Below are 122,945 nucleotides of genomic sequence, written 5' to 3'. Positions count from 1 at the left end.
CCCCCCCCCCCCCCTCCATCTCTCTTTCTCTCTCTTTGAACAGAGGGCGCGTGACACAAATATTCACGGGCTGAAATGCAACGTCAAAATAAAAGATGTCCTGCTGACTTTCCTCTCGTTATTGGTCGATCGCTTCGACTACACCACCGGTCCTGTTTGCCTTTCCCAGATCTACGCATAATCTGGCCGAGTTGCCTGGCGATGCGCGTCTTTGCATTGTCCTGGAACGGGTAAATAAGGAGGGCGGAATCCTTCGGAAATCCGCTTAAGCGCCATTTACGGCCGCTGACGTTTCGACGTTTGTCGGGCGACTTTGCGAAAGGGTGAACTGGATCGCTACCGTTTTCCCAAGGACGAGGTTTCACCGGCCAAAGTGTGAATTGTGAGAAAATAGGACAAAAGTTCTCGTGCAGCCGCGATAACCGAGGCAAGACCGATTCGACACACGCTTTGTGTGTGCCTGAAATTCTACGCTGTAGGAAAACATCAGTCGAAGTGAATCGAAGGACTCAATCCGGCGAAATACCTATTGAGTTTCTCGCTTCGGTTCGAGCGTTATCATAGAATCGAAGCTTCGATTTCACGAAACACACACGATCCTCGGATGAAAAAAAATCATCCTTCCTCTTGATCTCGAAATTTCATCGTGGTGTATCATACAAACGTACACACGAGATGCGCAAAAAATTCTCCCCGAATACGCTCCACGCGGAGCGGATTAGCTTTCTCTCGATCGTCTTTGAGTATGGAAGACGCGGGGGAGCGCGCTCGGAAGGAGCAGGACCTCGCATTCATCTCGCCTAATCCGCTGATTCCGCTCCCGGCACATGACGACGCTCCACAGCTCCCCGATTCGTCGCCATTCTCCACTTCTTTCTGCGTCCTTCTTCCCGACCTTACGAACCATTCAATTCGAATACCGGGATCCCTTTCAGGGAATTTGTAACGCTATTCCCTGTTTACCGACAGGACCGGCCGGCACGGCCCAGCACGACGCCTTCACGAGACGCTTTCGGCATCGGCAAAGGAAAGGTACCCGCGCGCTCTGTCTACGTAATTGTCGATTAACTTCTCGATACAACGTGTATCCCGTTTATAATCCTGTGGGAGTACCGTTCGAATCGGGAGATTAGATAGAAGGAAGCTCGAAAACCTCGTCTATAGTACACCCAGCCAACCAAACACGTTATCGGCCCGCCAGATGATGCTCCTACAACATCAAAGAAAAGCAAACATCTCATTGAGATGTAAACTTGTAATAAAAATGAAGGGATCAAGTGAATTCATGAGACATTTAATTTTTTGAAATCGTTCTGTTTTGTGTAGTCTGTAGAACGATTTAGGTTAGCTGGATCTTACGTAGGATGTTTTATAGAAGAAATCGGGGAATCTCTGGAGGGACGAGGCAATCCCCGTGTATTATTATCATGGAGTCGTCGCGAGTTTGCACACGAGCGCGGGGAAATCGTCTGTAGATTTTCGTCGGGGAAAATGAAGAGCGGAAATCGATTCGTTACCTCCTCTCGTATAGAAATAGCGACGGTTCGTTTTCCGCGGCGTGAAGCGCTCACGTGGATTCTCCTCCTCCTCGTCGGCGAAACGAAGATTGCCGTCCACTCGAGAATACCGTCGATATTGATACGTGGCAGCAGCGTGATCGATAGGCATTCGCCGCTTCTGATCCGTGTAATTCGCGCGTACAAGAGGATACCGGGGTGGGCGCATTGTTCGATTGTCGGAGGAGCCGGGGGCTCTCTGACGGATGTGGCTTGCGCATTTTTGGAAGGCTACCTGCGAAGCAGACCTCCTTCCGATTCTGATGGACAGCCGCAACCACCCGGGTCGGTTCCGTCGCGCGTTTTCGCGTCGTGGCCACGCGGGAAAAGGGAACGCTCGATCGCGTCGGAGATTTTACGAGGCGAGTGTTCGAGACCGAGGGAGGTAGCGAGCTTCTTACTGTCGGATACACGATGATTTCAGACAATTCGTAGTTAATTAATCGACCACTTATCTCCGAACTCTCCCTCGTCATCGCGATCGAGAGGACCGATTTTCGTCTCTTTCCACGATTTCTCCAACGATTCCCTTTCTTCGAAGTTACGCAGTCGTAAAGTTGGCCATCCCGTACTTTCGTACGTCTGTTTCAGCAGTTTAATCGACGAGACTCATTTTAAAATCAATCAACTTTAGAACTCTTCGAGAGTCAAACAGAACTCTGCTTATTTTTCTCCAAATTTTGAAAAAGTGGGATCAACTTCAAATAGATTTCTCTCTCGTTCCCTATTGATTCGAGGAGAAAACGTTCCGTTCTAGAAGCAACGTCGCGACAGGGTGTATCGAGTGGGACGGTATCGAGAGCGGGATTCCTGAAGGCGCTCGAACGAACGAGAAAAAGAGAACGGTGCGATATCTGGAAAATAGCTGAGATGCCAAGACGCTCGTTGTTAATCGCAAACTGAATAGAGTCGACCCTTGATGTTAACTTGAATGTTACCTTAGATCGAGAGAAAGGAAGAGGGAGATGGCGAGATCAGAAGTGCGTTCGGCAGGTAGAGGCTTGCCTTTAAGGACGTTTCGTGCTATTTACACTTTCGAAAGCGCCGAAGTTTAACGACGACGACAGGGGGTCGCATCCACGCGGCTGTACTATTCTCTGGGTGCAGCGGCTATAGTGGGTATAGTGACCATTGACTTTCCGTCACGCCAACTGCCTACTTTTATTCTCTCTCTTTCCTCGAGCTTTACGCGCGCGCGATGACTTGGTTCCGCTCTGGCTGAGATTTACGGGCGACTTATATATTCGGACATTCTAAAGGAGAGGTGCAGGAAAGAGCGTCATTTTCTCGATATACAGGAAAAATGGTAGGAAACATGCTACATTCGTTACATTCGACGTATTTAATTAAATTCTCACATTTGTGCTTTATTTTATTATCTCTATTATAAAATCAATACATTATCATCGAGGAGCAGTGGAATCAGTTATAACACTCCACTCGACAATATCTCACTGAAAGGAAATTCAGTTAATAGTAACCGGTGGTACACTATAGATTTTGCAGTGGAATCTTACTTTCATTCGCCAAAATCAACGATAAGGTGCAAAATCACAGGTAAAGGAAGTGTTTTTGCTGAAAATCAGCGAGTATTTACTGATATCGATGAAATAAATTTTTCTGGGAACATTATCTCCGATTCTCACTCTAAGAGAGTCGGCTCCATCTTTGCAACGATTCCGGGAGCCGAAGCAGAAGTAGGACCGGCGAATTTTAGGCTCGCGCGAAATTTAGCACCTAGAAGACAGTTACGAGGCGCATCGGTGCGCCGAGAGCAAACGAGAACCGCTAATTTCACAGTCGTTTAAGCGACGATAATTCATCGAGATTTACAACACGCGCGAAGGATTCGCGTATAGGGCCTGCGGGACGGGTTTGACATCATATTCCATTAGAGTCCGAAACCGGCCGCGGTTTTCCTGCCGACTTTACGAGCGTCTCGTCGCCAACCGGCCGAGAGAGTCTCTCATCCTTTTGCGTAATGTGTTACGTGTGCCTATTTTTGTACCTGAATGCCTCTATACACAAAACAATCAACTTTTCCGTTGTATTTTTAGAGTTCCTTTCTTAAAAAAAAAAAAAATGCTTTGTGATGTTCCCTCATCCATTCGCCATTAAACGTATAATTCCGTTCGCTCATACACCCCGCGATCCCTTTCGACTTTGAGCTCTTCACTTTGGTCGCATAAGAGTGCATCAAAAGCACACTAATATTAGAGAGAAGTCGCGACGCGAACAGCCGCGCTCGTGTCAGAAATAGAAGGGTCCTCTTCTTCCAACGTGAAAGAGAGAGAGAGAGAGAGGGTCCAACACGAGATTATTCTTTCGCGACAGCGTTTCGTCTATGTAGGTCGTCCGAGAGAATCCACACGGATTCCCGGGACACATGGCCGATGTCGCGGAAAAGGAGCGGTCTTTCCCGCAGGCGGAAGGAAGTCCCGCGCTCGTCGAGCCGGGATTACGAGCAGACGCTGTTGGCGGCGACGCGGCCGTCCAAACAAACAGATCGCGCCATACGCGCCGGCGGCTTTTATTATCGACGAATTACGACAATTTTATTGACGGCGACGAGGACTGTTTGGACTACCCCGGGCGGGCTTGCGCATCGCGAAGGAAGACCCGGAGCGTAAAAAAAATGAAGCGAAGCGCTTTGACGAATGCCGAAACGAGAAACAGGTCGACAGAGACGAGTAGTTTGCCATTTTTTCGTCGATTCACCCTTCCGCACAGAGGAAGCGAATTCGCACCCTGACCGCCCATAGCGGACAATGTCCAGCGTCGAAGCGCGCGTCCACTTGCTCGCAATTGCCAGGATGACGCGAAATTGGCAGTGCGAGCGGTCAGTCTCGCCCGGAATTCTCTCTTTCTCATTGTATGCCCCTTTCTCTCTCCTCCCTCCGGGATTACGTCAAATTCGCTTTTTTTTTCCTTCGGCTCGGAGCAAAAGACGCAGCTGCGTCGTTTCACCGAGCACCGTAGGGACTTAATTGACAGAAGGGCCCTCGCCACGGGGCAACCTTGTATCCACCTTCCGCCTCTCCCGCCTCTATAATTCGATCGAGCACCCCGTTGACGGCCCCCGACGACACTGTTGACACTCGGTTATTTTGACGTCACGCTGCGAGACGTCGTTGATTCAACGGGAAAATAGCGAGACAGCGAGAGAGAGAGAGAGAGAAGTAGTAGTGAAGGGGCCTCCTTTTCGGCGGAGGCAACCCTTCTTTCGGGGACTACCCGCTGATCCGTACGTGAGCGCGAGCGAAGCAGAATCGGCCTGAAATTAACGGACCTCGGGGTCAATAGTTCGGAGATCGTCGGAAATTCCGGAATCTTTCGGCAAGTTTTTGTCGTTCGCCGCGCCTCGACGAAGCTATTGCGGGGAGAAGTCGAACGGGATTTGCGGGATTTACACCGTCATCGACGACGAGCGCGGACGATGACGTCCGACTTTTTAGCGAACCCGCCCATAGAGCGAGACGAATGCGAGACGCTGCTAAGAACTGACGTCGCGAGTCATCTCGCGCGCGAAAACTCCCTCGTCACCTTTCCACACCGTTACACACCTTACGGCTTCTGCATCCTTCGAGTCTCCAAAAGACAGGACGAGATTTCCTGTTGAACGTGCGCCGTCGGATTACCTTTCACTTAATCGTCCAGAGTGATATCAGTTAATTAATATTCGAATTAAAATTTCATACTCATATAAAATTATAAAATTCATTAGAATTATCTTCGAAGTAAATTTAAATCGCGTTGTGATTTTCTGAACTTCAATTTTCAGTCGCTCCGAAATTACGATTAATAAATAATCGACTAAGAGCGAGAAAAAAAGCAGATAACGCGCACGGAGGTGGCGTTCATCACGGCACGGCGACGGGGGTGGTGCATCACCTGGCGGCACCATCCATCACGTCTACGTGAAGGAAGAAGGGCTACCGCGGACGGGACGAGGGATGCGTCCGCAATTTGTCCTCGTCACGTTTCGCGCTTGCTCTCTCTACAACAGGGCCGAAAGGGGTTGCGACGAGCGGGGTCGTTCGTAACCTCGTTACATCGACTATATATTACATCGACTATCCTAGGTCTGTGCCGCGCGTGAGCGCGCGCGCCTGTCCATTAACTCCTCGTCGCAGGATATTAACGTTTTGTATATCACGGAGGGCGGAAGGGGGAGCGAAGGACGATATGGCTGTGCTCAGGCTCGTAAAGCACACCCGGTGTATACGAGCGCCCACGTGGATTCTTTTTCTTTCTCTCTGCCTTCTTTGCGCTCTCGCAGTTGTCGCCGAATAAAGGGTTCGGTGTGACTGTTGGAGCCACATTTCGAAACGCTCGATTAACGCTGTGTGATTAACAGTAAAAAGAAGAGAGCGGGACATGTGTCACTTCTGCGGGAAATAATTGAGATTTCCTGGGAAATATTGAAAATGTCATTAACACTCTGAGGTTGATAGTCGTTGCTTAAAACTTTTCTCAAATGAGATACTCACATTTGAATTCGGAGATTGATGTGAATTTTTTTAGTTGAATAGCGTTTGCCGACATAGTATCAAATATATCATAGGAATCGGCTGAGAAGTTCAGGTCTAACTCTGAATTAAAATTTAAGTATCTCACACGTTTCAAGTGACAGCTATTAATACGGGTTATTAATACGGATTAATTCTTTAATTTCTTTAGCGTGGAATCTCATTCAAAACGAGTAAAAAGTATCGTCTTCACTTGAAGCGAAAAAATCATCGTCATTCAAAATTGCAAAAAGTGAGTTTCATTTGAGCTTAAAGTTCTCCATACGAGTGAATGTTTCGATCGATCGGAGTTAAATTGTTTCCGTGATGGTCAGTTTCGAGCGAAAATATTCATTCGACGATGCAGAGCGGAGAATTCACTCGGCGTAAGTGAAAAATCACTCGAATCCCAGTGTGTCTCGGCTGTCACTCTGCTTTTCGAATGAAATTCCACAACGAGAAATTTAGAGAGTACGTAGACAGGCGTGGTTATAGTTGTACCTCACATCGCGCTCCGTGTCAATTTGGATTCTTATCCTCCGAGAGAGTGACAGGACGCGCCGCCATTTGGACAATTTGACGCGGGCGTAATTAAAGGACGCGTAAGGGCTGATTATGTGGCACAAAAGGGCGCGCTCTCCCCCTCCATGCGTTCGGCGAAGACAATGCGTGGCTGACAATGCGTTTGATTAAAACGAGAATTAGAGAATAAAGCGCAGACGCCTGTCGCTAATTGTGACCTCTCTCGAAAATTCGAAAAACACCATTCGCTCCGGCGAACATGCTTCTACCGAGGATCGGCCGATCGATCGAGCCGCGACGGAAATAGAAAATCGTCACGGTGTGTTTGTGCAAGCTGATCCTCGGAGACCTCTGCGCAGGAGAAGGTGCTCGAAAGGTCCTGGAAAGCTCTCCTCGACGAATCGAGAACGCAGATGTTTATTTTGACGCTTTCGAGTGCGTAAACGGGTGCGAACGCGGGCTCTTTGCTGGTGGCTCAGATTTGGCCGAGTACTCACTCGAATATCGACAATGGCGAATATTTATCGGACAAGCGAAACGAATCGAAGAACGCAGGAGGAGAGATTTGTTTAAGCGTTACGTCTGCGTGACGATGCAGGCAAAATTAGCGGAATAGATGAACGGAAAGGTGGGGATTGAAACTGTTATCGAGAATTCCAGCGAGACGTTCTGACGGTCCAGGCCTCGTCTCGGACGTCGAACGGATCTCGATGTAACGGCTGAGTAAGTTTGCGGCTGCGAAACGGCGACTACGGAGGAGGAGAGGACTCGGACGACGAGAGGAACACGAAGGATGATTAAAAAAGAGAGAGAGAGAGAGGAAGCCGAGGAGATGAGGGATGTGGTGAGGAAGCCGTTGAGGGGCGATTGGCGCTGTTTCCTTTGTGCGGTTTCGTTCGCCGTCGCGGATCGGTGAAAGAGAGAGAGAGAAGACGCTCTGCAGTTTCTGAAAGAGAGAGGCGCAGCGTTTCGCCATTGACGAAGCCAAAGTAACCGTGTAATCGAGACCGGCTATAACGCACTTCTGGGCCTTTTCTCCCGTCTTTTTGCCGAGTGCTTCCTGCCGTCGCGAAATTCGCATTCTCAGCACGGCCGATTTCGCACGATCATCGGCGTGACGAATTCTCCGGCGAGCGAGCTCAGAGAAAAAAATTCCCCCCTCCCTCTCTTCTGAATCCGTTGAAGCAAATTCGTGAAACTCTGCGATTTTCCAGTAGTCGTTCGTTTTAACGTAGATCGCTCCGCTGATATGTTCGTTACCGACCCATGGAAGGATGCCGGTTCCTTCTCCTTATTTTCCATCGACATCGATTCAAGACGGCGTATAATTCGATATCGATACCGCAACCCGATATCCAGCAGTCGAGTCCAGCTCGCCGACCACGCGTCTCGTGTGTTTCCACGCTCTCCCAAGTGCAACGGTACGACTTGTCAGAGCTGGTTACACCGACACGAATTAGACAGACTGCTGCTCCTTGGGCATATATTCGCGACGTTAACACTATGATTGCGGAGACACATCGAGACTCGTCCCTTCGTTTCCCGAGCATAGAGAATAATTGCGAGGGAAGTCCTCACGGTGCGTCGCATAAATTTTGCCAGGATATGGGCGACAAAGTTCGTCGGAAAATTTCTCACTGGAAAAACCCGGTTTTTATTATCGCTTTTAATAAGAAAACTTTTCATAAGGAACCCAGTTTTTGTCGGGTTTTACTACTGTAATGGATTTTATCCGAAAAATTTGCAATTTTGCCAACCTTGCTCGGCGGAACATTTGTCAAGAGCCCGAAGGAGCACGTGCTCGTCCTTCTTACACGCGCGCTTGCCAGCTGCAAATGCCCGAAGAAGTGCACACACGCGAGGCCCATCTGGCGCGTGCGTGACCTCCTTGAATTATCCTGACGACTTTCGCATCCAGCCTCCGGCCGGAAAGGGGAAAAAAAGGACAAAACCCTCCAGCCCAAACTAATAGACACTCGTCCGAGGTTTTCGGAGCTGCTCGTTGTTCGCCGCGATTCGTCGCACGTTCTCCTTGACTTTGCACGTCGAGCATCAAAACGATTTGATCCGCTAATTAATCAACGGAAATCTCCGATTGACAGAATCGAGGGTGCGTTAATCCGAGATGACGGAACGAACGGAGCTAAATGCGCTCGGAAAAAGAATGCTGTCGATCGATAAGAAAAGCGCGTGGAAAATTGGAGCGGAATCCTCTTCATTCGCAACATTATAGATAGATCGTTTCTCAGTAACTGAAATATCGACGACGTTGCTATTGAATCAAGAAGATTCGCTCCGATCACGCGCCCCGTTGGAAATTCTACAACGGCATTTTTTTCCCCGTGTACGTTCAACTGTCGATTCATCCCGCGTTTCCGAAGATAAAAGCGCCCAAGCCGGTCGCAAGGCGGATAAGGGTTGAATTCGTCCGCGACCGGGAATCCACCCCACCCCGCGCTCCGAAACGAGACCCTATCGATTAACCGTGCCCTAGACGGGCGGTCCCGCCCTTCCGCCCTGTTCGCAACCCTCTGGAAACCTTTCCACTCTTCGCGGACGTCCCTCGAAGAGCGACGAAGAGTCGCAAAAATAGAGGGTAGCTGCACCGTCGGCCAATCGCGTCGCGAGCACGCCCAATGACATCACTCTCGTGCCTACCCCCTTGCACCCTCGTAATTAGCCAATCCGATCTCGCAGGCAACCCCTCGGCCGGATTACGTTTACGAGCCAATGATTTTTGCAGCGCGATTTCAGCGTGCTCGCGTTGCTGCCCGGAGAAAAAGGTCATAATGGTGCTGCCACCCTTCGAGTTTCCTCTTTCTCTTCCCCCCTTTCTCTTCTCTCTGTCTCTCGTTTCGCTCTTTGTCCCCGTTGTATTCTCCATTTTCGCGCATTCCTTTTACTTCGGAGACGCGCTGGAATATCTATCCTGCTGCGGATATTTACATGACAAACGCCGGGGGGACTGCGTCGAAAATTTCATCGCGCACGCACGATCCCGGCTGAGAAGCACGTCCGTTCTCCTCAGGGTCTCGCTCTCGGTATCCCGAAAATGACGACAGTCGCTTCGGGCCCGCCATTACTTTCCCGTCAGAATTGCTCCTTGATGAACGCATTTCACATACGTTTCGCTCGGTATTCCCGAGTATTTCCTCCGAAAACCGTCACAAGCAACCACGATTGGACGAGATAATCGTCGTCCGCGGAAAAGCGCGATATTACGGTATCCAAAATGGGGGGAGGGGGGTGTTTGTTCGCGGGCAAGCGAGTGAGATCTCCATGAGATAACTATTACGCCGGGAATGCACGGAGGGGGAGATGACTGTGAGAAACCGGCTGCGTTTCCTCGCCAACAAAAACGTCGATGAAACGCGGGTGCAGAAAACCGCTTTCAACGACAGACGTAGGTGGAGGGGGAAGAGAGAGTGGACAATGTTAGCTGCGTCATCTCCGTCGCGTGGGTGTTGCACCGGTATCGCTTTCCGCCGGCGGGGATAATCCGCTTATGCAGGTCCATCCTCTCTTCGTTTTCCTCATCCCCGCCAGGGTATTGTTGTCCAGTGTATTGTGAGAAAACAGCATTTTCGACGCTCGAGGTGACGACGAGAAGAGGACCCATCGTCATTGTCAACATTGTCATGATCGTCGCGAATGACGTACACCGGCCATGCTCGCCCCGTGGAGCCCGAGGATGCACCTGACTCTACCAACGCCAACGGGGTCGGATTGCGAGGTGTCGAGGAAATCGCTCCTACAAGATTCTTTCGTTTCCGGCAACCGCGAAAATACACTAATTGACAATAACGGAATTGCTCTTCGGAATCGTAGGGCGCTCCATATAGGACGAGAATTCTATGTGGATATCGCGATATTCCCTTCGGAAAGCCGCTGTAAGGAGAAACAAGTTTTTGATCGATTGAGAAGATGAGAACTCTCACTTTGCATTTTTTCTCTCGAATATTGTATATTAATTATTCGCATATCCTGTTTATATACATTATATCTGTACACAGTTTGCGCACACGTCGGCGTGTGACAAGAAAAATCCCGCAGCCTGATTTGATGGATCAATTCTTGTTGCTGTAAGGATCAGACCTCGATATCGTCGTTAGATATCCCGATGAAGGGTTGTCGGTTGGCGTGAGTACCCCTGCGCACAAGGGGCTCCGTAATCCCATGAATACATGATTCAGATGCAAACAGCCTCGCCACGCGTGCGCTTCGATTTAAACGGTCGCGATTATTTCACGGATTAGAACGCGGATATTTGCGCTATTTTTCACCGGTGTCGCCGAAGAGACGATCGTCGTGCGAGTAGCGCTATTTTCGTGCCAATCGCACCCTTTATATTTCGCGATGACTGTTATTCCGGGGCGAAAGCTTGATCGAGTGTAGGCCGAGCAAATCGCCGATGCAAATACAGATAGTACAAATCGCGAGATAGCCTCGTTTTTTTTTTACACGATAAACCAGTGCGATGAAAGAAACTGCCGTTGATGGATGAGACTCGATAGAAGTCGGATTATCGACTTTTGCAGGCCGTAAAAAATTTTGTCGTGCAGATATCGCATGCATCGATCACAACGGAACAATCGCGTACTGTCGGTGAGAAAAAATGTCACACGCGTTCGAAAGTTAAGAGAGAAATTTCCGTGATCGGAGAAAGAATCAAATATTGTATAATTAGGTAAGAATATTTCGTCAAGGGACAATCATTACTATTATTATTATCCTCATCATCATTAATCCGTCTTGCCTTGCAAAACTAACTTGTTATTTACAAATGCCGGCTTTTTATACTATGAAATAATTACATAGAGATGCCCATTAATGAATGTAGATCGAACTATTACGGTGTGCCATCAGATGCGTCTCCCTAATTTTATACAGGAAACGAAAAGTACAAAAAAAAAAGTACGGAGGAACAAATGCAACCTCCTATTTATTCCAGGCGGAGATCGAAAGGTAAAAGCGTGCTAACACGCAGCAAAATAACATGTATGTCCAGTAAAACGATAATAAAATTTATTATTCAATAATAGCAACGTGTAAAGTACTAGTAAAATACCGGAGAGTTGGAGAAACAATTGTTGATAAAAACGCCACTAACCGCACTATTGCACATTCGAAGCAAGGTTACATTCTCCCAAGTGAGCTTCGCTACTACCACTCGATTCACGATCGATCGACACGCAACGTATGTGAGCGCATAAGCGCTTAAAAGTTAAAAGTGCACTTGTATTCATGCAAACGCACGTACGAATTGCAGCGGTAATGCGGGAGGACAATAATACGCGGGAGCGTATTCAAGGGACGATACGCTTTCACTCTTATTTTTCCCCCCCTTTCTTTCTCGCTATCTTACAAAAATACAGAATTGGACGGAACCAACGAGTACTCTCGTCATTTTCTTCCTATTTTAAGGCAATTGGGCGGTCGAAGGTTTGAGCTTTCTTCTCTCTTCGCTACTCTGCGACGTTCGATGAATTACATATCGCGAAAATTTTTGCATCTTTTATCTTTTGTTATTCTCAGACGATGGAGGGTTCTAGGAAATAAAATATTTCTCGACGAAGGGAACACACACGAGAGTGATAAAGGACGAAAAACTTCATTCATTCGAGAAAGCGGAAAACAAACTTTTGCCGAATTTCGTTACTTCCTCTCGAGATTCATTTATTCCATTGGATTGGCATTTTCTTCATATTTTATTCGTTCAATATATCCTGTTAAATCAATTCTGAGGTTCATCAGCGTATTTGATATTTTGGTTTTTCTTTCTCTTTGCTCGGTAAATTTATGATGCATCTTCTTTTCCTAAAGTAAAGGCTCAAAATCAAATGCGGAGGTATGTGGTGACGGCACACGATGTAAAAAAAAGTACACCTGATATAGAAAATGAACGGGCGTTGTACGTTTTATTGCGTAATACTTTGAAACAACGTGCTTAAAAAAGTTGCGATCTCTCTCTCTCTCTCTCTCTCTCTCTCTTTTTATTCGTGCCACGCTCTCTTTTCTCCGAGGACAACTAACAGAAAAACAATGTCCACTCGCGGGGAGGACGATCGCACGATCACGAGTATTGCACTGTAACGACATCCTTGGCAGAAATTGAAATCGCCTCTCCATGTTACGCGCGCGCGCGCGCATAGAAGGGAAGGCATAACGAGTCGAGGCAATCGCACAGAAGACATTGCAAACTTATTGTAAATTCAAATTTACAATCGCACATTTTGGGATAAGATTAAATCAGATTACGTAATGCGACGAGAGTGTAGAAAAAAAGATGAGAACCATAGACGAAGAACACTGCAAATCACGGTTTACTTCGTATCGATGTGTATTCCATTTGGCAATTTAAAGGTTACACGTAATGAACTCACGATATGCCATTTTGATACATTAAATAATGCATTTAAACGAACAATTTTACCTGATAATTACAATCACGCTAAATGTAATGATTTTGGAAGTAAAGAAATTTGAAAATATCTCTCTCTCTCTCTCTTCAGAACGTTATGTGATTCGAGATGTTCTCCGCCGAGTGATTTTCAAAATTTATTGGCTATTAGCTATTAATATTTTCGCCACGCTTATCAGTAACACATTGAGAGCGTCGCCGCAACGGAAGAGATCCGAATCGTAACTTCAAATTGTTCTTCTATTTTGCATCTGATCGAAGCGCGACATGATCATCACGATACGATTTGAAAAGGCCGGATGAAAATGTGCAATGGTAATATAAAGGAACAGACGGGAATATCGCCGCCAATGCAAGGCGGCGAGTTACATCGGCTTTTACTTAGATGTAAACTTCAATCGTGGCGAATTCTCACATCCCACTTAGCATCGGAGGGGGCGGCGATCGTTCTGTTAAGACTCGAAATAAAATGACAGCATATAAAATGTATGGGGTGGATAAGAAAAAAACGAATTCCGTGTAAAAAAAAAGGGAATATCGCAAAATGTGCCGCTGTGAGCAATATTGATTTATTGCACTCGTAAAGATACGAACTGTAAAAAGAAGAAAAGTGAAGATAGCAGTGATCTTCAATGATTCCGCAACGCGGTGATGAAAGCAGTCTTTAATTTGACGTTATTTAATTCGGGTCTGACGCAATCACGAACGCCTTTCGGTCCGATCATCACGGCAAAACATGAAGAACGGGAAAAGGAAAGAGAGAAGAAGGAATCTCGCAAAATGATGTATTGTCTTCGGAATATACTCCCATTCTTCCGTATCTCTCGCATTCTGATGCGTGACTGAGACGCTTTCTTGACCCCGTTCGCGCGTTAATACTTCGAGTATAAAAATGTTGTAATATTCTTAAAAGTACACGCGGTTGCTCTTTACGTATCGACATTCTCGGCGACATCTGCCTCTATCAAACGCGCTGCTAGTAGTCCCGCGCAGAATCTCGGATAAAATGTTCGCGGTTGACAGGCGCTTTTCTGTAAAAAAATAATTTAAACGCGTATAAAAGGAATATCGTCGCGAAACGTCCCTGTCTGCTCCCCATTGCCGTCTCCCTCTTTTTAGGCGCGTACGAGTTTTTCTTTATATATATTATAGGCTCAACGGGTTAAATACCTACGTACTATCTGCAGGGTTCAAGTTACGCTTATGGTTACGAGTACTTTATTGTAAATGGACGCAAAATGCTTCTCTTGCAAAAATACAATCTCCCTCCCTCCCTCCCGCCCTCTCTCTCTCTCTCTCTCTCATACGCTAAGAAATATATAATTACATTATCTATATTCACGCATCTCGTTATTTTCATTTATCAAGTTAAGCGTCGCCTTCGTCGCGCTCACCGCCTCCATGATCGAGGCTGATATACATACGCGCGCACACATACGCACACACGCACACACACACATACTCAAATCGTTTCGTGATTCCCAACGATCTTGGCAAGAAAGGCGCAAAAGAGCACCGACCGCGAGCATCCGTGCAAATATTGAAACGTCAACTCGAAACTCGACTCGTGCTGTGCAATCAGAGACACGGATACATATTTTAACGGAGAAACTGACGATTAGCGACACTCTCCACAACGTAATCCCCCAAAGTGAGCACTTTGAGATCGATGTACTGACACATTGGAACCTGGCATTGAACTTCGCTTACGAGATTTACCGCTGTGTTATCTCTTTTTCCCATAAAGCTAAAGGGGCTTTTGGATTTTGATACTTGTATTAAAATTTGTAGCAAAAATACTTCCGACAAAGAGGCAAATTTCTCGCGCCTTTTCTGCGCGCCTGAAGTAATTCCGTCGAATTGCATTGATTCAAAAAAAAAAAAAAAAAAAAAAAAAAAAAAAAACCGATATTGTATTATTTCGATTTATTGTTTTAAAAATATGACACGACTAACAGAGGAATGTTCTGGATTGTAAAAGATAATTCAATTTATCCGACATGGGATCAAGTAGATCCACAAAAGAAGCCTTGAAGTACATTCGAAAGCTCGAAAATTTCCAAAAGGGTCGCTCTTCGATCTCGATGTCTCGACACAGCATTAAGCGCATTCAGCAACATTTTTTTTTTACGCTTTTCGCTTTATCCCTCTCTTTCTCTCTCTCGTCCATCCGCGAATTTCTCCCAAAACGCGAATCTTCTTGCCTTTGTTCATCCTTCAAACTACGGAATTCTTCTTTCTACTTCTTTTTGTCTCCTTTCGTCAACGCGACTCGTTTGTCCCGACGACGGTGTATCGAACATTTCGCAATTTTGTTCGCTTTCTCCGATGATCGGTGACGGCGGAAGAAGAGAGCAGCAGTAGGAACGCGTTTTCACGTTTTTTTCAACGCACGGCGAAAACCAGTCGCGATTTCGTCGCTCGAGTTCGACAGGGGAGTTCGATCTTTCCGCTGTTCCTCGTCCGTTCACTGACAGTGGTCTCGAGTTCACGTGGGTTTCACCGACGGCTCCGGTCACTCGAGACCCCTGATGAGGACCGCCAGATCGCGGAACGAGGCACCGAGTTTGCCGGGAGTCGTCGACTGTTTCTTCAGCAGGATCGCCCGTATCGCTATGAGCTTCTCGTAGCAAGAGAGGCACTTGTGATACCTGAGGCAACGAACGAAGAAACCAAAAGATTACGAACCAGTGGCCGACGTCGAATCGTTCCGACGCGGTTTCGAGCAGGACACTCGAGTTTCTGCTGATAATTTGAGCGAATCTATTTGAAAAGAACCTTCGATCGCAGAAATAAATGACACCGTTTCGAGGAAGCTTTTAATAATCAGACACTCACCGTTCCTCTCGCGATACGTCGACGCCGATCGTGTGAAGAGGCGCTTCCACGTTGGATTTTATCACCGGGGCGAAGTTACGAAGGATAAGTCTCAGCGCCGAGCAAGCTACCGTTATGTACCTGAAACGAAAATCCGATTTCGCCAGGATAAATAATTCGGTCTTACAAACGTATGTAAAATTACTTTTCTGTTTATTAAAAAAAAAACTTTTATTTATATTTTTTAAGTCTCGGAAAAGACCGTATTCCCTCAATTTTTCGCGAATTTCTCCGACTCCCGTCCCAAGGGTAAAAAAATTCGTTTAGAAAAATTTACGTATGTTCAATTAAAACTTGCCACATTTATTTTTTTCATATAGAAGATAAGAAATCGAGAAAATCTGTGGAAAAATGGGAAAAAAACGAGTTCTTTTCCCGAAACTTTAGAACTATGTTATCCTACTTATCTAGAAATCTATAAATGTGGGATGAGTGTTAGGAGGCACTGAATGAGAACAGTCTCGCGACACCCACCGGGTTTCGTCCGGTCACGCCCGGCCCGTTGTAAAACGGCCGTTATTAGGCCGTAACGACGCCAATAAATAATGAAAGGACACGAAAGGCTTGCCTGCGCGATTCACCATGCTTGCTTTCGGACGGGCGATAAAGGGTTCGCGCGCCCGTGCTCCCGTTGAAATCAGCGAAACGAATCATACGCGGTCTCATGAATGCACCACGCGATCGGGATTCCACGTGGCTTGTGACAAAGTAGGAAACATGATCGAGCTGCAACCGACAAAAATAAAAGCCGAAACTATTTTTCCGCGCGAAAGTAATAATAATAATTATTAACAATCTCTCGCGAAGGTAACGTAATAATAATTAAAATATATTTCCGAGAATTGAAATTGTTCAATCATATTTTGATAAAAAATAAGTATATTAATTGTTACAAATAATATCTATATTAATTCGCGTTCAATGCTTTGTTCCACGTCGCAGAGTTGATATTTCTCCGAAACAATGAACATTTGCAAGGATGAAAGTAGACGAGGGACGGGGTTGCGATCGCGAAATTGGAAAACGATCGGGCGGGTTGAACCCTCCCTCGTGACACGGACATTCACTGGCGAGATCTCTTTTTTTTTCTCACGCGGCACCACAACGGGTGCAGGACGAAAGCCCGTGACGGATCGGCCGTGAAAACCCGGTGAGCGTCAACTATATGCATACTGCATAATGTCGCTCGAGATGTGTATATTTGCCCGTCACAATAAGCGCAACGAGCGAATCGAGTAGTCGCATAAATACGTAAATACGCAGTTGCCGCGTCTGTTAGAACATCAGGTTAATTAAGAGAATCTCATCAAACTGGATGTCTTTTTAAGAGACAGATTTGAAAATCGACATGAAAATTGTGTGTCCGTCTCTTTGCCGCTGTGTGAGATAATTAAGAGGATTACGAGACGTCTGAAGAAAGACCGTACAAATTGCTACAGAAAACAACGATAGGCTCCGACAAAAAATCGCCTTCCGACGGCATCCTTATTACGAGTGACTGCGGGCGACAGCTGCTCAGCGGCGGGTAACCAATTTATATTCACTTTTACGGTATTTAAGCAAGCACGGAGTGCGACTACTATTAATCGATGTACAAATTACTAATATAAGGAGCTGAATTGATCTCAAATAATTTGAATTATGCACTAAAGATGAAATCTTAAAATTCAATAATAAAAAAAAATAAGTGAAATAATATCGATGAATTCTCAGTCGAAAGGAAACGAACTCGATAAGTTAGTTAAACGTAAATTAACGTTAATTGCGACTTTTCTCCGCAAATCATTTGTTCGCCAAAAAGTAGACCAGAATTTTCGTCGTTATTTCGACTCTTTTTTAGTCGGATATTACATGCTAATTCTTATTATATTTATGTAACTTTCCGATGGCGGAGTAAATGCCAATCAAAGGAAACGACGGTAATTTTTGTGAGGTAACACGCGAAATAGTGGCAGCCGAGGGTGAGTAATGACAGTCTGCGATGAAACGTAGGAAGGAAACAGTCGTTTCTCGTCACGGAGCTCAAGCAACAGCTTGGAACTGAGGGCGGTCGGTTAATCACCCACTTTCAAACGGGAACATAAAAGACAAGTTCTCTCCCCTCGGATTTATAGCCGAGGAAGCGGTGCGTATCTGACGAGGAAACCGTTTAAATTTGCACGGTGCGCGATACGCGTGTGTGCCAGTGGAATATATATGGAAACCTCCCGACCTTTTTTCTCGCATTTTTCGCGCGATTCTTAAATCGTCCAAATTTGAAATTTAAGGCTCGGCTGTTACCGGCAGTCGTGTTGGTTATATACGACGTCAGAGGGAAGAAATATGACATGCGGTAAATTTCTTATGAAATATAGTACGCGTGTATACTCAGGCAGCCTTGACAGCTAAGAATGGCTGTTACTTCAGGAATTATTTTTCTTACGTGACATATCGGAGACGTCTCGGTTTCCCGCACATTTTACAAATTTTAAGGTTACGAAACTATCATGTTTTTCAGAGAAATCTCAAAAATAAAACTATATATGTTGCAAAAAATTAACTGGGTCATATTTCCTCGCCTCTGACATTGTAAAACTAATATGGCTGCCAGAAATAACCGAGCCTTAAAAGTACGAACTTTCTTACACGTTCTACACAGCTGTTTAAATTTGAAGCTTCGTAAATATTGAAAATTTTAGACCCTTCTCAAATTTGTTTTCTCCTTTTTTTTTGAGATATTTGTAACGTCCTCGAGCGCACAATTGCGCATCCCATTCTCGACAGATTCGCGAGTTTGACAGCGAAGATGACACACGGCCGTCCTGTACGGTCGGCACTTGAGTGCCTTCAATTGAAATCCGACGAACAATACTACCGCTCGTGCGCGGACAGCAAGCTGTCGCATTTGCATCTGCCGCTATCTCCCCATTGTCTCGGCTAATTTCGCGAACCGCCCCACTCGCTCGGATTTCCCCACTATGCTAAATTAGCCATTCCCATACTGCAACCCTAGACCTCGCGAACGAACGTTTCGAAAACGAGGGTTCCTCCATTTTCCGATGCAATACGCGTCGGCGAGTAACGATTATTTTAGTATGTAAAACAGCGGACGAGTACGAAAATGGAGAACGATTTACTCTCCAAATATTTTCTAGTGAAATCTCACTCGAAAAGAAGAATGTCCAAAAATAGAATTATTATTTTATTTGAAACGAATCTGATATATTCCTCACGGAAACATATTCCAATCGTTTGAAACATTCGCAATCAAAATACATTCCAAGCTTCGCCACTTTCCGAGTGAAATGCCACTCGAAGAAACTCAGCGATACTCACATTTCGTATTTACTTTGGAGGAGATCGCTGACAGGGCCGAGCAAAGAATTGCACATATCCAAGTTCCACATTGTTCTGCGAACAAAGATACAATATTAATTGGGATCCAAGTGATAGATCGGGAGAGCCACGTACGGTTTCAACGTGAGGATACCCAGAAGATCCACGATTACCGCCAGATCGTTCATCGCCACTGCAGAGTCCACCGCGGCCTGAAATCGATAACCCGCTTTGTAGTTTCCGCTGCATATTGCTCTTCGCGCGGATGACTACCTTGAGATCTTTATTGTGCCAGAGGGAGTATATGATCTGTAAGGAGCGATGCCGGCTTTTAACTACCGCCATCATCGACTCGTGGCTGCGCATCATGCTGTTCAACACCTCGGCCTCCGACATTTCCGTCAGCACGCCCATCTGCGGGTACCCCAGCGCCGTGGAACCGGTGTGCTGTAAAACAGACCAAATTGCCTATTTGAGAATTTGGCTCAGAGAATGAAATTTCCACACAAACAAAGCAACGATTTGAAAGGCAAACGGATATCGAGGGACTCTCACTGGCAAAAAATTCTCAACGTCCAATCCGTAGGGCTTGTCGGCGCTCATCGGCACGAGCTCCTCCTTCTCCGTGTCCTCCACCACGCTGTTTCTTATCTGCGAGACGCGTACGTCGAGCTTGGGATTCGGCGGGACTTGCGCTTTGTTCGGCTTTCTCGTGGACGACGACGCGGTGGTGGATGGGTTGCGTGCCGACAACGCGGTTGAGGTAGCGAAGTTTCTGTTGAGCGACGTAGACCTAGACTGCGCGGTATTCGGCCTGTTCAGCGCCGGGTCGGATGGACTGTGCCTTATATTATTAATTCTGCCAAAAAAGAATCACATTTCATATATATGAATTATAAATATATAGAATTATATTCTCTACATTTAAATATGTCTTGTTCGGTCAGCAAATTTCCTTCGTCCTAGTATTAATATTGTACACCGGAGAGGCACTCACTGTACAGGATAATCGCTCTCGTATCCCTGCTCGCCGTCCCTGCTGTACTGCCTCTTCAGATAATGCTTCGGCGAATCCGGACTAGGTACTCTATTCTTCAGTTTACCGTCGTCCATCACGGGAATGACGGCGGCCATCGGCGCGACCCGCGGCGTCAGGGTCGAGTTCGACCTCTGCGGCCCCAACGGTACCGTGTTATCGTTCGTCTTTCTGCTGCCGGGGAACGGAGTGATGTTCTGCCTCAACGGCGGTATGGAGGCCAAATTCTTGGACGGCCTGTTCAGGCCGTTGTTCGCCTGCAGGTTCGCTCTGATCTGGCTGGTCGAGGTGATGGAGTTCCGGTGAACCGGAGGCGAGGACTTGATCGGCTGGATGCGCACGGGTTTCGTTAACGATAACGTGGGCGCAGGCGGGGGCGAAGGTGATTGCATCGGCGGCACTTGATCGATCGTGTTCGACATTGAGGTAGAGAGATTTTGCAGTATCTGCGGCTGCGCCGGATCTAAAAGACAAATCGAACAGACGTGTGACACTTGTTCGGCGGACTCTTCCTTGTGAAACACATCTTTTCGTTCGAGAGAGATAGAGGGAGCGAGAGAGACATTTACAGATAGAGTTTGTGCGTCACGGATGGCTTTAATTCCAAGCTGTCCGGACGGGACACTGTACAAGATTAACGTTATCGCGCACAAAACTCACCTACGTCGCGAGGCTCCTCGTAAGCCTCAGGTTCGGGGGGTGGAGTGCGAGACACTGAAACATATCACATGCGCGGCATGCTCATTCACAACACTCACGCAACATTCACGGTTTAGATATGCGTGTACGACACAGAGTTTGTCACAGGGTGATCGCGGAAGATTAGGACGAAAGCGGAATCTCTTCTCGGCCGCAGACAGCAGAATGTCACTCATTTAGGATGAGTATTACTTACACGCCCTGCTCGGCTGGAAAATGTCTCTGTAATCGGTTACGTTGGGAATATCCGCGTAAGTGACCTCGTCTTCCGGATCTGTGCCGGATTTGTCCGCCTCTTCTATCGTCCGTACGTCCAATCTGTAAGTGTGATTGAACAGTTTTACATTTTTAATTAAGATTTCCGATGGCCATGTCGACGTAAAGAATCTGAATGATTTCTCTGACACGTCAAAATCAATTGCAAATTATTTTATGACTGTTTGAACAAAATATATATATATATATATTGATAAAATATACCAGATTCTGTTTTCAATTTAATAATTACCAGATAATTGTCACTTCAGATCGAATCTTAAAAGAAAGAAGCTCACGTGTGTTTCTTCAATGCGAGCGGTCGTTCCCTGGAAAAGCTTTTCCTCAGGGAATTCCCGTGACTGAAAGGCGAACCCACGGTGGATACTCCACCTAGTGGCGCAATTTTCTTCAAGTCACACACGTACAGTATGACATTCGCAGTGTGGAAACTCGCACCGATCTGGGAAACGATCACGCACACATGTATTAAATTTCACAAAGCAATGAGAAATACTAACTCTTGCGTGACACGAGGCTTGTTTTACCAATTGATTCTGAGCCACAGCTATGTCCTGAACCTTCCCCCAACCCGTGGGTATAGTGTCTAAGGTCCTCCCCGGTTCCCAACCGTAAACTTTTAAAACGTCGTGACTACCGGCGAACAGACATTCTCCGCCTTGACTAAAATACAGGCACCTAAAATGGTAAAATAAAAAATTATGCGAAATCGAGCGGTGCGATTATTGTAAGATAATTATTACGATCTCAGAGACTTATTACCCACCGAATGGCAGAAGAATGAGTTTGTTCTGTAGAAGATACGAGCTGAAACGACTCTAAGTCCCAGAAGTGGACTGTTCTATCCACGCTACCGCTAGCTAATAGGAATTCGTGCGGATGAAACTCAACGGTGGTCGCTGACCCTCTGTGTTCTGAAAATTCCCTTAGTTGTCTACCGGCCTTTAGGTCCCACAGCTAATTTAAAAGTAACACAAACATCAATGTCTCTCTCCCTCCCTTTTGCATGTAAAGAAAGACTTGCAAAGAAAGGAAAGGATACAAAAGATAATGGACACTTAATAACAGAAAAAATAACGGAAATTTAATCTCGGTTTTAAAGAAAATTAGAGAAGTGTCTCCGACTCACCTTGACCATTCCTTCCTCCCCAGCACTGGCGATCCATTGCCCATCAGGACTGAACTTTAGGCTGTTGACGGTTCTGTTGTGACCCTTATACGTGAAAATGCAACCTTTCCGTCGAATGTCCCACAACTTGATCGCCGTGTCCAAACTACCGGATGCCAATAACTCCCCATAAGGATGAAAGTCCATGCAACGTATTCCAGACTTGTGTCCTGTAAGTGTGCGCGCCAATTTGGCATGTTCCAGATCCCAGATCTTCAGCGCACCTGTCTGTGAACCAGCACATACCAGGTCCTCCGTTTGGCCAAAGCGTACACATTCTATCGGGGTTGTATGGCCACTTAAGCTCTGAAAAGATATTTTCAATTTAAGTATTGTCACATCATAATGCTCGCATATTTACGTTAATGTTGAAATTATAACTGCTAGCTCAGAATTCAAATTCAGAACAAGACATCACTGATTACCATAATACAATTCTGCTTTCCAACGGCCCATAAGTTGACTTTTTTATCATCACCACCAGTTACTAAAACACGTCCAGACTTGTGGCCTAATGCCAAGCAATTGACATTCGGTGTATGGGCAACGAATTCCTCTGAAAAACAAAAGCCATAAATATAATTGGCAGGAGAAATATAAACATAATTGGGACAGCTTGTAAACAAAGACTGTTTATTTGTATCTATGAGCAAGAAATTGGGGAAAAATACACTTCTGTACGACGCAATATAAATTCGCGCAGGTTATTAACGAACCTACATAATTTTCGTCAGGACGATATCTTTAAGAAGGCAAATTCTACATATATATTTGTCGAGAGAAATCTTATTTATATAAAGGAAATATTTACTGTACTTGTACAGCATCGGAAATAGGATAATTCTCGGTTCGTAAGAGCTATACAAATCCGACGACAACTCGCGTCATGCGACCTGTCATCCTCGCCGAATCCTTCAGACAGCTGTAACTATAATAGGAAGAAAGCACGAGATAGCGGTCGGGAGTGTGTGGGCATCGTACAAACAGACTCTGTTTATCGCGAGCGAGAGACAAGGAAACGTTATCGAGAAGTCGTCGTATTCTCGCGGAAGGTGGGGGAACGTAGTACGCGGGCTCCGTCAACATCCTGAAAGGGATCACTGATCTTACGGAGCTTCCAAGATCTCTTCGCGGAAGAGGCCATGTTCCTGCGTGCACGGACTTATTTGGCAGCGGCGACGACAGGTCGGGATCTCGTTCGGCGCACGTATGATCTCGTCTCGCTGCCGCCGCGCGAACGCAACATGTTTGCCGCTTCCTTCACCTAGTTTTTTCCTCGTCCACTTGACAGAACCGCCTACCGCGATCTAGGCACCGCGACGCGTGACGTCGCGTCGCGTCGCCCTGCCGTCCCCTAATGAAGGTAAAAAAGAAGAAAACTGCCAAAACGAGACGAGAAATTCGAGATGGTCAATGAGTCGATCTTCTTTGATCGATCATTTTCTCGATACTTTTTAAGGGATCGATTGTGCGGGACCTCCCAACGTGTAGTGAAAATTACCAAATTCAGCGAATTCACTAGATATTGATCGATGAAATAATAAATATTTTCATAAATTCCTTCATTTTTGTAATTTTTCATTACGTTTTCAGGTATACGATCGACTCCCTGATAAAGCCACTTGCCCCTCTCTATCTGTAAGTCGTCGATTATTAGCAAATAAAAAAAGTCCGGCCGATCTGTTGTTGAATCACAAGTTGGACTTTTTGTCGAAAATGGCGGCTCGTAGCGGAGACTTTTGAACTAAGTTTGGCTGGTACAGGTTACGCTCGACTGTGATCGAGGCGCTTTGTAAGGGATAGTTTACAGAATTTCTATGTAAATGATAGGAAAAATCAAATCGCAAACTAATAACTCTTGTAATAACACTCTTTTTTTAGATTTAAGTAGGAACGGCGGATCCTATTGTTCCACGTTTCAAGATATATTTTGATTCGTGCTAAGTTAATATATTTGTCAAAATGACATTGGGATTTTGTACTCGTACTGGATTTCTAATTGCAAAGCCAAGTTACAAAATTTCTTTACCGAGGATTCTCGGAAGGGACAATGTGACATATGTGCAAGGACAATCTCCTCGACCCCGTATACGGGAATATTTTTACTACATCGATCACCAAGGCATGGTATTTGTTTGTTTAACTATTTACTTGATGGCTGAGTTATATTCTTACCTGAGTTAACTGAGTAATATTTTACAAGTAATCTCATAATACATATACCTTCTCCTTTCCACTTGTGTATTTTATCTGCAGTTGTTTCTCGATGATGTCCGTATAAGAAACTTCACTTCCTGCTTCAAAGGTGAACAATACTGTTTACATTATTTAAAAACACTCTGTTATTGATGTATTCATCGCAAATTGTAACAGACAAAAAGTTCTTGGCATTCTTCTTCAAGCACCTGAAGAAAAATAACACTGGTCGATACATGAGTGACTTCCCGTTTCTGTCAATCTGTGGTGTAGAGAGAAACTTTGTAAGATGCGACGACCTACCACTAGTTTTCACAAAAGTGATTCGGAAACAGAACGCAGAAACTGGCACCGAAGAAGACTGGTTCAGTTATGCGCATGCAGATGATTTATTGATGGTAATCACATGGAATTTGCATCAAGCTATAATGTAAAAGTTACAAATTTCTATTAAATTCGCGAATTCTTCGCAGGTACGATTCGAACCTCAAAAATTGTTTATGAACACCAGCACAGGGAGAGTATATCATCCCGCTCCAGAAAAGGCAGCAGGCATCGGACTCGTGAGGTCTAAACTGGCCATCGAATTCAGTGTCTCCTTTGATTTCGATGATGGCGAGGCGAATGCACCGACACATTTTACATGGAAAAATAAGCGATACGAGCTTGACACGGAATGGTACAGAGATAAACTGATGCACGGAGTTGGACAAAAGTAACAATGATTTTATCTGTAATTCAAATAATGTACATTATGTAAAAAGGATTGTATTTTGGAAATAACACGGATATACAAGAGTCGACCGCTATAATCAAAATCCTGATATAATCTGCAAAGAGAATTATAAACTTTTTTGTTGAAAAAAAGTTATGGCCTTTTCAAGTCGCAACAGATTTCTCGGTCACCCTGTCTTTTCTCTATGTATCGCGTCCCATTAGGATATGGACGAAATATCATAGACTCTGGCTGTGGAATCATCGCTGACTGTCAGTAACCTTTGTTCATTCCTGAAAAACACACCGATGAATATCAAGTAAATTGAATGTGAGAATCTGTCACATTCTGCATTATTTTAATTGATATCGCATAACAAATATAATCGTTAAAGTGACTTACTGTGATATGTGTAAATCTAATATTGCTTTTTTGTGTCCCTTGTATATCTGGAGACACTTGCCCGTTTTTGCGTCGATACATCTTGTCACACCATCCAATCCAGCCACGAATAATATCGATGTGTTGCCTTTCCACCGTACTTTAGTAAGAGTGTCCATTATTTGAAGATCTATCTTATGCCTGAGAACCTGGAGAGAAGATCCAGTCTTTGATACATCTCGTCTATATCTTCGCTATAGATGCTGAAAACGATACCTGTTTGGAAATGTCCCATACAAAGAGTTCCCCGTTAACGGTTGCAGTCGCAGCGAGAGGAATCGCAGGATCCTTACAGAAAGATACCGTCTCTGCCCAATTTTCTTTATGAGACTCACTTTGGCCTTCCTGCTGATCGTCCGCATTGTCATCTTCTTTTGAAGGCATTTCGGATTGAAGATCTTGGAGTACACAAATTATCTGAAAAAGATTCGTTAAGATCATCTCAAGTTGCAGATCGAACATTTCTTACCTTGCCATTGTGCGCTGTACTTAGTATAGTCTTGCCGTCTGTCGACACCGAAATGAATAATTTATTATTCATATGACAATCGATGTCAGTGACAAGACTACTATGACCCTGATTATTGGGTATGGTGGCCATCACGGTGCCTTCTTTTAAGTCAATTATACGTATCGTGCCATCCCTGCATCCCACCACGATAGACTTTCCTGCAACATGCTAATTTGAAGCTTCTAACTCTCAACTGAAGGTATTTCAGTACATACCATCTGGAAAAATAGCACCCGACTCCACGATAGTACCGTTCCCGTGAAAAATTTTGCATTGACCTTTTGGTAGCTTCCACATGTAAATCTCTCCGTTTTCAGAGGCCGCTAATAAGATGTTGGCAGAATGATGCCACTTCATCCACTGGGCAGCAAGAGAACAATCATTGACAACACAATTATCACCACTGATTATATACTTTCTTACAAAGTAAGGAACACTCACGTGTAACTCATCTATGTAGAACTGCGAGCAACAAACATTCTTAGACCAGACTTGTATCAAACCTTTCATGTCTCCGGTGGCCAAGTAGTTATCATCATGATTAAATTCTGCGAATATAACACTGTCCGTGTGACCGGTACATTTCAGAACGATGTTTCCTGTAGTGGTATCCCAAATATAAGCTAGATCTTCCTTGCTTCCTGTCACAGCCAGCTCACCGTTTTGGCTCAGGCAGCCGCAGAACACTGATGAAGCTGATGAGCAAACATTATTTCGGCAATATTCGTCCGTGCTGATAGATTTCATTTCTGAATTCAGGAATAGTTTCTTACCATGCGAATGACCTCTGAAGATGCACATGGCCTTTTGCGAAGTTTCGTCTTCGACTGAATTCACGGAATCTATCGATTCCACCGAGTCATTATCACTCTCCATATCCAAATCGACAACTTCTTCCAAGTCTTCGTCCGAGAGGTCAGGAATCTCTTCAATGTCCATCTCAAGTGAAGATGATGGATACTTATCTCTCATGTGGAATTAGGTTAGGTTCGAACTTTTTATATTCGTTATTCTCTCAATCCTTAATACTCTTGATTGATATTCGACAAGATTTCGAATAAAGAAAATTGAAGATTACGTTACAGTTACGGTGAATTCTTCACCGCAACGTAGCGCCCTCCTTCGCAATGCAGTCATTTTAGACGATGCAGCTGTAAAGAAGCGTGTCTCTACAAGAAAAGCTGCGCGCGATCGCCACCTTGGAGACTTAAGAACCCTGCTATTGGACGCGAATTTGGTATGAAGATAACTGGTGTAGCACGGACACGAACCGGATTGACCGGCAGTGGCTGTCACGGAGTTCATTATCGCGTCAAGTGGGCGCGGATGACGTTGGCAAGAAATGGTCGGTAGCGGTGTATCACACACACGCACCGGCGTGGTCGCTCTCTCGTCTCCGGATGCATTCGTAATGTTTCGTGCTCGTTTGCTGGGTCGCTCGGTGCTCCCGCTCGTGGCCGAAAATGACACATCGCGACGCGCGGGCGACGCGCGATAACCACGCACGCATCGAGCGGAGCGTCGCGGAGAAGTTGGGTGAGCGCGAGAATAAGTGATCGAGGAGGATTGCGTGTTCTTCGGCCGGGCGAGCTGATCGACGTGCCGGCGGACAATGGCAATCTCGAGCTGGGTGATGTGGGGTAGAAGTCTGCGAACCGGCCGATCTCACAGAAGTGCGTGGTGACGATACGGTTCTTCATTGAAATTCGCACGCGATGGTCTCGCGCAGTTTGCGTTTCTCTCCTCGCCTCTTTCTGATTACAGGCCGCCAGGACGCCGAAGACAACTGCGTGCAGCTCGACTTGTCTAGAGGTTAGTAACCTAACCTACCAACCACGGTGAGAGAGATCGTTGCCCCCCTTTGATCGGTACCGCTGCGCCGATGACGTTTATAGTCTTCCGCCTTCATCTAGCAAATCGTTTTTTCGCCACGTGTGTTATTTCGCCGGTCTGTCACGCCTTCCTCTATGTATGTTTTTAAGGGTGTAAAATACGCGTGTATCAAATTCAACTGCTTCTTCCGATTCTTATTTACCAATGAACACAGTCGGGTGAAATTGTTTTGTCAGGACTAAAGGAGAACGTGAAGGAGGTCTTGAGCAATCTCTGCCAGCGTCACAACGTTCCGAGCGTAAAGAAGTTAGCTTACCTGAACGCGATCGTGAAGTTGATCAGCGAAGCCGCCGACTCTCAAGATTATGGATACTCCGCGGAGGATCTGTTCTGCTGGTGAGTGTGGTCGGTTCGATCGTCGGTTCGATCGTCGCGATTCATCGGCGGCTTTTCCTCGCAGCCTACGCGTCGCGCTGGTGCACGAGGCGACGCAGGTGCGCGCCGCGGCGTTACGCGCGGTGCGCTACATGCTGAAGAAGGAGCAGGACGTAATCGCGATCAACAGGCTGCAGTACCCGTACTTCTTGGCGCGCAGCATGGACGTGAACCTGCGCAACGAGATGGAGAGGATGCAAGCGCTCCGACTGGTCAGGCGGATCCTCGCGTTGGCCCCGAAGCACTTCAGCCCGAACCTCGCGAGGTCTCTCGTCAGTCTGACGAACAGCGGCATAGAGGAGCGGGACCGAGCCTTCCGGGCGTTCCTGGCGACCCTCTGCGAGCTGGGCGTGCTCAACTCGAGCCTGCTGATAAGCTGCGGCGGCGTCGGCGCCCTGGCCAGGGCCGCGATGACCGGGCAGAGCGCCGTCGTCGTCGAGTCCATCGTCGGGGTGTTGCTGAGGCTGCTGAACAACCCGGAGACGCGCGGCAGCGTCTCCCTGCTGTGCTTCGCCGCGCCCTACTGCGAGCTGCACTCCTCCAGCGTGGAGAGAACGAAGGAGGAGCGGGAGCAGAGATTCGCCGCGAGCAAACTGGCGCTGCTGAGCATCCTCCGCTCGTACCCGGGCGTGATCCACTTCTGCCGGCCGGACAACGACTCCGGGCTGAAGGCGATCGCCGACATCCTGTACGTGGAGCAGCTGGAGGTGCGGGGCGCCGTGCTGGAGTTGCTGTACGAGCTGTTGGACCTGCCGCTGCCGACGTGGACCGACGAGCCGGACGTCGCGCTGGCCGCGGTGGACCCCGGCCGCGCCCGGGACTCGTGGAAGCTCTCCGAGGGCTTCGTCGCCGCCGAGGGCAAGTTCGTCCTGCCCTCCCTGTCGTCGCACTGCCCGAACATCACCGAGATCCACCTGGCGCTGCTGGTCTACGTCCTGCTGGAGTGCGGCCTGCACCGCGCCCTCGCGGAGACGATCGTCTCCAGCGACACGTTCATCTCGGTGCGCGCGGCGGTGCTACTGGGCGCGCTGCTGCATCTCGCCCACTCCCTCCTGCCGTCCGAGGTCTGCGACCTGACGCCGCCGCTGCCGAACCTGCTGGAGCACGCGAGCGCCGGCAGGCACCAGGCGCTCGCCGCGGTGACGATCCTCGAGCGGATGCACGCGATGATGCGACGCCGGCCGGGTCCGGCGAGCCTCTTCCTCGACCGTATCCTCCAGGGCGGCGCCTGGCTGAGGCCGACCCTGCCGAGGCGGCAGCGGCCGTCCGGCCGGCACTGGCTGCGAATCGGCCGGGAGTCGCCGATCACGCCGCTGCTGAAGGACGCCCAGGTCCTCGTCTCGAAGGACGCGCTCGCGTGGAACTGGCCGATGATACGCGCGATCCTGCGCTCGCGCGAGGACGCGAGCCGCATCATCCACGACTCGGACCACCGGCTGTTCATGAAGCGGCTGGTGCGCTACTTCAAGCCCTCGTGGAACGGCTACAGCAGGATCGAGCTCGGGACGAGCGCGACGTTGGCGCGCGAGGCCACCCTGGCCGGCTGCGACCTGCTCAACTGCCTGTTGGAGCTGCACGAGGAGGGGGCGCGGCTGCTGAACGAGCTGATCGGCGACGTGGCCGAGCAGATCGCGAGGATCCGCGCGGCCGAGTCCGCCCACGACTGCCTCTTCTCGCCGCGGCACATGTCCACCACCTGTTGCCAGAAGTACTTCCTCTTCCTCGGCCAGCTCAGCCACTCGGCCAAGGGCACGGTGGTGCTGAAGAGCTTCAACCTCCTGGAGAAGCTGCAGGAGCTCGCGTTGCTCACCAATCACGACTGCTACGTCAAGCTGATCGTCTCCAGCCTGGACTACTCGCGGGAGGGCCCGAACCGGAAGGTCCTCGGCAGGATCATCACCGAGGCGACGTTGGCCAGCACGCGGCTCTACGCCGCGCAGTTCCTCCGGCTGATACTGCGCGCCCGCATGACGGACGCCGTGCGCTGGGCGATGTCCTTGCTCGCCGAACGGCTCTCGGACGCCTCGACCGCGGTCGCGTTCACGGCACTGGACGCCCTCCACGAGGCCTGCGAGGAGAGCGAGTACCTGGAGGCGATGTTGCAGCAGGCCGGAGACTGGGACAAGTGGCTGCGGCACCTCGGCGACAAGGGTTACCTGCTGAAGATCCGCTTTTACTCGCTGCAGCAGGGCTTCGCCAGCCTGCCGGCGGAGGAGCTGGAACGCTGGATCGGCCCCGGCAGCTTCGCCGAGCGCTACGTCGGCCTGGTGGAGAGCGAGATACACGACGCGCTGACGCGCCGGCAGCGCGACGAGACCGGCAGCTACCAGAGGAGGATAAGCAGCCTGCCGATGGTGCCGCGCGACGTCTTCGCGCCGCCCCATCTGATCGGCCAGCTGGCCCAGCACGAGCCCGGTATGCAGCTGCTGCTGCGCCGCAACGTCATACAGCGTTTCGCACGGGTGCTCCAGCGATTCAAGCTTGAGTTCGGCGGTGGCAGGCGTCCGGCCACGACGACCGCCGCCGCCGCCGCCGCCGAGGAGAGCAGCCTCGCGGCGACGGACGCGTCCAGCGGCGCGGACGATGCCGCGGAGTTCAGCAGCCGCCTCGAGACGATCCCCGATTCCGAGATGGTCAAGACCAGCGTGGACGACTCCCGGCACACCACACCGGAGCGCAGTTGGACGATCGAGGCGCCGAGAGACGAGCAGCAGCAGCACGTCGGCCCCAACGGCGGCATCCTCAAGGTCAAGTCCGCTCTGTGGGCGCTCGGCCACGCCGGCACGTCCGCCGCCGGCGTCGAGCATCTCGTCCACCTGGGCGTCGTCGAGATGATCACCTCCATGGCGGAGACCTGTCCGTATTACTCGGTGCGCGCCACCGCGATGTACGCCCTCAGCCTGATCGGCACCACCCGNCCGCCGGCGTCGAGCATCTCGTCCACCTGGGCGTCGTCGAGATGATCACCTCCATGGCGGAGACCTGTCCGTATTACTCGGTGCGCGCCACCGCGATGTACGCCCTCAGCCTGATCGGCACCACCCGCGCCGGCGCCGACGCATTGGCCAACTTCGACTGGCCGTGCGTGAGGCATCGCCGGGGGGACAACTGGCCGGTCGTGCCGCCCGCCACGAGGTACCCGAGCCCGGTGCCGGTGCAGCGACATCACAGGAGCCTCAGTGACGGCAAGCCGGAGCTGCCCGAGCCGATCGCGCGCCGCACCAGGAACCGATCCGAGAGCGCGGCCACCGACCTCGAGGCGCGCCGTTACGTTCTTCCGTGAGTTTCGATCGCCGCGCGAGCTTACCTGTTCATCCGTTCGTGTAATTTGTCCTTCCTTCCAGAGAGAGAGGCGAAACCCCGAGTCCCGTCTCGAGTATACAAAGATTAAGCCAACAAGACGCTGAAGGGTACGCGCGACTGCGTAGTTTACAACGTCACCGCAGGCCGAGTTACTCCCAAAGTAGTTTAGAGGTACTTCTAGTACGGGACTCCGAGTTCGTTACTTAGCGTTCATACAACCCTCCTTTGCAGATGTATAGTTTGGACGGCCGGCTGTCGTTGCAAAGTCTCTCGGAGCTGGATTCGTCCCGCAGCTGGATCGCGGAGAACACGATTCTCACACCGACACCACCTCCGCCGGAGGACGACAACGAGAATCTCTTCTACATGGGTATCTGCCTGCCCAGGAGGCTGATCAACGTCTTCCCCGAACCTCCTCAGCCGACGCAGCCGAACATCTTCGAGGACATTGTCCGGTCGGAGCTGGAGACGACGGAGATCGACGAGGAGTCCAGTTCGGATTACGACGCGGACACCGAGCACTGTCGCGCGTGTCTCGTCTGTTATCACAGCAAGAGCAGGGACGCCGCCACGGAGCAGGACGTGAAGCTACGGAGGTAACAAGAACATTTTGCATCACCGAATTTTCCAGTCGCATTCTTAAGGAAGGAAAAAAGAAACACTTTCTTGAAAAGCTCGTTTTACTACTTTGTCGATATATGAATTAAAGGGAATAAGTGGGCCCTTACTTTAATATGTGTATTCTGTGTACAGGGAGATACTTAGGCACACCCAACGGCTCGCAAACCCCGTGTGGTACCGTCATAGTCGTCAAACGTTACTTAGACTGAGACAACGTTATCCGGAGAAATTTCAGGTTTCTATCTTTTCTCTCTCTCTCTCTCTCTCGAAAGTTTCGACGTGTGCCTTCTATCAGACAGATCTTAAAAAAACGTACACTTCTTTTCCCGACAGGACACCTGCTTATTTTCGGATGTAGCCGCGCGATTGGGCAGCGGTACATACAGAATGCCAGCCCGGCGATTTCTGCAGGAATTATTTCTAGACTCTCCATTCGAGGCGGTGAGTTTCATCTTTTCTTTACTTGGCTCTCGGCCGTGTTTTTCCAACGCCGATCGATTTCGTGTTGAAATGAATTCCCCGATTTTTGCAAACCTTTTTAACATGATTATTTTTATCCACTATCATTATATTACTTAATTATAATATTACATTTATATGATACATTATATAATGTAATAATAGCGACGTGTTATTTGAAGCGAATTCTTCTGTCGTCTGTAGCTTTACGTGGAACCAGTGAACATCCTGAAGATACCGATCGGCACCGAGGAGAATCCACCGCAGTCGTCGTCCGTTCCTGTTGCGTCCGAAGTCAGTCCGCACCAGCCGGTCGGTAGTCTTACTGAGGGTAAGATCAACGGAAGGCTCACTCTGACGGAGATGCAAACGGTGCAATTGGCGTCGGTGGCTGAGGAAGGCTCCTCGGCCAGCGTGGAGTCGTGTTCGGAGGGGATGCATCGATGTAAGAAGTCGACGACGGCGATAGCGACGGCGTCTGATCGGCGCAGCGACGAGAAGATCATAGCCGAGATCCTGAAGCCGGAGGAACGGATACGTTTGTCCAAGAGTTCCGATAGATCGTTAAAAGTATCAGGTACAAACACTGCCATTAGCCTTGATTCGTAGTTTTCGACTGTTAATCGCTACTGTAAATATTTTGTATCGAAGAGACCGATGATATAAGAATAAAATACACTGCCGAAATCACGGATATACAAATATATAAGTGAAAAAAAATGAGGATGAAGGAAGTCAGATTCACCCTGTGCGTGCGTGCGTGCATGTGTGTGTATTCTTATGTTGTACTTTGAGTGGTCGGCTGAAGACAGGGAAAAAGATAAGGGAAAGAAAGATGCTTTCTGCTACCAATGTTTCACATTTATTATGGGTTGCTAGGTGGTTCTTTCTTTTTTTTTTTTTTTTGTCGCGGAGATATGTTGAGTGTTTGAAGAGAGATTAAGTGATGCCCGCCCGCTTTAAATAATATTCTTATATCATATCAAAATTACGAATATTGAGGTTATAGTATTATTTTTTTATTAAGTTTGCGGCATCATATATTAAAATATGATTAAAGTTACAGTATATTGTAATTATTGATTGCAACAATGCTGGTTTGAAAGAAGTAACTTTTATACGATACACAGTTGATCGAAGAAAATTCTAGTTACAAATTGGAGTTCTTTTTGTCTATTAAAGAGAGAAAGAGAGATAAACATGCATATGAATTATTTCATCTTCATTTGTGATTGCAGCTCGATCGACTTGACCAACAGCGCAACGGACTGAACGTGACTGACGTGGTTTACACCCACCTCTCCAGAGCGCGCGTCGGGAGAGGAGGACGTTGCGACAAATTCTCACGAGATGGCCGCTCTCAAGCTTCTCTCTGCTCACAGTTTTGCCTTCTGCTTCGGTGATTGCTGAACGTCACCGATTGCACGCATCATCGCGCAACATCCGTCATTATTATTTATCGTGGGAGACACGAATACGAGTCATTAGCGCGAATTACACCGATGACGATGACAGCGAACTCCAAGCAGGGTTCCAAACGTTCGAAATGGGCGTTGGACTTTGCCCACAAGTACGTAACCTATCAGTGCGAATTTGACAAATATGACGAAGGGACGCGACCGAACCACACTGACTTCGCGTTCATATTTGCATACTACATTGTTATGCTCGATGCTGCTTCAACTGCACTTTTTCATACCTTATGACTTCTCTCAACTTTCTCGTATCCGTTAATAATCTGTACTTTATGCAGAACGAAACAAGACAAGAGCGTGGAGATACCGTCTCCACCAGGATACACGCCTACAGGTGTCTTTCATAACGTGGAGTACATGAGAGAATCCGATTCCAACCATCTGATAATCAAAAAGTCCTGGGACTTGGCACTGGGCCCTCTGAAGCAAGTGCCTATGAATCTGTTTATCATGTACATGGCCGGCAATTCCATCTCGATCTTTCCTATCATGATGGTCTGTATGCTCATCATCAGGCCGGTCAAAGCGTTGTTCACACTGCAACAGAGTGAGTACTATCGAGTACAAACAACTCGTGACCGCTCGTAACTGCGTATCTTTTGTTCCTCGTTCCAGCGTTCAAAGTGATCGAGGGGACGCACGCGTTCGGACAGAAGTTCGTGTACTTCTTAGGACAATTGGTCAATATCGCGTTAGCACTATATAAGTGTCAGTCGATGGGCCTGCTGCCGACACACGCGTCCGATTGGCTGGCGTTTGTGGAGCCGCAGGCGCGAGTGGAGTATTCCGGCGGTGGTTTCATGTATATTTGATGCGTGTAGTCGGTCGGCCGACTTCATAAGAGGAACATCATAACAAGTGCACATAATGTGCTCGGCGAGAGTGCGATCGTGAGTCATATAGCTAAGTTACAAGCTGCGCGTGAATAAGGACATGCGTACCACTTAAACGTCGTTTATTAAAATAAACATATGGAAAAGCAAATGTGTCTTTTTATACATGGTATATGACTACATATGTACATTACACACATCTTGTGCACCACGCATGCACGTCACGCGCGCACACACACCTATTTGCGCAAGTATAACAATATCTTCTTGGAACCAGAAGTATTGCGCATCAGTAATGGACACATTCATTCTGTTCCCTGTTTTTCTCTCTTCAGTTCACCGGAAGCAGTTTTGCAGAACAAAGAAATCATGGCTTCTTCTTGTGTTCTTCTAGAAATTCAAGTACTCGTTGATACAGTTTGGATGGTTCATCTACACGTGGCACCTACAAGTGATATATAATTAGTCCTGCGGAAAATGATGATAATACATTTCACGTGAAGCTTTGTACGATTTTTATGATAATTTTTAAACAGTCTTAATTGGGGGAACAGTGCAAATGTTGTAGTCAGGTAATTTGAATGTTACACCATTTGTACAAACTTAGTGTAACTACACGCACACACCTTGATACATATTAAACAAGAGATTTATCGAAATAAAGCGAATAAATTAGGAATATATGATCTTATCGAATCTTATCATTTGTGCGGCATACCTCGTAATTTTGCGCCAGATATATTCCGGCATATACTCCGATTCCTAAACTGATCTGCAACATTATATTGTTAACAAGGATGTATGAAGATTGTATAGAAATTACTATATATATACATGTATGTACATTAACTTACCAAAAATTTAAACATCTTAAAATGTTAGAATCTATTTAACCTAAGAAACTCGATCGCGAGAAAACACTCGCTCCAATGTCAATCCTTGTGCAGTCTCTGGCCGAGTTTAGGTTGGTTTTTTTTTGTAGCTGGGTTTGCACGGAACGAAGATTGGACGCACGACACAGAGGATACTTTGCACTGAATACGTTTATATATCTTCAGATAATGTGCAGCCAATGAAACGGCTCAATTTATCGGAAGGCAGTCCATCTGCTGAGTAAAGGTGGAAGTAGACGGTTTTAAATAGCGTGGGAGGTAGCTCTCTTTCGATTTTCCCATTTTATCTTAAAATGATGTAAAATAGTAGCGGTCCTACAATCGTCTGACTGACAGGAAATGATAATTTATCAATACTGAATGAGTGGCAAAATCGAAAGTATCAATTAACATAAAGTTTCACAAATATCTTTATACTTACATAACAGTATTGAGTTTTATTACGTACAATTCGCCCTCAAAATACATTCTTAAACATTACGTTGTTATTATAACGTAATTAATTGCTTCGCAAAATAACAGAAAAATCTTTACGTTTTATTCTAAGTAATTTATAAGATTTCCGTAAATGTAATATGCAGTGTACGCGTATAAATGTGTGTGTGTGTGTGTGTGTGTGTATACATATGCAAGTGTAATTGGATAGAATTTCTTTCAGAAAAATGAACGTTTATTTTAAAAGACGTTACAGGTATATTGAAAAATTCGACAGCACTTAAGTATCTACAGAAGTAAGATTTGCATCCTTTCAGAGGATTCTCACGTAGTAAGTGACTATTAGTAATTTGAGACAAAACAAAGAAATTCTAAAGGAATATCAGACCAATTTGATTATATGTGTATATATATATTATAAAGATCAGAGTAATAAGGTCATGTACCAAGATTCAAAGTTACGTAACAGTCAAGAATAAACGGATATCCATTTGCCATCACGTGATCCGAGGAAATCGGGACATAGATTCGCAAATATTGCAATGTGCGCGCGTGTGTGTGTGTGTAATTTAATATCGGTCCTCATCGTCTTCGTCCATGGCGAAATCACTGCCAACCCCGGAGTCCAGGACATAGAGAGGGCTGTAAAAGTGATGAAAGTCAAATACACAGACACGTGAAGTTATGACTTTAGAACGCTTTTTCCGCAAGAAACGCTTCAAATGGTTTAGTTTCTTGTGTTAAAGCTATCGGTTGGCGTACGTCGAATATGAGCTAAACTGTCATACGTTTCTTCAAGAAGAAAGGTCAACTCACTTTATCGCCCTGCACGTGAAAAAAACGATGCGCTTCAGCTTTTTGTTGTAGAAGAAGTAATTGAAGGACCACAAGCAGCCGTCCTCTCCAAACGGATCTGACGCGAAGTCCGGATTGTAACTACAACATTTGTGTGTGTGTGTGTGTGTAAATTCACGTCACTCTGAATAAGAAATGTCGTATTCCCCGGACGCTTACCTGTAAATATCACACTCGTGCAACGATATCTCGTCGTCCACAGCCGCCCATAGAGCGGAACGCAGCGTGCGGTAGTGATCGCCCGCGGTGGCGCTCAGATTGCCATCCACTGCGTTCGTCACCCACTGCAGACTCGGCTCCTTACTGAACTCGTGGCTCTTGGCATCTGAGAAATCGTAGTCCGGATGAAAGGCTGAATTTAACGTGGCGATCAAATAAAACAACGTCTTCCTGCTGATAGTGTCGCACAACGGGCCGTCTTCGTCGCCGGAGATGCTGCGACTGTATGTGACAGATCACAAATACACAGAGATGTGAGCAACAAGCGTTCCTATTTGCAAGAGTAAACGGGTGAGTCGACATTGTTGAAGGTACAAATTGTTGATAGACTTGTCCGGCGATACCTCAAGTATCCCTGAGCCGGGGACGTTCCCAAGGATGTCTGTGGCGGTGATAAAGCTTGTAGATCGTGCGGCGTCACCCCCTGCTCCGCGTTGAATCGCTTATACATCTGCTTGTCGTTGCCTGCCATCTTGCAAGAGTAACTTTCAATCCTGCGAAATGTAAACAGTGTTATCGAATCAGATGCTTTCCGACTGATAAATTCCACGACACTACAGGCCTCACCTCCCAATTATCTTGCTGTCTCCGGTCTTGATGGACAAGGCACTGTTGATAGCTTCGAAGCGGGTACTCTCCAGCAGCTTCATCGTGCCGATGAAGTTCACCGATCGTCCTGATTACGGCGAAACTCGATAGCTGCTCTGTACCTGCCAATTGTTTGCTCGTCGCAACCCCTACACGGGCCCAACCGTCATTCACGCCGACGGCGTTGACATTTCAGCGGCCTGTTTGTGTTGTCGTACGAGCCGTTCAAGGCAAATCTTGACCTGGTTTCTCAGTCGCACGGCCAAGTACGTTCAGTACAAGCGAAACGTTAGATAACTTCTTCGACTTCGAAGACTTATCAGGTCGTTGGGCATCTCTTTTATGCGTATGAAAATTCCTTTCCTCTTCGAGTGCACGAGATTGATCGTCGACGTAGTGGTCTTCCCGGCGTCGCTGTGCTTGCACATCACAGATCGCTAGTTAAGGATTTAGGGGGAGAGCGAGTCCAAGCTCAGTCAACGGGGTAAGCGATGAGAGGTAACGACGATCGCACAATCTCTCTCTCTCTCTCTGCAACAGGGGGTACGAACGCTCGTCGCTGTACACCTCGAGCGAGGCAGACACGCTCTGAGGAAAAAAGGGTAGTGGGGAGGGTCGCAGACAAGGAAGGGAGAGAGGGAAAGATAGGCAAATGGACAAAGAGAGACAGGTAGATAGATAGAGAGAGAAAGAACTAACGAGAAAAGCCAAAGGGGCGCTCGCTTGTTGTTGCCTCCTTCTCGGGATTTTCCTACCACTGTGTATCTTCGGCAAAGGCCGCGCGCGTCGTACGAAAACAGGCGCGAGCTGCGATGTACGATATTACGACGGTTCTCGCGACACTCCACCGATCGACGAGGATCGTATACGTCAACTCGCTCCTTCGCGGGAGATACGAGATTGCGCGCGGAAAGCAAGGGGGAACGAGTAGCGCCCGCTATTGACGATAACAATCCATAATCACGGACATTGTGTTCCACTGCTACGTAGTATCACGGTCACTGTCGGGATCAATTATTCACCGCCGCCGCCGCCGCCGCGATAAGCTAGGCCTAGGCTACGCGCAGCACACCGATCGTCGCCGATCTCTTTCTCTCTCTCTCCCTTTATCTTTCTCGTCTTTACTCGCGCGCGAGCTCGACCAGTTTACCAACTAATTGCGACTTGATGTCAGTTACGTTCACCGCGTACGTCGCACGTATGTGTGTATGTGCAACGGTACACAATGCACATACACATGCGACCCCAGGCGTGCGACACATGCGCACAAGAGCATCACTATGTGACAGAAATAGGAACGCGAAGTCACGAGACCCCTATCGTCCTCTCGCTCGCTCGCGCGTCTCGATTCGTTCGACGGCGGGGAGGACCCAGCCAATCGCATTACGTCAGCGGCGCGCCTCTGTGTGCGTGAGTGACGCGCTGCCGCCGCGCGCACGCGCGCACTCGTCGAAGCGGCATTTTCGTCCTCCCTCGTAGGAGAATAAATCGCGCCTCTAAATCATTGTGCTTCGAAGAATGTGAGACATTTTTTTGCTGGAGAGGAAATGTAGTCTCTCTAGTCCGCGCCGCTTGTACACTTCGTTACGTATTCCGAGCTGACTTTTATCGATCAAAGTGCCGGATATGTGGCTTTTCAGCCAATCAAGTAGTTCCTACTTTTAGAGGCACTTTTATCAACGAAATTGAGCTCAAAATACGCACTTCTGTTGACTGGAACAAACAATAAATGCTACACATTTTGATATACGACGTAAATATGAGCGATTGAATTATCATTGCAACGTAGTAAATTTATTGTCAATTAATTTCACTTAATGAGACTACCCGGTAAGATTTGAATTTAATTATTTGTTTCCGCAAAATTACAGTTTTGTTGTAATATCGGCCGTTCGCAAACTAATCTCGCGAGGGAATCGTGCTCGCCATCTTTAAATTCTAGCGCGTACTAGACCCAGGACCACTTACCTAGAGATGGCGCGCTCATCTGCACCATCTGCACTCCAGATGAGACCTTTCGATGCGGTGTGTATTTGCGGATTTGCCGTGGCGTGTGTTTGGCAGAATCTTAACCTCCTGCTTAGTGCGAAATTGACGTAGGATGTTTACAGGAATGGTAGGAGTTCATTGTTGAGAGATGTCCAAACGTTGGAACAGCGACTATGTGGTCACGGCGGAGCATCGCGATTTACAGGTGGGTCAACCGGGAATGCTGCTTTCATGCGTCGGGAATCATTCGTATTACCGAAGAGTAGAAATGTTTATCGTTTTGTCATCATGTTTAGGCTAGCACCATGGCTGTGGACGCGACCGGCAACTATGTTTTATTAGCCGGGTAAGTGACAATTTATCACGAGGAAATGTGTGCAACATCCCCAATCGTCGATCGTGCGAAAAAAATTGGTTTCACGAACTATAGTCATGATACTGAAGTCGATTAATTGTCTAATTTCGTCGTTGTCCGTAGACGCAGATATTTTGCAGTGAAGCGTTTAGATGAGGATATGAACACATTGAAGAAGTTCCAACGACAAAGCAAATATGAGGTTGGCTCTGCGGAATGGAATCCATGCGACCTGAACAGCCATTTGTGTGCAATATCTGTAAGTATATTCTTATCTGAATTATCAGAAAGATAATATCTGTGGAAGATTCTTACTGTTATTTTATTCTGAAATAACATGTTTTCAGAGCAATTCGCGAGTGGAGATATTAAATTTCACAGGAGCGGGAGGGTATGAATTGCAAACCACGCAGAGTCTTGCTAGGGCACACACACGTGTGATTAGTGATCTAAATTGGCATCCTAAAGAGCCAGACATCATAGCTTCTTGCAGTATCGACACATTCATACATATCTGGGACATACGGGAGCAGAGAAAGCCATGCTTGTCGTTGTCTGCAGTTGGTAAGATAAGTATTAACCGAACAGTTTGACTAAAAGCATATAGTTCTCCATCTCTGTCGTCTTCCTCCCTTCAGCGGGATCATCTCAGGTACGTTGGAATGCTCTATCACCTCATACCTTGGCTACTGCGCATGACGGTGACGTTAAGATATGGGATCAGCGGAAAGGAAATAGCCCTGTGCAGTATATCACAGCTCATTTAACAAAGGTATCTTTTTTTTTGTATATTATTCACCTCATATTATTTACATACTTATGTTTCGTTGCTTTTAGATACACGGTTTGGACTGGTGTCCCTTTCAGCACAATCAATTGGCAACGTCAAGCCAAGACTGCACCGTCAAGATCTTCGACATCGCCAATCCGCGCAGGGCCGAGGGTATCATGACGACGAATTCTCCTGTGTGGAGAGCAAGGTACACGGTAAGAAAAAAAAAAGAAATGTTAATTTCACAGTAACGTGTTGTATTATTTATTAACATCGGTACGGGTTTGCAGCCCTTTGGAGAAGCTCTAGTGACGATAGTGGTGCCGCAATTACGACGAGGAGAAAACAGCCTGCTGCTGTGGAACATGTCGAATCTCAGCGCGCCGATATACACGTTTGCGGGGCACACGGACGTCGTGCTCGAATTTCAATGGCGACATCCGAGATTAGGTTAGCACCGTCGTTTCTTTCTTTCTTAATCGGTCGCGCAGAATATCTCATTATAATCTTATCCGTGTAGAAAACAACGATTTTGAACTTATCACATGGTCCAAGGATCAATGTCTGAGGATATTTAAGATCGATCCTTTCCTGAAAAAGGTAAGAATTTTTTCTCTCTTCGCGCGCGTTACAGATTTACCGAATGATTTCGTGTTTTCAGTTATGCGGCAACGGTATAGACGACGGCATATCAGTTTACTCGCAGTACTCTGAGGAGAACAATTTAAGTACGTGGAGCCTCGACAAGGAAGGAAACAATGCGGCCGCATAGTCGCCGTGAAGTCGGTCATTTTTAATTCCAGCGACTGGATTCAAATGCGATTATGCGACCGCATTCCATAGATCTCGCTTTCTAACGGTTATTTTCCTTTCTACAGGGACTCTGCAATCCACTCAAGAACTGCAGCTTAACGGCTCGCAGAGCGCGCCCGAGATCAACTACATAACGACGAAAGTGGACGAGCCGGTGCCGCACTCGGAAACGATCAATCTGCCGGACAGCTCGAAAGAAGTCTCGTCGCCCACTCAGCCAAAGAGTTTGCAGCAGGAGTTCTCCTTGATAAACATGAACATACCAAATATAGAGGTAACTTCCTCTTATGCGAAGATACCGTTCAATACCGGACCGTTCTCCGATTACTCTGATCCAGGTGAACGCGATGGACGCGACGGAGAGGAGTTGCACGATCACCGCGTGCACGAAGAATTACAATGTGATATTAAAGGTGAATTTCCCGGTGAATTATCCGTACAGCGCGCAACCGACCTTCCAATTCTGTCCTGGGACGTCCATCGACAATGCGACCATGACGAAGTTGCTGAAGGTCCTCACGCAGACCGCGCAACAGCGCGTCCGGAAGAATCGTTCGTGCTTGGAGCCGTGTCTCAGGCAGCTGATTATCACTCTGGAGCAGGTGAGTATCGACGCGGCCATTCGCCTCGGAAAATCTTCGTGACTTCTCTCGCGTTACAGACATGTAAGAACGACGAGGACGAGAACAGTCGGCTGGCGTATCACATACAGGACAACGCGAACTTCCTCGGCTCGACCAACATATGCGCGAATTATCAGGATTCCTACATACCGTTCCCCAGGACATCCGGCGCCAAGTTCTGTTGCGTAGGTGCGTCTGTCCGTCGTGGAATTATCCTCCTGTCAATTGTCGTTGCTAATCGCTTCGATCGGGCAGGTATACTCGTTTGTTTCGGCCGGCCTTCGTACGCGAAGAGATCGTCCAACATCTTGAAAGCGGGAGGCACGACGCCCAGAGCGCTGTCCGCTCTGGGAAGTGGCAACGGCGAGCCTTTCATGCACATGTACCGGAACTCGTATGTGCCGACCAACGACAACATGTCCATCAGCTCGTATTACTTCCAAGATCGCGTAAGTGTGAATCGATACGCACAAGAGCTGTAATTATTGCTCGTTGTATCTGGCAAACGAGCGATAGATATACATCGACATAAAAAGTATGTTTGTGATATTAGCAGAAAGGTATGCGACGAGGGTTGCACGGTGCGAGCAGGATGCACGACAGGTCCGATTACAAAAATTACCACCCGATGGTCACGACATACGACGCCTCGTCGTTGTTCTTCGTCAACAAGGAGCTCGCCGAGAAGTACATGTGAGTACGCGGTACAGCTTGAGGAAGGATCTGGGAGAGAATATGTTTGCTTTTCTGCTAGAATCAATATCACCGATATCCCGGCCATGTGTCAGTACAACGCGAACGTGGCTGCCTCGTTGGAACGGTCCGATTTGGTCCAGGCTTGGTGTCTGGCCGCCCTAGTCATTTCGCAGCCGATCTCGGAGATCGAGGAGAATCCGTGCCCGATCCTTCCCAATATCGACGCCCCGTGGCCTCTGCACCCCTTCGGCCAGAACGTCATTCATTCATTGTGAGTGAGTTCGTTAAAATTATCCTCGATCGCTCTAAATTTCCAGGTTTTCGTCTGATGTGCACGCACAATCTTTCAAACAATTTCCGGCTTGTATTCAATTCTTCTTATTTTCGTAGAATACAGCATTACGCCAATCTATCGGACATTCAGATGGCCGGCATGTTGAGCTGCGCGTTCAGCTACAGATCTGAGAACACGGACGCTGCCCAGACCCGGCTGATCAGCAAATCCGTGAACGTCAGTGTAAGTATGCACGAGAACATTTGAAAAATTCCTCTTGGCACGGCTGAGAGTGCGTCATCGCTAAAATCGACGGGAAGACCGATCGTTTTCCCCACTTCTATATATTTCGAATGTATGATGATCGAATTTTGGATCCCCTTCATGCACAGCGTGTGTCACTTTCTTCCGATGCACGAGAGAATACGCAATAACGTTTCACAGAAATGTGTGAAATGTCTAAGCAAATACGACGGTATGGTGTATGCGCATATTTGATTGATCGCTCGGCTTTTGAGAGGAGAATCTTAAGAACCACACACGCGACGACTGGACATTTTTGCGAAATGTCATACGCGTTTCATAATAATAGCGCTGTGTTAGTATAACCCGTCAGTAATATCCACGGATTTAAATGTCCAATTTCTAACGTCTGAACCGAATGTACTCAGTTATTCGAGTACCCGGCTAGTCGAAATTGACAGCACTGCTCATAATACACAATCTATTATACTGTACCGGCGTATCCTTTATTCATGTCATATAATTGTGCGTACACAGCTAATGACGATTGACATCTGATACATTATTACGTTTGTTATAGAGGCTTTCCACAGGAAAATGGTGGTTAAAGGTAAGATCTCCGAATTCCGTTGAAATNTTTTTTTTTTTTTTTTTTTTTGGGGGGGAGGATATATTGGTTCTTAGGACTCTCCATTTATCGTTCGATATTCTTGCATTCGCCTCTCAGCATCGGACTGGAAGCGTCACTATGCCACTAAGAGTGCGGATTTAATTGACCTGATTGAAATGTCGACATATCTCTCGCACGTCACATGGAACGGTGATGCAACTTGAGAAGTTGCGAGTTTGATTCAACATCACATTTTCTGCTGTCTTGAGAAATTATATCTTTTGAGCTGTGTCACTTTTTCAAGTGACGTGCGATACATCTTGTATTTTCGTCACTTGTGTGCGTGCGTGTGTGTATACATATATATGTCTTGTGTGCAAAGAAAACATGTTTATAGCGAGTAATTTTAAGTAACATTGTTTATCGTGAGAGTTGCACTGTTGGTAGTACGATATATATCACCGCTGTGAATTGACCGCGCGTATCTCACACATGAAGCAAACAATTGCGTCAAATCGTCCGATCAGACATAGAACATTCTGATTGTGATCTCAATTTGGACAGTTTATTATTAATTTGATATTCCGGGACGAAATTCAAGCATTTGGAAAAATACGAATAGATGGCGACAATTTCACCGAGGAAAAATTGATTTCAAGCGGTACGTGTCGTTAAAGCTACGCTCACGAGTTGCGGAAAACATAGATAGATCAATTTCATAGAACTAATAAATTGCTGTCTTTGATATTAACACATTCGACAGACACGATACGAATCAAGTCCAATGCGATATTTTTCCTTATAGCCTGGCGGCTCGCCTTATCACACTATACATCTAGTGAACTCCACGCTGGAGGGATGGAACTTCCAGAACCTAAAACAGCATCGCTCCAACTCGTGGTCGGAGTCGTTGGACGACTTGAAAGTAATTCAGGACACGTTCGGAGACTCGGCGAAGAACATCAAGTACGTTGGACGAGAAATTACTTTTTAAATTGAGCTGTTAGAATCATTCATTATCAGCCAATTTCCTTACTGTCTAAAGATGCCAAACTCGGATCGAACTAATCAACGAATAATAATAAGAATGACTTTTATTTATTTGTTTTTTTTTCCCGTGTGTTGCTCCGAGGTAAGTTACTTTCGTGTTCAGGTTACTCGATGAGAAGTACACCGCGCTGTACGACGGCTACAAGAAAGCGTACGCCGAGGTATTGCACAGGTGGCGGTTGTTGGACGCCCGGGCGCAGGTGTTGAAACACCTGAGCGCGCCGCCCTTCGACACGCACAAGGGCGTCGAACTGCAGTGCCAGTGTCAGATCTGCGACAAGATCAGTCGTGGGCCGCAATGCGCGAACTGCAAGCGGCTGAGCTTCCAATGCGTCATATGTCACATCGCGGTCAGAGGTACGCGTGCTTTAACTTCTTAACTAACGAGTTGATGGTGTTTGTACATTCAATGTCAGTACTGAAAAATCTATGGTTCATGTCACATAGGAACGCTATTGTGTTTCTATCAATCGGCTCTAAGTCGCTTTATTCTCTTGACGCAAACTAGGTTTGAGTAACTTCTGCATGCTCTGTGGCCACGGTGGGCACACTCAGCACTTGGCCGCGTGGTTCAGCAACGAGACGATATGCCCCACTGGTTGCGGCTGTTACTGTCTGCAGGAGAGTTCGGTATTGTTTAAGATATAAGTAATGTAGATGAAATTGTTGTACATAGTAGTCGTGATGACCACATGTGAATCGCGTTGTTACTGTGAAAGAGGAATAAATTTATGGCTCTTCTTTAAATCTCCGAGTTGCCTCCAAGCAAGCTCGACGCGAACTGATTAATCTTCAAAAGTTGGGGTCAGAGGAGTTCGACGACGATCGCAAGTAACTCAGGGTCGTCAATGAGAAGTATCTCGCGAAACTCTCTCTTCGGGGAGTTATTTATTTGTACCTTCCTCCCACAGATTTCTCTGTTCTTTCACGGTTTTCGTAAGACGTAAATTTAGGCTGAAGAGCTAATAAGGATACAGCTCAGCGATGCGTTGTCACGCGAAGGAAAAATGCAGTGCAGTAAAAACAATTTATTTCGTTAAGCAGCGACTCATTCGTGAATCTCTTCGTGTACACACGAATTTCGTCGGCTAGTACCTATAATGATTAGGTTTGTAAGGCCCTTCCACAGGCACGTCCAAATACCTGGCCTGCTCCGGCGTCAGAGTCGTAAGTTTCACGCCCAGGTGATCCAGGTGCAACGCCGCCACCTCCTCGTCCAACTTCTTCGGCAGCATGTGCACGCCGACAGGGTATTGATACGACTTGGTCCACAGCTCGATCTGCGCGAGCACTTGGTTCGTGAACGAGTTACTCATGACGAAGCTCGAGTGGCCCGTCGCGCAGCCCAGATTCACCAGACGGCCTTCCGCGAGGAGAATGATGTGCCTGAGAGATGTGAGTGACTTTGAATTTCTCTCACGGGTATAGAAGGCAAGGCAGCGTACACACCTGCCGTTTTCTAGCCGGAATCGATCGACCTGCGGCTTCACATTCACCTTCTCCACGGCGTTCTTCTGCAGCCAAGCGACGTCAATTTCGCAGTCAAAGTGCCCGATGTTGCAGACGATAGCGTCGTTCGGCATGTTGATGAAGTGCCGACCCAACACGATATCCTTGCAGCCGGTGGTGGTCACGTATATCTGACCCTTGGTACACGCTTCCTCCATCGTCGTCACCTGAAAGGATCATCAGACGACGGTGCACGATCAATTACACTCGCGACACGGATCCATCTTACCTCATATCCCTCCATGGCCGCTTGGAGAGCGTTAATGGGATCGACTTCCGTGATGATGACGCGACCACCGAGAGCACGAAGACTCTGTGCGCATCCTTTGCCAACGTCCCCGTAGCCGGCTACCACGCACACCTTCCCGGCGATCATGATATCGGTCGCCCTCTTGATGCCGTCGATCAACGACTCCCTGCAGCCGTACAAATTGTCGAACTTGCTCTACAGCGCGAACAAACGCGGGCTCAATTAGCGATATATAACTAGTCATATTTTTATTATTAATTAATCAACATTACTGTGAGATTTATTACTAATTTCCTCCTTATATATATATATATATTCTTTTTATTACTGAATAATAATATTCCGTAAAAAAGTCAGTTGACTTCTTCAGGAGAAGGAACGTCCATGAAGGAAGCGATGCTAATTGTAGTTTTAATATTTCAATCATTAGTCAGGCTTGCGTAGAATCAAAGAGAATCAGCCCGACTGTAGAACTTTTTCGGTTCACAGAAATGCTACTTTCCGACGAATTTCCGGGCGCACGAACCTTTGTGACGGAGTCGTTGACGTTAATCGCTGGCACTTTAAGTACGCCTTCCTTTAACATGCGATAAAGATTGTGCACCCCGGTGGTGGTCTCCTCGGATATGCCCCGACATTCCGCGAGGTACTGCGGGTGTTTTACGTGCACGAGGTTGGTCAGGTCGCCGCCGTCGTCGAGAATCATGTTGAACGGCTTGCCGTCTTGGAAGACCAAGGTCTGTTCGATGCACCAGATGTACTCCTCGTCAGTTTCGCCTTTCCACGCGTACACCGGCACTCCGGTCTTCGCTATGGCCGCGGCCGCGTGGTCTTGTGTGCTGAATATGTTGCAGGACGACCATTGTACCTTTAACACAACGGAAATTTCTCACCTCGAAAGTTGGATCTCTGATTTGTGCTTGCACCACGCAAGAAAATTTTATTCTCTCGAGAGTATATAGAAAAGACCTGGAAAGAAATCTGTCATTATGTACATCATACGTCTTACGAGTGATCTGGGGGTCAATTTTTGCGAGGCAATTCCGAACAAAAGGACGTCGTTACGATTAGAATCTCACAAAGTGAGTGAGCGAGAACCGCACCGACGAGGAATGTTTTTTTTTTTTTTCGAACATGGCTGAAGGCAAGGTTGCAGATCTTACAAAGCATCGAGAGGTCGTCGGGGCCATTAGCGATAAGATATCGACACGGCGAGTTTATCTTTTTTAACACGTACGAATAGTTGAGTTACATTCCATCATCGCTATTTACTCTGTTACTTATCAATGGTCTTTGATGCGAAACATGCATCGTGTACGAGTGGAATTCAAATGGCCGATTCTTTCACAATAAATGTAACAATTCTTCATTTTGAATATTAAATTACACAATAATGATTAATTTATGCCGAAAATAGGTCGTATTAATTCATAACTACTAGTAATATGATTATGAATGAGTTATGATCGGCCAAGTGAATTATTTTGCATCAGTCAGAGTGGTAATTCTAGTGCTCACCTCGGCGCCGAGTTCCACGAGGGTCTCAATCAACACCGCTGTTTGCACAGTCATGTGAAGGCAGCCTGCGATCCGTGCGCCCTTCAGCACCTTCAACGGCCCGTACTTCTTCCTGATCGCCATGAGTCCTGGCATCTCGTTCTCCGCCAGGGTGATCTCCTTGCGACCCCATTCGGCCAAGGACAGGTCGGCTGTTTGCGAAAGAGCGACATATTTAGTTTTCAACTTAAGCAAGCAGGAAAACACCCGCCGGTTAAATCTGTTGTTATCTTGGAATTAATGTTCCAATAGGTCTATTTTGTAAGAAGTTTTTAACGACACCGCGACTAAACGACTTTTAACGATTTTGTGACAACAATGTCGATACAAAAAAATAGACCTGCAAAAATGCTACGTACATATTTATATGTAAATAAAAAATGAATGCACACCGTGTGTGCAAGATAAATGAGTCTATCGATTTTTATTATTGTAATCCATAGTTTTAAAGTTTTGGAAAAAGAAAAGAATCGTTTCCTCCTAATTTTTCCGCGGATTGTTTTTTCTTACGGAAAAAGGAAAACGCGGCAGATTTTTAACGAATAAACGTGAATTTTTCTACCCTTGGTGATAGAAACAACTTTATCCGAGGGATATCCTCCTTGGGAAGTTCGTTTTGTACGGGAACTAAAAAAATTCGAGGAAAATTAAGCAAGAACGGGTTTTCTCCAAAACTTTACAATTATACCGTGATAAAGAATAATTACTTCAGTGATGAATAAGTAATGATTTATTATAATAGAAAAAAGAGATTTTCCTCGAAGCAATGGGGAATGCACGCAGCGATAACTCACACGTGCCATACCGGCTTGAACGAGCGAGCCGTGCTCTGAACGCGACCGTTTTTTGTTCGCGCGTTCATTCACTTACCAACTTTGTACGTGGGTTTGCTGGACATACTGTCGGAGTCGATTCGTTCGTGTCGACGTGCACAAGAAGAGTGCCTTTCACGGACTACACGAGTGATTTTGCACGTGAAATCTGCACGCTCACTGTCGCCTACGGTGATCACGTGATCCGCGCACGAAGTCAGCTGGAGGTGATCACGTGATCCCAGTTCTAATCCGATCGATACCGCAGGTCGGCCCCTTTTTTTATTACTTATTTCATCGTTTTATTTATTTACTTGATATTTATATATTTTATTTGCGTAATATTTTATTTTATTGTAGAAAACTTTGTACATTGGGAACTCGGTGTATTTTTACAATTTTAACATCGCGCTTCTCGTTATAGGGGCGGCCACACGAGCGCTACTTCTGCGTGTACATAATCCGGAAGCCACTTCTTGTAGGACGACAGCAAAACTGAAATTACAAGATATTTCGTGTTGATAGTCGCGAAGAGATATCGCGTGTAAATTAATTATATGAAAATACACCATTCAGGATTTACAGCAGCATTGTAGAATTTAAGGTTTTGGAAAAAAAAAAATTGTTTTTCCACATTTTCCCGCAGATTTCATTCAAACACGCGTGAATTTTCCTAAACGAATTTTTCTTCCTTCGGGGGACAATAAACGAATACTGTGGAAAAATTGCAAAAGGGAAAAACTGGTTTTCCCCGAAACTTTGAAACTATAGCCAGCATTACACAAATCGGAATATCTCTTACATTGCTTGTCCGAAGCCCAAGTTTCCAGCAGTTTTTCCTTGGTCATGATTCCGTGTGTCATCAGCTCTTGAGTTATCGCCTGGATGCGCGGTACCAGTCTGACGGAGGATTCGCAAGGTATCAACATAATTGCTTAGATAAGTTTAGAATCAGTAATTATAACGGTGATACTTACTTGGACCACAACTTGGTGACGCTGATGGGCGTCGTCAGCAGCGATGGCACGAATCTTTTCAACTTGGGACACACTTGACCCTCCAAGAGGAAATACACGAACCACTTCACGCCGTCCACCGTCAGCGGGTGCTCTATGTCCATAGGTGGAAGTGTCCAGCTGGCTCTGCCGAATGTACCGGTTACGCGACACATGACCTTTCCGGTCTTCCGCTCGTACCTATAAATAATTATCACAATAGGGATTCTAGATACATTTACACCGCGATTGGAAAATTATCTCTTGTGCAAGTCGAATGTAATTATCAATTTTTCATCGTTAGTTATTATTAAATAGAGATCGTTTATAACGTCAATATGTAAATTGTCTGTATCTTTACAGATATCTAAGTTGAGAAAAGAAAATTGAACTTCATAAATGTATCTTTGATTTACAATAATCATAAATAACAACTTCTCCTATATTGTGAGAGAAAAGCATAATGAAGAAACTAACGAGGATACCTCGGCGGTGGATCGGTCAATGGTTCGCTGAGGCGACACAGAGACGGCGCGAATTTCGGCAACCATTCGGGTTGTATCGCCGTGACTCCTCGCATGTATATCTTGTTTGTCTCGTACACCTCCTGATAGACCACCCACTCCGGACTGGTCTTCCGTAGGACGCACGAGGAGTGCATGAATACTGGATCCTCCATTTCCGATGTTCTACACAGAAGTCGACGTTAATAGTCGATGGTAAGTCGAAGATCGTTCGGGAAAAAGTGATCAACGATACGCACCTGTAGGCGTACTTCCACTTGGACTTGTCCTGGTCCTCCTTCACTTCGTCGGGCAATACTTTCTTCGCGACTTGATCCGCCATTCCTGCGAGCACTATCTGGCGCAGTAACATAGTCTTCACGTCGGTCGGCGGCGGCATTCTGTGGCGGAATTCTCGTTACGGAAAAGTGTCTTTAACAGAGAAAGGTGTGTGGAAACGTACCTTGGATCGATGCTCAAATTTAGCTCGGGCATATTTAAGTTAATTTCATTGGTCAGCTGCTGCCGGAGCTTCCTGATCTCCACCACAGCCTTGTGCCGCAGACCATTCTGCTCGCAGAAGAAAAGCAGCTTTCCCTTAGATCCTTCGTACTCTGCGGCCCCGATGGCTTTTATCAGAACCATTACGTCACCTGTGGATACGTTGTTTTAATACTCTTCGACAATCTCACGTCTGAATGATCACCTACCGAGAAGCAAACTGTTACCGGCACCGGCCCAGTAACGACGGATCTGCAGCCACTTGCTCTTAGCCGGACCACCAAGCGCCTCTATCAGCACTTCTTGAACACTCAGAGCTGCCACCATGCATATCGTGTACTTTAGTAAGTTATGCTGGTGCGACAATGCCAGCATTTTGCCATAACGCGGGGCGACCGGGAATGCCGCAATGCTGCGTCCCAGCGGTGTCACCTTTGCGCAGTAAGTCTCTGAAGATAATCGGAGATATTAATTTTACGAAAATTTCTTCACTTGGTCTAACCAAATGGAGAATTTTTTGGAAACAAAGCATGCATTTTTTAAATATATCATCAATATTAATTAATATTTATTAATTTTATATATCTTTTAAACGCAATAATGTTGGTAATTCGAAGCATTGAATGACAATCTAAAATTGGTTGTTCGATTACCTTCCTGCTTTTTCGGAGGTTGCTGCAGCGCTCCGAGTATCGTGAGCCGCTTTTCCGCATATTTCAACTGCGCGATATCCGGCGGCGTGGGGAACGGGAAATTCACGACCTTGTCGATGTTCATCGCCTTCATCTGCAGCAACAAGTCGTCCACCGGCTTCCTCTGAATCTCCGACGGACTGTACTCCTCGAACTGGTTGTTGTACACAGCCGACGAGTATAATCTGCGTGACAAAAAAGACACGAGCATAAAGTATATATCTTCACGTAGAACGTCTCTCTCAGGATACCTGTAACAATGGCCAGGTCCGGTTCTGCCGGCTCTGCCGGCACGCTGACTGGCCGCCGCTTTGCTGACATAGCAGATCCGGTATGTGCTCACACCGGTCACCTTATCGTACACCCTGGTCTTACAACGCCCGCTGTCCACCACGTACTTGATATTGGGAATTGTCAGTGAGGTTTCCGCTACGTTCGTGCACACCACGCACAAACGATATCCTTCCGGTGGCGGTTCAAACACCTGTACGATCATATCAAAAGACTCTACTTATTTTGCCAAAGTTCATTTAACATACGAGTGATTTATTAAATGATTATCAATTTAAAGTGTAATTATGAAAAAAGTTATTTATTGTGTCGTTAATCTTGTAGGCGATAAACATGCTGCTTGAGAAAATATAGCACGTATATTTACCTTGGCTTGTTTGTGGCCAGGTAAAAGAGAGTAAAGCGGCAAGACCCACAGAGGTTGTGCGTTCGTCAGTCCCTTGAAATCGATTACGTCTTCATCCTCATCCTCATCTTCGTCTAAGTTATCCTCGTCATTTTCTACATCAATTAGATCTTCGTGTGTATCATCGGTGGGAATCACGGAATAGCTGAAACAAATGTTCACACGTGCGTACATTTCGAGAGGGAGAAGAATAAAATTTGGATGGCATCATACTTGTCGAGATTAATATTTGGAAGCTGTTCCTTCCGCCTCAGTTTGTTCCGACGTAACGCCTCCTTGTCGTCGAAATCCTCTTCGCATTGTTCCTCATCCGCTGCTTCTTTTGAGGCACATTCACTCATATCCGAGGAGTCTGTCTGCTTAACTCGGGCTTTCCTCAATGGAAACGCTTTGCGCAACTTACGCACGACCGTGTGCACTTCCTGCTGACCTGAATTCCAAATTTTGGTTTAATCATCCCCCCCCCCCCCCNAATTTTTGTTTTAACCCCCCCCCCCCCCCCGGTATGAGCAAAGATACGCAAAATATACGAGACAAGTTCAACTATCACAGTACCTGTTAGGAACACCAGAATGCCGCCGTCCGGCAGCCGAGTGTGAATCTTGATCGCTTTGCGCAACGCATCGTCCACGTAATCCTCGCTTGTCCGCCTGTTGAAGTGTATATCGACAGGAAACTGTCGTGCCTCGACCGTGATCACCGGTGGCTTTACCTTGAACAACCTCGCGTTCTCCACAAATTCCTCGACGCGCAATGTGGCGGACATGATTATTAGCTTCAAAGAGCTGTTCCGCTTGTCGCGGAGCGAGACGATCCTCGACAGCAGCCCGATCAGGATATCCGTGTACACGCTGCGCTCATGCGCCTCGTCCAATATAATCACAGAATACTTGCTCAAGAGAAAGTCCTGAAAATGCGCAAAGGTCGGTGATTATGATGGTCGTAACGGCCTTTTAATCGTACGTACACTCTGAATCTCCTTCAGTAAAACACCGTCGGTCATAAACTTGATTTTCGTATCCTCCGTAACGTTGCCCTCGAAACGAATCAAATAAGAGACCTCCTTCTCGGTGAGGTTCATTTCCTCGGCTACACGCTTGCTCATCGACATCGCCGCCACTCTTCGCGGTTCGGTTATTCCGATCAATTTATCCCGAGCGTATCCGGCTTCGTAGAGGAATTGCGGCACTTGCGTGGTCTTTCCTGTAATAAGCGTGCAAGCGGTTGGACTCGAATTACTTACACATACGCTGCTGCTGATTAGTTTTACCCACCGCTGCCCGTCTCTCCTGTAATAATGACTATTGGATTCTCATTTATATTTTCAACAATTACTTGTTCTTCCGCAACTACAGGCAGTTTCAATCTAGCAGCCTGTATTTCTGGCTTTCTGTTCAGGAGCACAAAGACGGCGGGTGTGTGAGCGATGGCACTTTGCTGTTGCGCCTTCTTCTTCGTTTGTTCCTTACATTTCTCAACTTTGCTCGAAATTGTTTGATCTTTCGCATCATTCGTTGAACTGTTCTCATCATCTTTCCTCACATTTTCCTGAGTGTTATCTCGAGTAGTTTTATCCCCGCCATCTTTTGTCATATCATCACCTTCATCCTTTTTTTTATTTACCGCAATTTCAGAAGTAGCAACACTCTCGGAAACACGTGCTTCATTCTTGTCGTCTGTATTATTTTCACTGTCACTATCATCAGATTCCTGCAAAATAAATATTATGGTTTTTTTTTTCCATTTTTATTCAACACGCTCCCTCATAAACTTACTTCAAACCCAATCACATTTGGATCGGACACAGTTTGTTTTGCATTGTCCAGAACAGCTAATCTCTTCTTTTTGCTTCCTTTGATAGAATTCACAACTACTTCCGTATCACTTTCCTCTTCAAGCACCTTGCGCTTCAATTTTGACTCGGGTGCTTCTTGTTCCTGAAAATACCGCTTCAAACCTTTATTTTGCAGAGACGTAAAGCTCATATACTGTTGTAATTCAGTTGCAGGCACTTGTACTTTTGCAAGTTCTTCCAGCAATTGTGCACTCTGTGGCAAAATAGATATTATCAATTATTATATAAAACGTCTCATGTCGTGATCATCAATGACAAAATTACAGTACTTGTAATTTCTTCTTTTTCCGTTCCACCACTTTTTCCAGTTGTTTCCTACGTTTTTTCGATAAGAACTTAGTAGCAGGTACATTTTTATTTATACTTTTTGTTTTTCTCTTCTCGGTGAATAGAACAAGAGCATTGCAACTGTTGTATTTGTCAGCACGATGGTCGATGTCTATGACAATCTGAAACACATTTCACATTGTGTTTAACAAATTATACGTTTAGAGAGAATCTCAAATTATTTCTTTAATCCTAATAATCTAATTACATCGCGTGTTGAACTTATTCCGCCGGTTAAAGAACAGAAAAATATTATTAACAAGAATATTACATACGAGGAATTAGTCGTTCTGTAAAAAATATTGTATATTTATTATAATTTCATGTTAAAAATAAAAGCTAAAAGAAACTAACCTCATTGGTGGGGGAATTATCGATTTCCACATTTGCGGCGTTTTTCAATTTCCAATTGAAATCTTTCTTCTTCATTGTTGATAAGTAGAATAATTCATAAAGAATTAATCATTCTCAGAGCGTGTAAGACTTTAAAAGAGTAAATAACAGCAATTCTTTTTACGATTACAGATTTACAACAATCATGGACAAACACGTGGGTGACAGCACTCGACCAATCTCGACAGTTTTACTGCACACGGAACGTCTGAATGAGTTCTATATAAATATTTTACGTTTTCACTATCAACGATACTGATCATAATACGTGATAATACTATTGTAAATAACTGATTTTTAATCTTTTAGTGAGAAGAAGTTACTAGCTAAAATCCCTAGACAGAGCGGATTGTTAAATTTTCGTCATGTTGGCGACCGTTGAATGATAGCGTTTCATTTACCTTCAGGTGTGTATTGTGGTGACACAAGCAAAGTGTGGTTAGCGTCGATTAACTAGATTGCAGGAGTTGATTAATTGAAATTAAGGATAAAAATGGCTTACGTGGATAATATTGTTCAACGACACAAAAATCCTGTTACGGAACACATGATTGGAGCGGACTGGCTCAATTCGGAGCAGAGCACAGGGGTGAGTTTGTGCAGACGATAATTTGGAGGTTACAATGACACTGCAAAGTCGTTTAGCAAAAGTAACATTTCCGTGAAATTTACGGCTCTAGTAGGCTAATATTATCAAAAAGTAAATAATGAAGAAGCGTGTGTGTCCGCTATTTGGAGCTAGAAGAATCGACTTTGGAGTATAATTTGAACTTGTTGATTCATCTTGAATTTCGTGAAAAATATATTGGCCATGTAATGTGTACGTGTATTTTCTGAATTTCTTTGAAATACACAATTAACGTTAACAATAACTGGGCTTTGTCCGTTGAAATGAAGACAAATTTTATATGTAAGAATCTGTCTAGCAGAGAAAATGGGTCAACGAGCGCTTAACGATTATCGATAGATTCCTGTGGGTTATCGAGAATTTCGAGAAAAGAATGCTTCAGCCACTGACGATGATTACTAAGCGCTCATTGTTTCTTTCTTTGCCGAACGCAGTCATTAACGATTCATTTACACAAAATTATACAAGATTATGTTATATTTGAACAATCATTCACCTATGAGATTCTGTTTGCGCATCTTCCGAGGATTATATGTGTTCTCTTATCATGATTTATTAATTGATGATTGGTGTCAAGCTGATGCTATATTTGAAATTATCTTGACTTACAGACATCAATCATGGCGTGTGAATTTGATGGTGGTGTCGTAATAGGTGCTGACTCCCGGGGAACAACGGGGTAAAGAAAAATTCATGTGATATTCACCCATTATTCACCACGATTCCCATTGTAATTTCTCGTCACTTTTTCCAACAATAAAGCGTTCGAATTTTTGCAATGAAATTTCTCGACAATTGATCTACTAAAATTTTTCCTCGGCAAGGAAGAAGTCTTTCGGAAGATGCATCCGTAGCACAATGCAAGCTTAACTTATACTACAATCACTTTTTCAGAGCTTATGTTTCCAACCGTTTCGCCGACAAACTAACAAGAGTGACGGATTACATTTACTGCTGCCGTTCCGGCTCAGCGGCGGACACCCAGGCCATCGCCGATATAGTCGCGTACCACTTAGGGTTGCACCAGTGAAGTATCAGCATTGTCCATAAGACATTGTCGATGCGTCGATGAGAACGAACTTTCGGTTGTCCAGGATGGAGCTGGGCACGCAACCCTTGGTGGAAACCGCTGCCAACGTGTTCCGCGAGATATGCTACAACTACCGGGACTCGCTGATGGCCGGGATTCTCGTGGCGGGATGGGACAAGCAAAAGGGCGGCCAGGTCTACAGCATTCCCATAGGCGGTATGTGCGTGCGACAGCCAATCTCCATCGGCGGCTCCGGCTCGACGTACGTGTACGGCTACGTGGACGCGCATTACAGGCCCGACATGACGAAGGACGAGAGCCTCAAGTTGGTCGAAAACAGTGAGTACTGCTTGGATATCGAGGAAGGGAAGGAGAGGCTTCAATGTTCTCGTTTCAGCACTGGCGTTAGCCATGGCTCGCGACGGTAGCAGCGGCGGCGTCGTACGCACCGGCGTCATCACCGAGAAGGGAATCGAGCGGAAGGTCATACTGGGCAATGAATTGCCGCGCTTCTACGAGGGCTGAAGTTTCATCACCTCTCCGTTTTTCTTTCTGTCGCGCGAGATCGTTAATATTTCTAGAGATTTTCGCCACTGGGTTCGCTGATTAAAGGATACAAAGTGTGATCGGACGTACATTCTGTGTTCTTCCATTTCCCGACATCGCCCCGATCCCGGAAACAAAGCGGCGAAGCGCAAGGTGCCCCGTGTGTAACCATCAGCGAAGGCCGATTATTAATGAATGAGAGATTTGAGCGGGAAACGTCGACCGAAATTTCGAGCGCTTTTGTTTCCGATTTCCGAGGAAGACCTGTGCGCGGAATCGCGGCCCTCAATTTATTTGACCAAACACGTATCGCCACTTCTAAATTTAGGTCGTATTATCCACTTGCGATTCGCCGCCGCTGGGCGTATATATCCGTCGGTCGTTTCGACTCCGTACTTTACTCGTCTATTGCCGGAGTAATTGGCAAATTGTCGCAATGATACTATCGTGATGCGAGGTAATCGCGACGACGACGTTGCTGCGGGCCCTCCTCCTTGGGCTGCCGCCGCGTGCCCCATCAAGGTAGTCGCGACAGAACGTTGTCAACCGCGCGCGCGATCCACGCTACTTTCACGCATACGATACGAGGTGCTTTATAAATGGGTGAAAGAATTTTCGTGGGAGAGAGGTTTGCGATTAGGATCGAGTACGCAGCACGAGAAATTCGTTTATAAAGCAGGAGCTTTCGCCAGCCACTACGGTAATTAATCGTTAATTCTCTAAATATCGTATCGTCGGTGGAATTAAAAGTTACGTTCAATAATCCGACGTGTCGTTAATCAGGGGCGAGATGATTTCGCTTGTAATTTCGTCGACGAGTGTGTCAACACGTTGAATCAACCGCGTCAAAGAAGAAGAATTCTTCATCTTCGTTGACACACACTTATAAGCGAGAGATCTCGATAAAGAATTAAATCTTTTGAATGCATTCGTTACTGATAAGAAGCACAAATAGTGAGGAACAACCCACTAACACAGATCGTTTCTTGATATTCCGTTCTGCATCGTTCCTGTTAGATAGCAGCGTGACTTCCGCGAGCCGACGACCGTTGAATTACAGCCGCTGACTCGACGGTGTTACAAGCGACGCAGGATGACATCGGAGGGCACTTCGGATGACCTGCTGGCGAACTGGGAGATGCCCACCGTCCAGGAAATCAGCGACACCATGCAGAATTTCGGCATGCCGGACTACTCGGTGTTCGCCGTGATGCTGGTGGCATGCGGCGCCGTCGGCGTCTATTTCGGCTTCGTGAAGAAGTCCTCGGGCGAGGACGAGTACCTGGTCGGCGGCAGGAGCATGCAAACGGTGCCGGTCAGCTTCAGCCTGATAGCCAGCTTCATATCAGGTATTTTGCATTCTCTCGTCATTCGTCGCAGACGGGGTTGATGTACCTCGCGTGGAAAGTTTTGCGGCGGGGGGTAGGGGACCTGTAGGGGATTGTTTGCACACGACGACAATGTATTTGCGATCGTAGCAAATAGATCGCGAAAGATTTTCTTATTTGCTGTCCGTATCGTATATCCGTGGAAACTTTCCACCGGTCACTTTTTTATCTTACTTACCTTCTCCTCTGTCTTTCTTCCTACGTGGTGGCAAACGGCTAGATTAGATAAGCGCACAATTAAGTCGTAAATAACCTGTCGTGTATGATCCTTTCAAATTTGCAAAATGGAAACTGATTCAACGGGCGCTACGTTTGCACGATACTTACATTCCCGCGCTGTTACACTTACAAGAGCACATTGAATTGCGCGGTGTTTTTGGAGATGCAAAATTCGCCCAATCTCTTCAGGTATCTCATTGCTGGGTATGCCGACGGAGATTTACGTGCACGGCACGAGCTATCTCTTCATCGTCAGTGGGATTATTCTTGTGGGTTTCATCATGTCCAACGTGTACTTGCCGGTCTTCTACGAGCTCAAGCTCACCAGCACCTACGAATATCTCGAGATGCGTTTCGATAAAAAGATCAGATTACTAGGCTCTGTCCTGTTCTGCATCGGTATTGTGAGTAGCGTTCTTGCAATCTGCATAAATCTCGCGTTCGTCGACACGTTGATACCTTTGCACGATTCTTGCAGATGATTTGGCTCCCGATGGTTATCTACGTACCTGCCTTGGCCTTCAATCAAGGTAATATCCTCCACACGATCTGATAAGAAACGGATCTAACAAGCATTTATTTCAATAGTGCCCGAATTCCACGATATTTCCTCACGATACTCTCGTAAAATTGCGCACATGTTATAATTGAATTTTTTTTTATTTATATAGAATTTTCTCTCATATAATATACATATGTATTTATATACATACATGATTTCGTTAATTTTTATAATTAATTTTTCTTTCATTATTCTTCTTTTAGTGACGGGGGTGAATGTGCACATAGTCACTCCCTTCGTGTGCATCGTTTGCATATTCTACACCTGTGTGGTAAGACGTTAGATTTGCATACTGCATTTTCTCTCGCAATCGCAGACGTATTTGTTCTAATTTACGTCGCGCAAGACTGTGCGCTGAAAGGATCTATGATTGGACTCACAGGGCGGCCTCAAGGCGGTGGTGTGGACGGATTTCATTCAGACCTTCATCATGTTCGGCTCCATGCTGTTAATTGTAATTAAGGGCACGTGCGACCTTGGCGGATTATCCTTGGTGATACGAAGAAATCTGGAATCCGGAAGACTCGAGTTTCCCTCGTGCGTGTGACGTTTAAGCGTTAATAATTGATCTTGTTATCTCGTGTCTTTCTTAAAATAATCGAGAGACTTACAACATAATCAATACTTCCGTTGCTTTCCTCGCCGCAGCTATCTTGATTAATGATGTCAGAAGCAAGAAACAGTACGCCGAAAATTCCTAAGTTGAAATAAAAGGGTATATTCATAAAACGATACATTTGCTGGTGGTCAAATGAATGCATTTCTAAAATATTACTTTCCCGCCGTAAAATTAGGTCATGAGAAAACAAAGGTGGATCACATTTTACGGTTGTTTATTGATTGTTAGAGCAAAAGAGGAAAATCCCTGGATAAGATATTTTACAAAAGTATCATTTCACGGACATATCCTCTTGTGTGATTTATTTGCAAAAATTTCTCGCTTCTAACATCATCGAACAAGACGACTGTAGCGAGCCAGGAGTCTTAAAGCGTCTTTCTCTACAGAACCGACTGGAATCCTCTGACGAGGCACACTATCTGGGGTCTCATGATAGGCGGCACCGTGCATTGGTTGCAAATCTCCGCTATCAATCAGAACATGATTCAACGATACTTGGCGCTCCCCACTTTACAGTCGGCCAAAAGGTTTGCGCAATGACAATGTAATCCGTTTATCGTAATAATCCTATCAATACGTTATGAGCGTAATAGGATAATTTGCTTTTCGACCAATCGTTTCAGAGCACTCTGGTTTTTCATAGTCGGAATTTTGGCTCTGATTATGATATGCGGATACGCCGGCCTGCTGATCTACGCCTGGTACCACGAGTGCGATCCGCTCACGACCAAGGTAACATTTATTTGCAGCCCCTAACGCTCTTGATGTCGCAGATATCTAATGCGTGTGTAACGTAATACAGCTGGCGCGTGCGAAGGATCAATTGCTGCCGTTGTTGGTGATGAACGTTTTGGGAGAACTTCCGGGGCTCCCTGGTCTCTTCGTGGCGGGCGTTTTCAGCGCCGCGCTCAGGTCGGTTAATTAATGATATCATATAAAACATGTGTCATATTATTTTGTTATATTCAGTTAAAAGATATATACATTTGGACAAACTTACATTTGGAACAGTATGTGTCTACTTACTTATTTGTAACACGATTTAACAAATAGATGTTTTTTTTTTTTTTTTTACAACAGCTACGTCTCAGAAACTAGGCGTTCGGGGAGATATATTTGCGAAGATTTTCTCACTCATTTATTTTTATATAAAAATATGTATCCTGTGAATTTGCCAATGGAGTTCAGATAGAATTTCTATACTGTAAACATAACTTTAATAATTTCTTCTAATGTGAATTGAGTTACTTTTTCAGTTCACTGTCGACTGGCTTGAACTCCATGGCGGCTGTGGTGTTGGAGGATTTCGTAAAGCCCTTCATCAAGACGCCGCTCACGCCCAGGGCAGCTGACATCTTTTTGAAGCTCACAGTCGTCGTATTAGGGGCGACCTGCGTTGCTCTCGTTTTCCTCGTCGAGAAGACTGGCACTCACGTGTTGCAGGTAGACGCGATTGTACTTTCGGAAAGATGTGTGATGATCTCTCTTCTCATATTGAATAAATATCGCAGTTGTCAATGAGCCTGTCCGCCATCACCAGCGGGCCAACTCTCGCCATATTCACCATGGGTGTGCTATTACCATGGATCAACGCGAGGGTATGTGCAACTCGACACATAACGAGAAAATTGCATCGAATTATTCTCTAATCTTATTTAATTTTATTAAACTCGCGACAGGGCGCTCTGGTCGGGGGACTCGCGGGTTTAAGCTTCATGGGCTGGCTTGGCCTTTCCGCCGGTACGGCCATCGCCACTGGAAGGATCAAGTTAGTTTTCAAAGTCGTAAAAATTACTCTTCTCTTTAAGCAGTTCTGAATTTACGTTCTGTAAACTACGTTACCGTCGCCCGATTAATTTTTCCCGAAGCACGTGTTCTAATGCATTTACGATGCAGATTCGAGGAAAAACCCGTTACTACAGAAGGATGCACTTACTCGTTTCCCCAAGTCGAGAATTTGCTATTATTTGTGCCACCGGATTCGATCTTGGAGGACGCCAGTGTAGAGTGAGTTGAAATATATCATCGGCTTTAGTGTCGATTGTTTCCAATCAGTCCAAACGTTAACGATACAAGTAACTGTTGATTCATAACTTATTAGATTATAAAATCATCCCTCCTATTATAATAGGGAGCCATTAGCGGTGTTTCGTCTCAGTTATATCTGGTACACTATGATCGGTGCCCTCCTGACTATAAGCATCAGTTTCCTCGCGACTCTGATTACCTCGCAAGATGTTGAAAAGTTAGATCCGATGCTCCTAGCACCGTTCATTAGGAAATACTTCAAGAGCTCGAGCAGAAACATGGCGACTGAGAAGCATCAAATCGAGGTAAAAAAAACTGACATTACTTTCCGTCTTATTGCAAGGAAAAAATCACGTTTTACTGTAACATCACGTCAGAATATTGTGGCTTATTAATATTAGAATTTAGACGCTGGTAACACAATTTCTTACATATAATCGATTGTTTGTACATAGATTACAAAATCAGATCTAAAGATGGCATCTCTTGCAAACAACGAGGGCGATAAATTATTGCAAATAACTGCGACATGATGCAGTATAACTCTCGTGAATGTCAAGATTTTTTAAAGAAAAAGTATAATTTTGTAACGCGCGTGCACTGATTCGTGTATTGCAGTTGTAAATTATTCGCGAGAACCATGTACAAAATTTATATTTGTAATAAAAGTGTATATTAGTAGTACTTTGTACACATTTGTAAAAATTGTTATAGGCTGTTGTATTATTTTTACTTAAATAAAAGCTTTATAACAAAGGATATAGATATTTAATATTAAGAAATGATTCATATAAATTTTTCAAGAAAGGAAAAAAATATATACATGTGCTTTTCTTCCCAAGTCAAAATGTACGAAATATAATAAGAAATTTCAATATGATTATGTGATGTGAGAACAAAGATATTTTTAAAAAATTAACTTATATATATAAAACTGTATAAAAAAAGAGATAAGAAAAAGAAATCTGTTTGTGAATTTTTTATTGCGAAATCGATAAAATTCTGCAATACTAAAGTTTCAGTACTTTATCACAGAGCGCTGTTTTTAAAGATAACAACTAGTTTTTTAAGTTTTTACGAGATATTCCAATTGTGACTCCAAAGACATCTCAAAGACTTTGCAAAATCGTTCTTCCAGACAATTTCACGCAACGTTTCTGGTATTTTTAGCGGTCGCCCTTCGAGATATCCAGAGTAATTTTCGAGATACCTCCTCCCGAAAATAAATCGATCAGGTAAACCGAGTAATCGGACGCAGAGTCCGCATAGCAACCGATATGCTATTAATACAACTGGAATGAAGCGAAGCATTCTTATCGTCGTCATTGTAGATAAAGGAGAAAAAGCGACTTATACGCACCGTAACGGTTCCTCGCGCGCCGTCGGGTTTGTCTCGAATTGTTTGCAGGTGCCGTTCGTTATCGAAAGTCCGGTATGTGCAGAAGTGTTGAGCAATTTATCGCGAAATATCTCTCATTCTCGGGAGAACAAATAAATGTTAAACCGGTCGAGAAACGGTGGCTGTCCTAACCTTGCCGAACGTTCCATCGGGACCTGCTCGTAATGCGCATGCGCTCGGAAAGCGCTGCGCCGGCGATACCATCGTGGCGGTACCGTGCATCATTCGGCGCGACGTTTGCTGAAAGCACGGTCGACGAGTTTGCTCGGGGTCTGTCGAGAGCGAACGAGTTACAACAGGAAAAAACGCACAGGTACCGAAGATCAACGTGACCATGTCTTCTCCACCTACGAAATTACAGCTGGACGCGACGGCCGTAGAAAACTTCTGCGAGTACCTGCAGATACCGTCGATGCAGCCGGACATTAATTACGGTGAGGCGAAAGTCCGCGAAATTTCACTAGATTCTATTTTCGGACTTTTACTGCAGCGCGTAGAAGAACACATGCGTGAAGAAACGGATCGCGCGTGAAATATAGATCACAATTTGCGCGCGCGCGACGCGAATTGTTTCGTTTTATTTTATAATTTTTTATTTTTGATTTATCTTGGAGATTATTTTTGTCGCGGAACTTTTTGTATTATTGTACAGACCCGCAATCGCTCGGTGTACGCGCGAGTTTACAAGCTTAGATGAACGAGCGAGTTTGAAACACTAATATTGAGACAAAGTATAAGGATTCATCCGATACATATACGATGTTCAAAATGGTTTGAACAAATGGTCTTTTATGCAATTTGGGAACGCGCAACCAACGGTTGAACAAAGAATTTGCTTTTCGAAAACGAATCATTTCATCGGACCATTGTATGAAGTAAAGGCGTTTTTTTTTGCTGTTCACTTACAACTGCGTAGTGATAGTGGCTGTTACTTATCGCTAATTGATCTCGGAGTGTTTAAAAAAACCACTCAATATTTATATGGTAGATAGTACATACTAAACTGAGTAAAAAAAAAAAAACATTAGTAGGCCGGAAATTCAACCTTTTTGAGATATGAATATTTTAGCATCATGATTGACTGTATCAGAATAATGCAAACCGTCTTGGAACTTCGTACGTGTTTCGACGTGTGAAAATATATAGTTGAGTTATTAAGCCGATGATACGCTCAATTTTTATTGGGATAAACATCTCGATACGCGATTGTGAGAAAGAAAGCGGATCGCGCGGAAGAGAAGTAAAATCGCTGCGGTTGTTCGCGCACGAATCGCGCTCAACGACGCGTTTCCGCGTTAATTGAGAAGATTGCCCGGCTCATTGAGCATCGTCGAATATCCGCGAACAGCTCGATAACGAGGCGCCTAAGACGAGACTCCGTTGGGAAAAATACAGCTGCAGAGTTACTCAAAACGGTCCTGTAATTAACTTTACGTATCTCTGGCTTGTGAACATTATCTTTGTTTGTCATCTCGTTATCTGATAACAGAAATATCATTGATATGAAAGCATTCTTCTATTCAGATCTGTATTTGATTTAGTTGGATGCTCCAAATTAATGAAGTTTTTTGCTGTTCGCCTACAATATATATTGATAAACTATTACTTGTGCTAGCTATATGGTAGATAGATAGTACATACTGATAGGTAATACTATACTGAGTAAAGAAACTTTGGTGGAATTTTCGACTCGTTCAATCGTCGAATTCACGCACATTTATTTCTCGCATTTTCGTTTCAGATGACTGCGTGGCGTTTTTACAGAAGCAGGCCAAGTCCCTCGACTTACCGATCAAGATTTATCATGTACATCCCAAAAAACCTATCGTGGTTCTCACGTGGGTAGGAACGGACCCAACAAAGCCGTCGATTCTGTTGAACAGTCACATGGATGTTGTGCCAGTTTTCGAAGTGAGTGCGCATTCTTCTCATCAAGGACACCGCGATCGTATGGAACGTGTCGGGGGGCAATTGATTAATTGATGCAAGAAATGGGCCGCAGAATATACTTTCTTATATCCTTTCTTACGACTTGTAAACTTTGGATAAATTGCGGAAAATACTTGCTTAATCGCTTCGGTGACCGAATTGACATTTTGCCCGGAGAGATCTAACGGAGGCAGTACTTTTCGCAACGCAATTTCTACAATAGGAATTAAAATAGAAGTCGCGTTAACGGGGTTTGACTATCTAAAAATGTTAACCCGGAAGTAAATTGAGCGGTTTAACGTGAAAGGCTGATTCTCCGCGCACCGAAAGAAGATATGTTTAGTACACGATTAAACGTGTATCTTCTCACAATAATATTGATATTAATTATATTCAAATAACACTAGGATATCCGTGCTTTGGTTCTTAGTGGCCGGAAATCAGAGCCGGTATCATTTAATGTTTTTTTTCTTTTTGACATAGGAATGCTGGACCTATCCGCCGTTCAGCGCTCACATAGACGAGAAGGGCAACATTTACGCTCGCGGCAGCCAGGATATGAAGTGCGTGGGTACCCAATACCTCGAAGCAATTCGCAGACTGAAGCTGAGCGGGCAACGCTTCTCGCGAACCATCCACATATCTTTCGTGCCGGACGAGGAGATTGGCGGTCTTCTCGGTATGAAAGATTTCGTGCACACCGAGGACTTCAAGTCCCTGAACGTCGGCTTCGCCTTGGACGAGGGAGTGGCTTGTCCGCAGGAACACTTCTACATGTTCTACGGCGAGAGATCGATCTGGCACGTGGAGGTACACTGCGCCGGCAACACTGGCCACGGCTCGATCATGTTGGACAACACGGCCGCGGAGAAATTGACGACCATCATCAATCGCTTCAATGAGCTTAGGTTGACCGAGAAGGCGAAGCTAGCGGACCCCACGAAATACAAGCTCGGCGACGTGACGTCCGTGAATCTCACGAAAATCAGTGTGAGTGAATCTACAACGCTAATTGTAGAGCGGTCGATCGATATGATAAGAACAAATTATGATCGGTAAAACTTCACAAATAGCATTCTTGTTTACGTACAACAATGTTGTATGTAAACATACAATCCGTAAGGAAGGGGTGGTTTTAAACAGCTGTTCTCGGTTTACATGTCTGTCCCATTGAGAGTTACGCAGTAAGTATCTCTTCATCGCCACCGTTTCTCTGATAGTACGTTGAACCGGTTTATCATCTTCCACTTCCCACTTATTCCCTGTGTTGCAATCATGTCCCGATATTCCATGTTTTTCTCGACTTTCAATCTTTATCGGTTGACTTTTCATTCGTACATTTGTCAATGTCGCAGTTTTCTAACTCGCTGAATGCTTCTCTTTCAGGGTGGTGTACAGACCAACGTGATACCCAAGGAGATCACGGCTATGTTCGACATTCGTATAGCGACCACTGTCGATCACGAAGAATTCGAGGCTACCATTAAACGCTGGTGCGAGGAGGCCGGACCGGATGTAACGTACACCTTCGAAGAGAAAAATCCCAAAGTCGAGAACACGAAGCTCGACGATTCCAATCCTTTCTGGATCGCCTTTAAAAAGAGCTGCGACGAACAGGGTGTCGAACTAGAGATCGGTATCTTCCCGGGAGGCACAGACAGTCGCTACGTGCGCTCGGTGAGTGAAAATCGGACTGCTTTTTGTATTAAAACTTGATATTCGACATTTAAACGATGGCTTGCAAATACGTTCAACACACATTCTACGTGTCACTTTCATTTCATTTTTATTCGGCAGGTGGGCATTCCAGCTATATGCTTCTCGCCGATGAATAAAACCGAGATTCTTCTTCATAATCATGACGAATATCTCAACAAGGATATTTTCCTGAATGGAATAGAGATATATACCAAATTAATACCGGCTGTCGCGAATGTTTAAGAGCATATGTATTAATACTCCAATATTCCGAAAGTGTTAGTTAGTCCGACAGCTAGTTACAGAGAAAAAAAGAGAGATCATCAGTGGTATATCAGTGATATACGCTTGAAGTTGCTGAAAAACTGATAATTATATGCACATATGCGTTATAGCGCGTCATGTTAAAACGTCTATTGCATTTATATACCAATGTTATGCAATTTATGATTTTATCACTGTTAAAAATTAATATTTTGGAATTCGTTGTTATCTTGAAATGAAATTATATTCTCGAAGGAGATAATATGAAAAAGCACGCACAGTCAGCTGTCTAGGTCATAATTCGAGCGAAGAATGTCGTACAAGGGATGAAAGAAATGTACGGATTCCTCACGTTGTCGTATGCTAAATATAAATCGAAGCGTCTCACGCGGTTCTAAAATAATGTAAAGTTTGAAATGGTAACAAGAATACAAATATAATATTACTAAGAAATTATGTGCACTATCTATTATATTATAGTAAGTTTTATATTCAAAATGTCCGCCGATTTATTTATGTGCTTTCGAAATATGCACAAAAGGATTTATGTGCCCCCTTAGATAGATAATCCGTATTTTTAGACAACCTATATTTTTACCTATCAAAAGGGAAGAACACAAAAATCTTATTGCGTGACGTGTCCGTTAATTTCCAGAGGGGAGTAAATTGAAAAACTAGTACAATAAATTCTAAGTAAGAGCGTTACGACTCAGAATTACAAAATTGTCTTGCGAATCATTATAAAGAACCTGATAGAACTTCCAGTCGGTCGTATTAGACAAATGAAATCATTTGATAACTATGCAGCAGACTCAACGAAAGATACCGCATATTTACAGACAGAAGCTAATAAAAGAGAATAGTTACACGTAAGACAAATAGTATAATTATAATAATGATATAATAATATAGAAATAATATATGATTTCGTAAATCAAAACCGACTTAAGCTGCTCACTGGATCTCAACTTTTGCAAATTAAATCACACGGATAAAATCTAAGATGCGATAACATTTTGCTATCTGTGACCAATTTAATGGCGCACCAGTTGGCCTACCTCTCTCTCACACATATGCATGTGGTGCGCACGCAGATTATACACATGCATATGAGACCTACAGTTAAACCCTTTGCACTCGAGGGCTCCGGAGCGGAGCCATTTAAAATTTGTCTTCAAACTCGAGGGCTTCGCTATGGAGACAACGCAAATAACTTTCAGTTCGTAACATAAGGACAAAGACAAATCGTAAAAACTCTTGTGTATAGGATATTCCGCTCTTACTATTTGCATTTGAGTTTGAAGAGTTTGAAGACAAATTTTAAATGGCTCCGCTCCGGAGCCCTCGAGTGCGTTAAATGCCGGTTCCGAACAGCAAAATCTTGGAGAGAGGTTTTTTTGACACGAATATTCTTGGGGTTTGCCCGAAGAGGAGGAGCGTATGAAAAATTTTCTGGCTCTGCCGGGACCTCAAAAGCATAGTAGACCGGTGTCATCTGTGACTTATACATAAAATTGCTTTCAGGTGCAGATTCAAACTTAAATATAATTGCGTTTAATTCTGATATACTGTCTTATATTAATCAATCAATAACGTTCTGTATATCTATGCTATCCAGTACAGTTGAACTGCCAGAATCGTGAGTGATCTCTACTCTTATTTCACTATCCTTCAATAATTGTATTACTTCGATCCTACTTCATTCCTACAATACACACCTTAAACACCTGTTAAAAGATAACAAAGACCCGTCATTCGACACGGGCGAGTCTTAGTCGAACATTCATGTGTTGTCCCGACTGTGTACAATTTGAGGAGAGACCATAGAACAACTAAGCGCGATCATTATGAAGGATAAAACTTTGAAATGCGAAGCTTGCAACGAGGATCCGGACGAAAGGGCTGTGAGAATCTTATGCGAGTATCTGCGGATACCGTCGGTGCATCCGAACGCTAAATATGGTAAGCGAACACACTGGTGCCTCCAGTAGATTCCATTTAATTATTAGTATCACGAGTCTAATATGTTATTGATTTATATTCATTGGCGAATACTGTAGTAATAAAAGCCCATTTACAATTTCAAGCCAGTTTTTACACTTCGGATAGAACAGTATCTAAAGATTATTAGCATAAATTGTCTTAAAATCGGATCAAATTTAGATCATGAAACACACGCCGTACATTAGTGGCTATATATCAAATAACAGATGTTCAGTGCGTTACATAACGCAGAAATTGAATGTAGCCCGATCAATTGTGAGCGACACAGGTGTGTCTGGAAACTCTTGGCGGGTGGTATATATTTTTAAAGATATTTTAAAAGATTCTAAAAAGGAAGAAAATTCACTCCGCGAGGCTAAGTTTCTACAATCGACACAAGCTTCTAAAAGACAGTTCGTCTTACTTTTTCAGGCGTCTTTTTGAATACCTTGGAAACATTCCGCCATTATACGGCACATTAAATTACGGTCGCGTAACAATCGTATTCAGCAGCTCCTTCGATTGTTTTAGAAGAATGCGTCGCGTATTATATTAACGATGGCCGAGACCTTGAACTTGCCAGTTAAAGTGTACTATCTTCACCCTGACAAGCCGGTGGTAATTGTCACATGGGCAGGAATGGAGCCGGGCGATTCTCTTGAACAGTCACATGGACGTTGTCTCGGTCGAAGCGGTAACGCACTTTTTATTTGCTTGAGAATCCTGCGAGGGCTTGCGTCACGCCACATTAGCCGGTTAAATGATTGATTGATCCAGCACAAATGGACGTTTCCGCCGTTCAGCGCGCACATGGACGAATATTTACGCACGCGGCGCCCAGGACACGAAGGCCGTGGGAATAAAATACGTGGAAGCGATTCACAGACTCAAGCCGAACGGTCGGCGTCTCTCGCGCACCGTGCACGTTTCCTTCGTGCCGGACGAGGAGACCGGCGGAGTACTCGGGATGAAGGAATTCGTGCAGACCGCGTACTTCAAGTCGCTAAACGTCGGCTTCGCGTTGCACAAGGGCTCCCCGATTTAGCCTTCGACGTGCTCTACATTGGCAGGACTAAGTGGAACGTAAATATAACTTGCGAAGGCGGCTCGACTGCGCTGGGCAACACGGCCGCGGAAAAAATGCGGATCGTGTTCGATCGTTTCCTGGGCTTCGGAGAGAAGGAGGGAGCAAAGGATTCCAGCGACATGGTGTCTATCAATCTCACGGGACTTGGTGTAAATAATATCGTGCTTCTATATGTAAAATGTTGCCGGCAGAATACGGCAAGACTTGACACAACCGAACAGGAGGATCTGTCGCTTCATTTAAGTGGTACATATATAGATTCCGTTCGGTTTCCAATCTGTCTTCATACTCTGCTAGCAGATTCTGTTGTACTTTTATTAACAAACTGCCGAAAAAATTAAAAGCAAAAACACTGCTTGTGTGTGCGAATCCAGACAGCATAAACTTCTAAAAGACGTGACTAAAGAGAGAAAAAGTAGGAACGTCTTTCGGAAGCTTGGGCTAATAAGAGCGGCTTTTACTGCTCGAGAAGTACAAAAAAAACTATCGAACCATTGCACGTAGAAACCATAAAGAAGGCGCAGTTCAACAAATCTCTTTCAGGGCGGTGATGGGGACAACGTTATACCGAGAGTATTCTCTACCGATATTCGATATTCGTCTAGCGTTGATCACGAAGAGTTCGAGGCTACTATCCAGCGCTGGTGCGAGGAAGCCGGTACGGACCTAACTTACAAATTCAATCAGAAGAATCCTAAGATCGAGGGCACCAAAGTTGACGATACCAATCCGTTCTGGGTGGCCTTCAAGAAAACTGCCAATGACCTCGATACAAAGCTCCAAATGATTGTTAACCCCGCGGCCTCGGATGCTCGCTATTTACGCCAGGTGAGCTGCCTTTCTTGCGCATATTGCGCATTTAATTTCTTAAATATCTCGATGAATTTCACTTCACGCTGCGTGGTTGTTCAATATATTTCAGTAGTAATAATCAAATATATATGCAATAAACACAGACTACTGTCTAAACCGAACATAATACGCTTTTTAAACTGGAAAAATCAACTTAATACTGGCACGTTGCCTTCATTGATTTCAAAGACCCGCCAATAAGCATACCGCATTCGCTTTTATAGTGAAATTTGAAATTGTTTTGCTTCGCAGATGAGCATACCCGTTTTAGGCTTTTCGCCGATAAACAAGACAGAAGTCACAGGTATTCACAGTGATAACGAGTATTTGAACAAAAGGATATTTTTAAAACGAATAGATATATACATTGAAATAATACAGGCTGTCGCAAATGTTTGAACATGAACTTTCTCGATACCGTAATCAGTCGTTTCTTTTTTTGTGGAGTATTTTCCGCAGACTCGTTAAAAAATGTTTCATATATAATCATGTATAGAACATGTCCCCATATATAAAAATATATATTTATATATGAAAATATACACAAATATATATATATATATTTGTGTACGAAGAGAAAATGAAATAACTTCCTTTCGATTTCCGAAGAATAGTAAAACCCAAACAGCACGTAAACGTTCGCTTTACGTTCACTTGGTTTGGTTATATTCAAACAAAGTGGGAACGTTCGAAGAACATACGTTTTAGAACCTTTGATATATATCTTACATAGCAAAAGTGTCGCACAATTATGCTGCTCTATTATAATTCCATTTTTTAATTAAAATATATACATCTTAAAGTTTGATTATGTCCATTTATAATAAATTATAAAAAAATATATTAATTGCTAAAAAATATTAATAAATTAATATCTTCATCTTCAAGATGTATATACTATAAATCTTCAAGTTCTTTAATAATATAAGTAGTACTGTGTTTCCACTACGTCTCCTGATGTCGTTCAAATTCAGCGCCCAACAACATGGCTGACAGTCACGTAAACAATGACCACAAAGAAGCAGACAGCTATTGTCGCAACTGTATGTAGTTGAACTGTGTCACGGCTGCCTGGGCAACGTAGAACTCGGACCTTAAGCCCCCGTATCGGATTGGGGATTGAGATTCCCAAAGATCCCCTAAGGCAAAATCACTACGATTTATCGTTTAATAAAGTTGCGTTCGGGAATCAACATTGTGTGCACACCACTAGACACTAGTTGTATTCGGAAACATCGCGAACTCTTTGATATGCTTTTGTGACTTCAGGCTCTGAAGCCGTGGTGGTTGTAAGCAGTAGGTAAAAGCAGAAACTGTCGACTACCAGCGCGAGTTCTAATTGGCTGTTGCTTTTCTGCTTCCTGCTTTTCCGTCAAGATGTGAATTCTCCCTCAGTGGTTGTTTACGAAGAAGCGTTCGGGGGTTAGTTTCAAGTTAAAACTATGAATGTTTCTCTATAATCTTGGTATTTCATGTTGTGCCCTGTTCTGTCTAACAACAAATCCTTTTCGGATTTATACAAAAAGAATGTGATAATCCGGTCGCTATTTGAGACAGAAAAGGGCAGGACTAGAGTTCTAGATGAATAGAGAAGCGACATTGAGGGAAAATATCTGAGATCGGCAAAAGCATCGACGAGTTTAGCAACTCGAAACCATTATCTTTCTTCCGAAACGGATCTCGCCAGTTATCCGAAAGATGGCAGGGTAAGTGTTTGGAAGTACTACTCGACCGAAAACCGCGTTTTTCTGATGGTAATCAACAAAACAAGTTATAAAAAGATATTTGTATGTATTTTAAAGAAGGGACATTTTACCTAACAATTTAAATTTTATTTTCAATCGAACTTCTTTCTTTACACGTCTACATTGTCATTTATATTAACCATGAGATCGGAGCAAAAGAAAAAAAGAATCATGGACACATTCACAATGGCCAGGAAAAATATATCGAAATAGAGGGAAATAGTAATTATTTAGAATAGATAACATGTTTTTATGTGCGTATATTCATTATTAAAGGTTGCATCTTGTCAAAGTTTGTCAGATTTTTCACCTTACTAATAAGTCTATTTTATATTAAAATAATAGGTTCTGAAAAAATTAGTAAAGGCCCCTACGCAAGATTTGGAAACTGAATTTTGAAACTATTCTGTCTTCATGAGCCTCCTTATCGCCAAACAGTTATCAACTTGCTTCGAAGGATTTGGGCTTTACTAGCTTTTACAAATTTTCTTATCGCAAAAGAAATTGCAATGTGGAATTCTTTTGCAGTAAGAAAATTTGCAAGAGTTAGAGAATCTCAAGTCCTCCGAGGCAAGTTTGAACGCCGATGAGGAGGCGAGACTCATACAGACGAAATAATTTTCAAGCTCAATTCTCAAATCTTGCGTAAGGGGCCCTTGCTCATTTTTTCAGGATCTGTGATTTCAATAAAAATAGATTCACGAATTTAGTAAGGCGAAAGATTTAAGCGTCGATAACAACTCAAACTTCTTTTATTTTAACAAACAACGAGCGACGAATAGAACCTTCTGAAGGTTACCTAAAATGGTTACTTCTATGATATGTGTCAAGGTCAAAGTCATAGGAGCTGGGTCCTCTATTCGGTATATTTATCTTTTCCAATAATCATTTATAATAATCGATCTTGTTCCGTATACGACATTGTATGATTTCTTCAAGAGTATTAACGTCTCGACATTGTATAGATTCAACGAAGAATTTTTTGCTGTTGCGTTCAAAACAATTAAAAATATACCGTCAATTATCCGCCCTCTATTGTATTTTCTTTTGCCAAACTTTGCTTAATTTCTACTTCTATGATAATGTCTGGCCCATTTATTATCGTCGAAGTACCGTTCTGACCAATAGATCATCGTTTCTCTTATAAAATTTGACCAGTCAGTAATTGCTTGTCGTTCTACGTTGAATTCGCTCTTCAAAAAGATTTTTCGTGCAATGGCGATAATAATAAATATTGTACAATAATAAATTAATAATATGTAGTTAGAGATAAATGTACATTATTGAACCACGTTCCCATATGCCACGATTGCCAGAAGTTGTAACGAGAATAAATCTATTACATCCCACGTTTTTCTTTTTTCACTTTTGGCACATTCATATTAAATTTTCATTTAATATTGTATGTTTGTTGCAATATTGTACACAACTTTAGTAAGTATAGCACTGTGGCATCGTAAAAAATCAATGGTTGTTATATTATAGGAGAAAATGTAATGCAATGCTTGTCGAAGAATAACAACGACAATTTTTCATCATTCACTTCCATCGTTAGAAGTCAACTGAGTGAGCAATAAATAGAGAATTCAGCTGATATTTAGAACCGATGTGTTTACAAACATGAAGGATTTTGTAGCGAAACTTTTATAGAATTGATCTTTACCATTTTCAATATACTTTGGCGTTTTCGATTTTTTCCCGAAAAAACCTTGTGCTCCCTCTTTAAAACTTATACAAATACCTTATCGTAACTTATTTTGTTGATTACGACAAAAAGAGAAGCAGTTTTCGATGGAGTAGTACTTCCAAACATTTACCGATGGCAGAAATGTATAGAAAGTAACAAAGATTATTTCGAAGATTGAAAAATTATTAGTTTTCCTGTAAATAAACAGCATATTTTCTTTAAAAAGGTCGAGAATTGAGTTGTATATATTTTCAAATATATTTCATCATTACTATGCTAAGCATTAGTATTTAAATACTCAAATTAATGATAAGGTAGTATTTAATCACTGCGACTCTAAGCACTGAAATATTGTGAGCTCTATAATTTAATCATTACGAATTGTTAATAATAGTGTTTCAAATATTCAAAATAAATAATTAATCACTGGCAGTACTCATTTAGCAGTAATAAATTTCTGTAAGGAGCGCTGTAAGAGATATGTAGGGATAACCTCAGTATATTGCTTACAATTCATTCAGTATAAGAATAGTATATGTGAGTGATATCATGTACCATCTGGGATAAAGTACCATTTCTAAAAAAATATGCATTTCAGTATGATGCTTAATAATATTATGCTATACCGATATAAAATTCTTATATTTCAGTATTCAATTCTCTTATCGTATTATGTCTCGAAAGGAAAAGATACGAAATAAATCTTTTGAATTAAATTGCAGCAATACAAACAACACGTGGTAATTGAAAGAGAATGGAATATTTTCTTACATTATAAAGTATTATTATTTGTTATTTCCTTCTCTTTTTTATCATTCATTTGTTACGAATAATCGTGGTACATGAAATGACTATTCGAGAAATTTTATTGCAACGTACATATATTGTCACGATATTACGACAAAAAAACGAAAGAAATACAGCCGGTAAATATCGAGATGCGATTGAATTAATATGGTATCGCATCTCTGGTTACAGAAAAATCAGGATGTACAGCTCTGGGCAGCGTGTACAGCACGGTGAGTGGGACGTAGGACCCCGATTCCAACACGGATCCAGGCAACGAGGGATTGTGTGGAAACTTTAAACCGGCCTCGGGAGTGCAGTTCGCGGCACCGTTCACTCAACTACAGGGTGTCTCGTTTTTACGATGATTAAATAAAGTAAGTAATGAGAGTAATTCATGATAAATGTACGTACGCATCGTCTCTCTGGAGATGGTTTCACCGAATCGCCGGACAGTCGTGTGATGCTTTCGTGTATTTTCGTAACCAATTGAAAGTATCCCGCGCACTTCAAAGATCGTTCTTGAACGAAGAGATTTTCTGCCATGTTACTATGTATAGTCCATACTTTCATTGTGAATGTCATACATTTTTTTGACGTAACACGCATTTTCTTCTCCTCGTTTTTTTCCCCAGACAATAATCAAAAGGAATCGCGACGTGTTTAAAAATTTCAAACCCGATGTGAGTGAACTTAAAGATCCCAAATTAAACCGAATCAAACACAGAAGATTCGAATTAATATCCCTTTTTTCACGCGAACGTATTGTGATAAGCGTGATACGCCGTGGACACCCTGTATAACCCAGGCACACCCGTGCTCATCCGCACCGCACGCACGGCACTCGCGCACATATGTATACGCATAATATGTACACGAGGGTAAGCGATTTCAACGCGCAGCAAGCGAGCGAACGAGTAGCGGCGCTGCACAATTTACGCATCTACACGCCAGATCGTCATCATCATCATCACCATCCGTTGGATGAACCCTACCAACCATCTTTCCTTGATTCTCCTTTCCTTTTTATCCCCACGGTTTGAATGCGACGGAAGGGTTTTTACGTGTCCTTGGACCGGATAGCATTTCCTGCGCGCTATCTTACAACGCGGCACCTGTTATGAAAACGCATCGCCATCAACGATGTTTGATTTTAGATCACTATCGAAGGCAATCGAGGCTATCAGCGTCTGTTTCCGACCTTTAGCTTGGTTTGATCATCCACCGCAGACTCAATAATTTTTACCGCAAAAATCAAGCTACTTCGGGCGTTTTTTAAATGTTTACTCGCTTCTCGATGAGAGATCATTTTCGCAACGTGCTCTCTTCTTATTTGAACATCCGACATATTTTATTTTCCATCGTTTGGAAGAATTAATGGAAAGTTGGACGTTGAATCTCCTCGCGATTCCTTAGCTTTCGGGTCACTGCACGCACAGCGTGCACGAAATGTGAAGCCCCCGGTTGAGGACGTTGCTCCGTCCGACGTTGTTCCGCGTTGCCTTGGCTGAAAAAGTCGTCGAACGAGAATATGCCAGTGCATCGACCACGGGGTTGTCGAGTAGGCCAAAGGCCCGCAAATAGAAACCAGTTTTATCTTCTTAATTGCGAGCACGCTCAGTTCTTTCTTCTTATTAGATTCCTCTTTTGCGAATGTGTTACAAGGTCGTGCTGAAATGGCGTACGCCTCCCGCAAATTTACATTCTTGCATAGGGAAAGGGAAGTTTTGCATTACTGACACGCGTTTTCTCTTCTTTTCAATGCTATGTGCCGTCTCGTAAAAAATCCAGTTGGAAAAAATTACGCTTTTCTATATGCGCTGATTGTTAAACATGTATCCTATGCACAAAGAAATATAGTATCACGTATAGTATAGTAATAATACGCAGATGGAGGGGATCGGGTGCAAATATACAATTATTCGGAAATAAAATCATACATGTAGTTAGAATGAATGATATCTTTGGACAGTCACAACGGAATATATATTCGCTTTGGAGGCGCAACGCGGGAGAATTTTTTCGGAAGCTGAACGAACGAAACGCGTCAGGCGAGGAGGAAGAGCGCGGCAGCAACGCCGCGAACGACGAACGAGTAGGTCGGAAAATCACATATGAGAGTGCCACCATACGTGTGCACGCGTGAGTGCGTGCGTGCGTGCGTGGCTGTGCACAGCCAACCGCTGCTTCTTTCGTATAGATGCAGTTTTAGGAAATCACGCGATACACGTGGCAACGTTGCTTGCATTCCACATGTCCAAACCGGTTTGCGGGTTGCCGACCCACTAACACTCGCCTAATACAGATAAACCCACGCCCTATATGTGGGGTACGTCGCTTATTTTTTATTGCGACCAGGGCGAACTGGTTGCGTTGCCTGGCGCGCCCAGTGTGCGTGCACGGTGCTTCACTGATTTTTAAAGTCATACAAAAAAACTTGCCGACCTAAAATTATGCGGCTGGCCAGGGCCGGTCGTAGTCGACGCCGCTCGGCGATGTTGCTTCTCATTAATAATGCGAGAAACTCGAATTTATCTACGATGAAATAAATTTACGAAGAAGTCTCACGAATATAAAAGTAACCGCCACGAATAAGTTCAATTATGAACATGAAATTCTGCCGATAATTCGCGATCGAACCGAATTGCATATTATCATTGTGTCATTATTAACACAATTGTACATATAACGACGATGGAACGATCTAATTTATTTTATAATTGCTGCTATATCTGCCTCGCTAATGTCATTTAAATAAGGAAGTCGTCAACGAAGACCAACGAGGACTTTTCTACAGAGACTCTCGGAAAATATTTTCTAGGCTCGAGGCACCGAAATCTACGAAATCTACGAAAATTTAATAGTCGAATGCTATTTCTATATTTTTACGAAACGCTATTTCTAATCTCCCGGCGTGCACACACATTCACACTTTTGATACAGCTGCTTATACCTGCTGTTCCATGTCATCCAAATTATAGGTGGTACCCAAGGGATCCACCTGAGAATATCAGCATCAGGCAAACGGTAAATGCTTTTTTTTTTACCTCAACGGTCGGTCGACTTTCCCAAAGACTCATCCCCGATGAGTATCGCTCTCAATCCGTTCTTGAAGTACCGACATCGGGTCGTTCCCGAGAAGAAAAGCGCTAATTACAACGCAAAATACGACACTCTCTCTCTGATTTACGCGAAATATCATTCTATTCTTTGTCATCCTGTCGCCAACTAATTACATGAGCGACAAGGGAACGATTCTTCAGCTGTTAAAATAATATATGTGTAATATTTAAATGTTAAATATAGATTTCTCGAAGCATCAGCCATTATGCGACATTACACAGTAAAAAATCTTTCGTCCAAATGTTAAAAAATGTTTTCTTGTGTTATCGACTTTTGAGCAAAATCTCAGTATCAAATTAATACACAGCTTATATCATCGTTATTATTTTCGTGACGTTTGCATGTATTAAATTTATATCAATTTAGTAAGTTGATGTTTTTGCGTGTCATTTAAAAATGAAACATTATTTTGAGTTATTTTAACATTAACATAATTGTTAAAGTGAGTCTTCAAATAAGGTCATAAATTTCGATATATGAAATAATCAGATTAACTAAAACTAAATGTTTCTATTACGAATAATTTAAGTTAAAGTAATTTCATTCATGTCTTAATATAACATGAAAAATGTAAGTAGCGCTGCGTAGCGCAGTCGATTGAGGATATGTCGAGACAATCTATAACATAAGAAAAAATGTGTTCTTCATGAATTAAAATGTTAAAATGTAATGTTACATTAAAACATAAAATAAATGTTAATAAATGTAATACTTAATTTACTCACATTATACGGACAGATATGTTCCAACAAAATTTTTTACAAATTATTTTAACTACTTTTCCACGTATTTTTTAACTATCCCTCTTGTTATTCCAATATCATACTTTAAGTTAAAATAATATATATATGTAAAGTAAAATATGTTTGTGTCAAATAACTAACGTTCAATGTGTTAAGAAGTAACACATGGACGAATATATTATTTTAACACCAAATTTAAAATAGACTTTCTGAGACATACGAAAAATATTAAAATTGATGATTTATTTCTTCCTGTGTGTGACTTTAGCAAGAAATCGTTTGTATTTCTTTCGAGTCATCACATACGTATGCGTTCTTAAATTCATTTACACACGCGCTACAAAGAAACAGCAGTTTCGGTGAATTTAACGGTAGGTTATACTATGATTATATTATCCTTCGTGACCGGATGATGATCGGCGGAAGTCAACGCGATGCGAGCGTGAACTTGAGCTGCCGTCATGAAATTTTTAGTTACGACCTTTCGTCCATCGCTCGTGACAGGAAGCGTACACGTAATATGAAAAGTGTACATGAGATTATAATGTTTCGTGTGTCCATTTTGCATGGACGCTTTTGCTACCGACTTAAATTTATGAATTAATAACTTCTACGTTAAGAGAACAAGATTCATCTCAAAAGAATTGTAGAACATACAAAATTTGGAGAATTTTCTTAACTCGAAATTTCGTCATAATCTTTTCAACCGCCAAAACGTTAATTAATCAATATAGTTATGTAACATAAGTTAAAAAATTATTATATTACACTATATGTTCGCACGTTGATATCAAGATACGTCCAAATTATGAGCGATTGAACTGCTAACAATGGTTCTTTCTTCGCAGATATACGTTTATCGTAATATCGTACTTATCGTTATCATATCGTGTGGTATACCTCAACGGACATTCGAGTTTCTCTTCGATATTGAGTATTTTGTATACTTCCGGGTCTCTACTTAAAATAGATAACGTGAGATATGATGGACAAATAGGCTATGTATATATATGCTATATACATATGTTGAAATTACATATTGAATTATAATTCAATTATATTACATTCAATTGATCGAATTATATTAAATTATAAATATATAAATGTGTAAATAAATATATAAATATAAATATAAATAAATAAATAAATAAATAAATAAATAAATAAATATATATATATATATATATATATATATATATATAATTGAATTAATTGAATTATAATTATACACATACTTATTTTAATGTAATATTCTCCGATATTACAGGAATTTTGTCGCGACACTTTTCGGCATTGTAACTTCTCTAGATTTTTACGCAAGGACATTCTACGTTTTATTCAAAACTGCTTCTTGACCGTTTCGCATTTTGCGCAACGTGAGGTCGGCCTGCATAACACCTGTTAAACAGCCGACCGATAAATAGGGTATTACGGTCAATGGTTATAGTCAGCATTGAAAGCCGCCGAAAGCTAGAACGAATTTAGTTGAGGTGCATGAAAGAAAGAGAGGGTGAGAAAGAGGGAGGGGGAGGGGAGCGATAGAAAATGGTGAGGGAAAGAGGAAGAGAATGACAGAGGAAGAACGTCAAGGTGTTCTTTCAATTGCAAGGAATAATTGCACTTGACGCTCGAAGGGTAGCAACGTATGCCAAGGGTGTCAGGTTCACCAACCAAAGGATACTTTCTTCCATTATACTAGCGACAATGTATCAGCAGGTAGCTGATCATCGATCGGGAGTCCGCGGTCAATGGCCTTGCAACACAACGGGCGCGAAGGGCGAGGCCATGCTGTTAACGTGCGTGGTTCGGTATCGTGTTGCGTAGCACATATGTACGTATGCAACACATGTGTGCGTATGGCGCGCGCGTGCACCACTCACACGTGAGCACGTGTGTGTGTGTGTGTGTGTACGCGGATTATGCATGTAAGATGGGCTATACAAGTGCTGAGAGACTCGAAAAGACGTCACGATCTCTGTCACGTAATATGAGAGAATAAGAGAGAGAGAGAAAGAAAGAGAATTTTGAAAGCCAACTGCGCGATGCAAGCAGCTCCTCTCACAGGCTTACGACGAACCTGTTTTCCCTTTTTCATCCTACCACTCTTACCGTAACGAAGAGGTGGTAGGATGAAGGGATCCTTCTTTTCGGAATATTGGTCAGAGATAAACAATTTCTTTCTCTCTCTCTCTCTCTCTCTCTCTCTCTCTCTCTCTTATTTTGGGAGACGGGCGACTTTTGTATTAATTAAGAAAATCTGATTTTTTTGAACTGGGATAGTTCTTATTAATAATGATAAAATAAAATAATAATAATATAATTATTCCCCGAAATACCGCGGGTTTGTTTCGCTTTGAAATTATAGTGGCACAGTTATATTATACTCATATAAATGTCTTCATTAAACTTTCGCAAATTGACGTACAACATCTTCACGAGATTTCCGAACTCTGTCGCTGAATTATAAAAAAAATAAAAGCACAAAGTGAGGGACGGGTTTAAAGAATGCCCTATGTAATGTTATATGTACACAGTTGAATCAAACAAATGGCATTACGTGAACCACCGTTTCGTTGTCGTTATGCCATCGTTGTCGCGTCATCGAGAGATACGCGCAATTGTAGAAGCTGTCAGGCAATGTTCAGGAAGTCTGATAGTGAACAACATCGGGCACCGATTGTTTGTTCACATAGTTGGTCCGGCTCCTATATCACTATCATGGTTGCGATAATACTTTTCCCTCCGACTTATCACTGCCTCGTTTATGCACTCGCTGATCATCGAGACTCGAATCGCTGTTTCGAATAACCAGCTGGGTTTTTCCCGATCGGATAAAACATTAGTCTCGGGTACAAGAACGCTTTTTGTGAATCACATTTTACGTAATTCTTCGACGATTCGAAAATAATTTGAAGATAGTTAAAGGCCGCAACTTTCGATAAAATCTATCATAGGTGTTAGAACTATAGATAAATATCAATACGTGAGCTGAAACTGCCAACACTTTATATACGCGGTACTGGATTGAAAAGTGATTTGAAAATAGTTCAAGACTCTCGATGAAATCTATCGCAAGTGTTGGAACTATTTCATATTTATTGGTATTTCATCATTTTTATTCTTGTATGTGCGTAAAGGTTATTTAAAAATAGTTTACGGCTTCAATAAAACACGTCAGAAACTATAGGATTCTTCTAGAACTATAAGATGAAGTAGTTTAAATTATTTTTTTGGAGGTTACCAGATGGCTCTTCATAACTTATTAGAAACTATAGAACTATTCCAAGTGCAAATAGAACTTGTGTCAAATTTTGTGGTGCTAAAAATAAGGTAATCAACTTTAAATCGGCAAAATGAAAGATCATGGAAACATCGTGGTATAACTGGTATGTATACCCGGTACTTCAATACGTTTGAACATGTTTTTTCGCGAATTCGGAATATAGCCGATGTGCGATAATTATACTGATTGGTCAACTTTCTTATCGCTTAATTCTAAAGGACATTCTGTTTCAGTCGCCAAAGACTCAAGCAACTCTCCTCTTGTTGCAACCGAAAATGCATTTTGTAATTAGTAGCCGCCATTCTTCGCGACGGGATATTGTGGAATGCTTTATATCTTCTGCAAATTGTTTTCAAATATAAATTCTTCTATTGTAGATATCAACTGAATTTCCTGAATTACATTAACGGAAAATGTGTTCAAACCGACAACGAGTGTAAACCCCTTTGCAGGACAGTTTGGACACCGTTTCTTTGAATATACTCGATCAACGCAGCCAAAGTCTAACGAGAGAATTTATTTTTGAGTAATTTTTAGATGATAGGTTTTCTCATTGAACGGCGCCTCGACGTGTGTCGAAGGGAAAGTGTTTTGCAAATGGAAAAATACGCAAATAATAATAATACTATACGAGTATGTTATATGCAACACATGATTCCTGTGAACGTCATCGCGCATCGCGATCAGACGATAAAAGGTGTACCCTATAGCGATCAAACCGCCTTGCTTATGCACCAATTGTTGGCACAGCGATGGTGTGCATCTGCTGTTGCCACTTTCAAATATAGAAATTTCCGATGGCGCAACGGGACAAAGATTCACCTTGCCGTCGCCACATTCCTCCTCTCATTCTCTCGATCCCCTTACAAAATTCGTCATCGGAGTCCACATCGCGCATACACACACGCGTGCACACATGGCGCACAAACATATGAAGCGATTTCTCGGCGTCGTTATGCCCTTCGGCTTATCGTGTCTTTTTCCTTCGTTTTCAGAGACTCCCGCGATAAGAGTAATCTAAGCACATATTTTTGGTCATCCTCAAGCGCATTGCAATGCACTGACGGCGAGCAGAAGTTTTTTTTTGTGACCGGGTCCGGACGTAAGAGGATTGGGAGTCATCGAATTCTCAGACGAATATCCTAGATTTTTTAACTTCGGTGAGTTGCAAAACGCGAATATCGTGCTATTTTTTAAGATGGGAAACTGAGCTATTCGATGTCTATTATATTTCATTACAGCATTCGACACTAGTATTCTTTTTTTCTATAGAATACTGAGCACAATCGATATTTCCTTACGACAGCTTCTCATTATTTCATAGGTTTTCTCATTGGACGGTAGAAATTTTATCTACGATTAAAATATTAATTATGCAAGAACACATATATATGTATAAAAGATGAATCAATTAACAAATCTTACAAATTTATATCTCGGAAATGAAGCATTTTGGAGAAAAATGTTTCGTACACAAGTTTTGTGACTTCGATTGGGACGTAAGAAGGTTTGATCTTGGATAGTCGTTTAAAGATTACATGAAGATCAATTTCTTAAATGGAAATCTCCGTTTTTCATTGTATATTTTTGTTATTTATCCGAGAGCTTTTTAAAACACTGTAATGAAGTATTTTTTTCACTAAGCACTTTTCTTACTTATAAGGCTCGAAAGTTACAATACCGTCGGCATTACCTAAGGTGTACCACGTGGAGGTTGTTGGATTTACACCTCTTTTGTGTTGTGTGTGGTTGCAAAATGTGTGTTGCAAAATGATACAGGACTTTTTTGTTCAGAATGATTCGACAAAAATTTAATTTCGAGAACAAGAAGAAAGAAGAACGCAGTTGTAGCATTTTTCCCTCTTCCTTCTTTCAAAAACATCAACAAAGAAAGACTTCATAGTTATCAATAGGTTCATTAGAAAATGTTTGCTGCAAAACAAGACTTTCTTATAGAAAAATTCTATTTTCACAAAGTTCCCCGGACTTTGAATAATTTTATGTTTAAGTTCAGCACGTTTAAAAAATATAAAAGCAGACTGATTTCACACATTTCCCTCGCAAGCAAGGAAGTGACGTTAAAATGCCGAGGGAATGATCGAAAAGTGAGTATTTATATTTATTTCCTCGTCATTTCCTTAATCTTTTGATATTCCAGAGATTAACGACCGTTGATACCGTAACGGCTCGACCGCTGGTTTCCGAACCGTTTTCTTCCCCTTTTCACAGCCACGTCCGCGATTTTCTCACGATACTCGAATAGAAGCAATATGCAGTCATCCCCCGCATAGTAACGCTACCTAACTCTTGTGTGACGTGAGACCGAGCGTAGGACGGTTGCGCATATATGTGAGCCGAAATTGCATATAAACGTGCATGAATACATATATGCACACGCGGATGTGCCCATGGCGGATGAGAATTTGGGCGTGGTTGGGCAATTTTTGTGAACGTATAGCACACTCGCTCACCACTACGGGAGGTGCGGGAAGACACGTCGGTTTCTGTGCAACACGATATATGTGTAAGTGCGTGTAGGTATACAAACGCTTAACGCACGTCCCTCAGGATATTGGTCTAGGAGCCGCGTGATTGGCCAGTCGGTAACCACAGCAATGACGTTTATGTACGTGTGCCTGCGCGTGACATGGGAATAATATACACACATATATGATGCGTCGAAATGCTCTGCCAATGGCGTAAGATTATACGGTTTCTGAGCGCACAATCGTGACTATTCCAATGTTCTCGCGTGAATAATACATTGGGTTTATTTAATTAAATCCACATAATTTATCTGAATGACATTTATCTGAAATCCCAAAGAAAAATATTTCAAACATAATTATAACGTAATCATAACGTAATCTTTACGTATAAATATACATAACTATGCATAATTATAGTAAATTATGTATGAAGTTTGTCCATATATAATTATTTAATACTAATTATATATCCCGGAAAAAATAATTATATAAGATCATGTGTGAATTTTGCCCATACATGTATGATCATATATGAAAAAAATGATGTTATGTCATTTGATTAAATATCGTGTGCTGTCAGAAGCACAAGTAGCATTTACTTCGATTGTATTTGCATATAATTTGTAAACTACAATATTTTTTTGTCGTGGACACATATAATTATATATATGTGGGTAAATTTCATATATGATCTTTTTTTCCTGGATATGTATAATTAGATGTGATTAGATATAACTATCTGATTACTATTGTGTAATGTTTTTCTCTATGCTTGCAAAAAAGTCCCAGCAAGTCTGTCATCAACGTAGAGGAAATAGCCGAAAGTTTTTTATAGTATCAAAAATGCATAATTAGATATTAATCATGCATAATTATGTATGATTAATATTAAGCAATTATATAAATTTTTCATATATAATTTAATATTACGCACAGTTATGTATATTTATATATTATTATGTATGAAATATTTTTTTAACGGAATTAATTCTCCATAATGTTCGTTAGTTCTATATTCAACAGTAAGGAGAATCATATGAACTCTTCTGCATTGACACAACAGATATCTTGTTTTTAATTTTAGACTGGAACGAAATTGTCTATTGTAAAACATTATAACTCATATAGCACAAATTTTCAAAAGACACTTTAAAAACATCCCAAAGATATCCGAACATCTCCCAGACGACTCTAGGACGTCTTTTGAACATTAGTGCTACATGGGAAAAATCGTTTCTTGAAGAGAGATATGAGCCAAGGTTCTAAAGATACCGGTTAAAAAAAAAAATTTATTAATTTTTTCTGAACAAAAAATTCCCCAAAGTGAAAAATCAATTTTTATTAATTACAGTCGATAAAAATAATCAATAGCGTAAGTAAAATAAGTTACTATAAGTAAATCTCAAGAATACTGTGAATACGATATGAATGGAATGTATTCGTAAAAGTTATAATAAGCTTGAAATTATAATTCTCTCCTTTTTCCATGAAATGTGTGTGTATGCTGTATGAAGAATCTAGCCCCTTTTTTTAAATTTTAACGGAATGAATTGATTTGATTATCTTCCTACTCCATATTTCTTTTTAGCTTTTTCATTACATATAGGACGGCACTAAAGACCTTATAGATAAGAACTGGCGATACATAACCAATAGTAAGTAAATAAGAAATATTAAATTAATATTTAGAAATGTTGACTTCATGCATATTCTTTGAACGTTTTTTAAGGCAGATATACAGGCAGAATAATATTATATATATATTTTAAAAAAATTATTACGTAATATAATTTTTCTGAATGCAGTAAAAATATTTTAAAAACGTTATAAAAAATATTTTTTAATACTATTTTGACATTTATTTGAAGTCAACAATTCAAACTTGCTTATAATGTGGACTTAGAAATAACGTTGGTAAAATATTAATTTTCTGTTGTTATAATATTATTTTTTATATTATTCTAATATGTCCGCTATTTCAAAAAATTATATGTGTGATGAGAAATACTATTTTATTATTGTATAGGTAGTCGCAATAATTAACGGCTGTACGTTCTTATGGCTAAGTTCGTCTTGCAGACTTTCGTACTAAAAATATCATTCTATCTTCTTTTGGCATGCAATGAGCAATACAGGTAGAATAATATTTTCAGCACGAAAGCATGCAAAACGAACTTAATCTATATGTGACTTTGATTAGTTAGTAAGTAATAAGACCACTACGAAGGCACTATTCTTATAATAGTTGCGTATACGTACTACGATATATACAAGTGTCACTGTGTAGGTATAATCATATTATGAAATAGCTGTGCACACACACACACACACACACACACACACACACACACACACACACACACACACACACACACACATCATCACTTAATCATTTCAAGAATAGAGGTCCAGAGCACAGAGCGGTTTTCATAAGTATCATTAATGGTATGTTTAAATTTTATCGTTTCAGCAATATTATCTTAAAAACATTATAAGAATGATAGAAAAACCTTAACGCAACGTTATTTGCAATGACACTCCCATTTCATACTTATCGAAATCTCCGGATTAGTGGCAAAGTTTGTTCATAATAACGTTGTATACAACATTAAATACGACATACGAGGGCAAGGTGAAAAGTTCTCGGCCTGACTCAGAAATGGCATTCCAATCGGCGAAAGTTTACGTTTCCTGCCTGCGCGCACATATCATTCCAGTCAAATAAGAGGAGAATAATCGACTGATCAGTTTCTTAAGGCTTAAAACTTAAAACACTATAATAGATCAGAGGGTCGATCATGAATCTATTTCTATAGCGTGAACTCGTGGAAGATGAAAATTGTCTAATGTCAGAACATATGGAAATGTTCTTTTCACGAGTTCACGCTAAAGCAAAAGACTTTCCAGATAGTACAAAGAGTTCAAAAAGAATTCATTTATATGTCGCCAATTCTGAGTTCATTTTCAGTTTCAAACAAATTTCTTTTTATAAAAAGAATTCTTTCTACAGCTGAAAATGAATTCAGGATTGGTGTTATACAAATGAATTCTTTTTGAGCTTTCTGTGCTATCTGGGTTATGATTGACCCCTAGGACTTATGCAAAAATCTGGGACTCGATTCTTAAAGTATTCGTAATTATTCATATACGTAGCTTGCGAGTGATATCCAATGAGTAAAAATAATATGCTCATTGAATATCGTTCACAAGTTATGCACACAAATAATAACGAATAATTTCACAACCTCCGGTTAACTCAATCCCCTGATTATTCTATTGGAATTGACCAGTTGCATTTGTCATTAAGCAGAAATAGCCCATCACGGTTGACACTTAACCGATCAATTAAGTTAATCGGAGATTGTGAAACTGACTCTAAAACTGACTTTTATCAACTCCAGTTAACTGACGGTTAACTGACACTTGATCAGTTGGTCAATTCCATTTAATTAATCGTCGATTAAATTTAAATCATGATGATAGAAACGGGCATAAGTCAAGAATCGAGCCTCCGGTGACATATTGTATTTACGGAATAATAACTATATTCTTCATTGAATATTATTCGCGGGTCCCATTAACGCACAGTGCGATAGCACACATCCACTCACATCAGCCGGTGCCTAAAGTTTTTCCACTGGACCACCAAATTTTATATTAAATTAGGCAATCACTTATGTAGGTTATCGGAGCTTTTCCTCAGTCGCAAGTTAGACCGGGGTCTACAATGAGAATTTAAGGCGTAAGATTTAATAAGTTGACCAATCATAATTAATTTTTGTTCTATAATTCGACTGGTCAATTTCTTAAGGTTTAGATTAGAGCTTAAATAGGGTGTCTCATTGTAGACCCCAGTTGGGTATTCTTCATAAAGAAAATGACTGTGATTGGTTCTTACGCAATTCAGGACATCACTTGATTCCGGTTAACTTAACCGACTGATTAATTCAATGGAATTGACCAATCACATTAGCCAATTAGCTAAACTGATCAATACATTTGGTCAATTCCGTTGGATTAATCAGTCGGTTAAGTTAACCGGAGTTGGTGCAAGTGACCCTTATAGTTCGTATAATATAGCTTACAATATTGTAAGACCCGTCAGACTATAAGTTATGATTGAGATTGGATTGATATTTTTCGAAACAGAACAAAGTTCACTGAACTTACGTTTAATTAAATTTTCTCTGATTAGTTACATTTCAATTCAATTTCAATCCTAATCCGTAGTTTGATACAAACATAATTATCGGAATGCTCTCCAAGTTAAATCGAATCAGCAAATCGAAAACATCATTACTGCTTATGGTTTTCTACGATCGCGTTTCAATATTCACAGAAAATTTATAATACATATGTAACATAAACTATAGATATTTTCAGCACCGACTGAGTGAATTTTGAAACACCATCTATGTGTCGTGGAGCCCTTGTAGTATATACCCAGTAAGCAAGAAACATTAAATCGATCTTATAAAACATTGATTTTATGTGGATTGTATAAACATTTTGACATAATATTTTACAAACATTTTTAAACATGATAATATGTTTAAATATTAAAATTATGGTGTGGTATTTTTAATGTTTCGGTCGAATATTATCAACAGTAACGTTGTATGCAACATTAAGGCTTACATGTTTGAAAACATTACTGTTATAAAATATCATTGTGATAACGTTGTGTTAACGATTTCTTGCTTACCGGATAGTTTACTACAGCACATGGGTTTCAGTTGGCCCTACTAATGTTACGCCGCTGAACCACTACCACGCACGCATCGATATAGCTGTGCGGCGGTCACCCCTATAATGCTGTCGCGTGACGACCAAACGCTGGAACAGCAGCGTAGCGTGTCTCAGTGGTCTCCGAGCTGAGGCAGAGTTCGTACTTAGGGACGGTTCTCTGATCGAGCTCCCTCCTCTCTCTCTCTCTATCTATCTATCTATCTCTCTCTCTCTCTCTCTCTCTCTCCCCCTATCTCTATCTTCTCTCTTCCTCCTTTCCTGTCCTCCTCTATCTTTCTTTAGCCCGCAATCCCAACTTTCCCTATCTGGTCTTGTCATAGTGTACTTATCTCGTATCGCGAGAAACGCGAGCGCGCGCAACCAAGTCATTCGTATATGCGCGCGGACGTGCACATAGACGTCGTAGAAAGAGCGGAATAAGGTCCCACGTGTCGCACGTGGGAAACTGCGGGACGTATGCACACCGCGAAGCTGGCGAAGTTAAACTGTTTCCTTTCCGATGCGAGAAGAAACGACAGTGTGATATGTGACGACGACGACGACAAGGACGAGGGCGAAGGCGGAGACGATCCGTGTTTTACGTTATAAGTCCGAAGAAATTTCGAAATCGCATGGGATAATTGTGACACCACTTTACCTCTGTGGTTCCTTGCCTCGCGAGCTTTTTAAACCGCGTGTCACAGGAGTTGTCTGTGCGCTTCGTACTTCGGTGATTCGAATCGTTAAGTAAGTAAAATATCGTTTCTTATTTGCAAGTTGGTTTTTACACGAAATATTAATGGAAGAGATTTTGCAAGATTAACAGTGTAAGGACTTCTGACGTTATCTCACCGTGCAGTAATCGAATTCTTACATGTAATATTCGCGCGAAATAAAATTTGAAACCAGATAATAACATTTAAATGCAGTGCACCTGTACGGAAGAGAACTGCAAGAGTGCAAAAAAGTTATTGATATGTAATTGAAGAACAATAATTTTTCAATAATATAACAGTAAATTTTTGCATTTTTGTAGCTTTTTTCTATACAAGCGTTCAGCATTTCATTGGCTGCGTTCCAATATTCATTGTCGATATTGAGAATCCATAGTATACAAACTAGATTTTTAGTAGTGGCTGTGAATATTTGAACGCAATCTATATGTCTTGGATAATCCTCGTATTAACCCTAGCGCGTAATATTATTTATTATTAAATAATATTTCTGGAATATTCATACATGATTATAATATGTCCACTCTTAATATTAAAGAAAATAATATTATTTAATACTGTTGTAATATTATATATTTTTTAAATATTCAATTCCATATATATGTAATTGTAGTTTTTGATTTCAAATGTATTGCAATACCAATTGTTTTATTATGCAAGTAAAGTCGACATAATTTTGTGTAAAAATACATGTTATATTATAAAAAATTATATATATATATATATTCATACATATATATATTTTATTTATATATTTTTTTTCTACGTCATTATTATTTTTCTTTTTATATTCTAAGAACATTTCTATAATATTAAAAATATTACGTAACATTCTTAGAATATTATAGGAATATTATTTTAATATTGTATAATATTCATACAATATTCTAGGAATATTACGCTCTTATAGGGAATAGCTGTTATTCGTACTCGATTTACACTGTGTCTAACGCATAACGATCCGATATTCAATAGGAGATTACACTCTTCAAGATAGTAATATTTAATAATTGCTAGTTAGTAATATTTTTGTCTCTAGTAGCCCGATTCTATAATTTCTTAACGACAACGTCATTAGTTGTCGTAGCTTTTCTGCCATATGTTATATCTGCGCAACAACGATTTAACGATAACGAAACAGTTCTTAATTGTTTCAGAATAGAGGTATAGAAAACGTATTCTGCTATTGAATATCGGATGTTGGACGTAATGTGAATTTTGCATTACTTGAAACTTGTCTCCAGTGAAATAACAAAGTTTGAATTTCGATTTTCGAATTAGATGCGAGTCTTTCAGTTGAATTGCACATATAATGTCACATAGATGTATGATTCAATTGAAAAACTTAGATTTGACTTTAAATTCAAATCTGAATATGTTACTTGAGACGAATTTCTAATAATGACTGAATTGATAATATCAAGTTGATGTTGAACTATGGCCTGACATATCTCTCTGTAACATTAGCATAACCAACGTAGTATGGTCAATCACAAATAGTTTGCGACACTTTTTTTTATAAGTTTGGGAACGCATCCCGTATTTAACAGAAGAATTTGTTTTCTCTAGTAATTTTCAGGAAATACATTTCCTTGTTGGATACGAGATGTGTGAAACTTACCAAAATAAGTATTGCAACCTTTTTGTGACTGATCATATATTGCAATATAAAAGATGACAATGTCGTTGCAACTTGCTAGTTTGATCAATCTTGATCGTACTTATATTCAAATTATTATTACATAAAAATAATTAAATATAAAGTAATTAATTATAAATGCAATTAATTATCAATTCTCAGTACGCAAGAAACATTAATCCATTTTTTTAAAACATTGATTTTATAAACATTTATAAATATGGATTTTATAAACATTTTAACATAACATTTTATAAATATTTGTAAACCGTTACTTGATAACATCAATTTTCCAAATATTAAAATCATAGTGTAGAAATATTGTTTTTAATATTTGAATTAAATATTGTTAATAATGACTTGTATAATGAGTTGTATATAACATTAAGAACTACAAATTTGAAAACGTTATATATTATAAAATATTATAATAACGTTGTGTTAATGATTTCTTGCTTATTGGATTATTAAATTATTGTCATACGTTTGTTTTAAGAATTTTTCATTTAACGTCGCGTAACGAATAAATAATACATAATTCGTAAAGATATGATAAACATACGTATTAAGATAAAAACATCTAGTCGATATTGCTAATGGCAATTTTGTTTCTCCGTATATGCAACATTCTTATATGCGTATATGTTGCTAAGGGTAAAATTACACAATTGCGTAATAGAACTGCAGAATAGAGATTGCGTCATAGAAGCAACCAATCAGCGCTATTCCGCTCGTTTCTATCAAGCAAGTTTTGTGTGCTGATTGGTTGCTTCTATGACGAACTTTCTATTTCGCAGTTCTGTTATGCACTGGGTAATTTCACCCTAAGTCGCGCGCTTATCTACTCCGTTTTTTGTTAACGGTCGATCGAGTGAACGTGAAGTTGACTTACGTCTTGCGAGAAATGCAAATATCGACTATCTATCTTCATTGCACAATCGTCCCTTGCCTATCTTTTCAGAGGACCCAGGCAATGAAATATCGAACGTCCCTTGTCCTTTCCTTATCGTCCGGATTCTTCGTGCAGTAATACTACCAGATAAGATAGAAACAAGAGGAACCTACGGAACATAGACCCAGATGAAACGGCATAAGATTACGACAGTTATCCATAACCATAGAACGTTTATTATTATAACATCTATATATTTTGTTATCGCCAAAAAATGGAAAAATTGTCTATTGCGTTATAATCATGATATTTATAGCAATATGACTATCCTAATTTTTTCTTATTTAGGTATAAAATCGCTTATCATACATTTATCACTGCATTTATATCACTTTTCAATTTTATTATGTGTGATATATTTATATTTCTACTAACTTATCTTTCTAAATTTGTTATCACATTCCTTAATATTTTTCTTATATCTTTATTCATTATTTATATTCCTTCTGCACAACATTAGTACGAATCCAACGATGGGATAATATTAAAGACCATTGGTCTTATTGTCTTTAACATACAGAAAAGTTTTGCTGTTTAATAACATCTAGTCGATAAATATGTTGGTAAGTTTTAATCTATTAAAAAATATTTTATATATATACGCAATTATGTATGATTAGATACAATTAGATATAATTACCCGATTACTATTGTACATTTTTTTTATGCTAGAAAAAACGTGTGGCCATTTCTTTCATTCTATTCTAATTTTCTACATTGAAACTTAAAGACAAACTTGCTGAGACCTCCTTGCATGCATAGGGAAAAAAATTTCACAATAATAATCAGATAATTATATCTAATCACATCTAATCATATATAATTATGTATAAATTATGCATAGTTATATATATTTGTGCATTATTATGTATGAAATATTTTTTAACGGGAAATCATCGTAGATATCCAGACAACACAATGTCCTAAAATCGGAACATAAGATATTTTATATTCTGTTTTATGTTTCTTAAAAATTGTATGTACGTCTTAAAAAAGTTTTTAAAATGTGTGTCTCGATCTTAGACATTGTCTGGATGATAATTGCAGGAATACCGTTTCACAGAAATACCCAATATACTTCATTGTAGCTCTGCATCCCTTACAGAAAAGTATTACCGGCTGTGATAAATTATTGTTACTCAGTAATTTTATCACTCGTACGAGCAGTAAAATTACTATTTATCACTGGCCAATTTATCATAGCCAGCAATACTTTCTTATAAGAGATATATATCGAAATAATCGTAAATTATAAAATTGACACTTATTATGCTTTAAATACACAGAGTAAATACGAATATGTGTTCCAATATTTCACTATGCGATATATTAATTATCAACGGCAATTATAGTTGATCAAACAGTGTGAAGATGAGTCAGTGATAAAATACTGTATCTCAGAAATTTGACATGTGAAAATTAGAACTGTGGATATTCAATGTGGATATCTACTTGAAGTTATAAAGACGCGTTTAGTGAATGTTTTCAATTTCCATCATAGATGTTTAATGGATGTCTAATGGAGGTTTCTATTCTTTGTGAGTAACATCGTATGATAAAAAGTTGGAATACTTGTATTCGTCCTGTACATTTAAATATTTATATCGAACGATTACGAATAATCGATAATGTCATCCTTCTTCAATTATCTCCGAACCCATCATTTCATTCGCACGAATATTTACTCACTATTGAGGACCTTTGATATTACCTCGTCGGTGGCTGGTCACAATAAGATGTAGCGCAATTTTCATCATGCATATTGAAAATGTACGTTCCGAAAACAGTCTTGAACTCGAAACATTTGAATGGTCGTACGCTGAATAATTTCAACCACCTTACAATTCTATTGGCAGAAGTCATTATCAAAATGGTTAAATTTTTCCTGCGAAAGAAAATATTTACTTTTAGGTTATATAGTTTAGTTAATAGTTGTTGTAGCTGATTTTTTTGTGGTTATTGTGTGCCGTATCTTGGATATTTTACAATATAATATAGCAGATCATAGCGGTTTTATTATTTTTCATTGCTTTTGGATCCGTCATTTTGAATTGTGCAACGGCCACAAATTTGAAATCATCCTAAAAAATCCCCAAAATATCATTCTTATTTAATATATAATTAGAGATTGTTTTGGTATCTTATTGTATGCTTCAAAAAATAATTTTTTAAATTATTTAGATAAGCTCAATTTAGCAAAAAATCATTTTTACCATTGGTATGATCAATTACTGAACTGTACAGTTCCTTATTTTTAATTTTTACTCTAGTTCGTATTAATACGATGTCTGGTTATTAAGTTAAATAGGTAAACAGATCCCGAGTCTGACTCAGGATTAATTTAGGTACGGCTCGCTTACCTCGAGTCAAATTCGGGCTAAACTGCAAGGTGATTAACACGAAGTGACGAACAGCGAGTAGAATCGTGTCCATCTCACACTGTTATCTACTATAATTAATATATATTTAAGGAATTCCAATGCACTAGGTAGACTGGGTAGTAACTTGCTAATTTAGTAATAAGTTAGTTAAGTTAAAAGTTATTAACTTTAAAAGTTAATAACCTTTAACTAAGTTTAAATAGGTTAACTTAAACTTTTTCTTTGCATTAATTAATTTTTTAGTTAAGTTAAAATACACAGCATTGCATAATTAATTTTTGCATCATTAATTTTTAACTTTACTTTTAACTTTTAATTTGAAGAAAAGTAATTTCATCTTAACTCGCAATTGAGTACTTTATTTATGTAAATAATAATTTTATTTTAATGTAAACTTAGTTAGTCAACTTTTAACTTAATTGAAAAAAAATTAACTAACTCTCAATGCACACAGAAAGAAAGTGAAATATAATCTTTGGTCGATACTACACATTCACTTGGAAATCGGCAAGGTGACGCATGAAATTTTCCGAACCAGACTTTTCTTTCCCCGATGATTCATATTTTATCAGCTCGGGCAGCGATTTTATGGGTTCGTTTTTTTTTGCCACGTTTTTACTTTGTTCAGAATGACTAATCTCGCCTGAATTTTCCGATAAGGGGAAAAAACGAAAGAGGGAGTAGGCAAAAGGGATTCGTCAGTTATTATTCATTCAACGCACGGTCCGGTCGTGTTCTTGTGACACCCTGCTGTAGAGGTCGGTGAATTAATAGACCTTCTTCGAATCGAAACCTTCTAATACTATAGTTAAATTAATATAGAGTTAATTAGAAGAAAAGAAAGGTAGAGAGAAAAGTAGAGAAGAAGGGGAAAAGCAGAATGAAGAATACGTTCGATCGATTTGCTTGCAGGTAGATTTGGAGCTTCCACCGGCCGCGCGCAGCATGGACGCCTCTCAACAATATTGTCTACGCTGGAACAACCACCGCACAAATCTCCTCAGTGTGTTCGACGAGTTGTTGCACAACGAAGCGTTCACCGATGTTACCATCGCCGCAGAAGGTGGCACTATCAAGTGCCACAAAGTGGTTCTGGTCGCTTGCTCGCCTTACTTCCAAAGCCTGTTTTCCGATCTTCAATGCAGCCATCCGATCGTGGTGCTGAAGGACGTCAAGCTGTCGGAAATCAAAGCGATCTTGGAGTACATGTATCGCGGTGAGGTGAACGTAGCGCAGGATCAGTTAGGTAGCCTGCTGAAGATAGCGGAAGTGCTGAAGGTGAAAGGTCTGGTGGAGGAGAACGCCGGTGGGTCGCAGGCTCGCGAGGAAGCGGTCACGACGATGTCACCGCCGCCCGCCATCAGCACCAGCACTGGAGGCGCGCCACACAACGCCCACTCGTCACCGCCGCACTCCACCGATAGTTCCTACAGCGGTTTCTACAGCGTTAAATCGATCGAGCGGAGCCAGGGTCGGCTCGGGACGATGACATGGCCCGGGATACCGATTTTCTCCGCGTCCAATACGTACCCGCTGCATCTCGCCGGCCATGAGAGCAGCACCGGCGGCGACATCGGCTTCAAGTCGATGCCGCTGACCAAGCGCAAGCGGAACGACGTTACACCGATACATCAGGCGGCGTGTTCGTTGTCGACAAACCGTGACACGCCGATCTTGCGTACGGTGCTCCGTCAGGGTCAGGCTCACGTAGACAGCTCGCACGTCGACAACCACCATGAAGGATCGCAGTTCTGCACGAACAACACCAGCTCGACGAGCGAGGACAAGCATGGCATCGCCGATCTCATTCATGCGGAGACAGCGCACAGCCCCTACGTGGACGCGCCCGCGATGGAGGAAGACGAGAAGCAACGGATATCGCCGCAGTCGTATGCCGGCGACAGTAAGTCGAGTGAGTAGCTCGGGAAGTTCAGCTCTTGAACACCATTGATTTGAGTCTCACTCAGGATCAATGAAAAGTGACGAAAACAATTTGCATCGAGTATGCACTAAGGCTTGTTCACAGTCCGTTCTTATATTTAAAGATCACGCCTTAAGGCACGCGATGTTTGTTTTCGTGTTAGATTGCTTACTGGATAAAAATACTGCGTTCTGATTGGTACATTTTCAAAAATGGACGACCAACGCAGTATTTTCATCCAGCAAACAATCCAATACGAAAACGAGCATTGTGTGCCGCTGGCACCTTAAAATACATCTTAAAATATAGGATTTGGGTAGCTAATCAGTTAAAAGTTAAGTTAAAAAGTTTACAAGTAACTTTTAATTTAATTCAGTTAATTTTACAATGAATTAACTTTTAACTTAAACTAATTATTTTTAACACACTTCGTTTTTATATAGATTAAAATATTTCTTTAATGATTGCTTTCTAATAAGGCACACAAGAGATACAAAAGCTACATTCAGCGGAAAAAAGCAGATCAGTGAGCGCTCAGTGATTATTGCCTGTGACTGGGAGTATTCTTTTAGATTCTTGGTAGATCCAGGAGTATATACCAATCAGGAGTGATAATCACTGAGTGCTCTCCAAGCTGTTTTTTTGTCGCATGTAGTCATTTTGTTGTCTACATATCATCTTAAAATAATCTTATCGATGATACTTAGCCAATGAAATAACTTTGTATCTCTTTGTTCTCCTTACTGGAAAGCAACCAATATTAAAGTAAATATTAAAGGGTGAAATTTTTATATAATAACAACAAAGGAATAATTTTCACGTTATACAAAATGTGATTTAGAAATTTGTATATATTATATGTTATATTATCGGCTATAAATTATTGTATTGGCTATGTGGGAAGTAATAAAATTTGATAACTGCTACTAAATAATTCAAGTAAATATACTCAGAGAAGAAATTAACTATAGGAATTTAAAAAACTAGATGTAGCAGATAAAATATATCTTTGAAAGGTACGGCTAATATGTCGTTGCTATCACAGCTAAATTTATTAGTTGTTTGAATTTAGGCGCTACAATGAAAAATATTGTTTACGTACAGCAGAAAAAGTAGCTAGTAAGCGTTTTCTGCTGCAGCTTTGCAACTAGTGCAAGATTTCCTACCAAACGACATTTGGCAATTTATTATTCCAACATGTTTATTAAACGGTCCAGTGTATTAAAGGTATACTGGAAAAAATAGCACGGGCATGGTGTAGCAGACAGCGCATTGGTCTGTGACGCTAGAGATTTAGTAGATATTATCCCCCCCCNCCCCCCCCGGTTCGATCCCCGCAGAATCGAAAAATTGTATACGCTCGTGTCTCCTCTGGACCGTCTGGCAAGAGCCACTAGAGAGGAGAGAGAGAGAGGAGTAATTTGTCCAAAGCATCTTTCGCAAAAATATGCTGTTTGGAGCCGGCGTTAAAACTGCGTGTAAGTCCCATACGCCTGTGTATTTATAATCTGCGTGTTCTCAACAGAGGCATATGCGCGAGAGGAAAAACAGGCCTTACAAGGCCTGTATTTATATAATAAGGAAGAGGGAAAAAATAGCGACCGCTTAATAAACATGTTGGAAACGCGTAAGTCGCTAGTATCGTTCAGCAGAAAATCTTACAACAGTCGCAAAGCTGTTGGCAACGCAGCGGAAAGCATTTGTCGAGCTGCCTTTTTTACTGAACGCAGCCAATGATATACATAATGCCGACTGTATATCAAATTCATTTTTCAATTTTGAATAATCACCCGACAATTCACTCTGTAGGAGCGAAAAGAATTCGAATGACTCGGTGTATAGAGTACACGTAGAATATATACGTTTTCCTCCGCAATGCGGGACATGATGAATAATATGACTCCTCGTTCGTTATAGATATCGTGAATTTCACGCAGCAGAGACCGGAGTGGAAACGGTACAAGCAGTATTCCCGGGAGGACATTATGCGGGCGATCGAAGCGGTCAAGTCGGGCATCAGCCCTGTCCAAGCGGCGCGCACCCACGGCGTACCGTCGCGTACGCTCTACGACAAGGTGAAGAAGCTCGGCATCAGCACGCCACGGCCGTTCAAGCGTGCGCCAAACGGCAGCAGCACTTGCTACTCCTACGGCATTGGCGGTAACGCGAAAGGGAGCATCTACAGTGGTAGTTTAACCGAGATCGACAACGAAAGCCGCGATATCAATAGCGCGGGCACGCAGGAGACATCCTTCGAGACCGCCAAGGTTAAGGATGCGTCGCAGGACCTCGGCGACTCCGCGACACCATTAGACACCGCGGTACCGCGGTGCACCCCGAGCCCGGTCATACGCTGCGTCAAACAGGAGTTGAAAGTGGAAGATGAAGTGGAAGATTTGTCCGTGAATCGCAAGTCTGATGTTCCAGTGATAATGCCGCCTACCACGTCGGGTGTAGCCAATGAAGAATCGCAGGACGTGGCTATATCGAACGATCGTCAGGACTATAATTGAGCTACCTCTCACGTGCGTTGCGTCGTGCACCTGTGTGTCACGGCGGAGACCTCTCTTTGCTGGTGCCGGTGTCAACCATGTACGTAAATGCGTAGAAACGGCGAGTCGATGTTGAATGCAATCTTCAAACTTTCTAATTTTCATAATTAGTCTAAAATGCGAAGAAGCAATTACCGATTGAGATAACAGAATAGACCGAAAAAATGCAGACATCTCGATGTTGAGAGAAGCCCGGGATTGCAGCGAGCGATTGTGTGTATAGTAGCTATGGTTCACGTTCTTGATTCGAACAAGTTAAAAGCTCATGCGAGCAGAATTGCTTTTCTTTTGTTTTCTCTCTTCTCGAGAGAAGAGGCAAACGGGGAGAAAAGAAAAAAAAGCAGAAGAGATCGCGTAGACTGGCCTAAAAGCCATTCTACGATATCCGTAAGAGTATGGCTGTAAGTCTGTAAGACGCGGTTGTAAGTTTCACTGTAGTAAACCGTAGAAACAAGAAATTATAAGCAAAATAAAAGTAATTCTTATTTCTTCATAATTTTATGTTATGTTATAACGGAACAAACCGCATCTTATAAACTCACATCCAAGGATACTGCGGAATAGCCTTAAAAGAACCACAAATACAGCAGCACTAAGATGCACGCACAAATACAGCACTGAGATGATCGAGTCGTACTTCCGTCCAGGCGGCGGCTTCAAACATATTTCTAATTTCAAATCTTTCGAAAGTCAGATATTTATATAACGCAATTTATATAATGCACGCAATGCGTTTGAAGAGTCCTATCTATCCTGGAGCCGCCTCTGTTCCGCTTTAAGGAGATCGATCGTCAAAAACTACTCGTGATACTAACTGCCGATACAGATCTCAGGAAGGCAAGTCGAAAAACGCAGCGTTTTTCGGACAGCAATATCTTATTTGTACAATCGTGGGTTTTTTTCCAAGATTGTTCGTCGTTATTCATTGAGTTGTAGAGTATATGTGAAGAACTCAAACATCGTCGAATATTCGAAGTGAATCTAAAATCTACGGCGTTTGAATCACTTGAGAACTTGCGACGGAGGAAGAATTCCCGTCATTACCTGCGGCTTCCTGCCTCGTAAAAGACTGAATATACGTCGTAGATTTGAGACTGAATATAAGTTGAATAACTCTTGCGTTCCAAACTTGTCCAATAAGGACGGTTGTGCAAGATATTCTAAATAGGATATTTTAAATAAGATTCCATCTAAAATTTTCACGTCATTGTTTCCGTAATTTTCTTAATATATGATTGATAACAATTAGAAAAAGGGAAGCAAATAATTGTCGAAGCAGAATATAAGGTGGAAAGACAAACAAAGCAAGTCGACAGCTGTTTCGTTTGAAAGAAAATTATGTCGATCTTGAGACGTTCCCGTTTCCTAATCGCTGATCGCTAGTTTCGAAGGTAATTATGTGGAAAAATTAAAACAATACGTTTTTAACGGTACAGATTCAGAAATCTTGCATAAATTATAGCCAGCGCATATTTTTGTTAGTGACTGAAATACTACTGAATAATTGTAAGATTATCTATATATATATATATATATTCTATAAATTTTTAATCGTTAGCTTACTTGCTTGTTACTGATCACGGCATTGGGAAATAGATGCAATATATGTTTTCAAGGCATATCACAGTTATCTACATGATATCGTAGCAAGTTACATTCGTCGAGCTACGCAGTCGTCGAAAGTACAAAGGTACGAGAAAAGCTCGAAGCAAAAACGAAAATATCTTACGGGGATCAGGTAACAAACATCACCACTCAGAGAACGTTAGAAAGTTAGAGCGCGGACAGCATTTCAGCCAAATGCGCTCAATCGAGCTTGTTACGATCCTGCATAGCATAATAATACCAACTACCTCTTTATGTGCAACGAACTATCTATGCATTAACATTTAAGACTCATTAAGACTGATGAACGTAAATCATGATGTCTGCCAAATTCTTATTCTTCTTATCATAACGATAAGTTATATATACATATACAGCGTATATATATATATATATATGCGTGTATGTATATATAACGAGTTTTTATATATATAGAAAAAAGAAAAATAGAGCAGACTATATATATACAAGTATATAAATATATTATATATATTTCGCGCGGAACATTGAAATGTTTATATTGATAAATACTATGTTATGACATGAACTAATGGACATTTTAATTATTAGTTTTTCGATGCAAAAGTATACTAAACTTATATATATGTTATCAAAATTTTCCTTATATTTTTTTGACCGTTTCAAACGGTTTGTTTCACTGGTGCAAAATGTACTAACGTGGCACGTGGCGAATTTCCGGATTTGTTCTATTTTTTCGCTAAAAATTGTAATTAACGGCATGATTAGATGCGAATTTATAGATTTACAATTCGCGTTCTTGTGTTCAACATCGTGTCATAATTACAGAAAAACTCAGGTATGCACAGACTGTAAAAGAAATCCGTAAAATGGATTAATCTATATTTATTATATTTACAATCTCATATTCTATTGTCATGATATATAAATAGTATTCAGCACTAGAAATAATATTATCATCGATTCTTCTCTTGCGAAGAAGAATCGCTGCTTACATAGAAATACTCAAATGTGTCAAGACAAAGTATATCAGGAAAATTTTAGCTTAAAATGAAAAAAAAAAAACTGGCTTTCATAATTGCGTTGCCAAGAATCTGCGAAAGTATTCGGATCAATTACTTTTTGCAATACGAATACAAACAAATAAGCGGATAATAGAATGAAAAATAGAGAAAAATGTAATAATAATTGGTAAATTATTACCGATATCTTGCCTTGACAACGCTCGACGAGCCAAAGCTGCCTTTGAACGTTTCTACCTCAATATATAAGCCATTTCATATTTATTACAGTAGAATTTTTATAAAACAGGGATATATTTATGATATATATATATATTTTTTTTCTTTTTAATGTACAATCAAAGACAGCGCCATCGTGTGATTGAATGTCATCTTAACATTAATAATCTCTTTCTTGAGATTAAGTTTCTTAGTAGCTGGATTATATCGTTCGTAAAAATTAATGATTAACCTATAATTTTTTAAGGTGATTAGTATGTTTAACAAATGCAACTATCACTCTAAAATATTGATAGCCTCGATAATCTTACATGATATACAAATATTTAGGTGAGGAAGAATACTTGAAGCATAAAAAGAAAGCAATAATTATAAATGACAAAATTTCATCACTGTTATCCGTATATGGTATTTTTTATTCACTTATTCGAGCAACAAAGCTGTCTCATGTACACAACTCATCGAGCAACTCTGCGTTAGGAAGCAATTGCTGTAATTGCTACAACTTTTTTTAAAAGTATCATTTGTTATAATTCTGAATTTTATATATTTATATACTGATTGTAATTAAGTAGAATGCTACAATATTATATATTTTGCTTTTTATCTTTCGACTAGTGTGGAATAATACACGCGCTGATTAAATATCATATTGTATTTCTCGACTTAAAATATTCATGAATTTTTTCATTGCTTTTAATTTGTAGTACATCGAATCAATTATTTTATATGAACTTGTTATATGTAATTATCTTATATTTTGGACACTTTTCAAGAACACCATGCACTTTTTGTACAATGTATGTTAAAACGTTAATATACACGGTTCTGTACTTTAATATGTTTACGTTTCAATGGACAACAATCGTGATAAATATTATTACACAAATACAATCAGCTTTTATCAAGGATATTTTTTAGTAGGAGCTGAGTGTACGGTTCATCCGCAGTTTTATCTAATTTTAGAATACATACATATTGCCAATTTCTCGACATTCGATTTGTTGCTTCATTGAAATTGTTCAGAAATATTTTTCTTTTTTTTAATAAAAATATGACCTCATTGATTTGTGCAAAATTTGATGCAAAAAATATTAATATCAGTTTTAGATAGGTCTCTTTTACTTTGTAAATTTATATTTTTAACCTTGTTCTCTTTGTTTTGTTAAATTGTGCCCATAGAAGAAACTTACACCGTTTACACCACATTAATATATTTAACAAAAAAGACACATGTTGCTAGTACAAACGAACCGTTTATGATAAAACGTTTTTTAAATTGATTTTCTATAGTGATTTTAATACCTCTTGTAAATAATCATAGTCATGAATAAGGTTGCCTTAACAACTAGCGTTGTATTACTTATAAGACTGATTTTATTATGTTCAATATATGCACGTATATAACAAATATGCATACACGCGTGCATATACACTCGCGTGTGTGTGCGCACATGCAGATTCAAACACATAGACATATATGCAATGTAAGTACACATCGTGAATATTTGCATTATTGTACAAAACTCTGATGAAAACCTCGAGATCAGAGTGTTGCGGGTGAAGGTGTTGAATAATGTTTGTTTTAATTGTCGGTTTCGTACATTTCTTAAAGTACAATTACATAAAAGCTAGATGATTTATCGCAGCCGACTGTTCATCGGAGTTATGTCGATATTGTAATTATTTACAATATAGATGTATTTAAATTTATCTATATTGTTATTTTCATCACGTGTATATGCACGTTACTAGTAATATTGCACCACGTTTGTTATAAAATATATTATTGAAAAAATGTATCAATAAAGTATATTATTGATATAATATTACATTTTTATTTAACCTGTCATTAGATAATAATTATGTAAATCTGACATATGAATATCGCACCGAACCGATTTCACGATACAAAAAAAATTCACGGCTATATTCCGTTTTAATCAAGCCCATTGATTAAGTTTACCTTGATTAGGGTACACGCAGTGCCGAATATGGTGGTTCGTGGTATGTTCATACGTGTGTGCGTATTCTATCGTTGTTTGAAAAAAAAGAACGAATAAATATGAGGGGCAAATTGCGATATAATTTTATCTCTGTTATTATTATTATTATTTTTATACTGAAAGAATTAAATAAAACAAAAGAAAGGGCCTATTTTGTACTCGTTCTATTTTCCTACTAAATCTCAAGAAAAGAAAAGGCCACTGATGCAATCTAGTGTGGTCAAGGAATAGAGAACAAACCTAAAGAGTCGCACAACTACAGTTAACACACAAAATACGAAATTCTATGTCGCAGATGACGAATCAGTAGTGCGTCTATATTGAAGAAAGGATTTGATAATAAGTATTAACATTTGATGAATATTTGCCCACTAAATATTTGATTAATGTAACTAAATAATTTAGTTTCACACATTAAATATATAGAACTACAGTGATGTATATAGAGTATACAGAATTAAATTATTTAGTTGCAGTAATCAAATATTTGATCGGCAAATATTCACCAGATTTTGGTACTTATTATCAAATTCTTTTTTCTGCGTATATTCGAAGAACAGAATCGTCGATCAATTGTTTATCCGATCTCTTATTTCATCGATACTGTTTTTCTGCAACGACTGGAATAATCTTAAATAAACTAAAAATAAAAGGGTAGAAGAAAATGAACGAGAAGAGTCGAGAGAAAAAACCGTTTCTTCTCCTCTGCAGATATGCCGAATAAAGCTTAAAACTGAGATGCACATCATCGGGATCTCGATGGTAGTTGCAGAGGATGCAGATCGAGAAAAAAACAAGGAAAGATATAGGATGAATAGACACATAGAATGAGAGGATGGGTGGAGAGAGAGAGAGAGAGAGAACAAGAAAGACAGAGTTACCTCCTGTTAATAAGCCTCATTCTCCAATACGCGCGCGGGGAGAATAATTATGAGCTTGCGCAGTACGCGTCTTCGGGCGGCGGCGGCGGCGGTGCCCGGCATAGGAACTCGCGGGGGTAGGGGACCCTGAGGGTGGCGAGAGGGTGATCGAGGAGAAATAAAGCCCCGAGCTCAGCCGGCGAATGCAGCAGCCGCGGATGCTGAAAATTCGTTCCGCTTGCTCGTAGTTCTCGTAGTGCTACGAAATTCGCGTTTCGCAGTGGAGTGAGAGAGAAGCGGACAGGTCGTACGGACGAGAACCGCGGTGCTGCGAGTTCACCGTACTACAATCAGCTCTATCTAGATCAGCACGCGTGCGTGCGTGCGTACGTGCGCGCGGGGTGCGTGTGACGACGATTCGAGTGCCGGGTGAACGAAGGCAGTGCGTGGAGTAACGTGTCAACGACTCCTCTCTCTCTCTCTCTCTCTCTCCCTCGTTGGCCCCATTTCAGTGGTATATATATCGTCTGGCAGCCAACTTCGCGAACGTGACGCTCTTTTACCCGGATATGCCGAGGCATGCGCCGTAAAAATCGACGGGATTGATGTATCGCAGAGCGCAGGTACATTACGCAGCGCCGCACGCATTTCGCGCGCTTGCATTTGCATGCGTTCGTCCTGTGCGCGGCGGCTCCTGTGACACAGCGCGCGCGACAGACCGAGTTCACTTGATTCACGGGCTCGTTAATAACTCAAGCAGCGAAATCTGCGGGAGCTGATTTTCACGCAGTATTTGCTGTACATTTTTTTGTCGGCAATTTGCTAGCAGAAATACAACGGGATCTGCTGGCAAAGATTATGATGATAGATGACAACGTAAACAGGATCTCCGTCACCATTTAAATGTGTTTAAACGAAATATACTACAGTTCCCGCTCGGTTTCTGCCGCCGATCTGCTGTCAAGTTATGTCAACAGGTTTTCTGTCAACAGAACATGAGCTTGATGCGGATACGGATTGGCTGTAGATCTGCTACGGTATTTCTGCTATCGAATCTGCTGCCTATGTGTCGGTATATTTCTAACGTTTCATTTGCGAGATCGCTGAAAGACGGATCGTTTCGAATTCATCTTCAGATGCTATACGGGTCGAAGCACCTGAAGATGAACCTGTGACGATTTTAGATCTGACTAGGAATGTTAGTCCGTCGCCCTTAAGCGGCTTTCATGAGTTATTACCGCTTCTATTATCGTGTCATCTCGCTAAAGGTGTTAAGGGTGATTTTGAATTTTGATTAATTTAATTGACAATTAACTCAGTGGAATCGGCTAATTGCATTAATTCAGCTAATTGATCAATGCGATCGATCAATTCCCTGTTGAATTAATTGCTGATTAGATTTAAATCATGATGGTGGTGGAACTAGGCATAAATCCCATAAGGAATATATATATATATATATATGTCATGCGTCTACTCTCTGCGAATCTATTCGTTTTTGTATTTACATGATGAGAAAAGAGTTATCGAGTCGCGATCGCACGAAAGAGATATCATGTACCTACTATATCAAGCGCACATGTCGTTTTCTAGATCTGCATCTACTATCTGCTATGCATAGCAGCAGTGGACCTAACGTTTACCTCCGATTCAGAGATTACTACGGCGAAAAGTCGAGGTTGCCCACCAGAATGCATTTGCCTTTCCCCGAAGCAGGTGAGAACAAGAGAAATCTCATCAAATATTCATGTATCATCAGTCATTAAATGGTTGCAAAATTTTTTTCGAGTTCGCAACCCATCTCGTATTCAATAAAAAAATGTATCATCAAAAAACATATTCTCGTATTGGACATGAGATGCATTGCACACAGACTTTTATATATTACTAGACTGTTATCTTCGACCAAGCAGCCTATTGGGATAGTCAGTCAAATTTTTTAGCAGTGGCCGCCATTTTGTGTATGGCAAATTTCATAATGTGAATTTGTTGGTGTGTGATAGTGGGTGGTTCATATACGGAACTTGCACCGTAAAATGAATTGATGCAAAATGCCAATATTTTTTTGCACGAGAGGCTGCGAAAATAAATTAAAGCATGATATGGAATAACGATTTTTTGGTAAATCATATTATTTACATCAATATTTTTGTAAGTAGAACATGAAACTTATGTGCCATTTTGCAAAATTCGCAATAATTAATGAGGAATTAATTATTTTGTCTGAGCGCACTGGAAGTGATAAGCCGAATTCTGTATTAAAAAATGGTTTACTTCTGAAGATCTTCTAGCAATGATAGTTTAACGAAGTATTAAGAGGCGAGAGGCGTGATTCTTTTCTGCGTATAATTCTTTGTCATATACCGCTCGCTGTTCACTTCGTTACTCCGCCTGTAGAAATCAGTTGATGTTCATTGTTTCTAGGAGATTTTCGGAAGTAAACAATTTTTCTTTATATAGAGTTCGGCCTACCGTTTGCCGTGTGCTCATTAGCCGAAACAAAATAATAAATGCCTTATTAAATATTGTGAATTTTGCAAAATGGTACGTGACTTTTCTGTTCCACCTGTTCTATCTGCACACCACGGGAACCGAGATTAGTTTGGGACACCCTGTATAAATTATTAAATATCTCATTAGCCAATTCGTCAACTTACAATCTAAAGATTTCCTCTTGGAACAGTTCCAATGAATATTTGAAAGCTACTATCATATGACTACTATCTAGTGACAAAATATTACCGGAACACTGGATATATAAAATGCCATGCACAAAATGGCCGTCAACTTTGCCTCACTTGCCTCTGCGAAGATAACAGTCTAGTAGTATAGAAGTCTACGACTTTTGTGGTTACGACTTTTAATCTGCCGATTGTGTGCGTACCTGTTTGTAAAACGATTTGAATTTTTTTTTCGACGAATTTCAAAACACACCCGACGCTCAATGACAAAACCTATATCTTATGAGAATTATTTAAAAATAAATCTTCCCATTGAGATCTGTGGGGTGGGAAAACGCACGATTCTATTATATTTATTAGATCGTTATTAAAATCGTAAACAGCAATATCTACTGCAACATCAAAAACTATTTTTCCACTTGAGATCGCTTTAGGTGCCATCGACTATACGATAGAATTAAAGCTTTCATTGTTATTCTGTGTATAGCCTCTTAAGCAATGCTCTAACAATTATATATTATCTATATTAATATATTAATATCTTTTAGCAATTAATATATTTTTTAAATAATTTGTTATAAATAGACCTAATCAAACTTCAAGATGTATATATTTTAGTTAAAAAATGGAATTATAACAGAGCAGCATAATTGTGATACTGCGACACTTTTGCTACGTAAGATATATATTAAAGGTTCTAAAACGTATGTTCTTCGAACATTTTGTTTGAATGTAACCAAACCGAATGAACGTAAAGCGGATACACCGCGCTGAAACTCCGCATAAAAGTCGAATACAGTTATACCAATTAAGCGGCAAAAAGAAACTTCGATTTCGGTTCAACCGTTTCGTTTAAATAGACAATTCCGGGTGGTTTTTGAGCAAAAGGTATAAACTATTATTTAAGGAAAACAAAAATTTTTTCGATTTTTTTTAAATTTCGAAGTGGCCTTAATAGATTGAATGATTGTTGAAAAGATTACAATCATTCTGCTAATTTACTGTCTGTATTTGCTATTATTTATTTTCATTTTAATAAGTTTAAACCATAATTATATTTTTATCTGTTTGTAGAAGATAAATCTAAGAAATAAATGTCTAACATAAGAAAATATAATGTACAATTTATTGTGCAGTTTATGATAATAGTGTTCATAGAAGAAAACTATAATTATCGATGCTGTTTTGCTTCAAAGCCACAGATTATCTAGACTTTATATTCAAGGGACTTAGGACTTACAGACATATCGGTTATTGTAGAATGGCCTTTTTGTTCGACTCAAAACTCAAACTCACTACGCTCATCCTTTCAGGTGCTTTGCAACACAGGCGGCCTCGAGGATATCCCGGCGAATCAGCTGCCGGAGACCGTGGAGGAGCTGTCACTGACAAAGAATAACTTCCCGGTGATCAGAGGCGATGCCTTCGCCGGTCTCCGAATCTTGCGCAAGCTTACCTTGGATGGCAATAACATCACTTCCATACGGCCGTTCGCGTTCCGCGGCTTGAATCGGCTGCGAGAACTCTCGATCCAACACACCCCATTGCCATGCATCGAAAAGTTCTCGTTCGCCGCTCTGCAGAACGTCTCGGTGTTATTGTTGGCGAACAACAAGATCCGTTACGTCGAGGGCTACTCGTTCGCCGGCACATCGAACGTGCAGGTGATCCTGCTGATCAACAACCCGCTGTTGACTGTCCAGAGCCACGCATTCGCTGGTCTTACCAATGTCGTCCGACTCGTCTTCCCATCCGGCATCCGCACCATCGAGCAGGACGCGTTCCACGGTCTGCAGCATGTCGGCCTGCTCAAACTCACCTACATGGACTTGTCCGGTCTGCGGGCGTACACGTTTCGCGGCCTCTCACACGTGTACTCACTCAATATCCAGGAGAGCGATCTTGGGGTGGTGCAGAAGGATGCGTTCGCCGACCTTGCCCACGTGGATCGGCTCAATATACTTAATAACAAGGTTGACCTAATCGAACGTTTGCACCTGCGCCACGACAACTATATCGATTTACTACGTTTTCACGGCAATCACGTACTGGAAGCGCCGCGGCATCCCCGAGACATCCTCTTGGAGGTGAAGACACTGAGCGCGATCGACAATCACTTCCCGTGCGACTGCCAGGCCCACAACGTCCTCGAGAGTGACTTCGTGCGCGGCAACAGCGTCGAATTCCAGCGGCGCAACTACTGCATCTCGCCGTTCGAATACAACGGCAAGCCGATGAACGTGGTGGACTTCGACCTGGTCGCCCGATGCCACGACAACGTGATGCAGGACAACCTAGGCTCGGGCGTCGTCGGCGTCTCTTGTCTGTCAACGTTGCTGTTCGGCTTCCTGTTCTTGGCCAAATTTTTCCGATGAACGCTCTTTCGGCCATTCTCCCGTCAGTCATCCTCGTCTTCTATATTTACTCCTTATTGGTAGATATTCGCCTCGGACTCCGACGAGAGCCATTTCATATCGCGTGCTTATTGTTGTATCGATTCTACTGGCGCGTCGCCAGTTTTCATGAGGCCTCGTAATCCGGTAAAATCGTGGAAGCCCGTTTCGCTTCGTTATCGTTTTCCCGTAGCATCGTATCTCGATGACTTCTGATTTGCTTCTGGAATGAGTATCCTGTCATCATTTCGTCTTCAGAGAGGAATAAGTACATATCTGCTTCTCTCTTACAAATTTCAACGGCGCATATAATGGTTGATCGTTAGGCGAGGAGAATATTATTAATGAGAGAAACAAAGATGTAAATGCAGAACTGCAGCGGTAGAGAAGATGTTATTCCGGCAACATTCGTTCGCAATATCGTTTTCGGTGAAAAGCGGATCGAGCCTGTAATCAATCAATAATTAAATAACACTGTTGCTGTTGTTGTGATGACGGATCCGCAAAATGCGAGCGATAATTCGCGCATAAATGGATACATATCCTCTCGTACGTATGAAAGTAAATCGAACGTGATATACATATCGAGAAAATCGTTTTATCTAATATCGAACGTCTCTTAGTTATCGTAAAATATTAGTATGACATTTAAGAAAGTCTAATCGAATATAACTCCAAGCATACGGCCTTAAATTGTTTCATATATTACCATTAAGTATAAAAAATGCACGAATACTTTGAGGAAATATATCGTTTCCTTTGAAAATGTAGAGGAACCCGTCTTTGTTTCTTTCTTCTTTCGCGATTGTCAGTCGTGGATACGTCGTGACCTTACATAATAATGAGTAAGCTTCGTGATATCGTATTTATATAAAAATTGTCTTGCATACTTTTCATATTTTTGGTAGATCTCTAAATTTAATTAAGAAGATATAAAAATGTCTTTTGAAATTTTCCTGATTGGAATATTAACACATTCGGTACGTACTAGTTGCAGGATTTCGGTATCAGGTGAATATTTACGTTAACTGACAGCTAGAAATATCAATTGAAACGTTTAGTCGTTTTTATATTGAGCAATGCTCCAATTAATTTTCGCGCGTATTTTTACCGTGTAAAAGTATTTATATAATTCTATGTAGTCTATACGATGTATAAATTTTACAGAAAGAATTTAGTATTTTGCCGGCAAAATTTTCAAATATGGCATTCCCTTAAGAGTTGTTGCATGAATAATATTCATTGTTAAGTTATCATTAGCCTTTACGATATCCGACTCACGCAAAAGGCGTTGACGTATTTTGCAATCGACGGTATGTGTGAGTGTGCGTGAGTCTGCGCGCATCTTAATGTAATTAACAAGTATTCGTTCGTGTATAGTTTTACTTTACAGGTGTGTTTATAAAACATCCAGTACACACATACATACTTAACATAGCGCGCGCGTACGCACGCACGCACGCACGCACGCACGCACGCACGCACACACACACACACACACACACACACACACACACACATACACACACACACACACACACACACGTTCAAGAAATGCGTATATATATATCTATTACACGTAAAAGAAAGCATCGAGCTATCTTAAAGAGATATGACACACGTTCTATAATCAATATATATAGATTGATTATAAAACTACTTACAGATCCTTAAATAATAATTTTAGAGCCGCAGGAATGAACGCTTGGCTCCTCTTGATCATCGCTGATACATATTAAATTTAACATAAAATTGATAGTCATGTTACTTTTTGCTTTCACTGCGACATACAAATTACAGCCAAATTACAATTATTTACTCTCTAATTCCAAAGAAGCAAATTGACTGAGGTTAGTTTTGACTCCTTTTTTATAGTTGTCATGATGCTTTTACAACCATTAATACAGCTAAAACAGTGTTTGTTACTGCTGTCACAGCGACTTTATATCAATTAATGCAACTAAAATGGTTACGACTTAATTTTGGTTCTTATTATAGCTGTCATGACGCTTTTACAGCTAAAAGTCCAGCAAAATAACATTTGCAGCTAAACAACCATAATTAAAGTTAGCAAGACATTTTTATCGTCGCAGCGAATATAGCCGTGTTACTTGGGTTGATCAGAATCCCACATCAAAACCATAGCCATCTATGTCCACACTCAGCTCGTGTTTTGATGGCAGGGCCTGCTGACAAATAGATGTCAGATTGCTAGAATAATCAGGAGCAAAAACCACGCAGAACTTGCCGCCGAATTGCGCGCAGCAAGTTTACTTGGCTTTTGCTATTAATTTGCCGTCAGATCGGTTCTCTTCGGCTAATCTGCTCCGAACAGATCCTATGTTATATCTGATGTCTTTCTGCATACAAAATTTGCAATTTTGAGCAGGCTCTGCTTAAAATTTGTTTGCATAAGTTTAGCTGTCTGGGTATATGTTTAATTATGTTGACGTGAAAGATCATCAGAAAGCGCTCGACATAAATCGGTAATAACGTCCGGCGAGAAAAGGAAACAAAATAAGTGGATTGAATTCATTCGTTTTGTGAGATATATTGATTACGACCGTTTAATATATTCGTTACTGTGATAAGAATATTTTTCTCTTTGATCTCCGAGAGAAATATAATATTCACTCCTTCTTTTCAAATTATTTTAAACATGAATCGCGTGTTTGAAACATTTGTAAAGTAAGAGAGATAAATTGGGGCTTCGAAAAGCCTAAAATATTTTTAAGTGCGATTATTTTTAATGTTAATAAGTATGCCATCCTGTCGATATTTTTTAATTCGCATATTATTGACGTATTAGAAAGATGGTATGCTCAATATCTTAGGCGAATAACTCTTTACCTTGTAAATCTTATTTTATAATTTTCGTATACGTACATCCTATAATCGTGACAATCGAACGAAAAATTCGATTATATCGCGTGCGCGAAAATGGAAATCATTATTATAAAATTCCGCCATGACGTTCAACTTTGGCTGTTGCTTTAGAAATTATTTGCCATTATAACACATCGTAAGACATGCGAAAATTTACCTTTTTAATTTAAAGAATCATTGATTAGTTAGAAATTTCTGAAACATGATGATATACAAAATATTCTCGAATTACATTTGATACTATAAACAATTGTATACACAATTTGTATAAAAAACGTTTACTGTGCCAATGTTTTGTATTTACTTGCTATCATGAATTGCGCAAGACACAGGAGTGAGAGAACACTAAGTAGAGGAAGCAATTGTAAAACAAGATATATGCCATAAAATGTTTCGTTCTTCATATAATCACGTTGTGAGGAATGCTTTTTAGGTGAGAATACATGACGTCCAAGAACTATACATACTATGGACAAAATCAGAGCTACGAAATATAATGCTACATATGCTTACGACTAAAAGGAGAAAAAGAAACTATATAAAGCGTGTTTCGCTGCCACTTACAACGTAAGATTTGCTTGGCCTTCGGTCAGCATAATAACCGAGGACCAACCTAGCTTATATTTTTTACTAATGTTTAAAATAGCGTTTAATAGATACGATCATTCAGAACTGTAATCTTTCATTGTAGTTAGAATGTTCTGTCATATAATGGAATAAAACATTGACACGTAATCCTGTGAATGCTAAAAATAAATAAATATACAGGATATCTCAGACCTATACTCAACTGTTATACTTGTAGATAAGAAATCCAGATATTAAATTGTTGTCGAACATGAGATGGGAGATTTCATGAATTCATCAATAATATGTGCCTAAAATTAATAGAACTTATAGAGTACGAAAATTTAAATAATTAACGTATATTTTTTATCGCGATTATTTAATTAACAATATACCCTTTACAGTGAGAGTATACATTTTATTCTATATTTATTTTAATCTAGCACGTTGGGAGGAGGGGGGGATTTAATGAAGTGGAACAGTCGGTGGGTCAGGAACGGGATCGAATTCTCCAACGCTCTCCATATATTGAATGTCCTTGCGATACAGCCTCAATTCCCAGTACATTCGTGACTCCATGGTAGTTAAGTCGATACCAAGATCTTCTAGAGTAGGTAATTCTTTCAGTACACGGTCGGATATAGATTCCTGTGAAGCAAAGTTAAATAATATTATCTGTCCTACCTAATGTGTACGAGGAGCCGTTAGAATTTATATTCATTTTATAGTACAATACGGCTATATTTTGCAATATATTAAAACGTACCCTTTCTAGATGTTCCCACTGCAAATATCCGAGTGGATTCGCGGGACTTATGATTTCATTCAAGGTAACTTTGAGCTGGAAGAGTGGAGCATACTTCAAGTCTATTCTCCTATAACCATAATCTTCTGGATTACGCATACGTATTCGATGGAACCAATCTAACAATTCAGACAACTTGTAACGTCTTGGCCTGTATAAGGATAATACTAACATAAGAACGTAAGAACGTGAGAAATTGCATGTATGATCATGTAAGCTGATTGTACGCATACACACCCTACAAATTGATAAGTTTTACCAGCGGTATTGGGATCTTTTGCGATAGCCACGATACCTCCAGCAACATCGTACACAGCTACTGGCTGTTTTTCAGTTTGTTCACCCTTTTTCCACATTGGTATAGTTCTGCAAGAAAATATATTTGGTTAACGATAATCACTATTTGTAACGCATCAAGCTATATTGTAACGCATGGCAGTTACTTGGGAAAATATTATACTTGGAAGGATTGACTTTAACACGATCAAATAATTAATCACTGAAATCGAGTGAACATATTACAGTGTGTTAAATGCTAGAAGATTTATTCCATACATAATTTACCTCATATGACGTCTCATTAAACCTGAATAGAGATTTAAAAATCGGTCCTCTTGGCCCCATATTTCCGACGGCCGTATAATTGTAGCCTCGGGAAACTCCTCTCGTACTGCTTGCTCTCCTTTCCATTTTGTGTAAAGAAATCGGGAACCGCTTTCCAATACATGTGACTTAACGTGAAAAAGTTGTTAATAAAGTAAAATCATAAACATTATCACGTTTTATTCAATGTGTCATAAGATAAAATTACTTTTCAATTTACCTCTATTTTATCACCTACATTTAGAGCTGACAAATGGATGAAACGTTCAACATTTGCTTCCTTGCATAATCTAGCAAGTCTTCTGGCTCCTTCAACATGTACATCAGAGAAAGTAAAGTTTTTAGTTTCCCAATCTCGTCCAATCAGATTGATAACAACATTAGAATACTTGATACACTTCCTTATGGAGTTTTCGTCACGGAGATGAAATGGTTGAAACAAGATTTGTCCAAGATCTCCGCAAAGTTTTAACGGCAAACAATCATACATATCACATTTGTATGGTATTATTACCTACAAATAGGATTGAATAATTAATTAAAGAATTGATTGTACTATTATTTGACTATTATTGTAATCCCGATACAACAGCCGCATTCATCAAAAGCAGCAAACATTTTGTACTTGCATTGTCTGCAACTGTTATAAAATTTTCTTCTGAGCAACATTAGCAATTATGATTTTTCATTGTGTTCAATAAGTAATTGCTATTTTCCCAGCATACATTTGATATTTATTGGATTGCTTAGTAAAATATATTGGAAAAGAATGAACGACTAAGTGTCATTCAGTAAAAAATCAGCAATATAGCACATACTAAGCTGCATTTTCTGCTGAATATAACCAATGACAACAGGACGATTAATTCAATAGCTAAATCAAACATTAGTTTAAACGGTGATCGTTCTTTTTAATAGTTTGCATATAATTTTTATATATACCTGAGTACCAATTTTCCCAAGACGATTACACACATACCGTCCAACAAACCCAGTTGCGCCAAATAATGTACACACCATTCCATTGAAAGAACTACGACCACCGGTGCCTCTTTTTAAGGAAGCGGTAGTCGGGTTTTTTATAATCCGTGGTTCCGAGGAGTAATAACGAGTAGAATTCGTCTGCACCGCGACAGCAGCGATACATATTGTCTGCTGCTCTAAAATGCACAACAAATGCAATTGTTATGGTTATATAATTATAAATCAATATATATTACAGGTATAAATGAAGCGATAGTTTTATAACACATTGGTATCGCGGGTCTTCAAAGAACACACTAAATTATTATTATAAAAGATATATATGAAAATAGAAATCTTACTTGCTGCTCGTACAGTGTATCTCGGAATCAAAGCAGCCATTTTCGTTGGCAGTCCATGCAAACTACCTTCCTTCCTTCCTTCAACAGATGGCTCTGGAACTCTAATTAGGGCGTTCAAAAATTTTATCCTGGGATGCGTTCAGAAATCCTACTCGACCGATTACAGTAGTCGTCAATTGACCAATTGAGATAGAAAGAGCAAATATTTTTCTATTATGATTGATTTATAAACGCAATTCTACCCATATAGTAGAATCTCTGAATGCATCCCTGAGAGTAGAGCAGGGTGAGAAATTTCAGGGTGGATTCGGGTGCATTTGACGAGAGTTTTTAATAGCGTTTTCCATTTATTGAATTGGTATCCTTTTAAATGTATTTCGAAATGCGCTGACAATACAAATTAATAGTTCATTGGCGTTTTCGACTCGTTAACTTAACCCGACTCAGCCAGCGTTCCAGTAATTTTTACAATTTTATTGCAATTTATTGGCGTTTTAAATATGCTGACTCGATTCGGGCAGCGTTCCGCTAGAGTCCTAGATAATAGAGAAGCCACGATGGACCTAAGAATCTAGAAACGGAGCGTAAAGTCCGTATCAGACTGTAGATCCAGTATATGTATAACCAATAGCGGCATTTGGTGGGAATAGCGTCGGAGAAATACTACAGCGCATGCGTTGCATTACTATCGACCAAACATGGCCAATTATGGCAAGAGCGTTATCCTGGTTAAACTTACTCGCGAAACGTTTCTTCATGTTTAGCCAATCGAATCAAAATTGGTGGCAAAAATGGTGTGGCATTATTGGAAGTCAAATCCTGTTTTCTTCGACGAAAATCTAACCGGTGATAGATATTTTTCCTTGATAAAGACGGATTTTCCTATCTTACTAGAAAATCTTCCTCTGTAATTGCGCCTGAATATGTGGTTCCAACAAGATGCATGTCCGTTGCATACATCGATAGTTGCTGCAAACTGCATTAAATGTACCGTCCTTGATTATTATTTCTGGGGAAGGATAAACGTCTATCATGAACGTCCGACTACGAGGGACAATATGATTCGTAGAATAAGTGAAGCAATTCGATCCTTAGGTGCTGAAGAAATTCTTCGAGCAATCAATTGCTTTCAAAATAAAGTAGATGCTTGCATCGCAGAGAATGGTGCTCACTTTGAACACTCAGTCGCTTAGGCAAACATACATTCATTTATCCCAGAATCGCAAGGGGACTCATGTTAATCTAACACCCCGAACATGAGAGACAAAAAAATAATGAACTTGTAATAAACAATTACACAGTTTTTTTAAAGATAATTATGTTATATATTTAATTCGTTTTTATTACACCAATTGATTAGTCTCATCACTCTGTGTATAAAAGTTTAGTTTATTAGGATTACGGAAAACTGAATGTTTTACAGGATATATTGTATTTTGTCCAAATGTTGAAATTTTCAAGTTTTATAAACTTTTTAATGAAAAAAATTTGATTATAGTGTTTGGGAAAGCTTTCAAAATAAGCTATAAGAATATGTATTGAAAAATAGAGCGTACCATTTGAAAAAATCAACCTTAATATGACTTTTAAACGATTATTCAAGATCAAATCAATGACATTACCTTATGTACACCTTGAAGCCATACAACTTTTGTCTGAAACGTTTTTTTTTTTCCAAAATACCCTGCTTCCAAGATAAAAGGGGTGTATGGGTGTTCATCCAGGGTTCAAACATCCTGTATATTTATACCAGGTGTAGAATTATGAAACCGGAATTTTTTTGTAAAAATTACACGTTTGTTGTTTGAAAATGATAAAAAATATTTTATTCAAAATAATGTCCATTGCTATTTATACATTTTTCCCACCTCTCCGGCAGTTTATGAATGCCACGCCAAAAAAACATTTCTTCTTTTGAAGCGAACCAGCTATCGAGCCATTTTCGTATATTTTCATACGAATTGTTCAGCGAGAGCGTGTCCCATTGATGCGAATAGATGAATAATCGGACGGAGCCAAGTCTGGAGAATAAGCCGCATGCGTTAGTATTTCCCAACTGAACGCCTCGATCGTTTCCCTGACCCGTTTTGCTGTGTGTGATGGGGCATTATCATGGAGCAAAATGACTTTGTGTTGCCTTTTTCCATATTCCGGTCGTTTTTCACGCGATTTAAATCGATCATTTGCTGTTGGTAGCGATCAGTGTTAACAGTGGTAACGGTTTCACCTNCTTTCCCATGGCTTTCAAACGAATTGAGACAGCTTTCTGCGTCACATTCAATTCATCCGCGAGTTCTTCTTGAGTTTGAGTATCATCTTCATCCAATAAGGCTTGCAATTCGTTGTCTGCGAACTTTTTCGGTAGTTTCCCACTTCGTTTCTCACGTCAAAATCACCACTTTTGAATTTTTTGAACCACTCGAAATACTGTGTTTTACCAAGAGCATGTTCACCGTAAGCTTCGACAAGCATTCGATGCGCAGCAGTTTTCTTCAAATGATAACAAAAAACCAATGCTGTCCGCAAATCGTAGTTCGTAGGCACAAAACTCGACATGTTTAAGGTTATAGAAAAATATACCGGTGTATGGAACTTGGGTTGTTGTGTGTTGAGAATCTTCGTCAGCTGTTAGAGGGAGATGATGGCGCTGCAGAAGCGGTCTTACGGTCCCTAAATTGATGGCTAGCACCATCTATAGGGAAATTCCGGTTTCATACTTCTACACCTGGTATGTACACGCCTGCGCGCGCGCACACACACACACACATATTTATATATGCGCTTATCTCATACTTTATTGTATCACATGTAACATTCACGTCGCATTCCTCGCGTTAACGTAATTAGTAGTCGTTCGTTTAATGCGCATCCGATTGTGAATCGTTAATAATTCAGACGCTATACTGTTGATTTTAAGAATAGCTGCGTTGAATGAAGCTGCGAAGAAGAAAGTAGCTAGTAATTGCTTTTTGTTACACTTTACAACTATTATAAGATTTTTGCTCAACGATACTAACAATTTATGCTGCTCCAACATATTTACTAAACGGTTCAGTATATTAACACTTTGCTATCGGATGACGCAGTACTACGTCTTTTCAAAAGTAAAACTGAGAGCGGTTGATGTACTAGTACGTTTTTCTTAAAAAACTAGAATGGTAAAAAAAAACAAGGAAAAACAATTTTTCTGTATATTAAGCTTGACAAATAAAAGTTAAGTAATAAGTTTCTAAATATTATATGTATATTATAATATTTTTAGAGCACCTGAAGTTATATATTTGTTAATTTTTGTCAAAGAGTTTGTTGTTGAGATGCGTAGGGACTTGTCGCTATATCATTACATTTACTATCTGACGTGTGGGCTATCGGTTTCGCAAAGATTGATTGAAACCCGCGTGTAATTCAAAGAAAATAAACTTTATTTTATTAAATTATGTAAATTTATTGTATTAATTTTTCTATTTTAAGATGTTATTTCTTTAAGTTGTATTTCAGTTGTATTTTATTTCTTTGAGTTGTGTTTCAGTTACGTAACAAACATTTTAATACATAGATAAGCATTTTTTAATTAAATATATCGTATCGTTTATTATTTTTTGATATTTAGAAACAGACGTATTAATATTTCATTATCTTTTTCCCAAAGGAGGTCCTCGTTCTCAGTGTTATGCATGCAACAAATATAGCCCGCTCCGAGCATACGATCTTAAACTAAACCTCTCCGCCAGCATAGTGTTAAAAGTATGCTGGAAAAAATGACGACCGTTGATATCGTTCAGCAAAAAAATCTTAAAGCAATTGCAAAGCTGTTGGCAGCGCAGCGCAAAATAATTATTAAGCTGTTTTTTCTGCTGAACACAGCCATTGTTCCATATATGTATATATATATATATATATATATATATATATACACACACACATACACACGATATTAGCGGTAGTTATTTTTTCCAGCATACTTTTAATATGCTGGACCGCTTAGTAAACATGTTGGAACAGCATAAATTACTAATGTCGTTCAGCAAAAAATCTTATAATCGTTGCAAAGTGCATCGGAAAACAATTATTAGCTATTTTTTTCTGCTGAACGCAGCTATTTTTAGAATCAACTTGTGCTGTGTGGCGTCCGAATTATTAAAGATTCACAATCGCATGCGCATTAAACGAACGATTACTAATTTCATTAACGCGAGGAATGCGAACGTTACATGTGATACAATAAAGTACGAGATAAGCGCAGTCTTAATTGATCCTTGACGGAATGTTTAATTCGCGCGTCCGGACACTGCGCCTTCATGCGTCATTTGTCACGTAAGAATTATGAATTTGTATAATTCTTTCGTTGTTATGTTAGGCACACGCGTGGCTGCATATTACATAATATATGTACAAGTGTTTCATCGCGTAATCGCAAGCAAATCAAATATTGGCCAGTTAATTTATATCGCACCGCGAAATAATTCACCCTTCGTATTCGCGTTGCGAGTTCTCTTGCGAAATGTCCAGCGGTTTCGCAGTCATTTGTAAACACGTTAAGCGTGCGAGAGAGACCATAATTTGCGATCGATATTATTTAATCTTGAAGAATAAAGCGATAAATCACACTTTTGGGTAAAATTATTTTGTCTCACAGTGGAAATTATTTTGTCTCACAGTGGAAAAGAAAACCCCAAAAGTTGTGGTTTTTTGGCCAACACAAAGATTGATTCTGTAAGTACATCTCTTTAACATATTTTCAATACAAGATATCCGCAAAGCTCAGGGCTAAACTTGGAAAATGTATTAACAAGGTTGAATAGGTGAAAAAAAGGTTAATATAAATTTGGCTCGAAAATGCTTTATTAAAAAGAGATAAACATTCAAAAATTTATGAGCAGGATGTCTATAATTCGCTATACGGAATCATTGAATTAGAATAGTTTACACGTTTCGATCTGTTCCATGGATTTTATCAGTTGTTGCAATAGTTACAATAAATGTCCTAAAACTCTTCTTACTATAAGAATGCAAGTTTCTACTCGTCGAACTAATGACTGCTCTTTCGAATATTCCTACTGTACTAGAAATAGTAATAAATATATTTTAAATACACTCTCAAAACTGGTTTTCTGTTTCTATCAGATTATCGTAGACTAATTGTTTTGCACGGACCCATAAATAAAAGTTAAGAGGCATTAAATCTAATGACTAGAGGCTAAATAATTTATCTGCAATGACTGATCCAACGCTGAGCAATTATTAATTATAAAACTCATGTACATTCCTTCCAAAATGGGGCAGAGCACTATTA

General features: G+C 41.6%; 15 protein-coding genes, 2 long non-coding RNA genes and 1 pseudogene across 23 annotated transcripts; 10 read left to right on the top strand and 8 right to left on the bottom strand.

Moving 5' to 3' along the window:
• Positions 1-14,365: 14,365 nt before the first annotated feature.
• On the bottom strand, positions 14,366-23,740 carry LOC106746903 (katanin p80 WD40 repeat-containing subunit B1). 3 transcript variants are annotated; one of them, XM_014624044.1, is made up of 15 exons: positions 23,489-23,740; positions 22,804-22,934; positions 22,340-22,684; positions 21,977-22,167; positions 21,738-21,888; positions 21,489-21,652; positions 21,131-21,252; positions 20,896-20,949; positions 20,197-20,698; positions 19,755-20,058; positions 19,473-19,646; positions 19,335-19,411; positions 19,200-19,274; positions 15,846-15,965; positions 14,366-15,658 (listed from the first exon to the last, which is right to left on the bottom strand). In XM_014624044.1, exons 1-15 carry the CDS (start codon positions 23,520-23,522, stop codon positions 15,523-15,525), a joined length of 2,580 nt encoding a protein of 859 aa, XP_014479530.1. In that variant the 5' UTR covers positions 23,523-23,740; the 3' UTR covers positions 14,366-15,522. The 3 variants fall into 3 exon arrangements, with proteins under 3 accessions (XP_014479530.1, XP_014479532.1, XP_014479533.1); XM_014624046.1 differs by having other exon boundaries at positions 15,523-15,658; positions 23,190-23,740; XM_014624047.1 differs by lacking the exon at positions 20,896-20,949 and having other exon boundaries at positions 15,523-15,658.
• A 323-nt stretch (positions 23,741-24,063) lies between these two features.
• LOC106746905 (UPF0598 protein CG30010) lies at positions 24,064-25,372 on the top strand. Its single transcript, XM_014624049.1, has 5 exons — positions 24,064-24,170; positions 24,260-24,505; positions 24,635-24,683; positions 24,752-24,972; positions 25,048-25,372. The coding sequence occupies exons 2-5, from the start codon at positions 24,341-24,343 to the stop codon at positions 25,291-25,293; spliced, it is 681 nt and encodes a 226-aa protein (XP_014479535.1). The 5' UTR covers positions 24,064-24,170; positions 24,260-24,340; the 3' UTR covers positions 25,294-25,372.
• Positions 25,373-25,381: 9 nt separating this feature from the next.
• Positions 25,382-27,417, bottom strand: LOC106746904 (angio-associated migratory cell protein). The gene is made up of 7 exons (XM_014624048.1): positions 27,015-27,417; positions 26,683-26,936; positions 26,457-26,601; positions 26,200-26,399; positions 25,947-26,147; positions 25,692-25,879; positions 25,382-25,582 (listed from the first exon to the last, which is right to left on the bottom strand). Exons 1-7 carry the CDS (start codon positions 27,211-27,213, stop codon positions 25,510-25,512), a joined length of 1,260 nt encoding a protein of 419 aa, XP_014479534.1. The 5' UTR covers positions 27,214-27,417; the 3' UTR covers positions 25,382-25,509.
• Positions 27,418-27,660: 243 nt separating this feature from the next.
• LOC106746908 (rapamycin-insensitive companion of mTOR) lies at positions 27,661-33,577 on the top strand. The gene is made up of 10 exons (XM_014624053.1): positions 27,661-27,914; positions 28,006-28,053; positions 28,311-28,470; positions 28,535-31,319; positions 31,442-31,788; positions 31,854-31,983; positions 32,044-32,408; positions 32,566-32,668; positions 32,767-32,874; positions 33,097-33,577. Exons 1-10 carry the CDS (start codon positions 27,854-27,856, stop codon positions 33,499-33,501), a joined length of 4,512 nt encoding a protein of 1,503 aa, XP_014479539.1. The 5' UTR covers positions 27,661-27,853; the 3' UTR covers positions 33,502-33,577.
• A 629-nt stretch (positions 33,578-34,206) lies between these two features.
• Positions 34,207-35,879, top strand: LOC106746907 (ER membrane protein complex subunit 4). Of its 2 annotated transcripts, XR_001374624.1 has the most exons (4): positions 34,207-34,462; positions 34,646-34,914; positions 34,983-35,257; positions 35,595-35,879. XR_001374624.1 is itself a non-coding variant. In XM_014624052.1 (3 exons), exons 1-3 carry the CDS (start codon positions 34,395-34,397, stop codon positions 35,177-35,179), a joined length of 534 nt encoding a protein of 177 aa, XP_014479538.1. In that variant the 5' UTR covers positions 34,207-34,394; the 3' UTR covers positions 35,180-35,879. The 2 variants fall into 2 exon arrangements, 1 of the variants encoding a protein (XP_014479538.1); XM_014624052.1 differs by having other exon boundaries at positions 34,983-35,879.
• Positions 35,880-36,503: 624 nt separating this feature from the next.
• On the bottom strand, positions 36,504-39,421 carry LOC106746906 (repressor of RNA polymerase III transcription MAF1 homolog). Its single transcript, XM_014624051.1, has 6 exons — positions 38,890-39,421; positions 38,170-38,721; positions 37,947-38,096; positions 37,543-37,824; positions 37,345-37,464; positions 36,504-37,170 (listed from the first exon to the last, which is right to left on the bottom strand). The coding sequence occupies exons 2-6, from the start codon at positions 38,250-38,252 to the stop codon at positions 37,098-37,100; spliced, it is 708 nt and encodes a 235-aa protein (XP_014479537.1). The 5' UTR covers positions 38,253-38,721; positions 38,890-39,421; the 3' UTR covers positions 36,504-37,097.
• Positions 39,422-40,212: 791 nt separating this feature from the next.
• LOC106746887 (WD repeat-containing protein 59) lies at positions 40,213-46,655 on the top strand. 3 transcript variants are annotated; one of them, XM_014624019.1, is made up of 20 exons: positions 40,213-40,384; positions 40,476-40,525; positions 40,658-40,793; positions 40,882-41,098; positions 41,173-41,306; positions 41,372-41,521; positions 41,597-41,756; positions 41,827-41,906; positions 41,968-42,034; positions 42,185-42,393; positions 42,458-42,721; positions 42,781-42,931; positions 42,998-43,191; positions 43,299-43,435; positions 43,497-43,709; positions 43,829-43,955; positions 44,536-44,565; positions 45,371-45,531; positions 45,719-45,972; positions 46,124-46,263. In XM_014624019.1, exons 1-20 carry the CDS (start codon positions 40,328-40,330, stop codon positions 46,261-46,263), a joined length of 2,931 nt encoding a protein of 976 aa, XP_014479505.1. In that variant the 5' UTR covers positions 40,213-40,327. The 3 variants fall into 3 exon arrangements, with proteins under 3 accessions (XP_014479505.1, XP_014479504.1, XP_014479506.1); XM_014624018.1 differs by having other exon boundaries at positions 40,328-40,384; positions 43,296-43,435; positions 46,124-46,655; XM_014624020.1 differs by lacking the exon at positions 44,536-44,565 and having other exon boundaries at positions 40,328-40,384; positions 43,296-43,435.
• LOC106746889 (adenosylhomocysteinase) lies at positions 46,629-49,955 on the bottom strand. Its single transcript, XM_014624023.1, has 6 exons — positions 49,802-49,955; positions 48,893-49,083; positions 47,901-48,242; positions 47,354-47,569; positions 47,065-47,291; positions 46,629-47,001 (listed from the first exon to the last, which is right to left on the bottom strand). Exons 1-6 carry the CDS (start codon positions 49,827-49,829, stop codon positions 46,704-46,706), a joined length of 1,302 nt encoding a protein of 433 aa, XP_014479509.1. The 5' UTR covers positions 49,830-49,955; the 3' UTR covers positions 46,629-46,703.
• A 127-nt stretch (positions 49,956-50,082) lies between these two features.
• On the bottom strand, positions 50,083-56,012 carry LOC106746886 (probable ATP-dependent RNA helicase kurz). Its single transcript, XM_014624016.1, has 17 exons — positions 55,668-56,012; positions 55,256-55,435; positions 54,907-55,179; positions 54,406-54,841; positions 54,099-54,334; positions 53,687-54,038; positions 53,345-53,561; positions 53,093-53,276; positions 52,686-52,918; positions 52,396-52,619; positions 51,952-52,191; positions 51,705-51,894; positions 51,502-51,642; positions 51,224-51,427; positions 50,721-50,939; positions 50,546-50,643; positions 50,083-50,238 (listed from the first exon to the last, which is right to left on the bottom strand). Exons 1-17 carry the CDS (start codon positions 55,740-55,742, stop codon positions 50,162-50,164), a joined length of 3,579 nt encoding a protein of 1,192 aa, XP_014479502.1. The 5' UTR covers positions 55,743-56,012; the 3' UTR covers positions 50,083-50,161.
• An 86-nt stretch (positions 56,013-56,098) lies between these two features.
• LOC106746891 (proteasome subunit beta type-6) lies at positions 56,099-57,999 on the top strand. Its single transcript, XM_014624025.1, has 5 exons — positions 56,099-56,295; positions 56,946-57,013; positions 57,229-57,360; positions 57,429-57,703; positions 57,762-57,999. The coding sequence occupies exons 1-5, from the start codon at positions 56,200-56,202 to the stop codon at positions 57,887-57,889; spliced, it is 699 nt and encodes a 232-aa protein (XP_014479511.1). The 5' UTR covers positions 56,099-56,199; the 3' UTR covers positions 57,890-57,999.
• A 95-nt stretch (positions 58,000-58,094) lies between these two features.
• On the top strand, positions 58,095-63,485 carry LOC106746888 (sodium-coupled monocarboxylate transporter 1-like). 2 transcript variants are annotated; one of them, XM_014624022.1, is made up of 15 exons: positions 58,095-58,610; positions 58,928-59,259; positions 59,707-59,921; positions 59,996-60,047; positions 60,283-60,350; positions 60,462-60,616; positions 61,085-61,225; positions 61,322-61,430; positions 61,501-61,610; positions 61,955-62,141; positions 62,210-62,296; positions 62,378-62,466; positions 62,595-62,705; positions 62,830-63,031; positions 63,182-63,485. In XM_014624022.1, exons 2-15 carry the CDS (start codon positions 59,004-59,006, stop codon positions 63,257-63,259), a joined length of 1,860 nt encoding a protein of 619 aa, XP_014479508.1. In that variant the 5' UTR covers positions 58,095-58,610; positions 58,928-59,003; the 3' UTR covers positions 63,260-63,485. The 2 variants fall into 2 exon arrangements, with proteins under 2 accessions (XP_014479508.1, XP_014479507.1); XM_014624021.1 differs by having other exon boundaries at positions 58,932-59,259; positions 63,182-63,272.
• On the bottom strand, positions 60,254-60,777 carry LOC106746895. The gene is made up of 3 exons (XR_001374623.1): positions 60,691-60,777; positions 60,460-60,587; positions 60,254-60,343 (listed from the first exon to the last, which is right to left on the bottom strand). It is a non-coding gene; the product is annotated as an uncharacterized LOC106746895 (long non-coding RNA).
• LOC106746894 lies at positions 62,362-64,197 on the bottom strand. Its single transcript, XR_001374622.1, has 3 exons — positions 64,087-64,197; positions 62,635-62,777; positions 62,362-62,453 (listed from the first exon to the last, which is right to left on the bottom strand). It is a non-coding gene; the product is annotated as an uncharacterized LOC106746894 (long non-coding RNA).
• Positions 64,198-64,349: 152 nt separating this feature from the next.
• LOC106746890 (aminoacylase-1-like) lies at positions 64,350-68,472 on the top strand. Its single transcript, XM_014624024.1, has 5 exons — positions 64,350-64,559; positions 65,867-66,036; positions 66,538-67,044; positions 67,441-67,731; positions 67,852-68,472. Exons 1-5 carry the CDS (start codon positions 64,460-64,462, stop codon positions 67,993-67,995), a joined length of 1,212 nt encoding a protein of 403 aa, XP_014479510.1. The 5' UTR covers positions 64,350-64,459; the 3' UTR covers positions 67,996-68,472.
• Positions 68,473-69,334: 862 nt separating this feature from the next.
• LOC106746893 lies at positions 69,335-72,466 on the top strand (annotated as a pseudogene).
• An 18,045-nt stretch (positions 72,467-90,511) lies between these two features.
• On the top strand, positions 90,512-102,659 carry LOC106746918 (broad-complex core protein isoforms 1/2/3/4/5-like). The gene is made up of 3 exons (XM_014624065.1): positions 90,512-91,269; positions 97,141-98,140; positions 100,067-102,659. The coding sequence occupies exons 2-3, from the start codon at positions 97,174-97,176 to the stop codon at positions 100,660-100,662; spliced, it is 1,563 nt and encodes a 520-aa protein (XP_014479551.1). The 5' UTR covers positions 90,512-91,269; positions 97,141-97,173; the 3' UTR covers positions 100,663-102,659.
• Positions 102,660-106,518: 3,859 nt separating this feature from the next.
• Positions 106,519-112,956, top strand: LOC106746911 (leucine-rich repeat and immunoglobulin-like domain-containing nogo receptor-interacting protein 1). Its single transcript, XM_014624056.1, has 3 exons — positions 106,519-107,015; positions 107,986-108,108; positions 110,387-112,956. The coding sequence occupies exons 1-3, from the start codon at positions 106,998-107,000 to the stop codon at positions 111,446-111,448; spliced, it is 1,203 nt and encodes a 400-aa protein (XP_014479542.1). The 5' UTR covers positions 106,519-106,997; the 3' UTR covers positions 111,449-112,956.
• A 2,321-nt stretch (positions 112,957-115,277) lies between these two features.
• Positions 115,278-117,736, bottom strand: LOC106746910 (NADH dehydrogenase [ubiquinone] 1 alpha subcomplex subunit 9, mitochondrial). The gene is made up of 7 exons (XM_014624055.1): positions 117,653-117,736; positions 117,270-117,487; positions 116,548-116,841; positions 116,289-116,455; positions 115,962-116,090; positions 115,686-115,875; positions 115,278-115,567 (listed from the first exon to the last, which is right to left on the bottom strand). Exons 1-7 carry the CDS (start codon positions 117,690-117,692, stop codon positions 115,385-115,387), a joined length of 1,221 nt encoding a protein of 406 aa, XP_014479541.1. The 5' UTR covers positions 117,693-117,736; the 3' UTR covers positions 115,278-115,384.
• Positions 117,737-122,945: the final 5,209 nt, after the last annotated feature.

This window comes from Dinoponera quadriceps, unplaced genomic scaffold, assembly GCF_001313825.1.
Source record: "Dinoponera quadriceps isolate SergipeBrazil2010 unplaced genomic scaffold, ASM131382v1 scaffold1852, whole genome shotgun sequence".
NCBI classification, from domain to species: domain Eukaryota; kingdom Metazoa; phylum Arthropoda; class Insecta; order Hymenoptera; family Formicidae; genus Dinoponera; species Dinoponera quadriceps.
This window is presented reverse-complemented; position numbering and strand designations above follow the sequence as displayed.

What these genes read in the sequence shown, in the direction of transcription:
- LOC106746903 (XM_014624044.1), bottom strand. Translation starts at nt 23,522, where the DNA reads ATGGCCTCTTCCGCGAAGAGATCTTGGAAGCTCC. An exon ending in GAAGAGATCTTGGAAGCTCC is followed by an intron (nt 22,935 to 23,488) that starts GTAAGATCAGTG and finishes TTTGTTTTTCAG; the next exon opens with AGGAATTCGTTGCCCATACA. An exon ending in TTTCCAGCCGAGCAGGGCGT is followed by an intron (nt 20,950 to 21,130) that starts GTAAGTAATACT and finishes GATATGTTTCAG; the next exon opens with TGTCTCGCACTCCACCCCCC.
- LOC106746905 (XM_014624049.1), top strand. Translation starts at nt 24,341, where the DNA reads ATGACATTGGGATTTTGTACTCGTACTGGATTTCTAATTGCAAAGCCA. An exon ending in ACATCGATCACCAAGGCATG is followed by an intron (nt 24,506 to 24,634) that starts GTATTTGTTTGT and finishes TTTTATCTGCAG; the next exon opens with TTGTTTCTCGATGATGTCCG. An exon ending in CTTCACTTCCTGCTTCAAAG is followed by an intron (nt 24,684 to 24,751) that starts GTGAACAATACT and finishes AAATTGTAACAG; the next exon opens with ACAAAAAGTTCTTGGCATTC.
- LOC106746904 (XM_014624048.1), bottom strand. Translation starts at nt 27,213, where the DNA reads ATGAGAGATAAGTATCCATCATCTTCACTTGAGATGGACATTGAAGAG. An exon ending in GGGTGCTATTTTTCCAGATG is followed by an intron (nt 26,400 to 26,456) that starts GTATGTACTGAA and finishes AGCATGTTGCAG; the next exon opens with GAAAGTCTATCGTGGTGGGA. An exon ending in GTACAGCGCACAATGGCAAG is followed by an intron (nt 26,148 to 26,199) that starts GTAAGAAATGTT and finishes AATCTTTTTCAG; the next exon opens with ATAATTTGTGTACTCCAAGA.
- LOC106746908 (XM_014624053.1), top strand. Translation starts at nt 27,854, where the DNA reads ATGGCAATCTCGAGCTGGGTGATGTGGGGTAGAAGTCTGCGAACCGGC. An exon ending in AACCGGCCGATCTCACAGAA is followed by an intron (nt 27,915 to 28,005) that starts GTGCGTGGTGAC and finishes TTCTGATTACAG; the next exon opens with GCCGCCAGGACGCCGAAGAC. An exon ending in TAGACTCTCCATTCGAGGCG is followed by an intron (nt 32,875 to 33,096) that starts GTGAGTTTCATC and finishes TGTCGTCTGTAG; the next exon opens with CTTTACGTGGAACCAGTGAA.
- LOC106746907 (XM_014624052.1), top strand. Translation starts at nt 34,395, where the DNA reads ATGACGATGACAGCGAACTCCAAGCAGGGTTCCAAACGTTCGAAATGG. An exon ending in GCGTTGGACTTTGCCCACAA is followed by an intron (nt 34,463 to 34,645) that starts GTACGTAACCTA and finishes TACTTTATGCAG; the next exon opens with AACGAAACAAGACAAGAGCG. An exon ending in GTTGTTCACACTGCAACAGA is followed by an intron (nt 34,915 to 34,982) that starts GTGAGTACTATC and finishes TCCTCGTTCCAG; the next exon opens with CGTTCAAAGTGATCGAGGGG.
- LOC106746906 (XM_014624051.1), bottom strand. Translation starts at nt 38,252, where the DNA reads ATGAAGCTGCTGGAGAGTACCCGCTTCGAAGCTATCAACAGTGCCTTG. An exon ending in CACGAGTGTGATATTTACAG is followed by an intron (nt 37,465 to 37,542) that starts GTAAGCGTCCGG and finishes CAAATGTTGTAG; the next exon opens with TTACAATCCGGACTTCGCGT. An exon ending in TTCACGTGCAGGGCGATAAA is followed by an intron (nt 37,171 to 37,344) that starts GTGAGTTGACCT and finishes TCACTTTTACAG; the next exon opens with CCCTCTCTATGTCCTGGACT.
- LOC106746887 (XM_014624018.1), top strand. Translation starts at nt 40,328, where the DNA reads ATGTCCAAACGTTGGAACAGCGACTATGTGGTCACGGCGGAGCATCGC. An exon ending in CTCTGAGGAGAACAATTTAA is followed by an intron (nt 42,035 to 42,184) that starts GTACGTGGAGCC and finishes TCCTTTCTACAG; the next exon opens with GGACTCTGCAATCCACTCAA. An exon ending in CAGAACGTCATTCATTCATT is followed by an intron (nt 43,710 to 43,828) that starts GTGAGTGAGTTC and finishes TTATTTTCGTAG; the next exon opens with AATACAGCATTACGCCAATC.
- LOC106746889 (XM_014624023.1), bottom strand. Translation starts at nt 49,829, where the DNA reads ATGTCCAGCAAACCCACGTACAAAGTTG. An exon ending in TCAACGACTCCGTCACAAAG is followed by an intron (nt 47,570 to 47,900) that starts GTTCGTGCGCCC and finishes TTCGCGCTGTAG; the next exon opens with AGCAAGTTCGACAATTTGTA. An exon ending in TTCCGGCTAGAAAACGGCAG is followed by an intron (nt 47,002 to 47,064) that starts GTGTGTACGCTG and finishes CACATCTCTCAG; the next exon opens with GCACATCATTCTCCTCGCGG.
- LOC106746886 (XM_014624016.1), bottom strand. Translation starts at nt 55,742, where the DNA reads ATGAAGAAGAAAGATTTCAATTGGAAATTGAAAAACGCCGCAAATGTG. An exon ending in CCAAATATTAATCTCGACAA is followed by an intron (nt 53,277 to 53,344) that starts GTATGATGCCAT and finishes CATTTGTTTCAG; the next exon opens with CTATTCCGTGATTCCCACCG. An exon ending in AATTTGAGCATCGATCCAAG is followed by an intron (nt 51,643 to 51,704) that starts GTACGTTTCCAC and finishes ATTCCGCCACAG; the next exon opens with AATGCCGCCGCCGACCGACG.
- LOC106746891 (XM_014624025.1), top strand. Translation starts at nt 56,200, where the DNA reads ATGGCTTACGTGGATAATATTGTTCAACGACACAAAAATCCTGTTACG. An exon ending in GACTCCCGGGGAACAACGGG is followed by an intron (nt 57,014 to 57,228) that starts GTAAAGAAAAAT and finishes TCACTTTTTCAG; the next exon opens with AGCTTATGTTTCCAACCGTT. An exon ending in TACCACTTAGGGTTGCACCA is followed by an intron (nt 57,361 to 57,428) that starts GTGAAGTATCAG and finishes TCGGTTGTCCAG; the next exon opens with GATGGAGCTGGGCACGCAAC.
- LOC106746888 (XM_014624022.1), top strand. Translation starts at nt 59,004, where the DNA reads ATGACATCGGAGGGCACTTCGGATGACCTGCTGGCGAACTGGGAGATG. An exon ending in GGAAGACTCGAGTTTCCCTC is followed by an intron (nt 60,617 to 61,084) that starts GTGCGTGTGACG and finishes CTTTCTCTACAG; the next exon opens with AACCGACTGGAATCCTCTGA. An exon ending in ACTTTACAGTCGGCCAAAAG is followed by an intron (nt 61,226 to 61,321) that starts GTTTGCGCAATG and finishes CAATCGTTTCAG; the next exon opens with AGCACTCTGGTTTTTCATAG.
- LOC106746890 (XM_014624024.1), top strand. Translation starts at nt 64,460, where the DNA reads ATGTCTTCTCCACCTACGAAATTACAGCTGGACGCGACGGCCGTAGAA. An exon ending in GCAGCCGGACATTAATTACG is followed by an intron (nt 64,560 to 65,866) that starts GTGAGGCGAAAG and finishes TTTTCGTTTCAG; the next exon opens with ATGACTGCGTGGCGTTTTTA. An exon ending in TGAATCTCACGAAAATCAGT is followed by an intron (nt 67,045 to 67,440) that starts GTGAGTGAATCT and finishes CTTCTCTTTCAG; the next exon opens with GGTGGTGTACAGACCAACGT.
- LOC106746918 (XM_014624065.1), top strand. Translation starts at nt 97,174, where the DNA reads ATGGACGCCTCTCAACAATATTGTCTACGCTGGAACAACCACCGCACA. An exon ending in TGCCGGCGACAGTAAGTCGA is followed by an intron (nt 98,141 to 100,066) that starts GTGAGTAGCTCG and finishes CGTTCGTTATAG; the next exon opens with ATATCGTGAATTTCACGCAG.
- LOC106746911 (XM_014624056.1), top strand. An exon ending in TTTGCCTTTCCCCGAAGCAG is followed by an intron (nt 108,109 to 110,386) that starts GTGAGAACAAGA and finishes TCATCCTTTCAG; the next exon opens with GTGCTTTGCAACACAGGCGG.
- LOC106746910 (XM_014624055.1), bottom strand. Translation starts at nt 117,692, where the DNA reads ATGGCTGCTTTGATTCCGAGATACACTGTACGAGCAGCAA. An exon ending in ATGTAGGTGATAAAATAGAG is followed by an intron (nt 116,456 to 116,547) that starts GTAAATTGAAAA and finishes TTTCACGTTAAG; the next exon opens with TCACATGTATTGGAAAGCGG. An exon ending in TTAATGAGACGTCATATGAG is followed by an intron (nt 116,091 to 116,288) that starts GTAAATTATGTA and finishes ATTTTCTTGCAG; the next exon opens with AACTATACCAATGTGGAAAA.